This window comes from Aotus nancymaae, unplaced genomic scaffold (genome assembly GCF_030222135.1).
Source record: "Aotus nancymaae isolate 86718 unplaced genomic scaffold, 86718_ANA_hifiasm-v0.15.2.pri h1tg000076l, whole genome shotgun sequence".
Lineage (NCBI taxonomy): Eukaryota > Metazoa > Chordata > Mammalia > Primates > Aotidae > Aotus > Aotus nancymaae.
In genome coordinates this window covers 12,290,819-12,401,066 of record NW_026988491.1, presented here as the reverse complement: position 1 = coordinate 12,401,066, position 110,248 = coordinate 12,290,819, and the positions used below count along the sequence as shown (strand labels likewise).

General features: G+C 49.7%; 6 protein-coding genes across 13 annotated transcripts; 1 reads left to right on the top strand and 5 right to left on the bottom strand.

Annotated features, from left to right (window-relative positions):
* Nucleotides 1-12,330: 12,330 nt before the first annotated feature.
* EIF3L (eukaryotic translation initiation factor 3 subunit L) lies at nucleotides 12,331-45,439 on the bottom strand. Of its 3 annotated transcripts, none has more exons than XM_021668738.2 (13): nucleotides 45,352-45,439; nucleotides 44,776-44,824; nucleotides 42,553-42,763; nucleotides 38,145-38,224; nucleotides 35,527-35,588; nucleotides 32,051-32,120; nucleotides 31,587-31,660; nucleotides 28,022-28,193; nucleotides 24,098-24,252; nucleotides 22,433-22,603; nucleotides 21,009-21,506; nucleotides 14,130-14,210; nucleotides 12,331-12,539 (listed from the first exon to the last, which is right to left on the bottom strand). In XM_021668738.2, the coding sequence occupies exons 1-13, from the start codon at nucleotides 45,382-45,384 to the stop codon at nucleotides 12,501-12,503; spliced, it is 1,695 nt and encodes a 564-aa protein (XP_021524413.2). In that variant the 5' UTR covers nucleotides 45,385-45,439; the 3' UTR covers nucleotides 12,331-12,500. The 3 variants fall into 3 exon arrangements, with proteins under 3 accessions (XP_021524413.2, XP_064224095.1, XP_064224096.1); XM_064368025.1 differs by lacking the exon at nucleotides 45,352-45,439 and adding an exon at nucleotides 45,087-45,145; XM_064368026.1 differs by lacking the exons at nucleotides 38,145-38,224; nucleotides 44,776-44,824; nucleotides 45,352-45,439 and having other exon boundaries at nucleotides 42,553-42,722.
* Nucleotides 45,440-45,502: 63 nt separating this feature from the next.
* ANKRD54 (ankyrin repeat domain 54) lies at nucleotides 45,503-77,443 on the top strand. Of its 6 annotated transcripts, none has more exons than XM_064368032.1 (8): nucleotides 45,503-46,626; nucleotides 68,707-68,754; nucleotides 73,234-73,332; nucleotides 74,124-74,195; nucleotides 74,819-74,866; nucleotides 74,941-75,065; nucleotides 75,278-75,385; nucleotides 75,986-77,443. In XM_064368032.1, exons 1-8 carry the CDS (start codon nucleotides 46,488-46,490, stop codon nucleotides 76,058-76,060), a joined length of 714 nt encoding a protein of 237 aa, XP_064224102.1. In that variant the 5' UTR covers nucleotides 45,503-46,487; the 3' UTR covers nucleotides 76,061-77,443. The 6 variants fall into 6 exon arrangements, with proteins under 6 accessions (XP_064224102.1, XP_064224101.1, XP_012314348.1 ...); XM_064368031.1 differs by lacking the exon at nucleotides 45,503-46,626 and adding an exon at nucleotides 48,103-48,162 and having other exon boundaries at nucleotides 73,239-73,332; XM_012458925.3 differs by lacking the exon at nucleotides 45,503-46,626 and adding an exon at nucleotides 48,753-49,077.
* Nucleotides 49,898-50,427, bottom strand: LOC135271242 (small ribosomal subunit protein eS10-like). Its single transcript, XM_064368033.1, has one exon. The coding sequence runs from the start codon at nucleotides 50,425-50,427 to the stop codon at nucleotides 49,930-49,932; it is 498 nt and encodes a 165-aa protein (XP_064224103.1). The 3' UTR covers nucleotides 49,898-49,929.
* Nucleotides 77,444-86,943: 9,500 nt separating the features above from the next.
* Nucleotides 86,944-89,073, bottom strand: GALR3 (galanin receptor 3). The gene is made up of 2 exons (XM_021668761.2): nucleotides 88,689-89,073; nucleotides 86,944-87,706 (listed from the first exon to the last, which is right to left on the bottom strand). Exons 1-2 carry the CDS (start codon nucleotides 89,045-89,047, stop codon nucleotides 86,959-86,961), a joined length of 1,107 nt encoding a protein of 368 aa, XP_021524436.2. The 5' UTR covers nucleotides 89,048-89,073; the 3' UTR covers nucleotides 86,944-86,958.
* Nucleotides 89,074-95,730: 6,657 nt separating this feature from the next.
* GCAT (glycine C-acetyltransferase) lies at nucleotides 95,731-107,309 on the bottom strand. The gene is made up of 9 exons (XM_012458922.2): nucleotides 107,082-107,309; nucleotides 104,462-104,592; nucleotides 100,500-100,601; nucleotides 99,897-100,043; nucleotides 97,982-98,136; nucleotides 97,762-97,844; nucleotides 97,428-97,599; nucleotides 96,319-96,440; nucleotides 95,731-96,062 (listed from the first exon to the last, which is right to left on the bottom strand). The coding sequence occupies exons 1-9, from the start codon at nucleotides 107,275-107,277 to the stop codon at nucleotides 95,911-95,913; spliced, it is 1,260 nt and encodes a 419-aa protein (XP_012314345.2). The 5' UTR covers nucleotides 107,278-107,309; the 3' UTR covers nucleotides 95,731-95,910.
* A 494-nt stretch (nucleotides 107,310-107,803) lies between these two features.
* Nucleotides 107,804-109,987, bottom strand: LOC105721778 (histone H1.0). The gene has a single exon (XM_012458924.2). The coding sequence runs from the start codon at nucleotides 109,693-109,695 to the stop codon at nucleotides 109,111-109,113; it is 585 nt and encodes a 194-aa protein (XP_012314347.2). The 5' UTR covers nucleotides 109,696-109,987; the 3' UTR covers nucleotides 107,804-109,110.
* Between the last annotated feature and the right edge of the window lie 261 nt (nucleotides 109,988-110,248).

Below are 110,248 nucleotides of genomic sequence, written 5' to 3'. Positions count from 1 at the left end.
CTTCCTCAAAAAAAAAAAAAAAAAAAAAAAAACCACAAGGAGAACTTCTGGTGATGACTGGTGCTGTGACAGAGAAAAATGAGGCAGGAGAATCGCTTGAACCCGGGAGGCAGAGACTGCAGTGAACTTAGATCACACCACTTACTTCAATCTAGCCTGGGCGAAAGAGTGAGACATTACCTCAAAAACAGATCAAAATAAAACAAAACCCGAAAAATAAAAATTAGCCGGGTGTGGTGGCACATACCTGTAATCACAGCTACTTGAGAGGCTGAGGCAGGAAAATCACTCGAACTTGGGAGGCAGAGGTTGCAGTGAGTTGCAGCACCACTGCACTCCAGCCTTGGTGACAGAGTGAGACTCCATCTCAAAACAAATAAACAAAACAGGCTGGGCCCAGTGGCTCACACCTGTAATCCCAGCACTTTGGGAGGCCCAGGCGGGCAGATCACTTGAGGTCAAGAGTTCCAGACCAGCCTGGCCAACATGGTAAAACCCCGTCTCTACCAAAAATACAAAAAAATTAGCCAGGCGTGATGGCAGGTGCCTGTAATCTCAGCTACTCAGGAGGCTGAGGCAGGAGAATGGTTTGAACCCAGGAGGCAGAAGTTGCAGTGAGCTGAGATCGTAACATTGCACTCCAGCCTGACAAGAGCTAGACTCCGTCTCAAAATAAAAAATGTAATCTCTTTATTGTGGTGAAATATATAACATAGAATTTGCAATTTGAGCCTTTTTTTTTTTTTTGAGATGGAGTTTCACTCTTGTTACCCGGGCTGGAGTGCAATGGCGCGATCTCGGCTCACTGCAACCTCTGCCTACTGGGTTCAAGTGATTCTTCTGCCTCAGCCTCCCGAGTAGCTGGAACTACAGGCGTGTGCCACCATGCCCAGCTAATTTTTGTATTTTTAGTAGAGACAGGGTTTCACCATGTTGACCAGGATGGTCTCGATCTCTTGACCTCGTGATCCACCCGCCTCAGCCTCCCAAAGTGCTGGGATTATAGGCGTGAGCCACCGCGCCCAGCCCTATTTGAGCCTTTCAAAGTGTACAGTGCAGTGGCATTAGTTGTATTCACACTGATGTGCAATCATCACCACTGTTCACCTCCAGAACTTTTCAGCTTTTCAAACTGAAAGTCTGCATCTATTAAACATTAACTCCTCATTCTCCACCCACCCCCAGCCCTTTGCAACCACCATTCTACCTTCTGTCTCTATGAATTTGACTACTCTAGGGACCTCATGTAAGTGGAAACATACAGTATTTGTCATTAATTAATTTTTAAACTACTGTTGTGGTTTTAGTATTAACCACTCCCTGATAAAAAATTACTTTTCTTGGCTGGCTGCGGTGGCTCATTCCTGTAATCACAGCACTTTGGGAGGCCGAGATGGGTGCATCATGAGGTCAGGAGATGGAGACCATCCTGGCTAACATGGTGAAATCCTGTCTCTACTAAAATACAAAAAAATAGTTAGGCATGGTGGCGTGTGCCTGTAGTTCCAGCTTCTTGGGAGGCTGAGGCAAGGGAATCCCTTAAACCCGGGAGGCGGAGATTGCAGTGAGCTGAGATCATGCCACTGCACTCCAGCCTGGTGATACACGAGCAAGACTTTGTCTCAAAAAAAAAATTATTTTTTTTGGCTAGATACAGTGGCTCATGCCTGTAATCCCAGCACTTTGGGAGGCTGAGGTGGGCGGATCACCTGAGGTCAGGAGTTCAAGACCAGCCTGGCCAACATGGCGAAAACCTGCCTCTACTAAAAATACAATTAGTCGGCATGGTAGCAAGCACCTGTAATCCCAGCTACTTACGAGGGAGGCTGAGACAGGAGAATCCTTGAACCTGGCAGGTGGAGATTATAGTTGAGATCGCACCACTGTATTCCAGTCTGGGCAACAAAATGAGACTCTGTTTTAAAATATATATATGTTTTTGTCACTCGTGGAATCTAAAAAAGTTGATCCATAGAAATAGAGAGTAGAGGCCTGGTGTGGTGGCTCACACTTGTAATCTCAGCACTTTAGGAGGTTAAGGCGGGTAGACAGCTTGAGCTCAGGAGTTCGAGACCAGCCTCGGCAACATGGGGAAAAATACAAAAATTACCTGGGCATGGTGGTATACACCTGTAGTCCCAGCAACTTGGGAGGTTGAGACAGGAGTATCACTTGAGTAAGGGAGGCGGAGGTTGCAGTGAGCTGTGATTGCGCCACTGCACTCGAGCCTGGGTGACTGAGTTAGACCCTGAAAAAAGGAAGGAAGGAAGGAAGGAGAGAGAGAGAGAAAAGAAAAGAGAAAGAAAGAGTAAGATGGTAGTTACCAGGGGCTGGTGGGTAGGGGTAGTGGTTGGGGAGATGTTGTTCAAAGGTAGAAAACTTCAGTTAGATAGGAGGAATAAGTTCAAAGGCTCTATTGTACAGCATGGTGACTATTGTTAATGATCATATATTATACTTAAAATGAGGGCCAGGGCTGAGCCTGGTGGCTAACACCTGTAATCACAGCACTTTGAGAGGCCAGGGCAGGTGGATCACCTGAGGTCAAGAGTTCAAGACCAACCTGACCAACATGGTGGAACCCCGTCTCTACTAAAAATGTAAAAATTAGCCTGGCACAGTGGCGGGCACCTGTAATTCTAGCTACTCCGGAGGCTGAGGCAGGAGAATCACCTGAACCCGGAAGAGAGAGGTTACAGTGAGCTGAGATCACACCATTGCACTCCAGGCTGGGCAACAAGAGTGAAACTCCGTCTTGTGGGGAAAGAAAAATGCAGGCTGGGCATAGTGGCTCACACCTGTAATCCCAGCATTTTGAAAGGCCAAGGTGGGTGGATCACAAGGTCAGGGGTTCAAGACCAGCCTGGCCAAGATGGCAAAACCCTGACTCTACTAAAAATATAAAAATTAGCCGGGTGTGGTGGCATGCGCCTGTAATCCCAGCTACTCTGGAGGCTGAGGCAGGAAAATCACTGGAACCCGCTGGCAGAGGTTGCAGTGAGCTGAGATCACGTCACTGCACTCCAACCTGGGTGACAGAGTGAGACTCCATCTCAAAAAAAAAAAAATGCTGGGCTGGGCGTGGTGGCTCATGCCTGTAATACCAACACTTTGGGAGCCGAATGCAGGAGAATTGCTTGAGCCCAGAAGTTCAAGACCAGCCTAGGCAACATGGTGAAAACTGCTCTTTACAAAAGATTTTAAAATTAGCTGGGTGTTGTGGCACACACCTGTAGACTCAGCTACTCAGGAGGCCGAGGTGGGAAGGTGGCTTGAGCCCAGGAGTTGGAGGCTGCAGTGAGCTGTGATTGGCCCACTGCACTCCAGTGTGGGCAACAGAAGGAGACCCTGTCTCAAAAAAAATAAATACATAAAATAAAATAATAAAAATTTAAAATGCTAATAAAGTGGATGTTAAGTGTTCTCACCAAAACAAATAACTTTGTGAGGTAATGTTATATGTTAATTAGCTAGATTTAGCCATTCCACAAGGTATACACATTTCTTTTTTTTTTTTTTGAGATAGTTTTGCTCTGTCGCCCAGGCTGGAGTGCAATGGCAAGATCTCAGTTCACTGCAACCTCCGCCTCCCAGGTTCAAGAGATTCTCTTGCCTCAGCCTCCTAAGTAGCTGGGATTACAGGCACGTGCCATCATGCCTGATTTGGCTAATTTTTGTCTTTTTAGTAGAGATATAGGATTTCACCATGAGTTGATCTCAAACGCCTGATCTCAGGTGATCTGCCTGCCTAGGCCTCCTAAAGTACTGGATTACAGGTGTGAGCCACTGTGCCTGGTCAAAGTATAATTTTTTAGAGTGAAACAAAGAAAATGAGATAAGGATGTGGGAATATGTGAACTAGACTGTTCCTCCAGGCTGGGTAGTGTGGAGCCTGAGCATCTGCGGTCTTCTAATTCTAGAATTGCATTTTACTGTTTTTCTTTTTTGAGACAGAGTCTCGATCTGTTGCCCAGGCTGGAGTGCAGTGGCACAATCTCAGCTCACTGCAACCTCTGCCTCCTGGGTTCATGCTATTCTCCTGCCTCAACTTCTTGAGTAGTTGGGATTACAGGCACACACCACCTCACCCAGCTAATTTTTGTTTTTAGTAGAGACAGGGTTACACCATGTTGGTCAGGCTGGTCTTGAACTCCTGACCTTGTGATCCGCCTGCCTTGACTTCCCAAAGTGCCAGGATTACAGGCCTTAGCCACCGTGCCTGGCCTAGCATTGCGTTTCTCTGTCTCTTGACTGCCAGACACTAGGATTCTTCGGGTGGAATTCTCCGAGCTCCATGGCTGTGTTCTGTGAGTCTGACCACTCTGCTTTTCTACCCAGGCGGTGCCCCAGCAATTAGGGCCCTGCCCAGGCCCTTGGCTCTGAGCTGCTCCCTGGGGGGCAGCTGGGCAGAGGAGTGGACAATGTAAGCATTGTGGGACCTCTGGAGCTGGGGCCTGGGGCAGTGGAAGGCGCTGGCCACTGGAGTGGCAGTTGCTTCACGGTGTTCCATCCTTCCTGGGCCAGAGGCATACCCTGAGCATGCCAGAACGGCACCCTGAGCCTCGGCCCTGCCCGCCCGGGTGAGGCCTGGGTCTCCTGGAATCCCAGCTATGCCTGAGGACAGACAGCTGTTCCAAGCCTTTGTTCACAGACCATCGTGCCCCAGCAGATATACATTCTGGAAAATCTGCCTGGGCCTGGGCAAGAGGGCTTGCCTCTTTACCCCAAAAGCGAATCACCCTCCAACGAAACCCTCCGGAACAGAGAAGACATGTTCTCGCTCTCACTGGGCGGGTGCTGTCTGAGCTGGGAAAACCTCAGAGATATCTGGGGCTCCACGAGGAGGCAGGTCAAAGAAGCCACTGAAATATCCGAACTGGCCTGGCGTGGTGGCTCACTCCTGTAATCCCAGCACTTTGGGAGGCTGAGGAAGGCAGATCATGAGGTCAAGAGATCGAGACCATCCTGGCCAACATGGTGAAACCCTGTATCTACTAAAAATACAAAAATTAGCCAGGCGTGGTGGTGCATGCCTGTAGTCTCAGCTATTCGGGAGGCTGAGGCAGGAGAATTGCTTGAACCCGGGAGGCGGAGGTTGCAGTGAGCCAAGATCACACCACTGCACTCCAGCCTGGTGACAGAGCGAGACTCCATCTCAAAAAAAAAAAAAAAAAATCTGAACTGGCAGGGGCTCTTATCTACCAAAGCCCCCTCAGTGCATTGAGAGGAAAGACTGGAGCCCACAGAGCAGGGTGTTTGCTCAGGGTTGTAGAGGCACTTAGGAGGGGGCAGGGCCCCCCATCAAGCTGCCCCACACTCTGTGCTTCTGGCTGCTTGCTGGAAAATCTGCCTGGGCCTGGGCAAGAGGGTCTCAGCCTGCCAGGCTCTCTCCCCTTTTGACTGCTCCTGAAATGGCTACTGCTGCTGTTCCAAATGGTCCACAGGCTTTATGACCTAGCTCAGACATCACCCCCTCCCTGAAGCCTTCCCTGTGTCCAGACAGAAGCCACAACTTCAGATCTTCTCACAGAATCCCACCCTTAGAGGGGAACTAGAGGGGACAGCCTTGCTAATTTTACAGAGGAATTTCCACATGTATACTACTGGCAGACCAGTGTGGAAGAAGCTCTATAAACAATCACAACAAGGCTGGGTGCGGTGGCTCACACCTGTAACCTCAGCCCTTTGGGAGGCCGAGGCAGAAGGATCACCTGAGGTCAGGAGTTCCAGATCAGCCTGGCCAACATGGAGAAACCCTATCTCTACTAAAAATACACAAATATTAGCTGGGCATGGTGGTGGGTACCTGTAATCTCAGCTACTGGGGAGGCTGAGGCAGGATAATTGCTTGAACCCGGAAGGCAGAGTTTGCAGTGAGCAGAGATTGCGCTCCAGTCTGGGTGACAGAGTGAGACTTCTTCTCGAAAAAAAAGAAACCATCACAATGAACAGTCACAGAAAGACAAGGGAAGGGATGTGAAGGAGAGATGGGCGGAATGCTACAGGGCTTCCAGAAGGAGCCTCTCACATCCTGCCAGGGACTGAGAGACAGCCCAGAGGGCTGCATGAAGGAGGTGGCATTTGAACAGTTGCTCACATTGTGTGGCACGTATTTATGCATACCTGTCTCTCTTCATTGGACTGTGACATCATTAATAATACAGTTATGTAACTTTATGAGCTCTAACCCTACTCTAGACATCGTGTGTGTGTGTGTTTTTGTTGTTAAGGTACATTACCATATTGAATCCTCACAATTCTATGAGCTAGGAGCTATCCCATTATCCCCATTTATTGATGAGGACAAGGGTCTCACGTTCAAAGCCACACAGCTGTCAAAACTTGCAGTCATGCTTGAAAAATAAAAATAAAATGAATATGCCGGGCGCGGTGGCTCACGCCTGTAATCCCAGCACTTTGGGAGGCGGAGGCGGGTGGATCACGAGGTCAAGAGATCGAGACCATCCTGGTCAACATAGTGAAACCCCGTCTCTACTAAAAATACAAAAAATTAGTTGGGCGTGGTGGCGCGTGCCTGTAATCCCAGCTACTCAGGAGGCTGAGGCAGGAGAATTGCCTGAACACAGGAGGCAGAGGTTGCGGTGAGCCGAGATCGCGCCATTGCACTCCAGCTGGGTAACAAGAGCGAAACTCCGTCTCAAAAAATAAAAATAAAAATAAAAAATAATAAAATGAATATAACACGAACAGAACTAACCAAAAAAAAGTACAGTCAGGGCTGGGCGCAGTGGCTCAAGCCTGTAATCCCAGCACTTTGGGAGCCTGAGGCAGGTGGATCACAAGGTCAAGAGATCGAGACCATCCTGGTCAACATGGTGAAACCCCGTCTCTACTAAAAATACAAAAAAATTAGCTGGGCATAGTGGCACGTGCCTGTAGTCCCAGCTACTCAGGAGGCTGAGGCAGCAGAATTGCCTGAACCCAGGAGGTGGAGGTTGCGGTGAGCCGAGATCGCGCCATTGCACTACAGCCTGGGTAACAAGAGCGAAACTCCGTCTCAAAAAAAAAAAAGAAAAAAAGTACAGTCAGGACTCAGCCTAGCTCTTTTTTTTTTTTTTGAGATGGAGTTTCGCTCTTATTACCCAGGGTGAAGTACGATGGCGTGATCTTGGCTCAGTGCAACCTCCACCTCCTGGGTTCAAGCAATTGTTGTGTCTCAGCGTCCGGAGTAGCCGGAATTACTGGCATGCAACACCACGCCTGGCTAACTTTTGTATTTTTAGTAGAGATGGGGTTTCACCATGTTGGTCAAGTTGATCTCAAACTCCTGACCTTAGGTGATCCACTCGCCTCTGCCTCCCAAAGTGCTGGGATTACAGGCATGAGCCACTGAGCCTGGCCTTTTTTTTTTTTCTCAGGCTTGAGTGAAGTGGTGCAATCTCGGCTCACCGCAACCTCTACCCCCCGGGTTCAAGTGATTCAGCCTCCTGAGTAGCTGGGATTATAGGCGCCCACCACCATGCCGCTAATTTCTCTATTTAGTAAAGACAGGGTTTTGCCATGTTGGCCAGCCTAGTCTCAAACTCCTGACCTCAGGCGATCCACCTGTCTCGACTTCCCAAAGTGCTGGGATTACAGGTGTGAGCCACCGCTCCTGGGCTCGATCTAGCTCTTTCTGACTTCACAAAGAACTTTCTTCTGGTGTATAGAGGCAGCACTGTGTCCAGTTCACCAGTACATGCTGGTTTTCACTGCAAATTCATTCGTTATCTTCCTGCGAGTTTGGTGAGCAAGAGCCCGGCTGGGACCCCCAGCTCCACAGCCCGTGGAGGCCCCGGTTGCACTGAGGCCCGGATCCACGAAGCCAAAGGCCATTTCTGGATAGAAAGCTCCCAAGGCCTCCAGCCTTGACCATCTAGGAAATTCCCACCTCCCCTTCAGCTTCAACAATTACTGGTGCTGGGATTTTTCCAGCAGGTCGGCAGGATTGATGTTTGGGTGCTAACGCAGTAGTCAAGGCCCTAATAGTTGGGCTCCTGTCACTGTAGGGGGAGCTCAAATTTGGCAGGAAGAAAGGGAAGACTTTAGGACTTGACTTAGAATTTGGTCTGCATAGCAAGCCCACTGTTTATGATTTGGGTGTAGGTTTAGGGGGTGCCAGGAGATTATTTGGAGCAGGGGAGCTAGAGCCCTCCCTACTACCCCTCAGTATCAATCCAGCCTGCTCTGCAGGGCAAAAGCAGGCAGAATGGGAAACGGTTTCTGAGCCTTCCTGACACAGGAAGGCCGCCTCTCTCTGAGGCCCGAGTGACAAGGAAGGGGCTGTCAGACACCGGAAGAGGCCAGTTTGTCCCCCAGCTACCTGAGGACGTGTATGTATGTGGTGCTGTGAGCCAAGGAGTTCTTCCTGTTAGCAAGTGAGACTTGTGTTGAAGTTCTGGGAGTGAGCTGCTCTTTCCTCTAAATAGAGCAAGGGTTAGAGAGAGCACAACTCATCCCCGGGCAATACAATACACTCGGGACGGATATGAGTCATCCCAACACCTATATCATTCCCGAGTTCGATATGCTTGGATTTATGTATTATTTAGAGACAGGGTCTTGCTCTGTTGCTCGGGCTGGAGTACAGTGGTGTGATCATAGCTCACTGTAACTTTGAATTCGGCTCAAGCAATCCTCCCACTTTAGATTCCCAAGTGGCTAGGACTACAGGAACGTACCACCATGCCTGGCTAATTTTACTCATTTGCAGAGATGGGGTCTTATCTTGCCCAGGCTGGTCTCAAACTCCTAGGCCTAAGTGATCCTCCTACCTCAGCCTCCCAAGGTGTTGGGATTACAAGCATGAGCCACTGTGCTGGGCCTATGCTGACACTTAGAAAGGCCCAGGTAGGGGAGAATTACTCTCCTCATTTGACTAATGAGGAAGCAGAGGCTCAGAGAAGTTAAGTCAAGTGCCTGGAATTTTCCTTTTTTTATTTGTTTGTTTTTGAGATGGAGTTTTGCTCTTGTTGCCCAGGTTGGAGTGCAATGGCACGATCTTGGCTCACTGCAACCTCCGCCTCCCAGGTTCAAGCGTACTCCTGCCTCAGCCTCAGCCTCCCGAGTATCTGGAATTACAGGCATGCGCCACCACGCCCAGCTAATTTTGTGTTTTAGGAGCGATGGGGTTTCTCCAAGTTGGTCAGGCTGGTCTCAAACTCCCAACCTCAGGTGATTGGCCCACCTTGGCCTCCTAAAATGCTGGGATTACAGGCGTGAGCCACCATGCCCCGCTGGAATTTTCCAGTTTTAAGGGTCAGCGTCAGGGATTGAATCTAGACTCCCTTCCACTTCCCAACCATGACTATAGAGTGAAGTCCACCCTCCCAGGATCCACTGACCCCAGGAAAAAAAGTAAGGGTGGGATGAGGGCATGAAGGAGGTAACTTGATCTTAATCAAGTGGCTGGATAGGGGCAGGGTGGGGCCAGAAATAAAGAAAAGCCAGGTTTTCAGCTGCAGGCTTGACAGGAATGTAGAGCCACAGGAACCAAGACAAATTGCTGCTTCTCCTACCATCTCCTTCCTCCTTCGGGAAAATCTCAGGAACTTGCTGATCAGGATTTGGACCTTTCCCCTGCCTCCCGCTCAGCCTCTTCTTGGTGCCCTTCCCCCACAGCGGAAGCGGGCTCCTGACCCCAGCCACAGCACACACCAGCCCATATCGTCTGCAGGGCAGGCTGGGGGTGGGGACGGGAGGCCACTGTTGGCAAAAGCCGGCACGGGCACAGCCACGGCTTTCCCTGGCTAAAGGCTGGCTGGAGAGCACATCCATTCATCTGTGCCACTACATTCCAGACAGGATTTAAGGCACACTCCAGCCTTATTCCTATACTGATACTGTTGCATTCAATCCTTATTAACTTCATCATTCATTCAGCGGAATCAGTTAACCAAAAGGGTCATAGCTCCCAAGTGCTGCCTCTTTCCTCGGGTCCTCACAGAGCTCCTGGCCCATTTAGATCCTTAGGATGTCACTCAGAATTCTAGATTGCAAGACTGCAACCCCCAGACAGCAGCTGGTCCCACTGCCTCACTTCCCAGATGAGGCCATCATGAGCCACCTATAGTCAAGGCCATCAAGGCCATAATAGGAGGGAAAGTGCCCCTGCCCATCTTGGGCTCACAATCTAGTGTGGGAGAAAGACGCAGCAGAGCGGGGGACTGTGTGGAAAGAAGTGTGTGAAGCCCACCAAGAGGTTGTCTTGAGGAAGCAGCAGCTCTAGCTTGGGTGCCTGGAGACCAGGATTCCAGCCCCAGCTGTTTACTGCCTCTGCCCAAATTGTTAGGCCCTGGGCACGTCCACCTGGATGTCCCACAGGCTCCTTAAACTCCTGTTCCTGGCCAGGTGCGGTAGCTCACGCCTGTAATCCTAGCACTTTGGGAGTCTGAGGCAGATGGATCACCTGAGGTTGGGAGTTCGAGACAAGCCTGACCAACATGGAGAAACTCTGTCTCTACTAAAAATACAAAATTAGCTGGGCGTGGTGGTGCATGCCTGTAATCCCAGCTACTTGGGAGGGTGAGGCAGGAGAATTGCTCAACCTTGGGAGGCAGAGGTTATGGTGAGCCCAGATCATGCCATTGCACTCCAGCCTGGGCAACAAGAGCAAAACTTGGTGTCAAAAAAAAACACGAAACATACACACACACAACTCCTGTTCCCTACCCACTTGCACTGACCTCCTCCAGTCCCAAACTGCTCCAGCAACCACCCCCATCTCAGAGAGCCTCAGAACTGGGCATTTCCCTTCCCTAAAGCTTCTACATCCACTCAATTGCCACATCCAGGTCCTGTCCTCTGCAACCTCCCACTCTCTCAAATTCTCCTCTCATGCCTGCTGCCACCACTGTGCATGGGGCCCAGCTCCTCCGTGGCTGGCTGCTCTAGACAAGGGCCTTGGCCTCTGTGAATGGGCCTCCACACTGTCTACACAGGCCCTCTCTGGAGTTTTGATAAGGCCTTCCTCCCCTTATCACACAGTACCACCAGGTGCATGTGAACTTTACCAAATGTGGTGCATAGAACAATTCTGAGGCAGGTGCTAACCCCATTTGAGAGATGAGAAAGGTGAGGCACTGAGAATTACATAACTTGGCTCAGCTGGTATGTGTCAGTCGGGACTCAGACCTAGGTCCGAGAAGTCCAAGCCCACACACTTTGCTGCTCCCTTCTCTTGCTGGTGCAGAAACTTCTGGAAACTGGCACCACCCAGAGCTCCCCATTCCCTGGTAACAAAGCCCTTGCTCTCCTTAGCCTGGGGAGGATCATGAACCTGGTTCTTCTGCGCTGATGGAATAAAAATCCTGAGCTGGCCACAGCTGATGAATGCTGTGCATTCCGCAAGTGGTGCCAGGCAGAGTCCAGCTGTGCCTGCCCCCTCACAGGGGTTGCTGGCTGCCCCACACTGCTGCTGAGCCTGGACCAGGCTGCTGGGAGATGGCCCCAAGCCAGGAACTCATACACACTGGGTCTGTGGGACCCGGGCTCCTGCACTGGCCTGTCTCACAGCAAGAGTGCCAAGAGGCAAGGTCAGACACAACACACTTTGACCTGGCATAACTTTAATGATAGAGAACTATCACACGAACTACGAAGCTCTGGCATTGAATTTCAAATATGTTAACCCAGGGGCTGCCCAGTTGAGTCTGAGTTCCTCTAAGCCACCATCGCCAAACATCAGGGTATGGGGGACAAAGCATGAGACATTCTTTAGGAGGAATCACAGCACCCTCCCTGCACCAGGGAACCATGTGGTAGGCAGTGGTGGTTAAGGAGCCCCGGTTGGCACTGGGCCAATCAACAGGCTCCAACAAAGCAAGAGATGAAGGACAGCTCGGAAAGATACCAAGAGCTTTACAAATGTCTGGACTTATAACTAGAGGCTGCTTTTTAAAAATTCCTTTGGGGCCGGGCACAGTGACTCATGTCTATAATCCCACCTGTAATCCCAGCACTTCAGGAAGCCAAGGTGGGCGAATAACTTGAGGTCAGGAATTTGAGACCAGCCTGGCCAACATGTTAAAACCTGTCTCTACTGAAAATAAAAAAATTAGCTGAGTGTGGTGGCACACACCTGCAGCTATTTAGAAGGCTGAGGCAGGAGAATTGCTTGAACTTGGGAGGTGGAGGTTGCAGTGAGCTGAGATCACGTCACTGTACTGCAGCCTGGGAGACAGAGTGAGACTCCATCTCAAAAAAAGAAAAAAAAAAGAATTCAATTGAAACACTAATAACCAAGGCATCCTGAAAGCATCAGGACACATGGGAAACGATGTATTACTGCCACAACCCACAGAGTCTTCCCTATAATAATGAGATGACAAATCTGGCTCCAAAGATCCTTTACTGAGATCCATTTGAAACACTTCGGTCCTAAATTTGTTAACTGAGTTGACAGGCTGATGGCTGATCTAGGTAAAGGTTTCACGGTAGCAAAAACACTTCCTGCCTAAAATATATCAAAACAGGCTCCTGAATGATGTGTGTGAATGTCGTCAGGGTCTCTGTCCCATCTTCTTCAGGGTTCGATTAAGCTAGAAGAGAAAGAAAAGCAAAGTTACATACAAGGATTTCCCCAACCCCTTTCCTACAGTGTGTATGATCACTAGGTCAGATTCCCAGCTGCTCCTCTGAAACCAAGAAAGGCAGTCTCTGATGTGGGTGTCCACTATGTGTGTACAAAGCCATGACATTCATATGGCCCTGCACAGTTCACGCAGATTGTTCTTTTACCTGCCCCTCACACACAACAAACCCATACCCAACACTGCTCTACCCATCTGACAGAAAAAGGATTCAGAGTGGCCAGACTTTTCAAGGTTACTAATTCAGTTAGGGGAAATACCAGAAGCTTTCTCCTTTCACAAGGAACAGGATCCTTGTTAGAAGACAGTCCTAGCCCACCCCCCCGACAGATGTGATCTCAACAGCCAGAAAGTAAAAAGAGCAGCAGGGCTGTCAAGATCCTGCAGGAAGAGCCTGACCTCTGCTGGAGAACTCAAAGCACCAGGACACAGTAGCCCTAGCAATGGCCACAGATACCGACACTCTTACAGTGTTTGTACTGACCCACAAGACCTCTCCTAGGGCAAGGTAAGGAATGCACCAAGTATGTCAAAACAGAGCTTCCTGTCCTCCAGGCTGCAGGAACTAGCCAGACCTGTCTAAGTTGGAAAACAATGCCAAGTGGGGAGGGATGGGCAAGAGCAGGCAGTGAATCCACCCATATTAGGAAATACCAGGGAGGGAGAGGAGAGCTGGCCACCCGCAGAGGGAGATCTTGGAAAGAGATGCTCTGGAGAAGGCTGATGCAGCAGTTCTTACAGGCCCAACCCCATTCCCCAAACCCCAAGCAGCCAGCCAGTCTAGCTTGAAAATTTAAAGGGCCAAACTCAGGCTTGCTTTTGCAGTGGCACCATCTCTGCTCACTGCAACCTCCACCTCCCAGGTTCAAGTGATTCTCCGGCCTCGGTCTCCCACGTAGCTGGAATTACAGGCACAAGCCACCATGCCCAGCTAATTTTTGTATTTTTAGTAGAAACGAGGTTTTACCATGTGACCAGGCTGGTCTTGAACTCCTGATCTCAAGTGATCGGCCTGCCTTGGCCTCCCAAAGTGCTGGGATTAGAGACATGAGCCACTGCGCCCAGCCTCTTTTTCTTTTTGGCAGGGTCTTGCTCTGTTGCCTAGGCTGGAAGGCAGTAGGCTTTCTTAACAACAGAAATGAAAAATTAAAAAAGGCCTGGCATAGTGGCTCATGCCTGTAATCCCAGCACTTTGGGAGGCTGAGGCAGGCTGGATCATCGAGGCCAGGAGTTGGAGACCAGCCTGACCAACATGATAAAACCTGGTCTCTACCAAAAATATAAAAATTAGCTGGATATGGTGGCATGTCCTTCTAATTCCAGGTACCCGGGAGGCTGAGGTGGGAGAATCGCTTGAAGCTGGAGGCAGAGGTTGCAGTGAGCTGAGATCATGCCATTGCACTCCAGCCTGGGTGACAGAGTGAGACTCTGTCTCAAAATAAAGATATAAAAAAATAAAAATAAAAACATGTTAAACTCCCCATTCAGTTCCTAAGCTCTGTCCTGAGCCAACAGCCCCCCTTCTCTCAGATCTCTCACCTCCTCGAATTTGTGGATCTGACGGATGAAGAAATCCCCATAGCGCCTGGCAACCTTGGTGTCGGCGATGTGGATCATATCCTGTAGGGGAAGCACAGTCAGGGAAGAGCAGCCAGATGGAGGAGCAGGGTCATCTAACCCAGGAGCCACCATGGACTTGCAAATGATAATGATGTTGAGTGTTAGATGTAAAGGCGGGAAAAAGACCACTGGAAAAACATCACCAGTTAACAGTAAGTCACTCTTTCTAGAGAGTCTTTCTTTTTTTTGAGATGGAGTTTAGCTCTTGTCGCCCAGACTGGAGTGCAATGGCATGATCTCAGCTCACTGCAACCTCCGCCTCCTGGGTTCAAGTAATTCTGCCTCAGCTTCCCAAGTAGCTGAGATTACATACAGTTCAATAGCATGATCTAGGCTCACTGCAACCTCAGCCTCCTCGGTTCAAGCGATTTTTGTGCCTCAGTCTCCCGAGTAGCTGGGATTATAGGTGCGCACCACCATACCTAGCTAGCTAATTTTTGTATTGTTAGTAGAGACGGGGTTTCACCATGTTGGCCAGGCTGGTCTTGAACGCCTGACCTCAGGTGATCCACCCAAGACCATCCTGGCCAACATGGTGAAACCCCATCTCTATTAAAAATACAAAAGTTAGCCATGCGTGGTGGCGCACGCCCGTCACGCCTGTAGTCCCAGTTACTCAGGAGACTGAGGCAGGTGAATCGCTTGCACCCAGGAGGCAGAGGCTGCAGTGAGCCAAGATAGTACCACTGTGCTCCAGCCTGGGTGACAGTGAGACTCCGTCTCAAAAAAAAAAAAAAAAAAGGCTTGACATGATACTGGCAGAGTTTTAGACAGGGTCTCACTTTGTTACCCAGGCTGGAATGCAGTGGTAAGATCTTAGTTCACTGCAACCTCAAACTCCTGGGCTCAAGCCATCCTCCTGCCTCAGCCTCCTAAGGCAGGAGCTATATGGGACTCACTCCCATAGCTTGGACTACAGGCACACGGTGCCAAGCCTGGCTCAGTTTTCTTTGATTTTTAAAAGCATGATTTAAAACGACATTGGGAAACTTCCACTATCGACGTGTTTTTACTTTGGCAAATCTGTTTGTATCAGGGATAGTTAATTTATGCCAAAACCCAAGTCTTCTAAAGCCATAAAAATGAAATGAGGGTATTTACTTTAAAGCAAGATGAACTTTCAAAAACAAACTACCCAAACTGACCTAGAAATTCCACAACTAGATATATATCTGAAAATTAAAAACATGTGTTCACACAAAAACCTTTAAATGAATATTCACAGCAGCATTACTCATAAGCTGAAAAGTAAAACAAAACAAAACAAAAAACAAAAAAATCCAAATGTCCAACAACAAATGGATACAAAACGTAGTACATTCATACATGAGATATTATTCAGCTATAAAAGGAATGTACTGATACACGCTATAACATGAATGAAACTCGAAGACATGCTCAGTGAAAGAACCCAAACACAAAAGTCCATACATTACATGATTCCATTTATCTGAAATGTCAAATTGAAAAGAGACCAAAAGCAGATTAAGTGGTTTGCCAGGGGACGGCAGAAAGGCGGAACTGGGGACTGCCAGTGACTGCTAATGGGTAGGGAGTTTCTTTTTGTGGGGATAGAAATGGTCTGGAATTAGTGGAGTTGGTTGTAAAACACTGTGAACATACTCACTGCAACCTCCGCCTCCTAGCTTCAAGCAATTCTCCTGCCTCAGCTTGCCAACTAGCTAAGATTACAGTTCAATGGTATGATCTAGGCTTACTGCAATCTCAGCCTCCTGGGTTCAAGCGATTTTCGTGCCTCAGTCTCCCAAAGTAGCTGGGATTACAGGTGTGCACCATTGAATTGTTGATTCATTTTTTCTTTTTTTACCTAGTGTCTATATCTAAGGATTCTGAACATTCAATCTATTTACTGAGACAGGGTCTCACTCTGCCATCCAGGCTGGAGTATAGTTGTGTGATCTTGGCTCACTGCAAACCTCTGCCTCCCAGGCTAAAGCGATTCTCGTGTCTCAGCCTCCCACGTAGCTGGGATTACACTCAGCTAGTTTGTGTATTTTTAGTACAGATGGGGTTTTAGCATGTTAGCCAGGCTGGTCTTAAACTCCAGGTCTCAAGTGATCCACTAGCCTTGGCCATCCAAAGTACTGGGATTACAGGTGTGAAGTATCACACCTGGCAAACTGCACACTTTAAAATGGTGACATTTATATCACGCAAATTGTATGTCCAAATTACAGGCTTTTTTTCGGGGGAGGGGCAGATACAGTCTTACTCTGTTGCCCAGGCTGGAGTGCTGTGGCGTGATCTTGGCTCACCGCACCTTCTGCTTTCTGGGTTCAAGCAATTCTCGTGCCTCAGCCTCCTAAGTAGCTGGGATTACAGGCACACACCACCGTGCCTAGCTAATTTTTTTTTGTATTTTTAGTAGAGACAGGGTTTCACCATGTTGGACAGGCAGGTCTCGAACTCCTGACCTCTGGTTATCCACCCGCCTTGGCCTCTCAAAGTGCTGGGATTATAGGCGTGAGCCAAGCCTCCCAGCCCAAAACTGTGTTATTTTTCAAAACTGCTCAAAAAGTGCTATTTCCAACAATATGTTTAGACCAAAATGCTTCTTCTCTTTTTTAAAAAAAAATCGAGACAGGGTCTAGCTATGTTGCCCAGGCTGGTTCTGAACTCCTGGGCTCAAGCAATTCTCCTGCCTTGTCCTTCCAAAGTGTTGGGATTACAGATATGAGCCACTACACCTGGCCCAAAATGCTTTCAAAAACAACTAAAAATTCAAGATATTAGAAAAAAAAAATTCCTTATAGCATCAAAGAGCTGACAAAATAGTAGCCGAACATTTTTTGGGGAAAAAAAAAAACATTCCCAGCAAAGCACAGAAGCTCCCCTCTGCCCTACGGACATTTGTTCATCTTAGAAAACTTGGGCTGAGGGTACAAACCAAGGCCAGGGCAGTCTAACAGAAGATCCTCTTTATCATGCTGGGACCCCAAAGGACTTCATCCTCAAGCTCAATGCAAGCCAGAAGTGACATGCCATCTCTTTCCTCTCCACGCAAAGGCTGCCTAGTGGGAAGGGGGTATAAAAGAGACCCAGCCCAGAGAACTTAGAAACACAGGGTAACTCTTCTGATAATCTGCAGCTGGGGCTGTCCCCTGGTTGGTCCAGGGGACCTCAGGCTATGAACTCAGTTCATGGTAGTCCCAGACAATACTATCCCCAAGTACCTTGAAGAGGTTCGAAAGCAAATCCTCTCTAGAGGAATAAATGTTCATCATAGGCCTCAAGGAATGCCAACAGTTTTTCAAGAACCATGAGCCATAACCAAGCATATAAGGAAACATCACACCATGAGTAAAAAAGATATAGGAAGCAAAAAACAGACATGGCTAGAGATGTAATGGGCAAGATGATCAATGGAAAGAAATTATCCAGAACACAGGAGATAAATGGAATGTGTGGAAGAAGGGTGTTAGAGACATAGAGGGCCGGGTGTGGTGGCTCACACCTGTAATCTAAGAAGTTCAAGACCAGCCTGAGCAACACCGTATGACTCCGAAAACAAAACAAAACAAGCAAGATTGTCTCTACAAAAACAAAAAACATTAAAAAAAAAATTAGCCAGGCATGGTGGCACATGCCTGTAGTCCTAGCTACTGGGGAGGCTGAGGCAGGAGGATCACTTGAGCCTGAGAGTTCAAGGCTGCAGTGAACTATGACTGGTCCACTGCACTCCACCCTGGGTGACAGAGTAAGAACCTCTTTTTTTTTTTTTCTTTTTTTTCAGATTGTCATTTAGCAATGGTATATGGAAAGAGCCTCTTTAAAAAACAAAACAACATGGACAACAGATTGAGGTTTAACATACATTAAGTCCTTATCAGGGTTCTAAACATGCCTGAGCAGAACGTTTTCTTCACTCATGAGTCTACATACTTGGAGAAACAAAAAGGGAGGTGATATCTCACAGAAAAAAAAGATTCTAGGCTAAGACTAAAAATATCACTAGAAAATAAAACGATTCTTTTAAAAACCTCCTCAGGGGCTGGGCGCGGTGGCTCACGCCTGTAATCCCAGCACTTTGAGAGGCCGAGGCGGGTGGATCATGAGGTCAAGAGATCGAGACCATCCTGGTCAACATGGTGAAACCCCGTCTCTACTAAAAATACAAAAAATTAGCTGGGCATGGTGGCACGTGTCTGTAATCCCAGCTACTCAGGAGGCTGAGGCAGGAGAATTGCCTGAACCCAGGAGGCGGAGGTTGCGGTGAGCCGAGATCACGCCATTGCACTCCAGCCTGGGTAACAAGAGCGAAACTCCATTTCAAAAAAAAAAAAACCTCCTCAGTGCCTGTAATCCCAGCTAATTGGGAGGCTGAGGCAGGAGGATCACTTAAACCCAGGAGGTGGGAGCTGCAGTAAGCCAAGATCCCACCACTGCACCCCCGCCTGGGCGACACAGTGAGACCCTGTCTCTAAATAAATAAAAACAAAAACTCATCAGGACTTAAAATGTCCAGCTCAAACTTAAAAATCACCAGTGAAAACTAACACCGTTCTTCAAGCCACCTCTCCTCCTGAGAGGAAGCCGCTGCTACGTTGCTCGTGTACCCTTCCGGAAAGAACTTGATGCATATATAAATGTATTACTAGCCACTCTGTAAAACCTTGCTTGTAATTTTTGAAATAGACAAACCACCCAAATGTCAATCAACAGGAGAATGGATAAACTACAGTACAATAACAACAGCAGATGCTGGACTATCACAGAATAAACATGAAGGTATCACTGCTACACAGAGTAACAATGAATGGTGACTCACTCAATTATCACGTCGGACAAAAGAAGCCAGACATAAAGAGAACATACTGTGTAATTCCATTATATAAAGTTCAAACAGGGAGCTCTAACCCAAGGTGTTAGACATCAGGACAGGACAGGACAGGAGAGGCGCAGTGGCTCTTGCCTGTAATCCCAGCGCTTTGGGAGGCCAAGGTAGGAGGATCGCTTGAAGCCTGGGTAACAAAATGAGACCCTGTATCTATAAAATATAAACTTAAAATTGGCTGGAACAGTGGTGCTCAAGACCAGACTGGGCAACATAGCAAAACCCCATCTCTACTAAAAATACGAAAAAATTAGCCAGTCGTGTTGATATGCGCCTGTAATCCCAGCTACCTGGGAAGCTGAGGTGGGAGAATCACCTGAAAACAAAAAGGGAGGTGGTATTTCACACACACCTACAAATATTCTAGGCTAAGTCTAAAAAACTCACATAAGAAAATGATTCTTTTAAAAACCTTATCAGTGCCTGTAGTTCCAGCTAGCTGGGAGGCTAAGGCAGGAGGAGATCGCTTAAACCCAAGAGGATTTGAGCAGCTTTGAATTCCCAGGCTCAACCTGACACTGTATTTTCTGTATCTTTTGTTTAGATTCTCCAAGAAGTTGAGGCTGCAGTGAACTGAGATGGCAACACTGCACCACAGCCTGGGCAACCAGAGTAAGACCTTGTCTTAAAAAAAAGAAGAAGAAGAAGAAGAAAAAAAAAAGAAAAAAAAAAAGAAAAAAGCTTAGTGCCGTGGCAGTATGGCGAATGAGAGTTATGTGAGGTGTGATTATTGCTAACTAAAAATTAAAAAATGAAAAAGAAGCCAGGACAATGGCTTCCCACTTGTAAAGTACTCCAACAGTCTACAAAGCACCATCCCCCTTTCTCCAACCTCATCTACACTGCCTCCTTCCTCAGGCCACTCGGGAATACTACAGCTGTCCCTTAAACTTACTGACCTCACTCCTCTTCAGGGCCTTTGCTCTAACTGTCCCTCTGCCTGGAAGGCTCTTCCCCCACATATTTAGTGAGCTATTTTTTTTTCTTTGAGATGGAGTCTTGCTCTGTTGCCAGGCTAGAGTGCAGTGGCATGATCTTGGCTCACCACAACCTCTGCCTCCCAGGTTAAAGCAATTCTCCTGCCTCAGCCTCTCCAGTAGCTGGGACTACAGGTGTGTGCCATTCCACCCAGCTAACTTTTGTATTTTTAGTAGAGACAGGATTTCAACATGTTGGCCAGGATGGTCTTAATCTCTTGACCTCATGATCTGCCCACCTCAGCCTCCCAAAGTGCTGGGATTACAGGCGTGAGCCACTGTACCCGGCCTTTGGTGAGCTATTAAGAACTCTCTCCACGAGTTGGATGGCTTTAAGTCAGGAGTTTGAGACTAGCCTGGCCAGCATGGCAAAATTCCATCTGTACTAAAAATAGAAAGCCAGGCATGGTGGCAGACGCTTATAATCCCAGATACTCAGGAGGCTGAGGCAGGAGAATCACTTCAACCTGGGAGGTAGAGGTTATAGTGAGCCGAGATCACACCACAGCACTCTAGCCTGTGCAACAGAGCAAAACTCTGCAAAACAAAACAAAAAAACCCTCAAGAAACAGAACTCCCTCACTTCCTTGAAGTCTTAGCTTACACTTCACTTTCTCTACATATTTTTGCTTAATTATAACATCTACTGTTTATCTTTTTTTTTTTTTTTTTTTGGTAAATAGAGACAAGCTCTTACTATGTTGCCCAGGCTGGTCTCAAGCTCCTGGGCTCAAGTGATCCTCCCGCCTTGGCCTCCCCTAAAGTACTAGTTATTAACAGGCATGAGCCACTGCGCCTGGCCAATCTCCTGCGTTTTCTTCTTCTTCTTTTTTTAATAGTAGAATGGCAGCACCACAGGGGCAGGAATCTTTGATTTTGTTCCCCGATGTATTTCACATGCCCAGAATAGTGAATGAAAGATACCGAACACTTAATACGAGATGCAAATCGAGAGGACAGGCATACCTTATCAATGTAGAAGTCAACCTCTGAGGCTGACTGAAATTCACCATCCAGGGCTGAGATACCGCTGGTCCATACTAGGTTCTTCATCTTGTGTTTGAATACAAGAAGCTGGATCCGGAACTCCTGCTCTGTGAGATCCAGGAAGCCAGCCAGCTTGGCCACAGGCATGGTGGTATAGAGCTTAAGGAAGCTGCGGATGGTTGAAAGCTGGGCCTGCTGCTGTACTTCATCGGCAAACACCTTCAGCTGCTGCAGGAAGGGCTCCTTATGGTAGTTGGGGTGCACATTATCATAGTTGGGCACTACTGGCGACAGAAACTTGGGGCAGGAGTAACTGAAAAGTTCTTCATAGACTTGTGGGTCACCTTTCTGCATGCGCAGCATCTTGTCCCCGTATTTCTCCCGCAGTTGGAGGTGAATGCTCTCATCAATACGCATGGGGTACATGGTGAGGGCAATGGCCAGCAGCGCGTGCATCTGCTCATTCTGCTTGTTAATCTGGGGATGAAGTGGAGAGTGGTACTGGGTCAAGTGAGATGGACTTCCTGAGGTCCCCAACGCCAATGTGGCCTCACCAGCCTCTGCAAAGATCTTTGATTTACTCAGCTGTCTCTTACCAGTCACTAAACTTCCCCAACATCTCTTCCAGTCCTACTTCTAGATCTACTGAACTTCCATCCTAGCTCCAAATCCTCCTTAGCCATCTTCTGGATTCCTTACTGGTACCTCTTAGTCTCTCCAGTTTGCCCCACACATCACTACCAGGTCAATCCTTTTACACCAGTCAGGATCAAGTTACCCAAAATGTTTGATGCAACCTTGATGCCGACATGTGCATGTGCCACGCAACAACGTTTTAGTCAACCACGGGCCAAGGGCCACATATAGGATGGTGACCCTACAAGATCATAATACCGTATTTTTACTGTATCTTTTCTGTTTACATACACAAATACCACAAATACAAGTCCCAGCTACTCAGGAGGCTGAGGCTGGATAATCACTTGAACCCAGGAGGTGGAGGTTGCAGTGAGCTGAGATCACATCACTGTGCTCCAGCCTGGGCAACAGAAAGAGAATTAGTCTCAAAAATATATGTATCACTTTGGAAAAAAAAAAAAAAAAACAAGAAAAATTATCCGGTGTGGTTGTGTGCAGCTGTAGCCCCAGCTACTTGGAGGGCTGAGGTAGGAGGATCACCTGATCCCAGGAGGTTGAGGCCGAAGTGAGCTGTGACTGCACCACTGCACTCCAGGTGGGTGATCTATTGGTAGGCACAATCGTCTAGAGTGCTCTACAGCCTTCAACTCCTGGCTTAATTAAATTGAAGTATTTTGGATGGACTTTACCAAGAATGGTTGGCATAGATGCCAAGGAGTCAGCTGAGTAGAAAGGCCACTAGTGGCAGGCAGAGTCCCCCTTACCATCTCATACTTATATGTGGTCCTCTGGAACATGCTCTTGGTCCTCTGGATGTAGAGGAGGATGTTGGCAAAGACCCGGATGGCATCCTGGTAGCGACGCATCATCAAATATGCAAATCCAACATAATAGTACGTGGTGACCTGGCACTCTGGAACACGGGAATACATACTCTGCAGAAGATGGAACAAACATCCATGAGTGCCAATTCATCCTGGATAGAACCAGAGGTAGAAACACCAAGAGTTTGCCCTTCAGAGGCCCTGAACTACCCAGAGGAAGCTCTGGAGTCCCAGAGTTTGAGAATGGATCTTCCTATTCACAAATCAAGTTGTATGTTTTGAGGAATCCATTTTCTTTTTTTTTTTTTAAGATCAATCTATCAGAGGAATCCATTTTCTTAGCTGTAACAAGAAGGTTCTGGATCAGGAATCCAAAAAATCTCTTTGAGCTCTAAAATGCTATACATCTCAGTTTTGTTATTTTTCCTTGCTTTTTCAAGTAAGTCCTATAAAGGAATGGACAGGTAAGACAGAAACACATACATGCACAAGAGACAAACACCAAATAATAAGTATCTGTAATATTGTTCTGTGGCTAGGAAGAACACAACAGCTCATCAATGAACATACTATCTTAGAATTAAATCTTTTCTTAATTCTTTTTTTGAGAAGGAGTCTTGCTTTATCACCTAGGCTGCAGTGCAATGGAGCAATCTCAGCTCATTGCAATCTCTGTCTCCTGGGTTCAAGTGATTCTCCTACCTCAGCCTCCTGAGTAGCTGGGATTACAAGTGCCCGCCACCAAGCCCAGCTAGTTTTTTTTGTATTTTTAGTAGAGACAGAGTTTAGCCATGTTGGCCAGGCTGGTCTCGAGCTCCTGACCTCAAGTGATCCACCTGCCTTGGCCTCCCAAAGTGCTGGGATTAAGGGCGTGAGCAGCCACGCCCAGTCTTCCTAATTTGAAGATTAGCAAAATATGAAGAGTAAAAAGCTGCCATTATCATTCCATTTTGAAAACAGAATAAAAAACTGTCATTAACTACCAAAACTGTCCAGGTACAGCTTTTTAACACAGTCATTTGCCCAGTTGTAGTCTCAATTTTTTCTTTTTTTGTTTTGAGACAAAATCTCACTCTGTCGCCCAGGCTGGAGTGCAGTAGCATGATCTCAGCTCACTGCAACCTCCACCTTCCGGGTTCAAGTGATTGTCCTGCCTCAGCCTCCAGAGTCGCTGAGATTACAGGTGCCCGCCACTATGATCAGCTAATTTTTTGTATTTTTAGTAGAGACGGGGTTTCACCATGTTTGACAGGCTGGGCTCAAACACCTGATCTCATGATTCGCCTGCCTCAGCCTCCCAAAGTGCTGGATTACAGGCGAGAGCCACTGTACCTGGCCTAATTTTTGCATTTTTTAGTAGAAACGGAGTTTCACCATGTTGGACAGGCTGGAATCCAGCTCCTGACCTTGTGATCTGCCCGCCTTGGCCTCCCAAAGTATTGGGATTACAGGCTTGAGCCACCATGCCCAGCTTAGTCTCAACTTTCAATGGCCTGAGGGAAGAGTCCTCTCCTCTCCTAGAAATTTGTCCTAAGAGATCAGAGTGGTTCTCTAGAAATAGACATTCTGGCTCTGACAAGAGGGGCCAGAGGCAATAGGCATCACCTTTTTGTTCAGTTCGATGTTCTCCAGCACCTTGATGGCCTGGTAGTAATCTCCTAACAGGGAGTGCAGGCGGAGAAGCCCCACCAGGCTGAAGTAACCAAGCATCTTGTAGAGGGAGTGCCGCCCATACTCCCCAGCCACACTCTCGGGGTCACCTGAAAGAGACAGGACACCGTGAATACTCTGGTGGGAGGAAGGTAAAGGAAGGCAGACCTGACCTATGAATGTTACTCAGCAGACATCTCACCTGCTGCCAACCTTGAAAGCTTCCCTCAGTTGGGAATAACTTCAAAGAAATTCCAAAAAACAGCAAAACCAACCTTATGCTAATCTTAAATTTACCAAAAGTTGCCTTCAGGGTGGCAGTTCATTTTGCTTTTTATTTTTTTGGTCCCAACACATGAGAAGGCCCCTCTCATCAGTAACATATACCCACCAAGACCCCTCCCTTCAGGAGTACACAAGGTCAAAGCTATTTTCCTAACAATACTAAGATGCTATTTGCCCTTCCCACTGAGCTGACATTTGCATGATGTAAATACTATGCTGGGTAAAATTACTTTCAACTTAAGCATAAATCAGACAGTGACACCAAATTGTACCAGTAGTCATTATATTGTTCCTTGCTATGCACTGGCACTACAAGAACTAGTCCTTAGCCAGGTATGGTGGCTTGCACCTGTAATCCCAACTACTTGGGAGGCTGAGGTGGGAGGGTGTAGCCCAGGTACCATATCTGAAAAACCAGAGTTTGTATTTTTTGGAGACAGAGAGCTATAAAAGTGCTATTGCATTCTGGTCTGGGTGACAGAGAGAGACCCTGTCCAAAAAAAAGATAAAAATCCTTTTTCCATGGAGTACCATTTTTACTTGAAAGAACAACTGATACACAGCTGAGCACAGTTCACACCTGTAATCCCAGCATTTTGGGAAGTCGAGGCTGGTGGATCACTTGAGGTCAGGAGTTTGAGACCAGCCTGGTCAACATGGTGAAGCCCCGTCTCTACTAAAAATACGAAAATTAGCCAGGTGTGGTGGCACACGCCAATAGTCCCAGCTACTGAAGAGGATAAGGCAGGAGAATCGCTTGAACCCGGGAAGCAGATGTTGCAGTGAGCAGAGATTGTGCCACTGCACCACTCAAGCCTGAGCAAGACTCCATCTCAAAAAAAAAGACAACCGATACAAACTCTGGTTATTCTGATATGGTTTTCTGGCAGACATTTTCACAAAAATCAAAAATGAAGTAAACTTGTCACACCTCAATGAAAAGAACTGACGGTGTTTGCTAACAATAAAAAAATTCAAAGGTTGGGCACAGTGGCTCACACCTATAATCCCATGAGTTCGAGATCGGCCTGGGAAACAAAGTGAGAACTTGTTTCTACTTAAAAAAAAAAAAATCAGCCAGGTATGGTGGTGCACACCTGTGGTCCACACTTCGGCCTGGATGACAGAGTAAGACCTCATCTAAAAATAAAAATTCAAGCTTTTAAGCAAAAATGGAATTTTGTAAAACTCTTATCTGCCACTACAAGCTCTATAGCTTATGAATAAATGTTCAGCTGATACCAGTGGCCAAAGTAACAAATGTGACTTTTTAAAAAGATGTAATAAAATGTGTCAACATTTGGAAAATCTCTGTAACTCAGTGATCCAATATATTTTTTAAAAATCACAGATGGTCAGGCCTGGTGACTCAAACCTGTAATCCCAGCACTTTGGGAGGTTGTGGCAGTCAGATCACTTGAGCACAGGACTTCGAGACCAGCCTGGCCAACATGTGAAACCTTGTCTCTACTAAAAATATAAAAATCAGCCAGGCGTGGTTATGCATGCCTATAATCCCAGCTACCTGGGAGGATGAGGCAGTGACACCAAATTGTCAAGAATCACCTGAGCCCAGGAGATGGAGGTTGCAGTGAGCTGAGATCATGCCACTGCACTCTGCCTGGATGAAAGAGCAGACTCTGTCTCAGAGGAAGGAAAAAACCTCACACATGGACGACGTGGATGTAAGAAACTCATTCAAATTACAAGAGTAATAACGTTAATATAACAAAGGAAAGCCGGGCAGGGTGGCTCACGCCTGTAATCCCAGTACTTTGGGAAGCAGAGGGGGCAGATCACGAGGTCAAAAGATGGAGACCATACTGAACCAACATGGTGAAACCCTGTCTCTGCTGAAAAAATACAAAAATTAGCTAGGAGTGGTGGCGTGTGCCTATATTCCCAGTTACTCGGGAAGCTGAGGCAGGAGAATCACTTAAACCCAGGAAGTGGAGATTGCAGTGAGCAGAGATCGTGCCACTGCACTCCAGCCTGGTGACAGAGTGAGACTCCATCTCAAATATATATACATATATGTATACATAACAAAGAAAAAGTTCACTAACACAATTTCAGATTCCTCACTGCACCTAATCTGTATGAAACTACCACTGGTTATTTCAAAGTAGTACAGGGTGAGTATTCTTCTATAAATGCTTGTGACCAGAAGCCTTTTGGATTTTACATTTTGTTAATACCTGCATATGCCTACTGAGATATCTTTTTTTTTTTTTTTTGAGACAGAGTCTTGCTCTGTCACCCAGGCTGCAGTGTAGTGGTGCGATCGGCTCACTGCAACCTCCGCCTCCTGGGTTCAAACTATTCTCCTGCCTCAGCCTCTCAAGTAGCTGGGATTACAGGCGCCTGCCACCACACCCAGCTAATTTTTTGTATTTTTAGTAAAGATGGGGTTTCACCATGTTGGTCAGGCTAGTCTTGGAACTCCTGAACTCAGGTGATACGCCTGCCTCAGCCTCCAAAGTGTTGGGATTACAGGCATGAGCTGCAGTGTCTGGCCCAGATTTTCTTTCTGTGCTTCAAACCAAAGTGTACACCGCAACAGACTGAATGCAGAAGCAGACATGAGAGGCCAGGTATTTTGCATGCCAGACACAGAGAGATCTACAAAAATGTCACTCTTTACAGAAAAAAAATTTTTTTGAGACAAAGTCTTGGTATTGTCCTGGGTTGGAGTGCAATGGTGCAATCTTGGTTAACTGCGACCTCCACCTCCCAGGTTCCAGGAATTCTTCCTCAGCCTCCCAAGCAGCTGGAATTATAGGCACGAGCCACCACACCTGGCTAATTTTTATATTTTTTAGTAGAGACAGGGTTTTGCCATGTTGGCCAGGCTGGTCTTGAACTCCTGACCTTGTCATCCGCCTTTCTCAGACTCCCAAAGTCCTGATATTACAGGCATGAGCCAGCATGACTGGCTGAAAAAAATTTTTTTTTTTTTGAGATGGAGTCTTGTTCCGTTGCCAGGCTGGAGTGCAGTGGCACAATCTCGGCTAACTGCAACCTCCACCTCCCCGGTTTCAAGCGATTCTCCTGCCTCAGCCTCCTGAGTAGCTGGGATTACAAACACATGCCGCCACGCCTGGCTAATTTTTGTATTTTTAGTAGAGACGGGGTTTTACCATGTTGGCCAGGATGGTCTCAAACTCCTGACCTTATGATCCTCCCGCCTCAGACTCCCAAAGTGCTGGGATTACAGGCATGAGCCAAATTTTTTTTTTTTAAATAAAGATACATTTTGGGGTTCTCAATATTTTAACAGGGTAAAATGAGCTCTGACACCAACACGTGTGAGAAGTGCTTATCTAAACAAAAGCACTGGAGACACAGTAGAAGTGTTTACGAATGCAAATCTCAATGTGCTGGTTCAGTTTGTTGGCCAACAGACTCCCAAGCCCCACAGCCCCCAGCACGAACACTCTGCTATTGTTTGTACTCAAGCACCTACGAAGAGTCAACAGCCTGCTGCCTAAGACATGGTGACTCATCTGCTCTACTTGCAGTATCTATTCCTTTTGAACAGATGGCAAGCAGCTGGAAATTCACAGGTTGCGGCCGTTGGCCTGCTGTACTCACCTCCGCTTGTATATACCTCCAACTGTCGGTTGATGTTGGATTTATCTACTAGGGAATGAAGGACATTGAGGACACTGTGAACATTCCAGATTTTGGGATTGGAACGAAGGAAGTCAATCTCCTCCTCTGACTTCTTGGCAGTCTTGCAGCGGTACTGACTGAATGACTGAAACTGTGAGGTAGAAAGGAAACATGCAGTAGTGGTATGAGCCCAAAGTGATCGTCCACGTGCACAATGCTGAAAATGAGGCAATGCTCTGGCTCTGGACAGGAAGAGGTGAGGGTGAGACAACCACTTCTCATTCTAAACAGAAGTTGCTAATTTTATGACAGAAAAACAAGCTGGGCACGGTGGCTCATGCCTGTAATCCCAGCACTTTGGGAGGCTGAGGTGGGTGGATCACCTCAGGTTGGGAGTTTGAGACCAGCATGACCAACATGGAGAAACCCTGTCTCTACTAAAAATACAAAAAATTAGCTGGGCATGGTGGTGCATGCCTGTAATCCCAGCTACTTGGGAGGCTGAGGCAGGAGGATTGCTTGAACCCAAGAGGTGGAGGTTGCAGTGAGCCAAGATCATGCCACTGCACTCCAGACTGGACAACAAGAGCAAAACTCCATCTAAAAAGAAAAAAAAAACAAAAAGAAAAAAATATATATATATATGCCAGGGGTGGTGGCTCAAGCCTGTAATCTCAGTACTTTGGGAGGCCGAGGTGGGCGGATCACGAGGTCAAGAGATCGAGACCATCCTGGCCAACATGGTGAAACCCCGTCTATACTAAAAAATACAAAAATTAGCTGGGCCTGGTGGCGCTTGCCTATAGTCCCAGCTACTCAGGAGGGTGAGGCAGGAGAATCACTTGAACCCAGGAGTCAGAGGCTGCAGTGACCCAAGATCACACTACTGCGCTCTGGCCTGGCGACAGAGCAAGACTCCATCTCAAAAAAAATTAAAAAATAAAAATAAAATAAAAAGTATCCTTCAATCAACAATTCTACTTCTAGGTAGTGATTCCTAAAAATATGCCTATGTATAATACATATGGATATTCATTGATTCACTGCCTGTAATTGTGGAAACTGACAAATCAAATGTTCATCATCAGAGGCATTGTACATCCATATCATGCATACTGCAGCAAAAGAACAAGGTAGGTCTATGAAAACATGGTTTAAGTGTTAACAAGTCACAGCAAATGGCACAATAAAGCATGTAACCATTTTTGAAATGATCTCTCTTTATATAGTCACGTTTATGTAAATACCTGAGAAACATAAGGTGCCTTTCCTTGCAGACAGTAATTGACACCTCTGCAAACACAAGGCAGGCAGGCATTTTCATTTTATCTATAGTTTGAACAAAAAAAAAAGAGAGTGGCGAGGAAGAGCCACTTGCCCCATGTGGCATCTACCCGGCCAGGAGGAAACACACCAGGCGCTCACTGACCCTCACTGGACTGTCTTTGTTAGAAACAGAAAGCACCATAAGCCCCTTAACGAGAACACTGGTTAAGCCCAGGGAATTAGGATTATCTTAAGAGGGATGGAAGAAAATCAGCACAGATGATCCTTCTTCACTTGCTCTAAGTCAAAAGGACTGCTATTCATCTAGAAGTATTCCAAATAAGAGGATGATACAAGCCAACGAGCCAGAGGACAAACAAGGCCAGTGCGGTTTGTAGCTTTTGCTGTGAAAGGCACTGAAGCCTAGTCTCGCACAGGAAACCTCTTTCTCAGGAGCACTATGAAGGTTTCTCAGCTCACCATTCATGATGTTTCAACACTTTGTATACACGAACTCCCTGGTTCATGGAGTTCCAATAACATTTTTATTAAGACACCAATTTACCCTGAATTAACCAGTTAGATTAAGACAGAGCACAAAGCAGGAAAGGATTATATTTTGTCAAATATTTTATGTTTTGTAGTCTCTATTTCTCAAACTCTGGCCTGAAGCAATTCTCCTGTCTTGGCCCCCCAAAATGCTGGGATTACAGTTGTGAGCAACCTTGTAGTCTGTATTTTTAAATAGGACTGGGCTAAATAAGATGGAAAAGAATAATGACATTGAACATCACCACAGTGAACAGGCAACATGTATTAATTATTCTGTAACAGGTACTATGCTAAGCACTTTATATGTAGTATCTCATAATGGTCGCAGCAATCCCTGTTTTAGAGATAAGAATACCAGTGCACAGTGTGATTAAGTAACATGCCCCCAATAGAACATGTTACCATTGTAAAAATGGGCCAGTAGGCCAGGTGCGGTGGCTCACCTGAGGTCAGGAGCTCAAGACCAACCTGGCCAACAGGGAAAAACCCTGTCTGTATTAAAAATACAAAAATAAGCCAGAGGTGGTGGTGGGTAATCCCAGCTACTGGGGAGGTTGAGGCAGGAGAATTGCTTGAACCTGGGAGGCACAGGTTGCAGTGAGCCAAGATTATGCCACTGCACTCCAGTATGGGCAACAGAGTAAGACTGGGTCTCAAAAAAAAAAAAAAGCCAGTTAACAGCAAAACCTGAACCTTTACACCCAGGCTACACAACTGCCGTACTTTATTTGCATTTGGCACAGTTCTCAGTCAACCTTTAACAGTAACTCCTGAGATAGGTGATATTCTTGTTTTGATAAAAATATTCTATTGTATTCTGATCAAGCATATACTTAAGTATCCAGCACCACAATCAAGATATAGATTGGGTGCAGTGGCTCACGTCTGTAATCCTAGCACTTTGGGAGGCCGAGGTGGGTAGATCACCAGAGGTCAGGAGTTCAAGACCAGCCTGGCCAACATGGTGAAACTCCATCTTAAAAAAATTAAATTAAATTAAATTAAAAAAAAAAAAGATATAGATTGGGCATGGTGCCTGACTTTGGGAGGCCAAGTCAAGAAGATCACTTGAGGCCAGGAGTTCAAGACCAGCGTAGGCAACACAGCAAGACCCTCATATCTACAATAATAAAAATAGCGAGGAAGGTGGTGCAGGCCTTATAGTGGCAGGTACTCAAGTGGCAGGAAGATCACTTGAGCCCAGGAGTTCCAGGCTGCAGTAAGCTAGGATCGCACCACTGCACTCTAGCCCAAGTGAGAGTGAGACCCTGACTCTTAATTTAAAAAAAAAAAAAAAAGATATACAACATTTCCACTGTGTAGGTGAAGAAAGTGAGGCTGAGAGTTTAAATAGCACATTGCTGTTACTAGCTCTTTACCACTGTTACCAGCAGGTGGCAGCCCTCAGATTAGAATTCACTTCCACCTGGCTGCAAAGCCTGTGAAGCCTGTGTTCTTCCTGCCAGACCACCTAACGAGATCAAGTAAGAGCTCAATCAAAGTCAGGAGCTGAACTTATTTGACTTCCAACTTCCTATCTGGAGTGCTTAGGCTTCACTGTCTCTTCAGAAAACTAATTGAAATGGGAGTCTTCTGCCATGGGCTATTTTACACTACAATGAGGATATTTTTACACCATGCAGCTTTTTTACAAGAACGATAGTAACAGCTATTCCTGGCGTGGACCAGTTATTTCAAATTAGGCTGACGCTGACTAGATAGATACCTGGTAGATGAACTCATCGATGATATCCCAGAGCCACTGGTTGGGTAGTTCAAGGGGAGCAGGACCATCAGCATCTGTGTAGGAGACCACAGAAAGGTCAGGTTCAAAGCAATGACTCTGCCCATTCAGTAGGCTGCAGAATGCTTTGTAATTTCTCTCGCTCTCTCATTTATTTATTAATTATTATTATTATTATTTTTTTATAGAGACAGGGTTTCACCATTTTGGTCAGGCTAATCTCAAACTCCTGACGTCAGGTGATCCATCCACCTTGGCCTCCCAAAGAGCTGGGATTACAGGCATGAGCCACCGTGCCTGGCCTGTAATTTCTCTCTTAAAAAGGACCATGAATCACAAGACCTCCTCTCTTCCCACCTACACATTAAGATCCTGCTAAAAAAAAAAAGCTGAGGTCAATGCTGAACCTCATTGTAACCACACCCCCTCAGCCAAATCTCACTCACTAAGAATGTAGTTGAAGAGATTGCAATAGTTGTAATAGGATTCAAACCTCTGCTCCAAGGAAGGTCCCCCCTGTAAAGAAAACAGATATATCAGGATACAGATATTCAATCTTAATGTGTTTTACTCATGGTATACTATGACAGCTGTGTACAAATACATGAGAACTGTTATCTGTCCTCTCCTTCTTGGTATGTAAATACACAAGTCAGCAGGAAGACAGGAAGTCCTATAGCAGTTGAGGCACTGAATACTGTTAACACATGGTTAGGTTCTACAGCAACAGACCTTAAATGACTCTCAGAGCAGGCATGAAGATCCGGCAAAGCAGAAAGAAGGGAAAGCATTTCAGAAAAAAACACACTAGCGAAGGCAAAGAGTTTGGAAAATCGTGGCACTTGAAGGCTAGGGAGTTAGAGAAGATAATCCTTCACTGGGCTACACGGGACTACCGGCCAGGAATGGAGCAGTCTCCCAAAGCCAAACAAGAATCTAGGTCAGGGGGCCTGCAAATCTACTCCACCACCTGTTTTGTAAAGAAGTTTTACTGGAACACAGCCAGGCCCACTCATTACATATTGTTTACAACTGCTACAAAGACACAGCTGAACAGATTGGACAGAAACTATCATGGTCCTCGAAGCCTAAAATACTATCTAACCCCCCACAGAGAAGGTGGTTGAACTCTGGTCTGGTCTTTTTTTTTTTTTTTTGAGGCGGAGTTTCACTGTTGTTACCCAGACTGGAGTGCAATGGCGCGATCTCGGCTCACCGCAACCTCCGCCTCCTGGGTTCAAGCAATTCTCCTGCCTCAGCCTCCCGAGTAGCTGGGATTACAGGCGCGCACCACCATGCCCAGCTAATTTTTTTGTATTTTTAGTAGAGACGGGGTTTCACCATGTTGACCAGGATGGTCTCGATCCCTTGACCTCGTGATCCACCCGCCTCGGCCTCCCAAAGTGCTGGGATTATAGGCATGAGCCACCGCGCCCGGCCTAGCTGGTCTAGTCTTTATGTTGCCTGCATCTGAGAACCACTAATGGTTTCTGAGCTGGGGAATCATACCATGAACAATATATTTGTGGAGAAAAAACACAACTTTGGATTCAGCCCCACCTCTTATTACTGTGGGGTTCTCACAAGGTATTTAATCTGTCTGTAAAACAGGAGCAAAAGATTACTGACTAGTCACAATTAAATAAGATTATGTAGCTGGGCGAAGTGGCTCACACCTGTAATCTCAGCACTTTGGGAGGCTGAGGTGGGCGATTCACCCAAGTCAGGAGTTTGAGACCAGCCTGGGCAACACGGCAAGACCCCATCTCTATTTTTCCTTTTTAAAAAAATTATGTAAGGTGCTTAATATATTAACCACATTCAATGAAAAACTGCTCCCCAGGGGCTAAAACCTGGTCATTTATGTGACAGTCCTGGTACCTAAAAAAAAAATTACAGCATCGATAACTTCTGCTGAATCTTCATCTACAGACCAAACAAAGAGAATATTAGAGGTGGTAAAACCAGCTATACTATGGGCTACCTACAGTGTCAGAGTGTTCCCAAAGGAGCAATGTACACATAATGGCTAGATTCTTAGCATCAGTAGCAGTAGGAAATCTTTAATTTCTATCAGATAAAGTAGTCAGAGATCCCAATGGGATGCCGGAAAGGCATGGCCCTTACTCTGGCAGCAGCAACTTTTCCTACCACTATCACTCACCTGAGGTCAGGAGTTCCACAGCCTGGCCAACATGGCGAAATCCCATCTTTACTAAAAATACAAAAATTAGCCAGGCATGATAGCATATGCCTGTAATCCCAGCTACTCAGGAGGCTGAGGCAGGAGAATCACTTGAGCCCAGGAGGCAGAGGCTGCAGTGAGCCAAGATTGCACTACTGCACTCCAGCCTGGGTGACAGAGCGAGACTGCATTAAAAAAAAAAACGTATGCTGAAGACAGCTGAACAGGATTTGATGGATGTCATGTCAGAGGAAAGTCAAGAATGCCAAAGTTTTTGGTTCAGTTAGCTGGGTAATTAACGGTAGCCATTTATTGAGATGATTAACATGGGAGGAACTAGTTTAGAAGGAAAATAAGAATTCAGTTTTAGATGTGTTAAGCTTGAGATGACTCTCAGACAGCCAAGTGCACATGTTGACAGCTGGATATACAAGTCTGGACTTCAGTGGGGCAACTGATGCTAAAGATAGAGATTAAGTCACTGGTGTATATAAATAATACAGATGGGTTTCTTTTTTTTCTTTCTGAGATAGAGTCTCACTCTGTCACCCAGGCTGGAGTGGAGTGGTGTGATCTCAGCTCATTGCAACCTCTACTTCCCGGGTTAAAGCGATTCTCCTGCCTCAACCTTCCAAGTAGCTGGGATTTCAGGCACCTGCCACCACATCTAGCTTATTTTTGTATTTTTATATTTTCAGTAGAGACGGGGGTTTCTCCATATCAGCCAGACTGGTCTCAAACTCCTGACCTTAGGTGATCTGCCCACCTTGGCCTCCCAAAGTGCTGGGATTACAGGCATGAGCCATCATGCCCAGCCTTAAATAGTACAGATGGTATTTTAAAACACTTCAGGCACTTTGTAATTTAGAAGTCAGGAAGAACAGAATCTAGCAAGTGCCCAAAGTTGGGATAATGCAAGCTGGCCTAGATTCAAAGAATTTTGTCACTTATTAGCTGGATAAATTTCAGAACAAGTAACCTTTCTGCACCTCAGGTGCCAATTTGCAGGACTGACAGAATTAGGTATGTGAAGATGTATGCCAAGTGTCTATCTAGCCTTGTGCTTGGCATACAGTTTCAGAGAAATGGAGGCTCAATGCTCTGAAGGGGAAAAGAGCCCCAAGCAGAAGGTGCCTGGAAACACCTTGAAAGGATGGCAGCCTATAACCCAGTACATGGGTGATTGCCCAGTCCAGGAGAATTGTGGGGACAGAGAAATTTACAAGAATGCATAGGTTATATATTGTTAGTGTGTCTGGAACAGCTTTCTGGGTTAAATTATTCCTTCTACCATTTCTTTTTTGAGACGGAGTTTCGCTCTTGTTACCCAGGCTGGAGTACAATGGCGCGATCTCGGCTCACCGCAACCTCCACCTCCTGGGTTCAAGCAATTCTCCTGCCTCAGCCTCCCGAGTAGCTGGGACTACAAGCGCGCGCAACCATGCCCAGCTAATTTTTTCCATATTTTTAGTACAGACGGGGTTTCACCTTGTTGACCAGGATGGTCTCGATCTCTTGACCTCGTGATCCGCCCGCCTCGGCCTCCCAAAGTGTTGGGATTACAGGCGTGAGCCACCGCGCCTGGCCCCTTCTACCATTTCTTAAAAGAAAACTCAAAACCATGCCAATCATTCCTGGACACTGAACCAATATAAACAAGTGACTGTGTTCTAGGGACAAAAATGGCACACAGAGTTAAAAGAAAAACAAAACTGCTAGCGACACTTAAATACTTACACTGACTTTGGCATATATGTGCCTGTAGTATAATTCTTTGTATAAAATCAGGAAGACAGCATCTGAAAGAGATGGGAAGAGGGGCGCTTCACTATCCATAAAACTGGGGTATCCTGGCAGCTTTAGCCCTTTGGTGGGGAGGAATAAAGGTAATTCTGAACACTTAACAACATCTAAATTGCTATGCATATGCCCCAAGAATACATGGAATGAGAAAATCCACTTCTCCTTTGAATCCACCAACCTCAATCTCTGTCAATGAGATTAAGATGTCATTCATACCTATTGCCCTTTGCCATTTAGACACATCTGCCATTCAACTACATAAATAAACTGGCACGTAACAGTAATAAGCTGAGCATGGTGGTGCGTGCCCATTGTCCTAGCTATTTGGCAGGCTAAGGTGGGAGGATTGCTTGAGCCCAGGAGACAGAGGTTGCAGGGAGCTGTGATCACAATACACTCCAGACTGGGCAACACAGTGAGACTCCTATGGGACAGAGGAAGGGAGGAATGAAATATTAATTTCAGAATGTTTGTTAGCTTAGAGACTTACTCTGTTGCCCAGGTTGGAGTGCAGTGGTATGATGATGGTTCACTGCAGCCTCGACCTCCAGGGCTCAAGTGTTCCTTCCACCTCAGTCTCCCGAGTAGGTTGGACTATAGGCATGTGCCACCATGCCTGGATAATTTTTTTTTTAATTTTTTTTGTAGAAAAGGGGATCTCCCTATGTTACTCAGGCTGGTCTGGCCTCAATCTCCCACCCTCAAGTAACCCTCCCACCTCAACCTCCCAAAGTGCCAGAATTACAGGTGTGAGCCATGACACCCAGCCACAGAATGAGTTTTGAGCTCATTCTGTGTTTAGTCAATTAAGAGTAAGTGTTCAGGTCAGGCCTGGTGGCTCATGCCTGTAATCGTAGCACTTTGGGAGGCCAAGGTAGACACATCATTTGAGGTCAGGAGTTCAAAACTAGCCTGGCCAACATGGTGAAACCCAATCTCTACTAAAAATACAAAAATTAGCCAGGTGTGGTAATGGGCACCTGTAATCCCAGCTACTTGGAAGGCTGAGGCAAGAGAAATGCTTGAGCCCAGGAGGTGGAGGTTGCAGTGAGCTGAGATCACGACATTGCACTCCAGCCTGGGCGACAAGAGCAAGACTCCATTTCAGAAAAAAAAAAAAAAAAAAAAAAAAAAAGAAGTGATCAAAAAACATTAGCTATAACAAAAGAAATGAGAGACTTGTACAATGAAAACTACAAACATTGTTAAAAGCAACCTAAAACCTAAATAAATCAAGGACATCCCATTAAAGGAGTTAATAGTGTGAAGACGGCAATACTCCCCGAAGTGATCTTCAGATTCTAGGCAATTCCTATAAAAATCCCAGCTGGCTACTTTGCAGAAATTGCAAAGTCAAAAACGAAGTTGGAGGACTTAGAATTCCCAATTTCAAAACTTATTACAAAAATACAGTAATCAAGACAATGTGGCTGGGCACAGTGGTTCATGCCTGTAATCTCAGCACTTTGGGAAGACCACTTGAGGTCAGGAGTTCAAGATCAGCCTGGTCAACACAATGAGACCCAATCTCTACAAAAAATTTTTTAAATTAGCTGGGCAGGCCGGGCTTGGTGGCTCATGCCTGTAATCCCAGGACTTTGGGAGGCTGAGGCGGGCAGATCAGGTCAGGAGTTCAAGACCAGCCTGGCCAACATGGTAAAACCCCATCCCTACTAAAAATACAAAAATCAGTTGGGCATGGTGGCGCGTGCCTGTAATCCCAGCTACTCAGGAGGCTGAGGCAGGAGAATTGCCTGAACCCAGGAGGCGGAGGTTGCGGTGAGCCAAGATCGTACCATTGCACTCCAGCCTGGGTAACAAGAGGGAAACTCCGTCTCAAAAAAAAAAAAAGAAAAGAAAAAAATCGGTGTTAGGGTAGCTGAATATCTACAAGCAAAATAAGCTGGATTCTTGTACCTCACCCAGATATAAAGGACATTATCTAAGAAAGTGAAAGGTGGGAGGCTACAGAGGTTATTCCAGATTGATTGCAATGACCCCCCAATTTTTTTCTTTTTGAGACAGAGTCTCACTCTGTCGCCAGGCTGGAGTGCAATGGTGTGATCTCAGCTCACTGCAACCTCCGCCTCCCAGGTTCTAGCATTTCTCCTGCCTTGGCCTCTTGAGTAGCTGAGATTACAGGTGCTCACCACCACATCCTGCTAATTTTTATTTTTTTAGTACAGATGGAGTTTAACCATGTTAGCCAGGATGGTCTTGATCTCTTGACCCTGTGATCCACCCACCTCGGCCTCCCAAAGTGCTGGGATTACAGGCATGAGCCACCGCGCCTGGCCAACCCCCAAATTATAGAGGGAAATAGAAACAGATCAGGACAAAGATCTAAATTTCACCATATATGAGAGATCTCTGTCCCCTCTTAAATCATCCAGCCTTCAACAAGTTATTTTACTAAGAACCTACTATATACCAAGCACTGAGGAAACAAGATGGTGAGCAAAACAGACACAGAGCCTCTTGAGCTTCCTGTCTAGTGACTCTCAGCCATTGGATTCCACGCGGTGCACAAGGTATAAAGAGCTCACACCTACCGTTGCCAACCTGTGGAGCAATGGCTTCAGCCTCGGGCCAAGGGGTATTCTTGAAGAATCTTTCAGTCAGCTTGGTCCAGCTGGAAAAAAAAAAAAAACAAGCAAAAAAATTTCTAAAACTCCAGAAGAAGGACTGGAGAATGCCAACCCTAACATTTTACAGATGAGGACCCAGGCTTAGAAAGGGGAAGAGGTCACACAAACAGAGCTGAGGCCAGAGCCCTTCAAGTCCACAACTTTCCTCAACCCAACTCCACACGTCAATCTTTCTTAACACAATAAAATATTCTTTTTGTTATCAGTGAGGGACCCACCAAGCTTTTCAGGATAATCTCCTGCCTCTGTATCATTAACTATAGCCATATTTAACTGCTTCCTGTTTCCTGATAAAAGAACTACTTTCTAGACCTCCAGTCTTTAACACACAGCGTTTCCATCTCCTGGAGTACATCTGAACGTCTCCAAGCACAGAGATGTTCTGCTGCAGTCCGAGGCCGCAACAGACCTGCAGCATCCAGTTTAAACACTGCTGCCTATGCAATCCAAACACTGCTACCGGACAAACCCGTAGCAGGCTGCTGTTCAATTTTCTTCTCCTGATCCCCTCAGCAGCTATTAATACTTTCTTCCAATCTCCTCAAGCCCCACCCCTCCTGCTTCTCTGGCTCTTTTAGTCCAACATATAAACATGCTCAAGTTCCCCTAAAAAACACTGAACAGGCCAGGCAGGCATGATGGCTCACGCCTGTAATCTCAACACTTTGGGAGGCCAAGACAGGAGGATCTCTTGAACCCAGGAGTTCAAAACAAGCCTGGACAACATAGAAACGTCCTGTCTCTGCGGGGTGGGGGTTGGGGAGAAACACAGAAACAAAACAGAAAACACACCTGGAAACAGGCCAGGCATGGTGGCTCACGCCCATAATCCCAGCTACTTGGAATGTGGAGGCAGGAGAATCGCTTGGACCCAGGGACAGAGGTTGCAGTGGGCTGAGATCGCACCACTGCACTCCAGCCTGGGCAACAAGAATGAAACCGTGTCTTGGGGTTGGGGGGGAACCCTTAAAACACAGAAACAAAACACAAAGCTTCTCAATGACCCTTTATGTCCCCTATACTTACCAATTCCCCTTTCTTACCCCACTGCTCTCTAGCTGTTGCTTCCATCATTCTACTGAAATTGACCTTCCTAAGGATACTGAGGCCCTCTAAGTTACCAAATTCAATTGGCTTTTTTTCTCATCTGGACCTCACTAAAACATTTAGTGACACTCCCTTCCTCAAAGTTTCTTTTGTAGATTTTTTGGTTCCTGTGACATTTCTTTTTCGACTTACTATCTACTTTTCATTTTTCTTTCTGCTCTGCCTCCTATACTAGATCCTCTTTCTTTGCCTGCCCAGATTCCTAAGGAAACATACTTCTTAAGGCACTAGCAGTTGTTCTCACTAAATTCTCCTAGAGAAAGAGCTACAAGATGCTTGGCTTCAACTATCATCTATACCTGCCGGCACTGCCCAATACAGTAGCCACTAGCTACACTGCTCTGCTATATAAGCAAAAAGTTAAACTTTAAATTTCAGTTAGTTTCCATTTAAATTTAAAAACCAACACTTAACTCAGTTACTGGAAACTTGTAGGTCTATTTGGAATTACTTTAGTATTTGAATCTACTTTTCCAGTCATAAACTCTGTAAAATCTAAATACGAATCAAGTATTTCTGATGCATACTGGACATATGAGACTTAGTAAAAAAGAAAAAAAGGACAAATATCCCTTTAAATTTTAAATACTGATTACATGTAGAAATAATATTTTAAATAAATCTCCACTTTTAAAAAACTATAGCTGCTGAAAAATAAAAATTACATTCGCGTCTAACATATTTCTACTGAACATCACTGGTCTATTTTTTAATTTTACTTTGAGAGAGAAGTCTCGCTCTGCTGTGCAGCTCACTACAGCCTCAACCTTCCGGACTCAAGCAATCCTTTCACCTCAGCCTCCCAACTAGCTGAGACTATAGGTATGTGCCACCATGCCCTGGCTTTTTTTTTTTTTTGACAGTCTTGCTCAGTCACTCAGGCTGAAGTGCAATGGTGTGATCTCAGCTCACTGCAACCTCCGCCTCCCGGGTTCAAACAATTTTCCTGCCTCAGCCTCCCGAGTAGCTGGGATTACAGGCGCCTGCCACCATGCCTGGCTAATTTTTGTATTTTTAGTGGGGTTTCACCATGTTGGCCAGCCTGGTCTCGAATCGAACTCCTGACCGCCTTGGCCTCCCAAAGTGTTGGGATTATAGGTGTGAGCCACCATGCCCAGCCTGCCCGGGCTAATTTTTATAGGCACTAGTTTATATGCTTCTAATGAGAAATGACCTGGGGAATAAAAAAACCAAAGTCAGTGCGCTTGCCTTTCAGGCTGCCCACTCTTCCAACTGTGCTTTCCTTTCTTCATTCCCGTCCTAAAGTTTTTTAAGAAACTTTCGCTAGTGCTCTAAAACTTGCCTCCCTCTCTCCTGCCTTAAGCCCCTCACTCAAATACTTTCTTGTGAGGAGGCAAGAACTGAGGCTGCTGCAGACCCATACAGATATGGATTCATCATCAGTAGCACATTTTGGTGATGTCTCACTCCAACACCTTCAGCTGCTAACCTATTTTGGTGCCGCATGACTTGGATACGTTCGTTAGTGGTATGAGACCTTGATGCCTCACCTTCTTCAGCTGGAGGTGTTCAACCCCCATACGAGGTTTTCGGCCTTTCTCTCTCCTGCTTACTAACGAGCCCTCAGCACAATTCTTCTTGGCCAGAAGTGACTCTGTTTCCCCGAGCTGATCTCTCAGTTCACACTAAAGGATGGCTTGCAGGGGTGGGAAGCACCTTGGGGGCTGCACCAAGTAGAACTTAGGCCCAGGAGAGTGGAAAACCCTAAAACCATGTCTCAAGTTTCCTCTGCTTTTTCAACTAAACTCAGCTCTTTCAAAAACAACAAAAAAAGAAAACACAGGTCAAAGATCTTATTCATTGATCTAAGGCCTTTGGCTATTTGCTTTCTCTCCCCTATCCTTCTGACTTGCTTAAATTCTATTTCCTTGGTGAAGTCACACCTGACTACCCCAGCTCTGACTGACCTATCTTATTTCTGTCGCCCATTACACAATGGCAGCCCGCACAACCTGCAGAGCTCAACTTGCTCTGGTCTGTACTAACAGGCTGCACAGCACAGGTTAGAAATTAGGCTCTGGTGCCAGACACTGCAGGTTCAAATCTCAGCACATCCATTTAACTAGTTATGTGACTTATTTCTGTGCTGTTTCCTCATCTGTAAAATGAGAAAAACTCCTACTTCATGGGGTTATACTGTGAAGGGCAAATGAGTAAAAACAGGGAGAACACTCTGAACATTGATGGATCTCTCCTGGTGATAAAAATAAATGCTAATCACTATTATTCTAATTGTTAATAGTGATTTTAATTTAGGTTTTGTACAAATTTCTGGGGATAGAAAGTTCAACAGGCTGGGCATGGTGGCTCATGCCTGTAATCCTAGCACTTTAGGAAGCCAAGGCGGGTGGATCACTTGAGGTCAGGAGTTTGAGACCAGTCTGGCCAACATAATAAAACCCCATCTCTATTAAAAATACAAAAATTGGCCGGGCGCGGTGGCTCAAGCCTGTAATCCCAGCACTTTGGGAGGCCGAGGCGGGTGGATCACGAGGTCAAGAGATCGAGACCATCCTGGTCAACATGGTGAAACCCCGTCTCTACTAATACAAAAAATTAGCTGGGCACGGTGGCGCGTGCCTGTAATCCCAGCTACTCAGGAGGCTGAGGCAGAAGAATTGCCTGAACCCAGGAGGCGGAGGTTGCGGTGAGCCGAGATCGCGCCATTGCACTCCAGCCTGGGTATCAAGAGCGAAACTCCGCCTCAAAAAAAAAAAAAAAAAAAAAAATACAAAAATTAGGCCATGTGCAGTGGCTCACACTTGTAATCCCAGCGCTTTGGGAGGCTGAGGCAAGTGGATCATTTGGGGTCAGGAGTTTGAGACCAACCTGACCAATATGGGGAAACTCTGTCTCTACTAAAAATATAAACAAATTAGCTGGGTATGGCGGCACTGAGGTGGGAGAATCACTGGAAGCCAGGAGGCGGAGGTTGCAGTGAGCCAATATCTTACCACTGCACTCCAGCCAGGGCAACAGAGCAACACTCCATTTCAAAAAATAAGTAAATAAATAAAGTCCATCAAAATTAAATGTCCTCAGCCACAAGGATTCATAAAGACACCCCGTTGCCCCCGCCAAAGCACTGTTTATACTGCTTACAGAGTGCTTGCCACATTTGTAGGAGCTACATCACGAGGCTGGTCCCACCCAGAGAGAGGTCCTTTCAGCCAGCTGCCCATACCTGTTCTCATAGATGTCCTGGATCTCATATACCTTCTGGTCAATGACATCGCTGGAGACTCGACTGGCCTGTAGCTCATAGACTTTCTGGTCAATCAAATCCGAGACAGTTTTGTGGAAATACTGGATGAAGTTTTTGATCACCTCAGGGATAACCTGATAGGTTTGCTGTTCATACTGACGTTCATAAGCAAGGTCCTGCTTTGGATCTCCTGGAGGTTGGATATATCAAATACAGAGTGCTTTCAAACCCACATATATGATAGAACGAAATGGCAAGACCACCCCAGAAACTAAACTTAGGTCTGCGTAAAATTCTCTTTTGAATACTGGGATATAAATATTTCAGGTCACTCCCAATCTCGCTGTCCCTATTTCTTCAACACTATTACCATGACTTAAAGTTATTTTTTATTTATTTTTTTTGAGACAGGGTCTTGCTCTGTCGCCAGGCTGGATCACGGCTCACTGCAACCTCCGCCTCCTGCGTTCAAGCAATTCTCCTGACTCAGTCTCCCTAGTAGCTGGGACTACAGGCGCACACCACCACACCCAGCTAATTTTTGTATTTTAGTAGAGATGTGGTTTCACTATGTTGGCCAGGATAGTCTCAATCTCTTGACCTCGTGATCCGACCGCCTCGGCCTCCCAAAGTGCTGGGATTACAGGCGTGAGCCACTGCACCCGGCCTAAAGTTATTTTTTCTTTCTTTTTTTTTAAATATATGTGTATATATATATATATATATATATATGTTTTAAATAAAGACAGGGTTTCACCACGTTGGTCAGGCTGGTCTTGAACCCCTGACCTCAGCTGATCTGCCCACCTTAGCCTCCAAAGTGCTTGGATTACAAGCGTGAGCCACCACGCCCGGCCCTAAAGTTATTTTTTATTTTTATTTTTGAGACAGAGTCTCACTCTGTTGGCCAGACTGGAGTACAGTGGCACAATTTTGGTTCACTGCAACCTCCGTCTCCTGGGCTCAAGCAATTCTCCTGCCTCAGACTCCTGAGTAGCTGGGATTACAGGTGTGTCCCATCATGCCCAACTAATTTTTGTATTTTTAGTAGAGACAAGGTTTCACCATGTAGGCCAGGCTAGTCTTGAACCCCTGACCTAAAGTAATCCGCCCGCCTCGCCTCCCAGCCTCCCAAAGTGCTGGCATTATAGGCGTGAGCCACCACAGCCAGCCAAAGTTATTTTTTACTTATTATCTGTTTTGCCCCCTTCTCCCAAGTCTAGCAAGTCAGGAATCTTGTCTGTCTTGTACTCAGATGTACTCTCAGGGCATAGAACGGTATGCATTGGAGGGAAGAGAGGCAAGACTGTGGGAAGGGTAAGTGATAACAGGTACTTAAGTATTTCTTGAATGAGTAACTGTCACTTTCTAAATATACAACTTGTGGCAAGTTACTACTAAACCTTTCTGCTATATTTTCTCTTCTTTAGGAGACAACATTAATGTACATACTTTGTAGAACAGTTGTAAGGATTAAACAAAATATTTAACACAAAGTACTTAGAACAATGGATGACACTGATTACTAAATCAAGTCACTGTAACATTTCAGGAAACCTCAGACATCTCCCAAAAAGATTTTGTTCGGGCTTGGTTTGAATTACTTAAATTTTTCACATTAAGATTTTCTTCTTTCAGCCAGACTTGGTGGCTTACACCTGTAATCCCAGCACTCTGGGAGGCTGGAGCAGGAGGATCACCTGAGGTCGGGAGAGTTCGAGACTAGCCTGGACAACATGCCGAAACCCTGTCTCTACTAAAAAAAAAAAAACTGAAAAAATTAGCCGGGCTTGATGACGTGCGCCTGTAGTGCCAGCTACTTAGGAGGCTGAGATAAGAGAATTGCCTGAACCCAGAGGAGGAGGTTGCAGTGAGCCAAAATTGTGCCACTGTACTCCAGCCCAGTAGACAGAGTGAGATTCCATCCAAAAGAAAATTAAAAAGCTTTTCTTCTTTGGCTAACAGCTTACACAAGAAAACCAAAGCCAGTAATTCTCCTCTTCCGAGACTGAGGTGGACCTATGATAAAAAGCCTGGTTTATTAGGCTTAATACAACCCTCCCCACTGGGAGCTAATGACTGACTCCACACCTGGACCATCAAAGAGCAATTTTTAACAGATGCCTGTCAAAGCTGGTTCTAAGACATTCAAAAAGGAGCTGATCCCTACGAGTGCACAACCAGCCTAACCCGCGGTCTCACCTGTGTGCATATCATAGTCGCCGGGATAAGCATAGGGGTCATAAGCCGCCTAGAAGGAAAGAGACACAGTCAGAAACAGTCAGTCACCAACTCGTGAATTCAAAACGCTCATCTTACAGTCTAGATGCCAAGCAGACAGCTAAGGAGACAAAGGCGGGTAAGACAGTGTGCCTGCCTCTGAGAAATTCACACGCCTAAAAGGAAAGCCACAATAAACGGACAATGACAATTACAACATTACGGATGCAATGAGGTGGAACAAAGGACAAGAGGCTGTGGGAATCAGCGAGATTTGACCAGAGCGAGCCTACACCAAAAAAACTCAGGTGCAGAAACATCTAACAAGCTTCCGTCTCTCCCGGTCTTAGAAAGGGGAAGGACCAGCGAACACGCAAAGTGGGCGGGCAGAGCCAGGGTTGCCTAAGGGCCAGGAGCTGTGGGAGCAGCCGGAGGGTCGCGTGGGAGGTGGGCCGGAGCTGACCGCGGCTCAGAAGCTGCCTCGCGCTGGGACCCACATCAAGAGGTCCTACAGATCTCCCCGTCGTGGACCCCACCGCGCGCTTGCAGCCACCTTACCTCGGATTCGTAATCATCAGCAACATAAGACATGGCGGCCGGGTTCACGAGCACTGCCGGAAAGAGCGAAATGAGCAACCCACGCCTGCGTCCTGAGGCCGGAAGTTCAGCCCCACTCGGGCCTGCCGGGAAACCGGAAGCCTTTCCGAGGCCGCTGGCAATCTGAGATAGCCATATCGAGAATGAAGGGGAGCCGGGTGCGGTGGCTTACGCCTGTAATCCCAGCACTCTGGAAGGCGGAGGCGGGTGGATCACCTGTAGTCGGGAGTTCGAGACCAGCCTGACCAACGTGGCGAAACCCTGTATCTACTAAAAATACAAAATTAGGTGGCGCATGCCTGTAATCCCAGCTACTCGGGAGGCTGAGGCAGGAGAATCGCTTGAACCCGGGAGGCGGAGGTTGCAGTAAGCCGAGATCGCGCCATTTCACTCCAGCCTGGCCAACAGAAGCGAAAACTCGTCTAAAAAAAAAAAAAAGTAAGAGGATAACAAGTAGCCTGAATTTTTCTCTTCTTCAAATACAGACTTCTCAAAGAAGGTGAATCTATAATACTGGTGTAGATACAGATATAAGGATCCGAAGTAGTTCGGCGTAAAGGCGGGGCAAAGTCAGAGGACCCAGAAAAAATGCCACACAAAAGATGGCTGACAGCTTCCCGGGGCCGGCTTCTCAGGTGAAGAGATTCGGAAACGAGGGCCTGATGGATTTAGTTGTTTAAGCGGTTTGCCTGCAGCGAGTAAATTCTTCAAACATTACGACCTCACAAGACTAAACGGACTGGGGATAAGAGCTGAGATTTGGCCGGGCGCGGTGGCTCACGCCTGTAATCCCTGCACTTTTGGAGGCCGAGGCGGGCGGATCACATGAGGTCAGGAGTTCGAGACCAGTCTGGCCAATAAGGCGAAACCCTGTCTCTACTAAAAATACAAAAATTAGCCAGGAGTTGTGGCGTGCGTCTGTAATTCCAGCGACCCAGGAGGCTGAAGCAGGAGAATCGCTGGAACCCCAGGAGGCAGAGGTTGCAATGCGCTGAGATCCTGCCACTGCACTGCAACCTGGGCGACAGAGCAAGACTCCATCCCCGCCCCGCCCGCCCAAAAAAATGTTGAGATTTGGTCCTATGTAGTAAGAGGGCATGGAGAAGAGGAGCTCCCCTTCCCAAATTTTGGACGTTAAAGTTGTAGCGGGCAAAGATGAGGCCAGCTGTGTCGCGAAGCCTGGGACACGGGCAGCTCTTGAGTACACCATGTTCGAGTCCTGGGGAAATCCTCATGGTAGAGATGGGCGTTATAAAACAAACCAATTAAAGCCAGTGTATGAGTCAATGGCTTTAGTTTAGCCATCTGCCCATACACAACATCTAGTGGAAATCCGAGTTCCAGTCCCTACTCCGCCACTGATTTGCTGTGTGACCAGGTCGAACATGTCTCATGCTCTCTGGTGAAGAGATATACCTTTGTCACAAAGCCCTCCTCGCTTTTTCCACTGAGGCACTGCAACCTCCGCCTCCCGGGTTCAAGCGATACTCCTGCCTTAGCTTCCTGAGTAGCTGGGATTATAGGCACATGCCACCACACCCAGCTAATTTTTTGTATTTTTAGTAGAGATGGGGTTTCACCATGTTGGTCAGGCTGGTCTCGAACTCCCGACCTCGTGATCTGCCCGCCTCGGCCTCCCAAAGTGCTGGGATTACAGGCGTGAGCCACCACACCTACCTACCTTCGGGATTTTGCACTCACTGTTACCCGAGTGTAGAATTGAATGCAGTGGCGCCCCCACTCCAATTCCCTTCCTTATTAGACATCTGCATGGCACCTTCAGGTATCTACTCTGATGCCATCACTTAACATTCTATTTAGAATTGCAGTGCTCCGCCCCAACTCCCTATGCTGCGTTCTTGCTTTGTGTTTTTTCCTTGCGCTGTCACCAGAGGTGATACAAATTTAGAATTAATCTTTGCCCCGCCAAAAGATTACATTTTAACTGGATTGAATGGGAGGGTTTATACATGGAACGAACTTTTGCCTGGACACAAGACCTAGTCCCATGAGAGCTGGGCAACCGTCAACGAGTCTCTTGTCTCTGCTTCCAACTCCTGATCTATAAAATAGGGATGGTCCTTTTTGTCTACTTTATAGAAGTGTTTGTGGGATGCAGGATTGTGAGAAGTTTGACAAAAAGGTGCACCCTTGAAATGTTGCATGAGGAACACGTAACTTGTTTCCTGGTCTCCCATTGGACTGTGAGCATCTCAGGGGCACCAAGTCTGATCCTGAGTCCAGGACCTGGCAGGCACCTGGCTCAGTGACTGGTTGTCGAACTAAACTCTTGTTCTAATGTAATCACTTTGGATTATAAATCTTTGTAAATCAGTGATCTACGTTGGGGTTACCTAGAGAACTTTGACTAAAGTAAATCCATTGCATTTTGAAGCTATTTCTCACTGTAGTGATATCTCCAAATTTGAACACATTTTCCTATTCCCAGGTACATTATGCATTTGTAGGAAGTTGATTTTTTTTGTGTGCGTTAATTTATTTACATCTGTATCTATCTGCATGGATAGCGTGGCTACTTCATTTTCCTTTGTGAGTGCCTGCAAATTATCTTAATCTGATTGGCTAAAGCATCTACGCCTTCTTTTTTTCCTTTTTTTTTTTTTTTTTCGTTCTTTCATTAGACCGGCAAATGGAGAGAGAGAAAAAAAATGAGGGCTGGCGCGGTGGCTCACGCCTGTAATCTCAGCATTTTGGGAGGCCGAGGGGGGCGGACCACGAGGTCAACAGATCGAGACCATCCTGGCCAACATGGTAAAACCTCCCCGCCCCCCGTCTCTACTGAAAATGCAAAAATTAGCTGGGCGTGGTGGCGCGCTCCTGTAGTCCCAGCTACTCGGGAGGCTAAGGCAGGAGAATTGCTTGAATCCGGGAGGAGGCGATTGCAGTGAGGCGAGATCTCCACTGCACTCCAGCCTGTCCACAGAGCGAGACTCTGTCTCACAAACAAAAAAAAAAAAAAAAAAAAAAAAAAAGGCTTGAAACGCTGCTGTTTTATTGGCTCCGGTAGCGATGTACAGCGAGAGCCCTGGGCACTTCAAGTTTTTCATTGGTTATTACGTCTGCCAGCCACGTTGCCGGAAGCCCTGTCGCTATATCTTGCTTTTACTGTGCCCTCCCTTTCCGATTGGTTTTGGGAGGGGTTTAAGCTGGAACGGTCGTAATTGGTTCGGCCGTTCAGGCTCCGCCTGAGCCCGCCCCGCTCTGAGGCCGAGGTTGCAGGCCGGGCCCAGGCCCGCCCGCCCGCCTGCTGGCTGACAGCGCGACTCAGGGCGGAGGGAAGTGGGTCCGTTAGTCGGTCGCGAACGAGACTCCGGCGGCCAGGCCCGCGTGGAGCCGTTGCCATGGCAGCCGCCGCCGGGGACGCGGACGACGAGCCGCGCTCAGGCCACTCGAGCTCGGAGGGCGAGTGCGCGGTGGCGCCGGAGCCGCTGACGGGCGCTGAAGGCCTCTTCTCCTTCGCCGACTTCGGGTCTGCGCTAGGCGGCGGCGCGGGCCTCTCGGGCCGGGCGTCCGGCGGGACCCAGTCGCCACTGCGCTACCTGCACGTCCTGTGGCAGCAGGATGCGGAGCCGCGCGACGAGCTGCGCTGTAAGATCCCCGCCGGGCGGCTGAGGCGCGCCGCCAGGCCCCACCGCCGGCTCGGGCCCACGGGCAAGGAGGCGCACGGTGAGCGGCGCGAGCTGGGCGGGGCAGCCCGGGCGAGGGGTGGGGCCTCGGAGGACCGCGGGCCGCGCTGTGGTCGCCCCGACTCACAGCCGCGGTCCCCTGACGTATGCACTGAGGGCCACACTGACCCATGAGTCTCCTTTCAGTATTGATGGTCAGGATGGTTTTTTAAAAAGTCTTCCTGCTCTGAGCCAGTCTCCGCAGACTTCTCTCACTGGGTAATTTCTGAATAGAAACTTTCCATGACTCCGACCGATTATAGGTAGATAATAAAATGAGGCACTGGGGAACAAACACTTTTATTATCAGGGAGAGGGGAGGCCTAGTCGTACCAGCTTGTTTAAATGCACGGACTTAGATTGGACTCCTTTACCACCACATTTAGACCTTAGGCAAATGATAGCCCCTTTCTTTTGTTCCTTTTTTTTTCTTTTTCTTTTTTTTTTTTTTTGGTGAGACAGTCTTGCTCTGTCACCCAGGCTGGAGTGCAGTGGAGCCATCTCGGCTCACTGCAACCTCTGCCTCCTGGGTTCAACCGATTTTCCTGCCTCAGCCTCCTGAGTAGTTGGGATTACACGTGTGTGCGCCACCATGCCCGGCTAATTTTGTAATTTTATTAGAGATAGGGTTTCACTTTATTGGTCCTGCTGGGGTCGAACTCCTGACCTCAAACGGTCCACCCGCCTCGGCATCCCAAAATGCTGGGATTACAGGCGTAAGCCACCACGCCCAGCCAATAGCCCCTTTCAATCTTAGTTTTCTTTTTATTTATTTTTCTTTTTTTCTTTTTCTTTTATTTTTTTTTTCTTTTTAGCTGTAAGTTTATTCAATGGAAAATAATCCTCTCCAATTTTACTGAGGTGGCTGACCACGTCCACGACCAAATCCGCCTCTAAACTGGAATTCGGTTGCTGACCCAGACCCAGCCTCGGCTTTCTTGTCGGCACCAGGTGGTACAGCACTCCGTCTGTAGGTATCTCTGTCAGCTTCCCCTCTTGTGAGTCTTGCAGGTTGCTCACCTTCCAGACCTTTAGGCCGAGGCCTGCCTGTCTCTGGACGGCTGCGGCGTAGGGTGGCAGGCACGATCTCTGGGGGCAGATGGAGGTAATCACGGAGATACTGGATACCCTCATTGGTAAGGTACCAGTAGAAATGTCTCCAGGCAAACTGTTCCTTCACGTAGCCTCGGGACTTGAGAGACTGCATGGCCTTCATGATATGAAGGTTGGGCACGTTCTTGTCTGCCAGCTCCAGGTGCTTAGGCATATGGACATCCTTCTTGGCCACCATGACTCCCTCCTTAAAAAGGAGCTCATTAATCGCAATCCGGTTCTTCTGAGGCATCAACATCTCGGCGGCTGTAGGGGCCGGGGCCGGGGCTAGAAAAGCTATTTTTATTTTTTTTTAATTTTAGGTTTTTTGTTGTTGTTTCTTAGTGTTCATTGACTACAGTTTTTGGTTTTTTTTTATTGCATTTTAGGTTTTGGGATATATGTGAAGAACATGCAAGATTGTTGCATAGGTACACACATGGCAGTGTGATTTGCTGCCTTCCTCCCCTTCACCTATATCTGGCATTTCTCCCCACGCTCTCTCTCCCCAACTCCCCACTCCCTGCTGTCCCTCCCCTATTTCCCCGCAACAGACCCCAGTGTGTGATGCTCCCCTCCCTGTGTCCATGTGTTCTCATTGTTCAACACCCGCCTATGAGTGAGAACATGCGGTGTTTGATTTTCTGTTCTTGTGTCAGTTTGCTGAGAATGATGGTTTCCAGGTTCATCCATGTCCCTACAAAGGACACAAGCTCATCGTTTTTGATGGCTGCATAATATTCCATGGTGTATATTTGCCACATTTTCCCTGTCCAGTCTGTCATCGATGGGCATTTGGGTTGGTTCCAGGTCTTTGCTATTGTAAACTGTGCTGCAGTGAACATTCGTGTGCATGTGTCCTTATAGTAGAACGATTTATAATCCTTTGGATATATACCCAGTAATGGGATTGCTGGGTCAAATGGAATTTCTATTTCTAGGTCCTTGAGGAATCGCCACACTGTCTTCCACAATGGTTGAACTAATTTACACTCCCACCAACAGTGTAAAAGTGTTCCTATTTCGCCACATCCTCTCCAGCATCTGTTGTCTCCATATTTTTTAATGATCGCCATTCTAACTGGCATGAGATTGTATCTCAATGTAGTTTTGATTTGCATTTCTCTAATGACCAGTGATGATGAGCATTTTTTCATATGTTTGTTGGCCTCATGTATGTCTTCTTTTGTAAAGCATCTGTTCATATCCTTCGCCCACTTTTGAATGGGCTTGTTTGTTTTTTTCTTGTAAATCTGTTTTAGTTCTTTGTAGATTCTGGATATCAGCCCTTTGTCAGATGGGTAGACTGCAAAAATTTTTTCCCATTCTGTTGGTTGCCGATTCACTCTAATGACTGTTTCTTTTGCTGTACAAAAGATATAGAGCTTGATTAGGTCCCATTTGTCTATTTTGGCTTTTGTTGCCAATGCTTTTGGTGTTTTGGTCATGAAGTCCTTGCCTACGCCTATGTCCTGAATGGTTTTGCCTAGATTTTCTTCTAGGGTTTTTATGGTGTTAGGTCTTATGTTTAAGTATTTAATCCATCTGGAGTTAATTTTAGTGTAAGGTGTCAGGAAGGGGTCCAGTTTCTGCTTTCTGCGCATGGCTAGCCAGTTTTCCCAACACCATTTATTAAACAGGGAATCCTTTCCCCATTGCTTGTTTTTGTCAGGTTCGTCAAAGATTGGATGGTTGTAGATATGTTGTGTTGCCTCTGAGGCCTCTGTTCTTTTCCGTTGGTCTATATCTCTGTTTTGGTACCAGTACCATGCTGTTTTGATTACTCTAGCCTTGTAGTATAGTTTGAAGTCCAGTAGTGTGATGCCTCCTGCTTTGTTCTTTTTGCTTAGAATTGACTTGGCTATGCAGGCTCTCTTTTGGTTCCATATGAAGTTTAAGGTGTTTTTTTCCAGGTCATTGGTAGCTTGATGGGGATATCATCAAATCTGTAAATTACTTTGGGCAGTATGGCCATTTTCATGATACTGATTCTTCCTAACCATGAACATGGAATGTTTCTCCATCTGTTCGTGTCCTCTCTTATTTCGTTGAGCAGTGGTTTGTAGTTCTCCTTGAAGAGGTCCTTTACGTTCCTTGTTAGTTGTATTCCTAGGTATTTTATTCTCTTTGTAGCAATTGTGAATGGCATTTCGTTCTTGATTTGGCTGTCTTTAAATCTGTTATTGATGTATAGGAATGCTTGTGATTTTTGCACATTTATTTTTATCCTGAGACTTTGCTGAAGTTGCGTATCAGTTTCAGGAGATTTTGGGCTGAGACGATGGGGTCTTCTAGATATACAATCATGTCGTCTGCAAATAGAGACAATTTGACTTCCTCCTTTCCTATTTGAATACCCTTTATTTCTTTTTCTTGCCTGATTGCTCTGGCTAGAACTTCTAGTACTATACTGAATAGGAGTGGTGAGAGAGGGCATCCTTGTCTAGTGCCAGATTTCAAAGGGAATGCTTCCAGTTTTTGCCCATTCAGTGTGATATTGGCTGTTGGTTTGTCATAAATAGCTTTTATTATTTTGAGATACGTTCTGTCAATACCTAGTTTATTGAGGGTTTTTAGCATAAAGGGCTGTTTAATTTTGTCAAAGGCCTTCTCTGCATCAATTGAGATAATCATGTGGTTTTTGTCTTTGGTTCTGTTTATGTGGTGAATTATGTTTATAGACTTGCATATGTTGAACCAGCCTTGCATCCCCAGGATGAATCCTACTTGATCATGGTGGATAAGCTTTTTGATGTGCTGTTGCAATCGGTTTGCCAGTATTTTATTGAAGATTTTTGCATCTATGTTCATCATGGATATTGCCTGAAATTTTCTTTTCTTGCTGAGTCTCTGCTGGGTTTTGGTATCAGGATGATGTTGGTCTCATAAAATGATTTGGGAATGATTCCCTCTTTTTGGATTATTTGGAATAGTTTCAGGAGGAATGGTACCAGCCCCTCTTTGTATGTCTGGTAGAATTCAGCTGTGAACCCATCTGGACCTGGGCTTTTTTTGGGTGGTAGGCTCTTAATTGCTGCCTCAACTTCACACCTTGTTATTGGTCTATTCAGGGTTTCGACTTCTTCCTGGTTTAGGCTTGGGAGGATGCAGGTGTCCAGGAATTTGTCCATTTCTTCCAGGTTTACTAGTTTATGTGCATAGAGTTGTTTGTAATAATCTCTGATGATGGTTTGAATTTCTGTGGAATCTGGGGTGATATCCCCTTTATCATTTTTTATTGCATCTATTTGATTATTCTGTCTTTTCTTTTTTTATTAATCTGGCTAGTGGTCTATTTTGTTGATCTTTTCGAAAAACCAGCTCCTGGATTTATTGATTTTTTTGAAGGGTTTTTTGTGTCTCTATCTCTTTCAGTTCTGCTCTGATCTTAGTTATTTCTTGTCTTCTGCTAGGTTTTGAGTTTTTTTGATCTTGCTCCTCTAGCTCTTTCAATTTTGACGATAGGGTATCGATTTTAGATCTCTCCTTGATTCTCATGTGGGCATTTATTGCTATATATTTTCCTCTAGAGACTGCTTTAAATGTGTCCCAGAGATTCTGGTATGTTGTGTCTTCATTCTCGTTGGTTTCGAAGAACATCTTTATTTCTGCCTTCATTTCATTGTTTATCCAGTCAACATTCAAGATCCAGTTGTTCAGTTTCCATGAAGCTGTGTGGTTCTGAGATAGTTTGTGAATTCTGAGTTCTAACTTGATTGCACTGTGGTCTGAGAGACTATTTGTTACAATATCCGTTCTTTTGCATTTGCTGAGGAGTGATTTACTTCCAATTATGTGGTCAATTTTAGAATAGGTGCGATGTGGTGCTGAGAAGAATGTATATTCTGTGGATTTGGGGTGGAGAGTTCTGTAAATGTCTATTAAGTTTGCTTGGTCCAGATCTGAGTTTAAGTCCTGGATATCCTTGTTAATTTTCTGTCTCGTTGATCTAATATTGACAATGGGGTGTTAAAGTTTTCCACTATTATTGTGTGGTAGTCTAAGTCTCTTTGTAAGTCATTAAGAACTTGCCTTATGTATCTGGGTGCTCCTGTATTGGGTGCATATATATTTAGGATCATTAGCTCTTCTTGTTGCATTGATCCTTTTACCATTATGTAATGTCCTTCTTTGTCTCTTGATCTTTGTTGGTTTAAAGTCTATTTTATCAGAGACAAGAATTGCAACTCCTGCTTTTTTTTGCTCTCCATTTGCTTGGTAAATCTTCCTCCGTCCCTTTATTTTGAGCCTTTGTGTATCCTTGCATGTGAGATGGGTTTCCTGGATATAGCACACTAATGGGTTTTGGCTTTTTATCCAATTTGCCAGTCTGTGTCTTTTGATTGGGGCATTTAGCCCTTTTACATTTAGGGTTAATATTGTTATGTGTGAATTTGATCCTGCCATTTTGATGCTAGCTGGCTGTTTTGCCCGTTAGTTGATGCAGTTTCTTCATTGTGTCAATGCTCTTTACCATTTGGTATGTTTCTGGAGTGGCTGGTACTGGTTGTTCCTTTCTATGTTTAGTCCCTCTTTCAGGAGCTCTTGTAAAGCAGGCCTGGTGGTGATGAAATCTCTGAGTACTTGCTTGTTTGCAAAGGATTTTATTTTTCCTTCACTTATGAAGCTTAGTTTGGCTGGATATGAAATTCTGGGTTGAAAGTTCTTTTCTTTAAGGATGTTGAATATTGGCCCCCACTCTCTTCTGGCTTGTAGGGTTTCCGCTGAGAGATCTGCTGTGAGTCTGATGGGCTTCCCTTTGTGGGTAACCTGACCTTTCTCTCTGGGTGCCCTTAGCATTTTCTCCTTCATTTCACCCCTGGTGAATCTGACGATTATGTGCTTGGGGTTGCTCTTCTTGAGGAATATCTTTGTGGTGTTCTCTGTATTTCCTGGACTTGAATATTGGCTTGCCTTGCTAGTTGGGGAAGTTTTCCTGGATGATATCCTGAAGAGTATTTTCCAGCTTGGATTCATTCTCTCTGTCACATTCAGGTACACCTATCAAACATAGGTTAGGTCTTTTCACATAGTCCTATATTTCTTGGAGACTTTGTTCATTCCTTTTTACCCTTTTTTCTCTAATCTTGCCTTCTTGTTTTATTTCATTGAATTCATCTTCGATCTCTCATATCCTTTCTTCTGCTTGGTCAATTCAGCTATTGAAACTTGTGTATGCTTCACGAAGTTCTCGTATTGTTTTTTTCAGCTCCATCAATTCACTTATATTCCTCTCTAAGTTGTCTATTCTCATTAGCATTTCATCAAATCTTTCTTCAAGCTTCTTAGTTTCTTTGCATTGGGTTAGAACATGTTCTTTTAGCTCACAGAAGTTTCTTATTACCCACCTTCTGAAGCCTGATTCTGTCAATTCATCACACTCATTCTCCATCCAGCCTTGTTCCCTTGCTGGTGAGGAGTTGTGATCCCTTGTAGGAGGAGAGGCTTTCTGGTTTCGGGTGCTTTCATCCTTTTTGCACTGGTTTCTTCCCATCTTTGTGGATTTATCCACCTGTCGTCTTTGTAGTTGTTGACTTTCAGATTGGGTCTCTGAGTGGACGTCCCATTTGATGATGATGAAGTTCTTTCTTTCTGTTTCTTAGTTTTCCTTCTAACAGTCTGGCCCATCTGCTGTAGGACTGCTGAGGTCCACTCCAGGCCCTGCTTGCCTGGGGATCACCTGCAGCGCTGCAGAACAGTAAGGGTTGCTGCCAGTTTCTTCTTCTGCTGTCTTTCCCAGAAGGATACCCGCCAGATGTCAGTATGAGCTGTCCTTTATGAGGTGACTCTTTGGATATACGGGGGTCAGTGAGCTGCTTGAGGAGACAGTCTGTCCTTTATAGGAGCTCAAGTGCTAAGCTGTGAGCTCCATTGTTCATTCAGAGCTGCTGGGCAGGTACGTTTTAAGTCTGCTGCAGCAGAACTCATAAATCCCCCACCTTTTTTTTTTCCCAGGTGCTGTGTCCCGGGGAGTTAAGGCTTTATTTATGGGTTTCTTTTGTGCACCTGCATTTTTTCAGGACTGCCCTGTCCAGCAAGGAGGCAGCCTAGTCACTGTCTGCCTGCGGAGGCTTTGCTGAGCTGCTGTGGGCTCCGCCCAGCTGCTGTGTGAACTTCCCTGCAGTCCTGTTTATACGGGTGTAGTTAGAACTGCCTCAGCAATGGCGGTCCACCTCTATAATGGCAGACTCTCTCTGTAATGGCAGGCTGCCTCAGCAATGGCAAACTACCTCCACAGTGGTGGACTGCCTTGGTAATGGCAGAAGCCCCTCCCCCACAGAGCTGGACTATCCCGGGTTCAGCTGTGCTTGCTGTGAAACTCTCAATCCAGAGCGTTTCCGGTTGTTGTTTTTTTTGTGGGGGTGGGAGCAGCCGAGCCTGATCACCTGGCTCCCTGCCTCAGAGCCTTTTTTTTTTTTTTAGTTGAATGGTCAACTGTCTCCCAGGTGTTCCAGTCACCTGTTGAAAAGGCACTGGGATCTGTGTGATTTCCCGTGTGGTGACCCACTTCACCGGCTGAAACAGCAGCACTGAGATTTGTGGCACTTTTTTGCCTGGGAATCTCCTGGCCTGGCTCTGTTTCAGTCCCCTTTTTAATCAGATGAATGGGCGACTCTGCCTTCCCAGAGCTCCAATTGCCAGCTCAAACGGCACCCGGACCCGTGTATTTTGTATGAAGAACCGCCACGCCGGGGCGCTGGCAAAACAGCCCCGCCACCAAACCAGCCACGCTGGTGACCCATAGGGCTCCTCCACCTGGGAATCTCCTGGTCTGTGGTTAATAAAAATCTGTCTGGAAATGCGGCGTCCACTTACCCTCCCCGCTTTCACTGGGAGCTGCAATCCTGAGCTGCTCCTAATTGGCCATCTTGGATCCCTCCCAATTTTTGACCATATCTCCAATGACAAAGGTATAGCTTTCCATTAGCCATTAGAGGGGGAAAAGCTTTCTGTTAGGAAATACCAAATTAAGTTAGGCAAGTCATTTGGGAATTGTAAGGTTTGTTCTTGCTGAGTTTAACGTGAAGAAACTGAAGCCAGCACAAGAAGATCCAATGCGAAGGAATTTATTCAGGCTCCCGGGTGAGGTTCTGCAGTCCAACAGGAGGGGCCGGAGAAGTCACGCGGACTCCTCTCAGACATGGGGTTTTATAGGGAGTGGAGGCGTTTGACTGGTTGTGCCCAAGGTGAGTGGGGCCCAGATGGGACAAAATGGCAGGCGAGGAGTGGGGCCCAGATGGAACAAAATGGCAGGCGAGGAGTAGGGCCCGGATGGGACAAAATGCTATCGGGTAGGTCCTGGCGGGGCTTTTGTTCCAGGCTCCTGCCGGGGGGGGGGGTGTCCGAGCTCCCAGCAAGGGAAGGAGGTGTGTCCGAGCTCCCGGCGAGGGAAGGAGGTGTGTGCACAAGCTCCCGGCGAGTGGAGGGGGCGTGTGCGAGCTCCCAGTGAGGGAGGGGGGTGTGCCCGAGCTCCTGGCAAGGGGGTGGGGGGTGTGCGTCCGAGCTCCTGGCAAGGCAACCGGCCTTACATTCTGACCTTCTGATGATAGAGGGCACCGCTCTTTCTGACTACTTCTTGCTGAATAGGGGTGAAGTAAGGGGGACAGGTCAGTTGGCTGGTGCCTCGACTGAGAGTCGGACGAAGGGATGAAGCAGCATTTGGTTGATAGCCACTTGTCCAATTTCTCGCATACAATCTTGTAGGAACCTGAGAAGAAAAGGGGCCATTAGTAACAGTAAACAGATTATGATGATAGGAGTGATAATAGGAGTCAGCCAGGTAAGCATGGGGTGCCACCAGCTTAGGGACAAGGCTCCTGTATTTTGCTTTTTTCGGAGGTCTTCCTGGAGACAGTGAAGGGTGTTGATGTTCTCTTCTACTAGGCCTGATTCATTGATGTAATAGCAGCACTCTTCCTGGAGAAATATACAGGTACCTCCTCTTTCCACCATTAATAGGTCAAGGGCCCATCGGTTTTGGAAAGGTACCTGGGCTAGTGACGTGATTTGTCGCTGGAGGGAGGCCAGAGAGGTGGCTGACGCCTCAATGGCCACACGGAGCTTGCTTTCTGATTGAGCGGCTGAAGTAACACTGTAACCCATTGCTCCGCTTCCTATCCCAGCGGCTACTAAAGATGATGCTAAGGAGAGACCAACTACTACTGGGAGGAAGACAGCTCGTTTGTTTCAGCAAACAGGAGGAGGAGGTGTAAGAAGGGATAGGAACTCAGCTTGCCCATATACATTTAGCTGTGGGACTAGAGTAACAGGTACACAAGGGGAGGGAAATGAGGCATTTATAACCTTGGTTAGGGTCCCATTGCACCAAAAGAATCATAAAAGGTGGATCTTACTTTTACGGTCGTGTTGCAGCAGGAGCTATCAGTTGTTCTGTAGCAGAGGGAAAGATCTTGAGAGTGTGCCTTGAACAGCAGGATCCCCGTTAGGGTACTTTCAGGTCCCGTAGGTGATTGAGACAGGTTGAACCCAGTTCGGAGGGGAACTGTGGCTAAGGGGGATTCGTTAAGGGAGGCACATAAAAAACAATTAGTAAAGTTTATGGCTTCAGTCAAACTTAACATATTGACACCCTGCTGTACCAGCGCTAACCAGGAGAAGGGTTGGGAAATTTTGTTTGAGGGTTTGAGTTGGTTAGTTAGGTTAGCCTCATTCTGTAGGATGGTACTATCCAATGAGGTGAGTCTGTCTATTTTTACTGGTATGATACGAGTATATGAGCGATATATTATCCATGTACTACTAGGAAGGTTATCCGTAAATCTGGTGTATATTTTACCTGCAGTTCTCTTTTCCCATCGAGTGTGCCAGGGATCACGAATGGTAAGGGATACCTTACCTTGGTTGTTAACGGAGAGCATCCCACTTTTTGGGGCCCTGTGCATGAAACAATACCCATGCAGGCATCCACCATAGATGTCGCTCTTCGCTCAACACAAGGCCCTAGTTTGTTCATGTAGGAAGCGGAGACCAAAGTTATTGGAGTTCTTGATAATATGGGCCTTGGATTTTGGGAACTCAAATGTCACTGGGGATTTACAGCCTGTGGACTGGCAATCTACTTGAGCAAGTCCTGGGTCTTAGTGGTAGAGCCATGTTCCCAAGATTCCTGCAGGTAGACTCACCAGGCATAGTAGGGGCTGGCTTTAAGGGGAGGTATTAGAAGGAATGTTAGGAGGAGAATTCGAAGGATCAGAAGTTGATGGGTTGGGGCTGCGGGTGAGGCGAAGGCGAGTGGAGCCCAGGGATTCGGATTTCCACTGATCATTTTGAGGTGCCACTTTAAGGCGGGACACATGATACCATGGGGTGTGAGCCAGGAGCTTGGCAGCCATGGGGGTGGTTAGGATAACAATGTGGGGTCCTGACCACCTGGGCTGTAGAGATCCTGGTTGGAGCTCCTGGAGGAGAACACTGTCACCTGGCTGCAGGGGTGCTGCCAGGTGCGAGTCTCCAAGCCACCCTGGAACAACGGGGAGAGCACAATCTGCGTGCTCCCTGAGTAAATGGCGAAGGAGAGATAGATAGGGAAGGTAGGAGGCTAGGGGAGGTGATTGTACCGGGAAATTATGGGAGACCAGGAAGGGCCGGCCGTACAGCAGCTCAAAGGGGCTGAGGCCCATTGGTTCCCGTGGGGTGGCTCGGATCTGAGCTAGAGCTAGAGGTAGGAGAGTGGGCCAAGAGAGTTTTACCTCGATAGTCAGTTTAGCCAAATGGTCCTTGAGGATGCCGTGGGCCCGTTCAACCTTGCCCGATGACTGAGGGTGGTAGGGGATGTGTAGTTTCCAGGATATGTTGAGAGACTTAGCGACCAGCTGGACTACCTGGGCTATGAATGCTGGACCGTTGTCCAACTGGATAGTGGCAGGTAGGCCAAAATAAGAGATGATCTCTTGAGTAAGAATGGAGGCTACCGTGTCTGCTGTTTCACGAGAGGTAGGGAAGGCTTCAATCCAGCCTGAAAAGGTATCTACAAAAGTTAGGAGGTAGCGAAGCTTCTTGTGAGTGGGCATGTGAGTAAAATCAATTTGCCAATCCTGGGTCAGCAGGTTGCCGTGCATTTGGTGGGTGGGAAACTGTGGCCTTAAGCGTCCCTGAGATGGGACCTTAGAGCAAGTAAGACACATTTTGTGTACCTGCTCAACTGTCTGTTTTAGGCCTGGTGAATAAAAGAGGGGTTGTATAAAGCGGTGCAATGCCTTGGGCCCTATATGTAAGGATTGGTGGATTTCGGCGATAATTTTAGGAGCCTGTTCCCATGGAAGGGTGATCTTGTTGTTTAGGAAGATCCAGCCCTGGTCAGACTTGGTTCCACCCCTTAATATAAGGTCTTGTCTTTCTGATGGTGAGTACATGGGCGATGTGGCTGTGGTAAGGAACAGGACCGGAGCGGGAGCTGACCTGGTACTGGTTAGAGCCTTTGCTACCACATCTGCCCTTGCATTGCCCTGAGAAACGGCATCCTGCTGGGCCCAGTGCCCTGGGCAGTGGATGACTGCAACCTCTTTGGGCAGTAACAGAGCCTGCAAGAGGTTTGAGATTTGGGTGGCATTGACTGTGGGAGTTCCCTTTATGGTAAGGAATCCTTGCTCTTTCCAGAGGGCAGAGTGACAATGGGTAATAAGGAAAGCATACTTGGAGTCTGTATAGATATTTGCCCGTTTCCCCTTTGCTAGTGTAAGAGCTCGGGTTAAGGTGATGAGCTCTGCCTTTTGGGATGTTGTCCCATCGGGGAGGCGGCGCGCCTCGAGGGTGGCTGAATCTGTGACTACGGCATAGGCCACTTTTCACCATCCCTCAGCTGTTATCACTGAACTCCTATCTACATACAAGGTAAGGTCTGGGCTGGAGAGTGGAAGGCTAGACAGACCCTCTCGTGGCTTAGCAAATGCCTCTATTAGTTCAGGACAGGAATGAATTGGGGAAGGGGAGTGGGATGGAAGGGGAAGTAAAGTAGCCAGGTTGAGTGGAGAAGAGGGATGAAGACTGACTGAAGGATTTTCAATAAAGAGTAAATGAAACTCTTGTAATCGAGAAGGTCCTAGGTGTGCAAGAGACATGAGAGAGAAGGTCAGTGAGCCGATAGGGAGAAAACACCGAGATGGGCTGGCCTAAGGTAAGTTTCAGGGATTCCTTAGTGAGTTCTGTCACTGCTCCCAAAGCCCTCAGGCAAGGCTGCCATCCTCTGACCGTGGGGTCAAGTTGCTTTGATAAGTAGGCTACTGGACAATATACAGGGCCTAGGGGCTGGGTTAAGACTCCAACCGCAATTCCCTGTTTTTCGTCAGTAAACAAATGGAAGGGGCAATTGAGATCTGGTCATTGGAGCAGAGGTGCCATGGACAAGGCAGTTTGTAGGGCTCTGAAAGCCTGTTTTACTACCCCAGGGTGGGAGAGGGGTCCCGTAGGTGTGTCTTTAGCCGCTACATACAGAGGTTTAGCTAGAGAGGCAAAATTAGGTATCCAATGATGGAAAAATCCTACAAACCCTAAAAAGGAGAGAATTTGGTCTGCCATTTCTGGAGGCTGTAATGAAAGGAGTGCTTTTTTACGTCTGTTGTCAGGCTTTTGGTTATAGGGGTAAGGCGAATGCCTAAGTAAACTATTGAGGTGACTGACAACTGTGCCTTGAAAGGGGATACTCAGTATCCTTTAGATCCCAGAAAGTTAAGAAGAGTGGCAGTATGCTGTTGAGTCAGGGAGAGGGAGGGACTACAGAGTAAAAGGTCATCCACATATTGGAGGAGGAAACTGGGTTGGAGAGGGCAGGAGCTGAGATCAGCTGCTAAGGCCTGCCCAAAAATATGACTGTCTCTGAATCCTTGAGGCAAAACTGTCCAGGTAAGCTGTTGTGCCAAATTGGTGTCCAGATCAGTCCAGGTGAAGGCAAAGAGAAAGTAAGACTCAGGGTGTAGAGGGATGGTAAAGAAGGCATCCTTGATGTCAAGAACTGTAAAATGGGAGGTGTTGGAATGAATATTGGATAACAAGGTGTATGGGTTGGGGACTACCGGGTAGAGGGGTACTACTGCCTCATTGATAAGGCGTAGGTCCTGAACCAAGCGATAGTCGCTGGACGGCTTTTGGACTGGCAATAGGAGTGTTACAAGGAGAACTGGTGGGAATAAGGAGTCCCTGGGCTAGGAGTTGAGCAATGATAGGCTTCAGGCCCTGACGGTGGGTCTTTGAAATAGGAAACTGAGGACATGAGGGAAAGTGAATAGGATTTTTGAGAAATATTTTAACTGGTATGTGATGTCTAGTCACTACAGGCTTGGAAGTATCCCACACCAAGGGATTGACTACATCAGGAGGGATAGGGGGTTGAGATGAAGGGTTAAGACAGGGCATAGTCTCAGTTAGGAGAGACAGTAGGAGGTGTGTATGTGAGGGGTTTGACTTCGTGTATGTGAGATTAGTGAGTTGGAGAGTGGCCCCCACAGCCTGGAGAATATCTCGTCCTAGCAAGGGAACTGGGCATGAGGGTATGATTTAAAAAGAGTGAGAGAAGGGGTGTCCCTCGAGGACACAGGCTAGGGGAGGGGTTTAGTTAGGACAGGAAGGCCTTCCATCAACTCCCATGACCGAGACCTGGGAAGGTGTACTAGGCCCTGAGTAGGAAGGCAATACAGAGTAGGTAGCCCCCGTGTCGACTAAAAAGGAAATGGACTTACCCACTACCTGCAGCGTTACCGGGGCTCAGCAAGGGTGATGGGGGTCCTTGAGTCCGGGCCGCGTCAGTCATCCAGAAGGCCAAGAAATTCAAGTGGAGGGATTGCTTCCCACGGACCAGCCTGCTCCTCACGTAGAGGTGCGGGGAGTGGGCCTTTGGTCCGGGATGGGCAATCAACCTTCCAGTGTCCAGTCTGTTTGCAAATTGGGCAAGATCCAGGAGGTGGACGAGGATGGGGCAATCCCGGGCCGAATGTCCTTCTTGACCACATCTATAACAGGACCCGGGCAGGGCCCTTGAAACATTTCAGAAGGGTTTCAATGGACCTCCCTCACCAGATGTTTGGTGGGCTGCCGGCCTCAGGGCTGCTACAAGAGCTCGGGCTTGGAGGCCTACCTTCTGCCATAAGTGGGCCTGTCAGGTGGCCTCAGCCTTATCCTCTCGGCCGTTAAAAACCTTAAATGCCATGTTTACCAGGTCTCGTATGGGAGTTTGGGGGCCCTCCTCAGCCTTTTTAAGTTTCCTCATAGCAGCCGCTGACTGGGAGATAAAGTGGGTGGCTAGGACTGTAGCTCCTGCTAAGGAGACTGGATCCAGCCAGGTATGGAGGATCATAGCATTAGTCAAGCGGTCAAGGAAAGCGGCTGGGTTTTCATCGGGTCCCTGAGTTATTTCCCTTAACCTATCGTAATTGACTACCCTTTGGGCTGCGCTTTGCATATCCGCCAGAAGGCACTGTAGCATCTGGTCATGGCAGTGGTGGCCATCTTGACCGTCCTGATAATCCCAATTAGGATCGGCCTCGGGGACCGCTGCCGCACCTACTCGCATCTGGTTGTTAGTCAGATGTACCTGATTAGCGTGTTCCCAGGCTGCTGTAAAAATCCGGTCACGCTCGTCTGGGGTAAGGGTGGAGGATAGGATTACAAACATGTCATGCCAGGTTAAATCATATGCCTGAGTAAGGTAACGGAATTCTTTGGTGTAAGCAGTAGGATTGGTGGAGAAAGATCCTAGGCATTTCTCAATGGCTGACAGATCAGAGAGGGAGAAGGGAACGTGCACTCGGACAATACCCTCTGCTCCGGCCACCTCACGGAGGGGGCAAAAGAGGGAGGCCTTGTCGTTAGGAGCACTGCACGAGTGGGTGTGTGCACTAACAGGAGAGGCTAGGTTGGAATCAGGAGGTGGCGGGTTAGGAGGTGGAGGAGCTGAAGGGGGCTGAGGTCTGTCATAAAGCAGTGGAGGATTATTGGGTCAGGCCAGTGGAAAGGAGAGCTCCTCAGGTGCGTTGGGGTCGGAAGAGGAGGAGGGTGGAGGGGCTAAGGATGAAGGAGAGGTTTCTTTGGCTAGGAGTACTTGAGCAACGGTACAAGAGGAACAGAGGGTGGGACAGGAATGAAGATACCAGAAAGCCAGCACATATGGGATTTCTGGCCATTTACTGTTCTTTTTCAATAATTATCCAAGTCTGTTAGGACATTAAAGTAGAATGTGCCCTCCGGAGGCCACTTGGACTGGTTGTCTAGAAGATACTGTGGCCAGGCTATGGTGGAAAGGGAGACCAGCCTTTTCTTTTTTTATGGAAAGCCCTAGTTTGGGTAGATTCTGGACTAGGCATCCTAATGGCGACTTGGGGGTCTATGTGGGAGTTCTGGTTCCCCATAGTTGGCTTTTATGGGGCAGTCAGAGGCGAAGAAGGGATGGGAACAGGTATTACACTCATCATAGGCACCACAGGCAGAAGTATTCTTTCCTGAAGGAGGTGGTTGTGGGAATTTTCAGGCAGCAATGAGTATTGAGAGAGAGAGAGAGAATGGAGAGAGACAGAGCTGATGCTATTTGAAAATTAGAAGGCATAATAAAGACAGTATTACATGGAAGACTGACAGACAATGGGTGGGTACCCCCCAGATGGGAGACCAGTCTGATGCCTTCCCGGCCATGTCCCCAGAGGGATATTTCAGGGGCATCTTGGCTAAGGTGTACCCATATAATCCCCAGGCCTGGTCACCTCAGGATGGAAGTCCAAGTAGGACAGACAGCTCTGAGGTGAATCACTGTTATGCCTTATGACGTCCCCGTGGAACCGCAGGTTGAGGCCCACACAAGCCCCATAGCTGTTAGGCCGTGGGACTACACATAAACTCACTCACTCACATCGGAATTAGGAAGAGAGAGAAAGATAGAATTAAAAGTGTAAAGCAGCCGCCATTTTAGGAGCGGGACACGGCTGCCATCTTAAGGGCGAGGCACAGCCGCTATCTTAGATGAGAGAGAAAGCAAGCTAAGAGTGGGAAGCAGCCGCCATCTTAAGGGCGAGGTACAGCTGCCATTTTGAGAGGGAGAGAGAGAGGCAGAAAGAGAAAGAAACAGAAAATACAGTTTTTTAAGTTAACGGGAGCCTTTTATGCCAAATGGGCTAGTTTAAAATAAAGAATTTGGTATATTCCGGGGGTTTGGCTCTGCCGTGAGGCAGGGCTGCTTAAGCGGGGCTTCTCAGTACTCACACCTCAGTCACTGGTGAGGATTCAGGAAAGTGGGGACGTCTCCCTCAAATTCCTGACCCTAAAAACCCCTCACGGGGAGAGAACAAGAGTGTAGGGGACATCTCCTCTTATACTCAAGTCCTAAGCTGAGTCGCCAGAGTCACAGACCCACGGCAGAAAGCCGAGGTCACAGACGCCAGGGTCATGGACCCACAGCAGTCGGAGTCCCGGACTCCTGGTGGGAATCCCTGACGCTGTGCAGCAGTTTTCAGACAGGGACTCCCCAAAAGCAACAGGTGGGGTAGTGGGTAACAGAAGTCTTACCTTGTGGTGCAACAGCAGCTTCTCGGTCCTGCTTTGTGTGGAGGAGTCAGTTTCCCCCAGGAGGGGTCTTACAACCCCCCCCCCGGGTTTCGGCACCACTTGTAAGGTTTGTTCTCGCCGAGTTTAATGCGAAGAAACTCAGGCCAGCACAAGAAGATCCAATGCGAAGGAATTTATTCAGGCTCCCTGGTAAGGTTCTGCGGTCCAACAGGAGGGGCCGGAGAAGTCGCGCGGACTCCTCTCAGATGTGGCGTTTTATAGGGAGTGGAGGCGTTTGATTGGTTATGCCCAAGGTGAGTGGGGCCCGGATGGGACAAAATGGCAGGCGAGGAGTGGGGCCCAGATGGAACAAAATGGCAGGCGAGGAGTGGGGCCCGGATGAGACAAAATGCTATCGGATAGGTCCTGGCGGGGCTTTTTTTCCCGGCTCCCGGAGAGGGGGTGTGTCCAGGCTCCCGGGGAGGGGGTGTGTCCAAGCTCCTGGCAAGGGAAGGAGGTGTGTCCGAGCTCCTGGCGAGGGAAGGAGGTGTGTGCGTGAGCTCCTGGTGAGGGGGGGGCATGCGCGAGCTCCCGGCAAGAGAGGGGGGGCATGCGCGAGCTCCCGGCAAGGGAAGGGGGTGTGCCCGAGCTCCCAGCAAGGGGAGGGGGGTGTGTGCATCTGAGCTCCCGGCGAGGCAACTGGCCTTATAGGAATGACTTGCTTTGAAGGAAAATATAAGATTACGTGTGTAACCAACTGACAAAGAGCTTCCTTGTAAATCATTTGCAATAACTTGAGGCTGGCAGAACAACTCAGTCTTGCTTTGCAGATGATAGACCTGAGGCCCAGTGGGGTTAACTAGCTTGCTCAAGGTCACCCTGCGACTACAAGCGACTACAAGCAACAGAGAGGACATCAGGCTCCAAAAGTCTTGGAGGATTTGCAGGAGCATGTGGCCTTCGTACTAGCTGTGCCTCATTTCAAGTTTGTCCTTGTTCCCAGAGCACTTTTTTTTTTTTTTTTTTTTTTTTAGGTGGAGTCTTGCTCTGTCACCCAGACTGGAGTGCAGTGGCCTGATCTTGACTCACTGCAACTTCCACCTCCCAGGTTCAAGTGATTCTCCTGCCTCAGCCTCCTGAGTAGCTGGGATTACAGACACGCACCACGATGCCCAGCTAATTTTTGTATTTTTAGTAGAGACGGGGGTTTCACCATGTGGCCAGGCTGGTCTTGAACTCATGACCTCGTAATCTGCCTGCCTTGACCTCCCAAAGTGTTGGTTGGGATTGCAGGCATGAGCCACTGCACCGGCCTTTTTTTTTTTTCTTTTTAGTCTTGCTCTACCACCCAGGCTGCACTGCAGGTGGTGCCATCTCGGCTCACTGCAACCTCTGCCTCCTGGGTTCAAGCCATTCATTGCCTTAGCCTCCCAAGTAGCTGGGATTACAGGTGTGCACCACCACATCTAGCTAGTTTTTGTATTTTTAGTAGAGACAGGTTTCACCATGTTAAGTTGATTTAAATTAGAACTTAACCTAAAATTGAGAAATGTCCTTTCTTTCCTTCCCTTCCTCCCTCCCTCCTTCCTCCTCTTTCTTTCTGTCTTTTCTTTTTTTTCTTTCGTTTCTTTCTTTCAATGGAGTGTTGCTCTCTTGCCCAGGCTGGAGTGCCATGGTGTGATTTCAGCTTCTGGGCTCAAGTGATTCTTGTGTCTCAGCCTCCCAAGTAGCTGGGATGATAGGCACGCACCACCACACCTGGCTAATTTTTATATTTTTATTTATTTATATTTTTTATTATTTTTTGAGATAGTCTCGCTCTGTTGCCCAGGCTAGATACAGTGGCACAATCTTGGCTCATTGCAACCTCTGCCTCCCAGGTTCAAGCGATTCTCCTGCCATAGCCTCCTGAGTAGCTGGGATAACAGGCATGCGCCATCATGCCTGGCTACTTTTTATGTTTTTAGTAAAGATGAGGTTTTTCAGTTTATCAGCCAGGCTAGTCTGAAACTCCTGACCTCATGATCTGCCTGCCTTGGCCTCCCCAAAGTGTTGGGGTTACAGGTGTGAGCCACCACAACTGGCCTATTTTTTTTTTTTTTTTTTTTTTTTTAGAGAAAGTTGCACTCAGGCTCGAGGGCAGTGACACACTGTTGGCTCACTGCAACCTCCGCCTCCTGGGCTTAAGTTATTCTCCCACTTGAGCTTCCCGAGTAGCTGGGACTATAGGCATGCACCACCATGTCCAACTAATTTTTTGAATTTTAGTATAGATGGGGTTTCACCACGTTGCCCAGCGTGGTTTCAAACTCCAGAGCACAGGCAATCCACCCACCTCGGCTTCCCAAAGTTCTTGGATTACAGGCGTGAGTCACCACACTCAGCCATTTTTGTATTTTTAGTAGAGATGGAGTTTAACCATGTTAGCCGGGTTGGTCTCAAACTCCTGGCTTCAAGTGATCCACCTGCCTCGGGCTCCTAAAGTGCTGGGATTACAGGTGTGAGCCACCATGCCTAGCCATCATGGCTTCCCCCCCCCCCCCCCGACAGAGTCTCACTCTGTCACCCAGGCTGGAGTGCAGTGGCGTGATCTCAGCTCACTGCAGCCTCCCCCTCCCAGCTTGAAGCCATTCTCCTACCTCGGCCTCCCAAGTAGCTGGGATTATAGATGCATGCCACCACATCCAGCTAGATGGCTTGCTTATTTATTTATTGAGACAGAGTTTTGCTTGTTGCCCAGGCTGGAGTGCCGTGGTGCAGTCTCAGCTCACTGCAGCCTCCACCTCTCGGGTTCAGGTGATTCTCCTGCTCAAGCAATTCTCCTGCCTCCGCCTCCTGAGTAGCTGGGATTATAGACACACACCACCATGCCTGGCTAATTTTTGTATTTTTAGTAGAGACGGGATTTCATCATGTTGGCCAGGCTGGTCTCGAACTCCTGTCCTCAGGTGATCCACACGCCTTGGCCCCCCAAAGTGCAGGGATTACAGGCGTAAGCCACCATGCCTGGACTATGGCTGTTTTTTTAAACTGACATCTGTTACTCTCCTCACAGCTCTAAAGAGACTGAGGGACTCTGCCAATGCCAACGATGTGGAAACAGGTGAGTGTGCACAATGGGTCCAGCTACAGAGACCCATGGGCTGGTTGGGGAAGGAAAAGACCAGATAATCAATACATGTGAAGGCAGTCTGCCAGCTCCCCTCCTTTAGCTGCCAGGTGATCATCTACACGGAGCCACCACTTTCAGCTGCTCAGTGAGACTGTGGTAGTTACAGGTCAGGTGGTTCTCAGCTTGTTTAGTTACATGAGCATCTGAAAGGCATGGGCAGGGCTCCTAGAAGGACACCACTCTGGTTTTTGTTCTTCTCTAGTGTTCACTAGTCAACAGGGCAGTATTAGTATCGAAGGTACAAGGACAATTTATACTACAAGAAAGTTCATTTTATTTTACTTATTTTTTTTTTTTTTGAGACAGAGTTTTGCTCTTGTTGCCCAAGCTAGAGGGCAATGGCGCCATCTCGGCTCACTGCAACCTCCGCTTCCCGGGTTCAAGCAATTCTCCTGTCTCAGCCTCCCAAGTAGCTGGGATTACAGGCATGTGCCACCACACCCAGCTAATTTTTGTATTTTTAGGAGAGACGGGGTTTCACCATGTTGGTTGGGCTAGTCTCAAACTCCTGACCTCAGGTGATCCACCCACCTCAGCCTCCCAAAGTTCTGGGATTACAGGTGTAAGCCACCACGCCTGGCTTCATTTATAATTTTTAAATTTGTTATATGGGTCTCACCATGTTGCCCAGGCTGGTCTCAAATTCTTGAGCTCAAGCAGTCTTCCCACCTCAGCCTTCCAAAATACTGGGATTACAGGTGTTAACCACTGCACCTGGGAATAACCAGTGTTTTGTTTTGTTTTGAGACAGGGTCTGGCTCTGTCACCCAGGCTGGAGTGCAGTGTTGTGATTTTGACTCACTGCAACCTCTGCCTCCCTGGTTCAAGTGATTATCCTACCTCAGCCTCCCCAGTTGCTGGGATTACAGGCACCCACCACTATACCCAGCTAATGTTGTATTTTTAGTAGAGATAGGGTTTTACCATGTTGCCCAGGCTGGTCTTGAATTCCTGACCTCAGGTGATCCACCTGCCTTGGCCTCCCAAAGTGCTGGGGTTACGGGTGTAAGCCACCACGCCCAGACTCTCATCAACTTTTTCTTGCCATTTTTATTCATTTATTCAGCCAGTCTGCATCATTAGTGAAGCAGATATTACTTGCATGACACTATGTTTGATACCAAGGTTATAAAGATAAACAAGAAATGTATAGTATAGGCCACACGCAGTGGCTGACACCTGTAATCCCAGCATTTTGGGAGGCTAAGTGAGGCAGGAGCATCACTTGAGGTCAGGAGGTCCAGACCAGCGTGGCCAACATGGTGAAACCCCGTCTCTACTAAAAATACAAAAATCAGCCAGGCATGGTGGCATGTGCCTGTATTCACAGCTACTCGGGAGGTTGAGGCAGAAGAATCACTTGAACCTGGGAGGTAGAGGCTGCAGTGAGCTGGAATCGTGCCACTGCACTCCAGCCTGGGCAACCAAGTGAGACTCCATCTCAAAACAAAAAAGTACAGTATAGTTGGTGAGGAAGGACATAATGTGATACTATTTCCAAAATAAAAAGCAAAAACACAAAAATGTAAAGTTATATGTTTAGTTGGAGAGATGTAAATTTTGGAACCAGAAAAACATGAGTTTATATTCCAGCTTTGCCTCCTGTTATCTGGGTGAATGTAGCTTAGGTCCTTTTTAATTTCTTTGGCCCTAATTCTCCTGGTCTATAAAATGGATTTGACACATTGCTAGGTCATTGAGGGGCTTAGCAGTCAGGTACCTAATGTGTGGCTGCTGCTCAACGTATGGTAACAAATACTGGAAAATAGCACAAGATGTTAATACTAGAGGAACAGGATGAACAGCGCACTGAGTGGTATGGAAGAGGGAGGGGCTCACTCAGCTTGAGGAGACAGCTGAATTCCTGGAGAGGAAGCTATCTGGACTTCACTGAAAGGACTCAGGTTCTTCAGAGGCTTGCTGGGGAAAAAGACTAAAATGTCTGCTCTAAAATGGCATTTGGCAGCAATTTTCTCCATTTTAGCTGGACATGTACATTAGTACATAATGCCTCACATTTATTGCACATCCCTACTTTTCAAAGAAGGAATTTCATATCCATTATTTTCATCACAGGAGCTCTGGAAATTAGCAGGGCAGATATTCCCATTTGCTAGTGAACTGGGACCCAAATCTAGGCCTTTATACTCCTAAGTCAGTCTTTCCACTGTCCTATGGTGTTGGCAATATACTCCTTTCTCATTCTTATTTTTTTCCTCTATATAATTTCAAATGACCTGTCTTTAAGTTCAGAGGTTCATTTTTCTGCTTGATCAAGTCTGCTGTTGAAGCTATTATATGTTTTATTTCATTCATTGACTTCTTCAGCTATAGGATTTCTGGTTTTTTGCTTTTCTTTTTTGATACAGGGTCTTACTTTGTTGCCTAGGCTAGAGCAGTGGTGTGATCTTGGCTCACTGCAACCTCCGCTTCCTAGGTTCAAGCGATTCTCCTGCCTCAGCTACCCAAGTAGTTGGGATTACAGGCTCCCACCACGTCTGGCTAATTTTTTGTATTTTTTTGATAGGGATGGGGTTTCACCATGTTGGCCAGCCTGGTCTCGAACTCCTGGCCTCAAGTGATCCACCCGCCTCAGCCTCCCAAAGTACTGGGATTACAGGCATGAGCCACTGCACCCAGCCAACCTCTGCCTCCTGGATTCAAGTGATTTTCCTGCCTCAGCCTCCTGAGCAGCTGGGATTACAGGTGCCTGCCACCATGCTTGGCTAATTTTTTGTACTTTTAGTAGAGACGGTGTTTCACCAAGTTGACCAGGCTGGTCTAAAACTCCTGACCTCAGGTGATTCACCCGCCTTGGCCTCCCAAAGTACTGGGATTACGTGTGTGAGCCACCACACCTGGCCGGAATTTCTTATCTTGAATTGTTTTCCTGATTTTGCCATGTGTCTGTATTTTCTTATATCTTACTGGGTTTCCTTAGGATTATTATTTTGAATTCCTTTTCTAGCAATTTGTTGATTTCCTTTTTAATGAGGTCTGTTACTAGAGAGTTATTTTGAGGTGAGAGTTAGAGGTGTCCTTTTACTTTTTATTTGTTTTTTTTGAGACAGAGTCTCCCTCTGTCGCCCTGGCTGGAGTGCAATGATATGATCTCGGCTCACTGCAACCTCTGCCTCCTGGTTCAGGTGATTCTCCTGCCTCAGCTTCCTGAGTAGCTGAGATTACAGGCACGTGCCACTACGCCCACCAAATTTGTGTATTTTTGGTAGAGATAGGGTTTCACCGTGTTGCCCAAGCTGGTCTCGAACTCCCGACCTCAGGTGATCTGCCCACCTCAGCTGCCCAAAGCTCTGTGATTACCAGGCGTTAGCCCCCATGCCTGGCTTCCTTTTTCATGTTTCTTGTGTCCCTGTGTTGATGTCTATGCATCTGGTGGGATGATACCTTCTTCCGAATTTTCTAGAATGTCTTTCATAGAGAATGACTTTCATCTGCAGTTGGTTTTTAGTGTGATGGTTGGAAAGAGCCTAGTGACTCTGTTTCCAGGTAGGTGCAGTAGTATAGAATCCATGTAACTTCACAGCTGTGTTCAACCTCAGCAATAACTGTGGACTCCTCAGTAGTCTAGGCTATAGAAGTTTATGGCAGTAAAAGTGTTCCTTAACATCCTTGGTGTCTTCTTGTTTCCCCACAATGGGGAGACTTAGCCAAGGGGAATCCCTCTTGGTATCAGGGTTGATACAGTCTATAAGCAGCTGCAGCCATGCTGGGTTCCACTTATAGGTGCTCAAAGCTGCTATGGGGCCAGAGCCCAGGTTTCAGGGTCTTGTGAACCTACTGTGGCACCTGGGTCTTGGGGTACACATGTGCTCTGTGGTAGGGTTGGATGTAGGTTGCCCTCAGCCAGGATCTGTGACTATGAGGCACTCTAGCAACTTGGGCCTGGAGGGGGTGGGTAGGGCACAGCACCAGCCTCCTTTCTTTTTTACTTAGCTTAGCTTGGGACTTAGTCTCTGTGGCTCCAGAACCTGTGCTGTCTGCCCTAAAGGGCAGCCTGCCAGGAGCAAAGCATAGGCCAATAGCTTGGGCAGCTGTTAGCAGCCAGAATGGATGTGTATCCAAGCTGAGGTCAAGAGAGGGGGCCACAGTCTATGCTAGGGATTCCTGTGACCCTAGGATTTCTTACCCTGAAGGCCAAGAGCCTCCAATGTTCTCTCACTAGGCATGTAGTTTGAGCACCCAGAATCCATGGCCTTCAGTTGTGCCCTCAGAAGAATAAGTCCCTTAACATGGCAGTCCCCATGGGACCAGCATCCAGGAAGGGCTGCTTTCCTATGCACTGTTGATGTCTAGAGGCACCTCTGAGCCTCCCTCTCCACCCCTCAGGTCTGCAGCTTAGCTAACATTGCCGCTTTCTCCCCCTCCCTCCCTCCGTCTTGGTGGTGTCAGTGCAGCAGCTGCTGGAAGATGGCGCAGATCCCTGTGCAGCTGATGACAAGGGCCGCACAGCTCTACACTTTGCCTCCTGCAATGGCAATGACCAGATTGGTGAGTCCTGGAGAGGGAGGAGGGAGAGGGGCTGGGCAAGTAGTGTCTCTGCAAAGGCCCTGGGGGAGGAGCTGCTGTCTGCACAGCCTTGGGATGCCCAGTTGTTCTGGATGTAAAGAAGACTTGGCACTGCATTTTTTGTATTTTTAGTAGAGACAGGATTTCTCCATGTTGGCCAGGCTGGTCTCGAACTCCTGACCTCACGTGATCCACCCACCTTGGCCTCCCAAAGTGCTGAGATTACAGGCGTGAGCCTGAATTAGTTTTTGTATATGGTGTAAGGCTCAGCCTGGCCTTCCTGTATAATGTCTGGGACCCAAGATACCTTCCTGTGCATCCCTCTGGGTATTGGCAGACCCCAATGGTACTACAGCCCACCCCTGGGGTGAACCCGAGACTGTCCAAGAGGGAGAGGTTATCCATGGAGCTCAGCATCTTTTATTGACTTCATTCCCACCGTGGTGCTTGGCTGTGGGAGGAGCAGAATATGCCCTGACAAGCCTTCACCAGGAGCAGCTGCTATTGGAAGAATATCACTTAACCCTTAAAATCTCATTCCCACACCTGCATAGGCGAAGAGGCCCTCCCCAGATCCTCAGTTCCTGGCCCTCGGGGACTTACACATGAACCCTGCTAAGTGAATAAGTTGAGTCAGTGAATGAAGTAACATAGCAATCCGTGCTTGCATTCAGTGTCTCCCACTCTGAGCCAGCCTCTTTAGCTAGGTTAGGGGTTCAGGGTCCAGGCGATGGAAGCCTCAGACAGCTCTTCTTGGGTTTGCCTGTTTCCAGTGAAGCTACTCCTGGACCACGGGGCTGATCCCAACCAGCGAGATGGGCTGGGGAACACGCCACTGCACCTGGGTAAGCATGTCAGAAGTCACTAAGACAACTTATGTGCAGCACAGAAAGGCTCTTTAGAAGAAGAGCTTGGGGCCCTGCATGCTCCCAGCAGTATGTCTGAGTATCAGAGAAGATCCTAGCCTGCACTCCCAGGGCTGCACTCCCCGGCAACATGTGTCCCATGGGTTTTCCAAACATTTAGCAGTTGGCTGTGACCTCGGCAGAGCCAATTTAGCAACCGAGGTTAGCTCAGCAGCACTCAGCATTGTGACTCACAGTGACGCAGATCCCATCTCCAGGCCTGTTTCCTCTGCTGTACAGGGAGGGAGTTGAACTTGACTGCCGAGTCCTACCCAGCTGTTGCCTTGGCGATACCTTCTCAGTAGGCATAACTTGGCACAGGCACCTGGGAGACACAGCCCTGCTCCCACCAGTGGAAACACGGAGCCAGGCTCTGGTGGTCCTGAAGTTTTTTTTTTTTTTTTTTTTTAATAAAGATGGGGTTTCACCATGTTGGCCAGGCTGGTCTTGAACTCCTGACCTCAGGTGATCCACCCACCTCGGCCTCCCAAAGTGCTAGGATTACAGGCTTGAGCCAACGCGCCCAGCCAGTCCTGGATTCTTAAGTTTCTGTTCTTCCTCAGCAGCCTGCACCAACCACGTCCCTGTCATCACCACACTGCTACGCGGAGGTATGTGGTTCCTTCCCCTCTGTCCTCTCCCTCTCCCCACCCCCAGAATGCTCACCTCAGCTGCTACCTTGCAGGGGCCCGTGTGGATGCCCTGGATCGAGCTGGCCGCACATCCCTGCACCTGGCCAAGTCGAAGCTGAACATCCTGCAGGAGGGCCATGCCCAGTGCCTGGAGACTGTGCGGCTGGAGGTGAAGCAGGTGAGTCCTCCTCCTTTGTGGAGCCCATGGCACCGAGGCAGCACTGGACAGATGCTGCCCTAACCACAGACATACCTGCCTCTGGCCCCAGGGCTCCTGGGTTATTTCCCACTGACCCTAGTTGACACCTGCTCCACTGTGCTTCTTGGAAGCAGCATCAGCCTGCCTCCCTCCCTAGGGGCCCAGGCAGCTCAGCTCACCCTCTGTTCCAGATCATCCATATGCTGAGGGAGTACCTGAACCGCCTAGGGCGGCACGAGCAGCGAGAACAGCTGGACGACCTGTGTACCCACCTCCAGATGACCACTACCAAAGAGCAGGTGAGCCGCAGCCACAGGCCCAGACCCAGGGTCAGTCCACCCTGCTCCGATGCCACCAGACACTCGTATCAGAAAGAAGCTGTAGGCTGGGGCCAGGCGCAGGGGCTCATGCCTGTAATCCCAACACTGTGGGAGTCTGAGATGGGAGGATCGCTGGAGGCCAGAAGTTCGAGGCTGTAATGAGCTGTGATTGCCACTGAACTCCAGCCTGAGTAACAGAGCAAGTCCCTCTCAGAACATGCAGAAAAAGGCAAAAATTATTATAAAAACAAACAACAACAACAAAAAACAGAGCAAGTCTCTGTCTCAAAAAAGTCGGGGAAAGAGGCTGTGATTGTGGGGTTGCAGCTTCAAAGCCTCCGTTCACTTCCTTTGAAGCTGCCAGTGGCTAGTGTGTGTTCATGGCCCTGCCCTCTAGGACAGCCCTAGGCCACTGGTGCCAAGGACTAACCCTTGGTCAGCTGCTGCATAGTCAGAAGCCACCACATGCCCTGGGAGGAGACACCATGCCTGTGTTCTGTGCCTGTGGTATTGCAGAAGAGACCCAGGGGCCCTGGCACTCCCCACCCCCCATAACAGAGCCTCCCTTCTGTCCTGCAGGTGGATGAAGTGACTGACCTCCTGGCCAGCTTCACCTCCCTCAGTCTGCAGATGCAGAGCATGGAGAAGAGGTAGCAAGAGCGGCTCCCTGCCTTCCTGCCACTGCCCCACCCCTGCCCCACCCCTGCCACACTGCTCTCTCAGTACCAAGAAAAAGGCCGACATCCGGGACTTGGAGCTGCACTTGTCTGGTGAGGACCTTGCCCTCACCTGCAGATGCAGTGGGGCAGAGATGCTCTCTCCATGGCCTCAGAGCTGCTCCAGTCCCAGTCTCCAGCATCTCTGTAGACAGGGACCACTGCTCCCAGCTTCTTCCAGTTCCCACAGCACCAGACCAGCCTCTGCAGCTACACTTCAGCTCTGCAGACCTGCGCTGTCCCAGCAGACCTCACTTGCCCCATGGCCTTCATGGCACCCTCCAGGCCTCAGACGCTTCTCTGTGTTCCGTCCCAGCTACAGGCTTGTTGCAGTCAGCAGGTGTGGACTTAGGCAGGCACCCTCTGGCCACGGGAACTGGGTAGGCCCCTTAGCTGGTCCTGTGACACTCACCAGCACTTAGACACGTCACCAGACTTCCTTTTCTTTCTTTTTTGAGACAGTTTCGCTCTGTCACCCAGGCTGGAGTGTAGTGTTGCGATCTCAGTTCGCTGTAGCTTCCACCTCTCGGGTTCAAGTGATTCTCCTGTCTCAGCCTCCCAAGTAGCTGGGATTATAGGTGTCCACCACGCCTGGATAATTTTTTGTATTTTTAGTAGAGATGAGGTTTCACCATGTTAGCCAGGCTGATTTTGAACTCCTGACCTCAAGTGATCCACCCGCTTCAGCCTCTTAAAGTGCTAGGACCAGAGGCATGAGCCACCGTGCCCGGCCTGTCACCAGACTTTCAAGGAGATACTGCGATCAAGGCAAGGTTTCTCAACCTTGATGGCGAGTTTCTCTGGTTGGAAGGGGAGGGTTGGTGTGTCCTAAACCTTAAAAATAAGGTTCCTCCCAGTCATTGAAACACCAAAACTATTACACCGGAGGGTGGAGGGAATAGTTTTGCAGCCTAGTTGTGGTAGGCCAGCAGTGGCTCCCAAAGATGCCCATGTCCTAATCCCAGGAACCTGTCAACCTTACCTTATGTGGCCAAAGGGGCTTTTCAGATGTAATGAAGTTAAGGATCTTTGGCCTGGAAGATTATCCCGGCTGGTCCAGGTGGGTTTGATTCCTCACCCAGGTCCGTATAAGAGCACAGCAGGTGACAGGAGAGCAGGTAGGAGGTGTAGTGATGGAGCAGCAAACTGGAGTAGGGCAGTGCAAGCCACGGACTGCAGGCCACCTCCAGAGCCAGGAAGCGCATTCTCCCACCGAGCCCTGGAAGGCGCCGGCCCTGCTTCCACCTGGACTGGCTCAGTGAGGCTGGCATTAGAATTCTGGCCTCCAGAACTCTAAGGGAATAAATTTGTGTTATTTTAAGTCTCTAAGTGTGTGGTAATGTATTGCAGCAACAACCAGCAACTAATACCATAGGGAAGCTCCAAGACTCACCTTGAGGTTTTCAGTTCTGTCAGCAGAACTGAAACCACCCCCGCCGCTGCAGGAGCGCCAGTCCTTTGCTGTGGGCCATGGATAGGCAGAAGGAAGCACGCCCTCATGGCAGAGGTCTGCTCAGGGGAAATCCAGGAGAAGGCGCTGCCAGACCCCGCCCTGCGCCGAGGCTTCTGATGGCGACTTTCTCCAGGTGATTAGTCCATGTCGCGCCTGGCTCTGCCCTACTCTCCCTCTCACCAAGTTGGAATCCCTGGCTACTTTTCAGAGTAGTGTGTTCCCCAACCCCAGCTTGCTATGGCTCAGATCTGCATTGAACTCATAGAACCAAGCCCTGGAGGAAAAAAGTCTGTCTGTGGGTACAAGATGGAGGATAGGCCTGTCCCCAGTGCCCACCAGGTTGGCAGGGCTGGGCAAGGAAAGTGTTGAGGTGGCCGCAAGCCTGAAGAGAGGCAGCAGAGGGAGCTGTGGGGAGCACCCACGGAACTCAAGCTGCTGCCTGAGGGAGGTAAGGGAGGAGTGCACCCCAGTGACATAGGAGGTCAGAGGTGCAGTCCTGGGGTAGCTTTTCCCTCACTTCCTGCCATGTTATTCTGATCCCCTCCAGGTGAGCCTGCCCACTCTGGCCCCAGGGTTGCCGTTGTGCCCAAACAGCCCCCCCATGGCCATGGCCCCAGGAGTGGGGCTGAGCAGGAGGAGTCCAGGACAGAGGAGAGGCAGGGGCAGGAGGGAGTGGCTCAAACTCCAGGAGGGGGGCCTTCTCATGGGTCCTGCTTGCCAGCCTCCCCTCTCTCACCCGAGCTAATCACCCGGGGAAGAATCTAGGTAAGGTTTCTCAACCTCAGGTCCAAGGGATTCAATTAGTGAACCCTTAGGGTGGTGTGAGTCCCTGAAATTATGCAAGGTTTTGTGTGGAGAGCGTGCACATGCGTTTCTGGGAAAAGGGTCCACAGCTCATTCTTATTCTCAGCAGGCTCCACACTCAAAAGAACTCTGGCTACAGAGCTGTGGGAGCAGATAGGTGAGAGCCCGCCGGGGACACTCCTGAGACCGCTGTTCCCTAACCAGGCTGCTTGGTATTTGCAGAGCTGAGGGTTAGGGCATGCTGGGACTGTGAAATTGCCCTGAGATGACTCACAGTCCTCAGCTGGGAAGCAAGGCTTGTGTCTCCTGCAGTGTCCTCCATCCCTGGAGCCATGGAGCCAGGAGAAGCGGCCCTTGCGGCAGGTGAAGGGTCTATGGTTGACACTCTCCCTGGCCACGTAGACAGTGAACGAAAGGCTTGACTGTAGGTGGCTTATAGGTCAGTCATCAAACACTTGCCAGACAGCCATGTAGACAGCCAATCTGCCTCACCCTGTTTCCAGCCAGGATATTTCCCATAACTCCAATTGTGTCTGAAGAGCCAGCCAGATAAAGTTGGCTCCAGACACTGGAGTGAGTCAGAAAACACCAAAGTGGTTCCTGAGCTGGCTGGACTGGGCCGGGGCAGGGTAGAGAGCTCAGCTGAGGTTGTCCTCGCAGGGGTGAGTTCTGATGGTTGCTGGCTGCTCTGGGAATTACTGAAGAGTCGGGGAGGTGGGGAGGAAGGCTTAGGAGATGGCAGGAAGAAGAAACTTGCATTTGTTGATTTTGCCTTCTGGGTTAAGATCCTTTGCTTTATACCTCATGTTTCTTTCATGGTAGAAATATTGGGCCAGGTGCTGTGACACATGCTTGTAATCCCAGCACTTTGGGAAGTCAAGGCGGGTGGATCACCTGAGGTCAGGAGTTTGAGGCCAGCCTGCCAACATGGTGAAACCCCTTCTCTACCAAAAATACAAAAATTAGCCAGATGTGGTGGCGCACACCTGTAATCCCAGCTACCAGGAGCCTGAGGCAGGAGAATTGCTTGAACCCAGGAGGTAGAAGTTGCAGTGAGCCAAAATTGAGCCACTTCACTCCAGCCTGCACGAAAGAACAAGACTCTGTCTCAAAAAAAGAAAAAAATAAATACTTAGTGCTTGATATGTGCTAGGCAGTGTTCTAGGTGGAAGAACAACAGGAAATGGAAGGACAAGCTCCCTGCCCTTGCCTATCTGGCAAACAGTGGAAAAAGCCTTTGGAAAGAAATAAATACAGATCGTCACAGCTATATTGTAAGATATGTGGCTGCCGGGTACAGTGGCTCATGCCTGTAATCTGAGCACTTTGGTAGGCCGAAGTGGGCAAATCATCTGAGGTTGGGGGTTCAAGACCAGCCTGACCAACATGGAGAAACCTCACCTATACTAAAAATACAAAATTAGCTGGGCATGGTGGCATATGCCTGTAATCCCAGCTACTTGGGAGGCTGAGGCAGGAGAATCGCTTGAACCCGGGAGGTGGAGGTTGCGGTGAGCTGAGATAGCACCATTGCACTCCAGCCTGGGCAACAAGAGTGAAACTTTGTCTCAAAAACAAACAAACAAACGATATTTGGCCTTGCCCGGGCACCATGGGAGGCCAAGGTAGGTGGATCACTTGAGTCCAGGAGTTCAAGACCAGCCTGGCCAACATGGTGAAACCCTGTCTCTACTAAAAATACAAAAATTAGCCGGGTGTGCTGGCAGGTTCCTGTAATCCCAGCTACTTGGGAAGCTGAGGCAGGAGAATTGCTTGAGCCTGGGAGGTGGAGGTTGCAGTGAGCCGAGATCGGGCCACTGTACTCCATCCTGGGCAACAGAGTATCTCAAAAAAAAAATAAATAAATAAATAAGATATGTGGCCTTGCTGCCTTTTGTAGGTGAGGAGGAAACAGACAGTCACCCAGCCAAGCAGCTGGGCTAGAACCTGGATCTATCCCCAAAGTACATACTGTTTCTACCATTCCATTCCCAAAATTTAGAACCTTCTCACAACCAGTTTCCAAAACATTTGTTGAGCTCCTACCATGTGCTAGCTGGGACTATATTCAAGCCCTTTGATTTACTGTTTGTAATAAAGCATTAGGTAGCCTGTGGTGTTTTTTGCTCTCCTTCCCTATCTTAGAGATAAAGGAAATTGAGGCTGAGAGAGAGAAAGTAACTTGCCAGGCAGCTGGTGAGTGGGGCCCAGCCCAGGTCTCGCATTCTCTCTGCCAGGTTTCCAAAGTGCAATGTCCCCAGTGCTCCCGGGACACAGCTGGTAGGAACCGACGGGCCTTACCAAGTGAATGCCTTGGTCTCTGGCCAGTAGGCATTCCGAGGGACAGGGAACGTCCTGAGCACCAAGACCCGCACCTGGTCACCTGAGGAAAGAGAAAGGACTACACAGGATCGAGCTGAGCTGGGTGTGGAGTGGTCCTGGAGGGTCTTGGTGAGTGTGTAGGGGACCAGCATGAGCCAGGCCACAGAGCAGGAGGACAACCAGAAGACGGTCTGAGAAAACTACTGGATCCAGGAGGGTTCAAAGCTGGCCAGAGAGGGAGGTGGCACAGGCTGGGAAGTCCTGAGGTCTGAAGATTGGCCCTGGCAGGCAGAAACCAGGATGCAGGGCAGTTACCTGCATCCTGGGGCCAGATGCATCCTTAGCCCAGAGCAGACACTGAGGTTTCTGGTTCTAGGTGTGACCTCAGTCTGGGGAAAAGCCCCTACCCCCACCAGGACCACCTGCTCCCCAGACTACTTCAGATGCTGAGTCCAAGCTGGGGTAGGAAGATAGACTGAAACCTAGGGTAATCCCGACAAAGTCCCTGGTTCCCTCCATCCATGGGGCTGAAGGGGAATTATAGCCCGAACCCCTATGTTAGCTCCCAAACTAACACTGAGCCCTCAGTGTCCACAGGGAGATACAATCAGCACACTTTCCACGTGGGGAAACAGGCTCAGAGAAGCGCAAGAGCCCTGCCCGATGCCCCAGGTCCAGACCAGGGCTCCAGGCCCACCGTGTTTTCTTGTCCCTGTGCCCAGAGGGCAGCAGCTGCTCTGACCAACAGACCCAAGCCTGGCAACTTTCACCAGCTTTGGAAGCCCAGGAGGGTGGCCCGTGTCCACAGATGCACTTGGCAGTGAAGCGTGCCCAGAGGGACAGAGGCAGTTAAGTCACACCTCCTCCACTAGATTGTGAGGGCCTCAAAGGAGACAAGGATCTGCCTGAGAAAGCCCTTGAGACATCTCAGGAAGCTGGGGGCAGACGGTGAGCAATCTGGGGCGCTTTCCCTCTGGATGCATCCGCAGTGCCTGGAATGAAGCCTGGCTCAGACTGAGCTCAGCTGTGCAGGTCACTGAGGCATGGAGAGGTCACAGGTGCCAAGCGCAGTAGTCTGGATTCAACGCCAACAGCATGGCTGCAGAGTCTCTGCCTTACCCCTACACCACCTGCCTCTCAGAGTTGCCCTTGCAGGCTCATCGGATGCCCAGGACAGTGCCCTCCCCTGCACCACACCCAGCCAGGATCAAGGAAGCTTGGGGAGCCTCAGAGCACCCCTGGGTATTCCAGCCTAATTCTGGCATCCCTCCCCCCATCACCCTTTCTGCTTAAACCTCGCCCCCTACACAGACCCTGGGCCTCTTAACTTGGCACCAAACAGATGCCTCAATAAATCAGAGCCTGATCTTCTTGAGCCAGAAGCAATTTAACTCCCTGCTCAGCCTCTCCCTCTGGCCTTGTTCCATCTTGCATTCAGCCAGTGGCTCACAAATGAGCCTACGTCAGGGCTGAAGAAGTGGTGTTCATTAATAGGAAACCTTAGAGTCATTAATTGGTGTTTATTTCCCCAGATGCACACCTCGAAGTTGACAGATGATGTCAACTGTCAGCCCAGGCAGAGGAGGGGTTGGTTAACTTGCCTGCTCTCTGCAGGGCTGGGTTGCAGCCTTGCCACGGTGGCTGCCTAGACTGGGGTGAGGGAGATGAGGAGGTCACCTTCTTTGCATATGTCAAATTCCTCCCTGCCCCTCAACCAATTCCTTCCTGCCTCTTCTCCCATGGCTTCCATTAAAGACCATGGAACTGAAATCAGACAAGCCTGAGTTAAGCCCCTGTTCTATTTCTGGCTAGCTGTGATCTTAGGCAAGCTACTTAATCTTTGAGCCTCAGTTTCTCCATCTTCAAACTCTAAAGCTGATGAGGAATAAGTTCCAGGGCCACGTGAAATGTGGCACATACTCAGAGTACACCACTAGTCCGTAGGCACCCCCACCATGACCCCCAAAACTGACCCCCTCAGTTATCCCCACTGCCACCCCCTAATAGTCCAAGCCAGAAGTGTCATCTGGGACACCTCTCTCCTCTTTACCCTCCAACAGTCACCAAGTCCTAGCAATTGTACTTTTTTTTTTTTTTTTTTTTTTTTAAAAGATGGGGCTTCACCATGTTGGCCAGGCTGGTCTTGAACTCCAGACCTCTGGTGATCCACCCACCTTGGCCTCCCAAAGTGCTAAGATTACAGACGTGAGCCACGGCGCCCGGCCACAATTGTACATCTTAAGTGGCTGACTCATCTGTCCATGTCTCCCCACCACTTCCAATGCCTTGATGTCTTCATCTCTGGATTCCTACACCAGCCTCCTGACCGGTCTCTCTGCCCTAGTCAGCACACTCTGTACTTCCTCCCCACGAAAGCCTGCCTGGGCAGCCAGAAAGAGCTCCCTAAAGAATAAATCTTTTTTTTTTTTTTTTTTTTTTGAGAAAGAGTCTCACTCTGTCACCCAGGTTGGAGTGCAGTGGTGCAATCTCAGCTCACTGCAACCTCCACCTCCCGGGTTCAAGCAATTCCCCTGCCTCAGCCTCCCTGATAGCTGGGATTACAGGTGCATGCCACCATGCCCGGCTAATTTCTGTATTCTAGGTAGAGACAGGGTTTCACCATGTTGAGCAGGCTGGTGATCTTGAACTTCTGACCTCAGGTGATCCACCTTGGCCTCCCAAAGTGCTGGGATTACAGGTGTGAGCCACAGCACCCGGCCTCCTAAAGAGTAAATCTTAAGTCACCCTTTTGTTCAAAACCTTTCAGTGGCTTCCCATTGCCCTTGTGACAAAGTAGTCTCAGTTTCAGACAGGATTATAGAATCCTTCAGGACTCCACGCACCTCTCCCACCTCCCTGCCCCAGTCCCTGGGAACATGACCTGCACATGTGCTCCCGTGTCTCCCTTCCCCACCTGCCCTGGGAGATTCCTGCCTCAGGACTTGGCTTTGGCTCCAGCTCCTCTGGAAAGTCATTTCTGGCTCCCCACACTGGGTTAGGGCTTCTCCTCTAGGCTCCTCTGTCTCCTGTTCTCTTTCTTGTCTGCAGAAGAGCCCTGGACCTAGCAGGCGCTCATACATGAATGCTGCAGGACTCTCCTTTTTTTCTGAGACAGAGTTCCACTCCAGTCGACCAGGCTGGAGTGCTATGGCGAGATCTCAGCTCACTGCAACCTCTGCCTCCCAGGTTCAGGCAATTCTCCTGCCTTAGCTACTTATAGCTGGGGTTACAGACACCTGCCACCATGCCCACCTAATTTTTGTATTTTTAGTAGAGACAGGTTTTTACCATGTTAACCAGGCTGGTCTTGAACTTCTGACATCAATGAACCACCACACCCAGCCAGGCCTCTTAAGAGGTTTACGCAAACAGGAAGGTGAGAGGGTTGTAGAATCCAAACCTCCTTCCAACTAAGAAAAGTGCCTTTCCAGGTCCCCAGGCCTTCTCCAGGTGCAGCCCTACACTTGGCACAGGGCTCAGATCATGAGGGTTCTCTTAGGCCCTGGGGGGCAGTGGCCAGGTATCGTTCAGCCTCTTCTCTGACCCTCTTGCCTGCCTTGAGCTCTACTGAACACACAGTTATCTCCCAAATTATTATTATTACGACCATCTGCTCTTCGCAGTGTTTCATTACCCCCCAAAGCAAACCACAGAGCCTCAGGAACCAAGCCCGAGTCCAGCAGCAGGCCATCCATCTTCCTGCCAAATCCACAGCAAAAGTATCTTCCCAGTCCTAGGCCAGGCCTCGCGGCTTTTTTCAACAGAGCTCACGGAGCAGCCTCTTTACAGGTGTCCTCACTTCCAAGAAGGGCCCAGGAGGACCCACCCGATCTGAGTCCTCTGCCAAGTCTAGGCCTCCATCCCAGCCTCTACACAGCAGTCCAGCGGCTTTCTGAACTCACATCTGATAGGGCCCCTCCTCTCCTGAAAACCTTCAGTGACACTGCCGTCTGCCTGAAGGATGAAGCTCCTGCCCTCCAGGCGTCCCCTGCCCCAGCCTCTCCCTGCTTCGGCTGCAGGAGCCACTTACTGCCCTGCAGGTCCCCTGCCTTGCACAGGCTGTCGCTCCACCTGGCAGGCCCCTCCCCACGTTTCTCCAGGAAAATCCACATCAAATCTCACCTCTGGGCTGGGCGTGATGGCTCACGCCTGTAATCCCAGCACTTTGGGAGGTCAAGGCCAGTGGATTGCCTGAGGTCAGGAGTTCAAGACTAGTCTAGCTAACATGGTGAAACCCTGTCTCTACTAAAAAAATAAAAAATAAAAAAAAAAATAGCCAGGTGTGGCGGCATGCGCCTGTAATCCCAGCTACTAGGGAGGCTGAGGCAGGGGAATTGCTTGAACCAGGGAGGTGGAGGTTGCAGTGAGCAGAGATTGCGCCACTGCACTCGAGCCTGGGCAACAGAGCAAGACTGTCTCAAAAAAAAAAAAAAAATGTCACCTCTGGGGGTCCTGCTGGGATTGCCCGGAAGGCAGGAGCTGCTTCCTCTGTGGTCTTTCTGAATTGCATGTGTTCTGTCTCAGCACTGTCCTTTTTTATTTTGTATCTGGCTCTCCAGCCAGACTGAGAGCTCCTGGAAGGCAGTGACCATGTTGGACTCATGCCATCACTGATCCCGAAGCCTCGCTTAGGATGGGTGCTCAGGGAAGAAGGAATGGAAGGGTCATGGGTTCTGGCCCCTGCGTCCTCATGTATCAAGTGTCAGTTACATGCCTACTATGTGCGGGCCTGGACTGTCCCCATTGGTTCGTGGGGTTTTTTTGTTTTGAGACAGGGTCTCACCTTGTCACTCAGCCTGCTGCAATCTTGGCTCATGCCACTGCATTCCAGCCTAGGCAGCAAAGCAAGACCTTGTCTCTAAAAATAGTATTTATTAAGCAGGTACTATATGTCTCACACGTGCTACATTCTTTGTCAAAACAGCTTTGCAAAGTAAATACAATTAACCTCATTTTTTAAGAGTTGGAGTCTTCTTTGTCGCCCAGGCCGGAGTATAGTGGTGTGATCTCAGCTCACTGCAACCTCCACCCCCGCCCCCCGGTTCAAGCAATTCTCCTGTCTCAGCCTCCAGAGTAGCTCGGATTACAGGTACCTGCCACCATGCCCGGTTAAGTTTTGTATTTTTTGGAGAGATGAGGTTTCACTATGTTGGCCAGGCTGGTCTTGAACTCCTGACCTCAGTTGATCAGCCCGTTTCTGCCTCCCAAAGTGCTGGGATTACAAGTGTGAGCCACTGAGCCCAGCCTTTTTCTATTCAGTGTCTTTCTTCTCCACCTCTGGGGCATCTCCTCTCAGCTTCCATGGTTTTTCTTGGTTCTTCCCGATTCTTTTCAAAAACTCTATCTCCCCACACCTGACTGGGTGCCCTGAAAACCTCAGACCTCTTCCTTAACAGACTTCTGTTCCAGGGCTCAGGCCAGCCAGTCCAGATGGGCTTCCCCTGGGCATAAAGTCATGGATGCATTCCCTGCTTCAAACGCCTTGTGTTATTCCATTTGGTGCCCCTGGCTCGGAATTGAGCCATGCTTGGCCTCCAGCTGGCCTCCCAGTGGCTCCTTCCCTCCCTAGCCCCACACAGAGCTGTGGAAGTCTGTGGTGGTAAAAACCCAATAATTAACCAATAAATCAGTCTCAATGATTTCAGATCCACCCACCCTCCTCCCACCTGCCACTAATGTTGTTAGCTTCTGGGCTGAGGCCTGAGACCCTGTAATCTCAGCTACTCTGGAGGCTGAGCTAAGAGAATTGCTTGAACAGGTGGGGCAGGGGCGGAGGTTGCAGGGAGCTGAGATCATGCCACACTCCAGCCTGGGCGACAGAGAAGACTCCCTCTCTTTTAAAAAAAAAAAAAAAAATGGGGCTAATCATATTTACTTTGCAAAGCTGTTTTGACAAAGAATGTAGCACGTGTGGTCTCAAATATCAGCCAAATTACCTGTTATTAAATTATCTAGGACTGGGTAGGTAATTACCTATTACCTGGTAGGACTAAGCAGGGCCTAGAAGGTGTCGCCCAGTTGGAAGGATGGGCAGAGGGACTGCCAGGCTGGCTACAGGCAGGGTCTGCGGGCTGTGCTATTTTGACACCCAGGGGTGTCCGCTGAGCTGGTGCTCCACCATGGAGCAGGGACAAGTCGCTCCACTCAACGCTCCTCGGAGATGTGGTGGTGTTGCCCCATCCCTGGCCTGGTGGCGTCCCGCCCTCGGAGAAGGGAAGTGAGACAGACGGACACCAGCAGAGTCCAGGCGGCAGTGTTTATTCCGGCCCTCGGGCAGCCTCACCATCGCAGGCGGGTCCCTCCCTGGGCTCCGGGCCCCAGACGCCGCCCGCCAGCAGCCTCCCGCGAGGCCGGGCATCTCCGGGACAGCCGACAGGGCCCGAGGACACGGGGCGGACGCGACGGAGGGCGCGGCGGGCGCGGTGGCGGCGTCGGCGGCCGCACGGCCACAGGCGGCGGAAGCGCGCGCGGAAGTGGCGTGAGGCGAGCGCGTAGACGAGCGGGTTGAGGCAGGAGTTGGCATAGGCCAGGCAGTGCGATGCCAGGCGGCAGGCGTAGGTGGCCGGGCTGAAGGCGAAGCGGCCGTACCAGAAGCACAGGATGAGCGCGTGGTGCGGGCCCCAGCAGAGCGCGTAGAGCGCGGCCACCGCCAGCATGGCACGCCCCGCGCGGCCCGTCGCCCTCCGCCGCGCCTCGGCCGCCGCCGCACCCGCGGGTCCCACGGCGGCCCACAGGAAGCGCAGGGTGCTTCCGTAGGCCAGACTCACCACGGTCACGGGCAGCAGGTAGCCGGCGGCGAAGGTGGCCACGTCCAGGGCGCGGCGGCGCGCGTCCTCCCAGGCGGGCACGCAGAGCTCCAGCGCGCCGTAGCGCACGGTGCCGTAGTAGCTGAGGTAGGGCGCCGAGAAGAGCGCCGCCAGGAGCCACACCAGCCCCACCGCGGCGCGGGCGTTGCGTGGCGTGCGCAGGGCCCGCGAGCGCAGCGGGTGCCGCACGGCCAAGTACCTGCGGGAGGCGCCGAGTGAGCCCGGGCCCACGTGCACTCTCCGGCCCGGGGCCTGCGGCCCGGCGCGCTTCCTCTCAACCGTAGAGGAGGTGGCGGGGATTAAGGGTATGAACGCACAGGTGCTTAGAGCAGTACCTGGCACCTAGCAAGGGCGAGATCCCGGTGAGGTGTTATTTCTAGAATTATTTTATGGATGCGTCAAATGAGGCCCAGAGAGAAGTGAGTTGCCCAAGATCATCAGCTAGGGAGTGAGTCTGGCTTTGACCCCAAGTTTCAAGCGGTAGAAGCAAATGTGCGCACAGCTGGACCAGGTGCGGGCAGTTAGAATATAGCTGGGCCGGGGGTGGGGGTGGGGAGGGAGGTGGCTCGTGCCTGTAATCCCAGCATTTGGAACGCTGAGGCAGTCCGATCACCTGAGACCAGATGTTCGAGACCAGCCTGGCCAACATGGCGAAACCTCATCTCTACTAAAAATACAAAAAAATTAGCCAGGCGTGGTGGCAGGCGCCTGTAATCCCAGCTATTAAGGAGGCTGAGGCAGGAGAATCACTTGAACCCGGGAGGCAGAAGTTGCGGTGGGCCAAGATGACGCCACTGCACTCCAGCCTAGGCGACAAGAGCAACATTCCGTCTCAAAAAACAAAAACAAAAACTGATGAACGCATTCGTGAGCTTCTTTTGGCATTCATTTCACGCTTACAGAGTACTTGCTATATGCCAGACCCTGGGCTCCCACTTGAGACTCAGAGACATCCTCCGGAAGCTCACAGTGGAGGAAGGGGAGGGCAGAACATTCCCCTCAAGCGTGCTCTGCAGGTGTCCAGAGGCTGCTTGCGAGAGGCCAGCGAGCTTTCCTTCCCTCCCTCCCACCTCCCTTTCTGGTTCCCTACTCTCTCCTTCCTAAGGCCAATGAGGATCTGTTCAGGTCATCCCCCCTCACCCCGCGCAGCCCGGCCCAGCCAGGCCCCAGGCACAGCGCACCTGTCCACTGAGACAGCAGCCAGCGTGAAACTGCTGGCGTACATGGTGAGGTAGATGAGCAGGTGCACAACCTTGCAGACGAGGGCCCCGAAGAGCCAGGCATCCAGCGTGTAGATAGCAGCCTGGAAGGGCACGCAGCACAGGATGAAGCAGAGGTCAGCCACCGCCAGGTTGAGGATGAACAGATCCGTGGTGCTGCCGGCCTCCTGCCAGGCACTCGGGCCAGGCTGCAGGAGCACGGCCAGCACCAGCCCATTGCCCACTGTGCCCAGCAGGAAGATTAGGGCAAAGACCACAGGCACTGCCATGGCACCCACGCTCCCGGGGCTGTCCAGTGAAATGTTCTGGGCATCAGCCATCTCTCCCCATCAGACGGGCACCTGGGGAAGAGAAGCTGGGGTCCTCAGGCAAGAGCCCCCAGTCCTGGTTGCTTGACCCTGGGGTCCAGCTCCCCCCACCCGGGTCTGGTCAGGTGTTCTTTGCTGGAAGCTCATGGGAGATGGAGGAGGGGAGGGCAGAGCCAAAGTCATCACTGAGTCCCACTGTATGAGCAAGCTCATGGTGTTCAAGGGGTGGGAGTTCCTAAAGAACACCCCTAGAGTCCTGCCTGGAGGGCTGCCTAGGTATTTGAGGGACACTTTCAACCCACGAGGCTGGCTAAGGCACAAGCGAAGTAGGATGAAGACATGGCGATGGGGTAGGGGCCAACCCCAGAAGCTGGTATATTTCCTTCTCAGTGGGGATCTGAAGCTCAGGGGAGACCCTGGGACATGGGTTCAGGGTTTTCTCTGGCTACAGGCTGTAGTCTCAGCAAAACATGGGTAACATCCCTGAGTCATTGGAGACTCCAGTATAGTGAGATCAACACAATGGCAAAACTGGGAAGATCATGTAGGTCACTGCTCCCTCTGCACATAGGGACATCGAGGCTCAGAGAGGGGACATGGGAGGCTAATATCACACTCGGAATGGCAGCTCTGGGGCTGTTGCCACCCTGGTATCTCGCCTTCAAAGCTAGAGTGCTCATCTGATAACCTGTAACAGGTGGTTCCTCTGACAACCTGTGTGCGTGTGCATGGATGTGTGCGCACACCACGCCCATGCTCACCCCCGTCCCACTCTACAGCCCACATCTCCTACTACCTGTGGATCCCCTTGCAGGCTTGGGACCACTGGGGTGATGGGACAAATTAGGGGAAAGGGGGGCCAGGCAGGGAGGAGGCAAGAAAGGCAATGTCTGCCCCCACCCCAGCACCCAGCATGCAGTAGGTCCCCGAAGCCCAGAATGGGCAATACCCACCTCCACCCTGGGCAGTGGACTTGATCCTGGGTGGAACGGCCAGGCTGGGTGGGCCTTCTGGTTCAGCAGCTGCCCCTCGGTGCCTCCCTGCAGGTACTGGTCTGCTTTCTACTTCTCCCCCTTCGCCTTTAAGGCCCCTCCTCTCCTCTGCCCCCTCTGCTGAGCTGGAGTTGGGCACTCCCTCTGGAGTAGCCACTAGCCACTTCCTCCTCAGTCTCTGATTTCCCCCAGGTGGCAGTCTCTTCTGCCTGGCTCTTCTCTGCCTCTCTGCGTTGCTGCTGCCTTTTCTTCTCTCTGCAGCGAGTAACCCATTGATCTCGCTCTCTGTGATTTGCTTTGTAGTTAACCCCTCTCTGGCCAGGGCCCAGCCAGTCCCTGGCACTCCCACCTCCTGTGGCCCAGCCTGATGACTCCACCCCCTATCCCTGCCCCTCCTTGCTTCAATTCATGTTTAGAAAGGGTTTCTAGGCCGGGCATGGTGGCTCACGCCTGTAATCCCAGCACTTTGAGACGCTGAGGCAGGCAGATCACTTGAGGCCAGGAATTCGAGTCCAGCCTGGCCAACATAGTGAAATCTCTTCTCTACTAAAAATACAAAACAGCTGGGCGTGGTGTCGGGCACCTGTAATCCCAGCTACTCTGGAGGCTGAGGCAGGAGAATCGCTTGAACCTGTGAGGCAGAGGTTGAAATGAGTCAAGATGGTGCCACTGCACTCCAGCCTGGGTGACAGAGTGAGAGTCTGTCTCACAAAAAAAAAAAAAAAAAGAGGATGGGCGCAGTGGTTTATGAATGTAATCCCAGCACTTTGGGAGGCTGAGGTGGGTGGATCACAAGGTCAGGAGTTCAAGCCCAGCCTAGCCAACATGGTAAAATCCCATCTCTACTAAAATACAAAGATTAGGCTGGGCGCAGTGGCTCATGTCTGTAATCCCAGCAGTTTGGGAGGCCAAGGTGGGTGGATCACCTGAGGTCGGGAGTTTGAGACCAGCCTGACCAACGTGGAGAAAACCCGTTTCTACTAAAAATACAAAATTAGTCAGGCATGGTGGCGCATGCCTGTAATCCCAGCTACTTGGGAGGCTGAGGCAGGAGAATCTCTTGAGAGGAGAATCACCCAGGAGGCGGAGGTTGCAGCGAGCCGAGATCACGCCATTGCACTCCAGCCTGGGCAACAAGACACAACTTCGTCTCGAAAATGTAAAACACAAAAATTAAGGCCGGGCGCGGTGGCTCACGCCTGTAATCCCAGCACTTTGGGAGGCTGAGGCGGGCGGATCACGAGGTCAAGAGATCGAGACCATCCTGGTCAACATGGTGAAACCCCATCTCTACTAAAAATACAAAAAATTAGCTGGGCACGGTGGCGCGTGCCCGTAATCCCAGCTGCTCAGGAGGCTGAGGCAGAATTGCCTGAATCCAGGAGGCGGAGGTTGCGGTGAGCCGAGATCGCGCCATTGCACTCCAGCCTGGGTAATAAGAGCAAAACTCTGTCTCAAAAAAAAAAAAAAGAAAGAAAAGAAAATTAGCCAGGTGTGGTGGCAGGTGCATGTAATCCCAGCTACTCGGGAGGCTGAGGCATGAGAATCCCTTGAACCCGGGAGGCGGAGGTTGCAGTGAGTAGACATCGCTTGCACTCCAGCCTGGCAACAGAGCCAGACTGTCTCAAAAAAAACAACAACAACAACAAACAAAAAACGTCTATTATGGCCTGGGGTGAAAAGGATGGACAGAGGGGGAGGGACTTGATGAGTGACCTGTTAGGAGCCTCTCATCTAGGCAAGAGTCAAATAAGTGATTAAGGCTTGGTGAATGACTGTGTGATTCCGTCATGGAGTTCTGGCCTGAACTGCGTGGAGAAGGAGGGGCCACATGGCCAAATGCCTCCAGAGGGTTAGGGAGGCTAGCACCTGGGGAGCAAGGTACAGTGGATTCAGCAATGAGAAGGCTGCTGGTAAACTGGACAGGTGTCTGAGGGCAAAAGGCAGTCTAGTTAAGGAAGGGAAGGGAGAGGTGGAGGGACTGAGTAGTGTGTTTAGAAGCTGGGGATAGGGAGCATCAAGGGGAAGTAAGGGGAGAGAAGACAGTGTGAGGGGCACTGATGGAGCCAAGACTCACATTCCAGGCTGGAGGAGCTAGGGTAGATGCTCAGAACTAGCTGCTCCAGGCTGGGCGCGGTGGTTCACACCTGTAATCCCTGCACTTTGGGAGGCTGAGGCGGGCAGATCACTTGAGGTCAGGAGTTCAAGACCAGCCTGGCCCACATAGTGGAACCCCATTTGTACTAAAAACTAGCCAGGTATGGTGGTGGATGCCTGTAATCCCAGCGACTCAGGAGGCTGAGCCAGGAGAATGGCTTGAACCCGGGAGGCAGAAATTGCAGTGAGCCGAGATTGCACCCCTGCACTGCAGCCACAGCCTAGGGGATAGAGCGATACACTGTCTGGAAAATTTTTTTTAAAAAGCTCCTTGCAGGTCCCATGTTTTTCATAAGGGCTCAGAGGTGCCTCTCTAAAGTCCGATGTCACCCACTTCAGGTGCAGAAAATCCTCGATTTTTGGAAGCAGAGACTCATGGAATGGAAACTATTAGGAATCTGATCTAGACTTGCAACCTGAATTCAGAACCTTCAGAATTGAATTAATTCAGAATTGAATTGCCTCAGCCCCCCTAAGTAGCTGGGATTACAGGAGTGCACCACCACACCTGGCTAATTTTTTATAGACATGGTGGTTTCACCATGTGGGCCAGGCTGGTCTTGAACTCCTGACCTCAGAAATGAATTGCCCTCTGTGTTCTGCCCCCAAAGTCTGTTGGCTTTGGATTGAATATAATTCAGAATTGAATTGCACAATTGAATTGTAGACTCTTTTTTTTTTTTTTTTGAGACCCCCCCCCCTTTTTTTTTCTGGCCTTCTTGCCCAGGCTGGAGTGCAGTGGCTCGATCTTGGCTCATTGCAACCTCTGCCTCCCAGGTTCAAGTGATTCTCCCGCCTCAGCCTCCCGAGTAGCTGGGAGTAGCTAGGATCAGAGGCGCCTGCCACCACACACAGCTAATTTTTTTTGTTTTAGTAGAGACGGGGTTTCACCATGTTGGCCAGACTGTTCTTGAACTCCTGACCTTAGGTGATCCACCTCCCTCAGCTTCCCGAAGTGCTGGGATTAAAGGCGTGAGCCACTGCACGCGGCCGTAGACTCTTAGGATCCCTGAATAAGGACACTCAGCTTGGTGGGATTTTAGAACCTTTGACAGAGCTGCAATCACTGCCTGAAAGAAATGCACCCTTAGACTCCCAGAAACCTGCACGAAAGTGCATGCCTGAACCCTGGAACGGGCTGGAAAGCACCTGAGATTCATGACAGTTTGTCCTCCTGGCCCTTGGGATCTCCCCAGGGTCCTTCTTGGCCTAGGGCAAAGAGCTCCCAACAGCAGCAAGGCTAAGCTGATATGAGAGCGGAGGTGGAGGGAAGGAGAAAGGACCAAGCGACCATAAAGAGCGTGGTCGTGGGGTAGACAGGCCATCATGGCCCTAGACCTTGGCTGCTCCCGGTGCCGTCTCCTCCATCCACTCCTACTGCTGCTTCTGCTTAGCTGCGGCCCTGAACCTCGTGCGCGACGCAGAGAACAAGGACATTGCGCCCTTGGAGTGGTTCCCAGAGCCTGTAATTCTGCAGGACGCAGACTTGCAGCCGATCCACGGCCGGCAGTCCTACCCCGCGCAGCCCCCCCAGCTTTGTCGTGGGCGGCGGGCGACTACCCGTGGGAGGCCAGGCCGAAACACGTGCACCCAGAGCTGCTGCTGCGCCTCCTACGGACCTCTCCTGGATGACTGCGGAGGAAGCGAGGCGATGGACCCGGGCTGGTGCAGCAGGACGCGCCGAGCCGCGGGTTGGCCGACGGCGTGGGGCGCTACTGCGGCCAGCTGCCCCGGGGGTCGCCGCGCTGCCGCTGCCAGCCCTGCCAGCCCCGCAGCGCAACGCCAGCGGCGGCTCCTGGGAGCCGCAGGAGACGACGACGCACGTTCTGCGCCGCTGTCTGGACTTCGCCTCGTGCCGCCTCACGGCGGTCTGGGTAGGCCTGGGCCCTCTGTTCTGGCCCAGCCAAATGCGCCACACGTCAGCCCGCGGCGCTCAGCATGACCCGCCGGCTTGCGCAGACCACGCTCAACAAGCTGCTGGCTTGGCATTACTGGTTGAGTGCCGGGCTGCCGCCAGGCTGCATACATCCCCTGCAGCAGAGCGCCTGGCGCCACGTGCCCTACCCGGTGGTGGCGGACTGCAAATGATCCTGCCGCGAATGTAGCCACAGCTACCCCAGCCAGGCTGCCTTCCACCCTCACACCGGCCCCCAACCCCTGGACCCCAGCAGCAAGGTCCTCCGGATCGCAGGCTAGGATGCCCTGAATCCCAGCTTTCACATCCCGCTCCGTTTGAAACAACTCATATTGTTTATCTAGGGCTGGCTGGAGATGCAGGACATCAGAGACATAGGTTTAGATTCCTGTCGTGAATGATAAAGGGCCTTTTCATCCTCTGCCCCAAGCAAACTACAAGCTTCCCAAGGCCACACCACGCTGAGGCTGGAGCTGCGGTGACTCAGACCCTCCTCCCCACCCCACCAGGTGTCCACAAGGCTGCCAGGGAGAGACCGCCCTCCTCCCGCAGCGCTTGTGGGAAGGGGGTCGGCCCCTCCTACGGGAGAGCGGCGAGCCGTTGTGGGGCACCAGGGAGGATGGGGCCTTGGCAGCAGCAAATCACCCTCCTGGCCTTGACTGCCGGGCAGCCGGAACAGCCGCGGCCCCGGACCCCCGGTCTGGAGGCGCGGGGCGAGCTGGCGGCCAAGGCCCGTGCTCGCAGCACCCCCTAGCGGCTGATCATCGTAGTCCTTGGAATGAGCTAGAAGGGCCCCAGATCTCAAGGCGTGGCAGGATTGAGGCACACACAGGGACTCAGGCTTGCCCAAGGCCTGAGAAAGGCAGGGCGAGAGTGGGCTTGAACACAGGGTTCCAGTCTGTCCGGAGCTTCCCCACGGTGATTCCTTTTTTTTTTTTTTTTTTTTTTTTTGAGACAGAGTCTTGCTCTGTCACCCAGGCTAGAATGCGGTGGTGTGATCTCATCTCACTGCAACCTCTGCCTCCGGGGTTCAAGCAATTCTCCTGCCTCGGCCTCCCGAGTAGCTGGGATTACAGGCACCTGCCACCATGCTGGCTAATTTTTTTGTATTTTTAGTAGAGACGGGGTTTCACCATGTTGGCCAGGCTGGTCTTGAACTCCCGACCTTGTGATCCACCTGCCTCAGCCTCCCAAAGCACTGGAATTATAGGCGTGAGCCACCACACCCGGCCTGATCTTTGTTCTTGTCTTTGAGGCCTGACTTCTCTGCCTCTCCTTCCAAATGTGGGTTTGGACACCCAGCCTCCTCCTATCTGGGCAGTGATAGGACATCTTCTAATGGGGAGGAAGAAGCAGCAAGACTCAGGGGCTGCAGAGTAGGGGGCGGTGGCAGGGTAAAGGGCCTGTGGGGCTAGTTCTCAGCGGCCCTCCACAGCAGCACAGACACTACCCAAGACAAATGGGGGCCGGTTCCTATCTCCCACAGGCCTGGGTCCCATCATAATCCGGGGAAAGAGGTCAGTGGAGATCTGCAGTCCTCAGGAGCCTGCCCTCAGACCCTGGCTCCTGTCTGATTCTTCAACCGGCGGCAGGACTGGGCCTGCCTAGAGACAATAAAGCAGACCAGAATGTCACAGCCCATTTCCACTCTGTTGATTCACATTCTCACAGCCCCCAGCACAGGCCATGCCCCAGCCCAGCTCTGGGACTTTGGTTCAGGGCTCAGAACCTCTGGTCTGGGCTGATGGAAAACCTGGTTTGACCCTGTGGCAGTAGGTGGAGCTTGGCTCTGCTCATCCCTAACTCAGAGCTCAGGGCAGTGCCCCGTGCAGCCGCCCCACTTCCACGAAGGCCTCCACGCAGCGGTCAATGTCTTCCTCACTGTGCACTGCTGATATCTGTACCCGGATCCGGGCCTTGCCCTTGGGGACCACGGGGTAGCTGAACCCGATGACAAAGATACCTGGGAGGGTAGAAAGCAAGGGTGTGCCAGAACCTGACAGGCTTTGGGGGCAGAACACAGAACAAGGGAAGCACCCCAGGCCTCAGATTCAGGACTGCCTCATCGCCTGAGATTTTCAAGCTTGGACAGACAGCTGGACTAAGAGGCAGCAGCGGAAGGTGTAGCGGGGAGGGTGGGGGCAGGGTTCATAGTCTAGGGGTTTCCCTTTCTCTTCTCGCAGAACCCACCACCAGTTCTCTCGTCCCAGCACCCTTACCTTTCTTCAGCATGTCATCTGCCATGCGAGAGGCCAGCTGGGCATCACCCAGCATCACAGGGCAGATGGGGTGACTGGCCCCTGAGATAGTGAAGCCAGCAGCTTCCATCTTACTACGGAACCTGTGGGCACAAGTGGGTGTCACAGGTAGCTAAGGGGCCATGGAGCATTCACACCCGCTCTACTTGGGGACCAGGCCCAAGGTCTGTGCCCAAGTCTGCAAGAAGGATTAACAAACAATTACAAGCCCCAAGAGGCAGATGGGAGCTAGGCCAGGGGCAAGTGGAACAAAAAGTGGGGTGGAGGCTGGGCGCAGTGGCTCACACCTGTAATCCCAGCACTTTGGGAGGCTGAGGCAGGTGGATCACGAGTTCAAGAGCTCGAGACCATCCTGGCTAACATGGTGTAACCCTGCCTCTACTAAAATACAAAAAATTAGGCCGGGAGCGGCGGCTCATGCCTGTAATCCCAGCACTTTGGGAGGCCGAGGCAGGTGGATCACCTGAGGTTGGGAGTTCGAGACCAGCCTGACCAACGTGGAGAAACACCCCCCTACTAAAAATATAAAATTAGCTAGGTATGGTGGCGCATGCCTGTAATCCCAGCTACTTGGGAGGGTGAGGAAGGAGAATTGCTTGAACCTGGGAGGTGGAGGTTGTGGTGAGCCAAGATCTCACCACTGCACTCCAGCCTGGGCAACAAGAGTGAAACACCGTCTCAAAAAGAAAAAAAAAATAGCCGGGCATGGTGGCATATGCCTATAGTCCCAGATACTCGGGAGGCTGAGGCAGAAGAATCGCTTGAATCTGGGAGGCGGAGGTTGCAGTGAGCTGAGATCGTACCACTGCACTCCAGCCTTTCAACAGAGCGAGACTCCATCTCAAAAAAAAAAAAAAAAAAAAAAAAAAAAAGGGAGGTGGAAAGACAGGATGGACAAGAGGGAGACACAGGAGCTAGAGAGCAGAGGCGGAGACAGAGGAGGGAGGGGAGCCGGCAAAAGCAGACCTGGTGGGCACAGAACTGTCTATGGGCCTGGGCAGACGCACGAGGCAGGCTCTCGCCATGTCCCCCTGCCCCTCAGCCCACCCTATCCCTGCTGGGAGCCGCACCGCTGGGTCTTGGCAGCCATAGACTGGACGATGGTGTTGCTCTCCATGAGCAGATCTAGGGCCTTGGAGGCGCAGCCAACAACAGCAGGTGGCAGGCTGTTGGAGAAGAGGTAGGGCCGGGCACGCTGCCGCAGCAGGGACACCAGAGGCCCAGGCCCTGTCGTGTAGCCCCCTGAGAGGAAGGGAAGAAGTGGGGGGGGGGTTGGTCGGGAACCATAGCCTACCCCAGCCTTCTCTTGAAAATACAGTCCATGCTGCCCTCCCCACTTCCCTGAGCCCCTCCAGGACCCTCCAAAAGAACAAAGGGAACCCAGGGACACAACCCTGCGGGTACCTGATGCTCCACCCAGGGCCTTCCCCAGCGTGGAGTTGATGATGGTGACCTGGTCCATCACACCCAGCAGCTCATCTGTGCCCCTGCAAGAGAAGCTGCCACTGCTGTCACTGGCCTCCTGAGAGCCCAGGGATTATGGCTCAGGCTGGGGACTGGCCTCCTCGTTTCCCAGCCACCCTCAGAAGCCCCACCCCCAGCCTCAGGTGCCACATAGTCCCACCGTCCTGTGGGCCCCAGGAAGCCAGTGGCATGGCATTCATCCACAAAGACCAGGGCACCATATCTAGAGGCGAGGTGGCAGATCTCCTGCAGGGGTGCGATGTCGCCATCCATGGAAAAGGCTCCATCAGTGGCCACCAGGCGCAGCCGATGCTTCTGCAGGAAAGACATGAGCAGGCAGGGGTGGTGTCAAGTTGGGCCGAACTGCCCATTTCTTTTGCTGCTTGGAGCTAGGAGAGCTCATCCTGCCCTGTGCCAGGCAGAGGTGGGCACATAGGTACCACCATCTTGGGCACTGGAACATCCTCTTTCTCATCTGCGCCTTTCAGCCTCCTCCATCTCCATGCTGAGCCCTGGGCAGTGAGAATGGGCTCAGGTTTCACTCTCCTGTGTAAGGTCCCAGAGGTCAGGCTAGGCTGGGACCAGGTCCTACCAACATGTCCCTCCTATCCTTATGCCTGGCAAGGGCCTGCCACACAGAAGATGCTTGCTAAAACTCAAGGCAGGCTGGGCACGGTGGCTCACACCTGTAATCCCAGCACTTGGGGAGCTTAGGGGTTCAAGACCAGCCTGGGCAACCTAGTGAGACCCTGTCTCTACTAAAAATTTTAAAAAACTGGCTGGGCGTGGTGGCTCATGTCTGTAACTTTGGGAACCCAGGAGCTGGAGATTAACCTGAGCATCATTTTGAGACCCTGTCTCAAAAACAAACTAACGGGCTGGGTGTGGTGGCTCATGCCTGTAATCCCAACACTTTGGGAGGCTGAGGCAGGCAGATCACCTGAGGTCAGGAGTTTGAGACAGCCTGGCCAACATAGTTAAATCCCATCTCTGCTAAAAATACAAAATTAGCCAGGCGTGGTGGCTCATGCCTGTAATCCCGGCTACTTGGGAGGCTGAGGCAGGAGAATCACTGAACTCGGGAGGCAGAGGTTGCAGTGAGCCAAGATTGTTCCATTGCACCCAGCCTGAGCAAAAAAAGTGAAACTCCATCTAAAAAACAACCCAAAAACTGGGTGTGGTGGGTACCTGTAGTCCCAGCTACTCAGGAAACTGAGGTGGGAGAGGATTGCTCAAGTCCACAAGATTGAGGCTGCACTGAGCTGTAATTGAACCACTGCAATATGGCCTGGGCAGCAGAGTGACTCTCTCTCTCTCTCTCTCTCTCCCCCCCGCCCCCAACACACACACACACAAAGGGAGAAAACTCAAGCTAGCATAATGCTCTGGTGCCGGGCATGGTGGCTCATGCCTGTAATCCCAGCAATTTGGGAGGCTGAGGCAGGTGGATCACCCGAGGTCAGGAGTTCAAGACCAGCCGGGCCAACATGATGAAACCCCATCTTTACTAAAAATACAAAAATTAGCCAGGCAGGGTGGCAGATGCCTGTAATCCCAGCTCCCTGGGAGGCTGAGGCAGGAGAATCACTTGAACTGGGAGGTGAAGGTTGCAGTGAGCTGAGATCACACCACTATAACTCCAGCCTGGGTGACAGAGTGAAATTCCATCTCAAATAAAAAGAAAGGAGAAGGGAGGGGGGCTGTTCGCAGTGGCTCACACCTGTAATTCCAGCACATTCGGAGGCCAAGGCAGGTGGATCACGAGGTCAGGAGTTCAAGACCAGCCTGGCCAAGATGGGGAAACCCCATCTCTACTTAAACATAAAAAAATTAGCCGGGCTTGGTGGCACTGGCCTGAATCCCAGCTATACTCGGAAGGCTGAGGCAGAGAATTGCTTAAACTCAGGAGGTGGAGGTTGCAGTGAGCCGAGATCACACCACTGCACTACAGCCTCCAAATCTCAGTCAAATCTCGGCTGTTTCATTCAGGCTGTCTGTGAGTGAGGAGTCGGCCTCTCCAAGCCTCACTTCCTTCACCAGGCAGAGGCTGAGGGTGGGCACAGGCGCCACCCCACCTGGGCCTCCTGAAGCTTGGCTTCTAGGTCAGCCATGTCCAGGTGGCCATAGCGGTACTTGTGGGCCTTGCACAGGCGGATGCCGTCGATGATGGAGGCATGGTTCAGCTCGTCCGACAGGACCGCGTCCTCAGGGGTCAGCAGGGCCTGCAGGGAGGCAGCAAGTGCAGAGCCATCACTCAACCACCCTGGGATTCTCCCTCGACCAGGACTCCCTCAAATCAAAAAACTGTACCGCCAGCCAGGACGTTCCTCTGGGTAGAGGGGCAAGGTGTCCTGTGCTTCCATCTGGGGCCCCTGTACCCCAAGGCCCTGCTCTAGGGAAAGCAGGTGAGAATATATTTGGTGAGTACCAGGCCCCCGCCTCCCCCAGCCTTCCAGCTGATGTAGCTTATTCCCCAAAGGCTCTGGAACTCGGGGTTCTTGCAAGCCCCAGGATTTCTCCTGGAGCACCTACCTGGCCCAACCTTGACCTCCAGAAGAAAGGGGCACTGGAGTCTCTAGGCATGGCACTGGAATCCTGCTAGGTTCTCCCGACCACCCACCCCCAAGCCTTCCTCAGCCCAGCAGGCCCCACCAGCTCTCACCTGCAGCACAGCTCACCTCAAAGAGGCCGGCGTTGGCATCAAAACAGCTGGGATAGAGGATGGCATCCTCTCGCTGGTGGAAACAGGCTATTTTTGCTTCTAGATTCTTGTGGATGCTCTGAAGAAAATGAGACAGGTGTTGATGCCTATGGGGCCATGTGTGACAAGACCGAGGGGACGGAGGCTTGGAGGACCACAAAGAGACCCAACCCAGAAAGCCAGCAGCCTCAGCCTCCTTACTTTCTGCCACACACGGGCTATCCTAGAGCTGCCAGGAATCTGGCAGACGGTTCCCGTTAAGGAACTGGGGACCTCTTAGGTTCCTTTCCTGGGCAGACTTTGGTTTTACAGTGACAGTCCAGGCTGGGTGCAGTGGCTCATGTCTGTAATCCCAGCACTTTGGGAGGCTGAGACAGGTGGATCACCTGAGATCGGGAGTTTGAGACGAGCCTGACCAACATGGAGAAAGCCCCTCTCTACTAAAAATACAAAAAATTTAGCTGGGCGTGGTGGCGCATGCCTGTAATCCCAGCTACTCGGGAGGCTGAGGCAGGAGAATCGCTTGAACCTGGGAGGTGGAGGTTGCGGTGAGCCGAGATTGCGCCACTGCACTCCAGCCTGGGCAACAAGAGTGAAACTCCATCCAAAAAAATAAAAAGTAAAAATACAATGGCAATCTAATGATAGAATTAAGGGTACTTGTGGAGAAGGAAGACACATCTTCCTAACATCATACAGAGTGTCTTTTTTGGTTGCCTAATGGTGAAGAAAAAGATCACAGAAGTAATTGTGGGTTCAATCTGGGCCTCTATTTCATAGATTTGAAAGCTATTGGAGGCTGGGCACAGTGGCTCACGCCTGCAATCCTAGCACTTTGGGAGGTGAGGCAGGTGGATTGCCTAAGCTCAGGAGTTTGAGACCAGCCTGGGAAACACAGTGAAATCCTGTCTCTACTAAAAAATACAAAAAAATAGCCAGGCATGGCTGTGTATGCCTGTAATCCCAGCTACTCGGGAGGGTGAGACAGGAGAATCACTTGAACCCCGGAGGCGCAGGTTGCAGTAAGCTGAGATCATGCCAATGCACTCCAGCCTGGGTGACAGAGTGAGACTCCGTCTTAAAAAAAAAAAGGGGCCGGGCGCGGTGGCTCAAGCCTGTAATCCCAGCACTTTGGGAGGCCGAGGCGGGTGGATCACGAGGTCAAGAGATCGAGACCATCCTGGTCAACATGGTGAAACCCCGTCTCTACTAATACAAAAAAAATTAGCTGGGCACGGTGGCGCGTGCCTGTAATCCCAGCTACTCAGGAGGCTGAGGCAGGAGAATTGCCTGAACCCAGGAGGCGGAGGTTGCGGTGAGCCGAGATCGCGCCATTGCACTCCAGCCTGGGTATCAAGAGCGAAACTCCGTCTCAAAAAAAAAAAAAAAAAAAAAAAAAAAAAAGGAAAAAAAAAAGCCATTGGGTCTGAGTGAGGGCTTTGTTGGGAAGTGACTGGATGGGAGTCAGGAGTTCTGCTTCTGATATTCATTTCACTCTTTTTTTTTTTAGATGGAGTCTCACTCTGTTGCCGGGCTGGAGTGCAGTGGCGAGAGCTCGGCTCATTGCAACCTCAGCCTCCCAGGTTCAAGCAATTCCCCTGCCTCAGCCTCCACATGCCACCATGCCCAGCTAATTTTTTGTATTTTAGTAGAGACAGGGTTTTACCATGTTGGCCAGGATGGTCTTGATCTCCTGACCTCATGATCCACCTGCCTCAGCCTCTCAAAGTGTTGGGATTACAGGCGTGAGCCACTGCTCCTGGCCTCACTCTCACCTTTCTGAGAGGGCAGTTAATGATAATCCCAAGTAGTCAAGAGCACAGACTCCCTCTCTTTTTTTGGTAAATGAGACAGGGATTTTCTGTCACCCAGGCTGGAGTGCAGTGGCGAGATCATAGCTTACTGTAGTCTTGAACTCCTGGGCTCAAGTGATTCTTCCATCTCAGCCTCTTCTCCTTAGTAGCTGGGACTACAGGTGTGTACCACCACACTCAGCTAATTAAAAAAAGTTTTGTGTAGACAGCGGGTCTTACTATGTTGCCCAGGCTGGTCTCAAACTCCAGGCATCAAGTGATCCTTCTGCTTTGGCCTCCAAAACTATTGGGATTACAGGTGTGAGCCACTATGCCTAGCCAGCATAGACTCTTGAGCCAGGGTTCAAATCCCACCACAACAGGCTGTGTGCCTCTGGGCAAGTCACTTAACCTCTCTGGACTTCAGTGTCCTCATCTCAGTAGCAGAAATAGAATAGCACTTATCACTTAGGATTAATGAGTTAATACTTGTAACTTGTTCTTTATTAATTTTTTTTTGAGACAGAGTTTCACTTTATCACCCAGGCTGGAGTGCAGTGGTACAATCTTGGCTCACTGCAACCTTCACCTCCCCAGGTTCAAGCAATTCTCCTGCCTCAGCCTCCCGAGTAGCTGGGACCACAGGTGTGTATCACCATGCCTGGCTAAATTTTGTCTTCTTAGTAGAGACAGGGTTTCACCATACTGGCCAGGCTGGTCTTGAACTCCTGACCTCAGGTGACCTGGCCACCTCAGCCTCCAAAGTGCTAAGATTACAGGCGTGAGCCACCAAGCCTGGCATTTTTTTCTTTTTTTTTGAGAAGGAGTCTTGCTCTGTCACCCAGGCTGCAGTGGCATGATCTTGGCTCACTGCAACCTCTGCATCCTGGGTTCAACCAATTATCCTGCCTCAGCCTCCCGAGTAGCTGGGATTACAGGCACACACAACCATGCCCAGTTAATTTTTGTTTTGTTTTGTTTTTAGTAGAGATGGGGTTTCACCATGTCGGCCAGGCTGGTCTCAAACTCCTTGTGATCTGCCCACCTCAGCCTACCAAAGTGCTGGGATTATAGGCATGAGCCACCGTGCCCAGCCATAATAAATACTATTTCAGTTTCATACTTATATAAATTTTGTAACATTTGCAAAATAAATAATAGTCAACAGTCATTGAGGACTACTATGTGTCAGGCTGTTCTAGGCATTTTTTTTTTTTTGAGACAGTATCACTCTGTTGCCTCAGCCTCCCAAGTAGCTGGGATTACAGGCATCCGCCATCATGCCAGCTAATTTTTGTATTTTTGTAGAGATGGGGTTTCGCCATGTTGGCCAGGCTGGTCTCTGACTCCTGACCTCAGGCATCCTAAAGTGCTGGGATTACAGGTGTGAGTCACCACACCTGGCCTGTTCTAAGCATTACATGTATTAAATCTTAATTTGTAATGATCCTATTAAGTGCTATTATCTTCATTTTCCCAATGAAGGAATTGAGGCAGAGAGAGGTAAGATACTTGCCCACAGGAACAGAGCCACTAAAGGACAGCACTGGCAGCAGAGCTCTGTCAGAACAGCCCCAGAGCCCTCAGTCTCAGTTCCGGCCTCCTACTCCTCTTTCCTATAGAAGGTCAGCTGTGAGGAACTCTGTTCTGCTAGGTGGGAAAATGAATCCTCACAAAGGCAGTTTCCAATTTGGGAGACTGAGGCGGAGCAGATCACTTGAGGCTAGGAGTTCAAGACCAGCCTGATCAACATGGTGAAACCCCATCTCTACTAAAAATACAAAAATCAGCTGGGCATGGTGGCAGGTGCCTGTAATAACAGCTACTTGGGAGGCTGAGGCACGAGAATCACTTGAGGCTGGGAGGCGGAGGTGGCAGTTAGCCAAGATCGTGCCATTGCATTCCAGCCTGGGTAACACAGCAGGACAGTGCCTCAAAAAGAAAAAAGAAAAAAACAGATAAAGTTTCTTGGTCAAGGCTTTTCAGTAAAACAGAGGCCTGTACTCAGCCGTTTTAGCGCACAGCTCTGAGGCCAACAGTGGGCGCAGGGCTGTGGATGAGCTGAGCTGGCTAAACCAGCCCTGCTGACAGTGGGAAGCAGGCAGCTGGGGTCAGTCCCTGCAATCCCCCACCACTCACTGTGTACCTGGGTTCCACAGATGAAGCGGACAGAGCTAAGGCCAGCTCCAAACTCCTCCAGAGCCTGCAGACCTGCCTGGATCACCTCGGGGTGGCTGCTCAGGCCCAGATAGTTGTTGGCACAGAAGTTAAGGATTCCTGAGGTGAAGAAGAGGAGATGGATATAGCAGCTCAGGTGGGGCAAGGAAGGGCATGGAAAGATGACAGTGCCAGGCCCTGGGGAAATGGTCCAGAAAGGAAACAGACCTGGATTCACCATTGAGGAGGCACCGAATTCAACAGCTACAGAGGGAGGGTCAGTGCTACACCTTGAAGAGCGAGAAGTTTAAACTTTTTTTTTTTTTTTTGAGACAAACGCCAGGCTGGAGTGCAGTGGCGCAATCTCGGCTCACTGCAACATCCGCCTCCTAGGTTCAAGCAATTCTCCTGCCTCAGCCTCCCGAGTAGCTGGGATTACAGGCATGCGCCACCGTGCCCAGCTAATTTTTGTATTTTAGTAGATGGGGTTTCACCATGTTGGCCAGAATGGTCTCGATCTCTTGACCTCATGATCTGCCCACCTCAGCCTCCCAGAGTGCTGGGGTTACAGGTGTGAGCCACCGCGCCCGGCAAGAAGTTTAAACTCTTGCTTTTTTTTTTTTTTGAGACAGGGTCTTGCTCCGTTGCCTGGCGAGAAGTTTAAACTCTTGCTTTTTTTTTTGAGACAGGGTCTTGCTCCGTTGGAGTACAGGGGTACAGTGATGACTCACTGTAGCCTCAGCCTCCCAGACTCAAGCAATCCTCCCACTCAACCTCCTGAGTAGCTGGGACTACAGGTGCATGCCACCATGCCCAACTAAATATATTTTTTATTTTTTTGAGATGGAGTTTCACTCTTGTTACCCAGCCTGGAGTGCCATGGTGCGATCTTGGCTCACTGCAACCTCTGCCTCCCGGGTTCAAGAGATTCTCCTGCCTCATCCTCCTCAGTAGCTGGGATTACAGGCATGCACCACCACGCTCAGCTAATTTTGTATTTTTAGTAGAGATGGGGTCTCTCCACGTTGGTCAGGCTGGTCTCGAACTCCCAACCTCAGGTGATCCACCTGCTTTGGCCTACCAAAGTGCTGGGATTTCAGGCACAGGCCACCGCGCCCAGCCTAAACTCTGGCTTTGAGTCACATTCTACCCAAGGAGGAACCCAGCCCTTTCTCACAGACTTCTCCTATGCCTGAAGCTCTGGGCCTTGGTTTCCTTGTGGATTAAAGAAGAGGGCTGGGTCAGATGCCTGCTGCAGTCCTGGAACTCCACAGTTTATTTTGCTGCCTGGTATAGAATCACATCTTCAAAGGTGGGTGCCTGAGATGCCAGTCCCCAAATTCTAAAGCCCAGGGTGAGAACAGCTGACCTCAGGAGTAAACAGTCCAGAGCAGGGAAAAGTTCACACAGTCTGGGTAAGTTAAAAACAGGATGAGATCTTGGGTCTCCTAATTTCCCATCTTTTCACCAGCTCTAAGCTGCCTCGGAGGGAGAGGAGGGATTACCTGGGACCTCTATTTTACAAATGAGTACAACAGCACCAAGGGTTCCATGCAGATTTCCTGGGCAGGAGGCAGCTCTGGGAGCCTGTTGATGATCACCTCACCTGAGGCCTGACAAATAAGTCAAGCAGTAACCACTGGTTAGAATGAAATGAGAGAGGGTGGGGAATGATGGCTCACACCTGTAATCCCAGCACTTTGGGAAGTCAAGGCGGGCGGATCACTTGAGGTCAGGAGTTCGAGACCAGCCTGGCCAACATGGCGAAGCCCAGTCTCTACTAAAAATACAAAAATTAGCCGGGTATGCTGGCAGGTGCCTGTAGTAGCAGTGGGAAGCAGGCATGGGAGGCTGAGGCATGAAAATCACTTGAATCCAGGAGGCAGAGGTTGCAGTGAACCCAGATCTCGCCACTGCACTCCAGCCTGGGTGACAGAGCAAGACGAGACTCCGTCTCAGAAAAAAAAAAAAAAGAAATGAGGAAGACCTGGCAGGGCCAACTTATCATATGATTTTTGCGGCAGCCCTGGGACCCCTTGCTTGCTATGAGATTGGGCAGGAAGCTGTCCTCTCTGGCCAGTTAGGCAATGTTCCAGCTTCAATATTCCAGCGCTGCCTGCAACTAGCTGGGGGCTTTTGGGCAAGCCTCTTCGCATCTGTGGACTTCAGCCTCTTCGTTTGTAAAATGGAATTAGTCATTCCTGCGTTTAGAATTTAGCAGTTCACGTGCAGCAACAATTGGTAGAGGCCTTCACAAAGCAGCCACTCAAGAAATACGGGTTTCCCTGCTGCCGCCTTCCCACTACCCTTCCTTATAGCGTCACGGTGGGAGCCAGCTGGGTGTCTCTCTCCTTTTCTCACATTCTCACAGGGCTGGTCCCAGCTCTGCCTTGTGAGCCAAAAAGGTGTTCAAGGGCAAATCACCTCTCTCCGTCAAAACGGGTTTAACCAGGCTAGAGTCAACATTAGGAAGCCATAAAGTCGGCCTGAGAGTTGGGAAGGGGAGCAGTAGCTAAGAGTGTAGGAGCCGCCCACCCCCGCCTCCAGGACCTCCATTCCAGTGCAAGCTCGGGAAAGGTTTTGGAACGGCTCCCGGGAAGGGGAGTTACCTCCGGAGACGCCGTCCACGTGGATGTGCGGCCCCTGACGGGACGTGATGACCCTCTCACTCTTCCAGGTGCCAGCTTCGCGGATCCCTTCCAGCTCCCCCTCCAGAATGCCGCGCAGCTGAGCCAGCGCTGACTGCGCGCGGCGTCCGCAGGGAACTCCGGAAAGCGAGGCGCGCCAGACGTTTCCAGCCCACATCGCTTCTACCTCGCTCGAGCGCTCCAGCCAGCGAGCGAGCCTTGCGCACCGCGGACGCAGCCTGGTCACGTGTCCAGGGGCCGGGCCCCAGCAGCCAATCGGAGCGAAGGGGCTTACTTATAGCGGCTGGGAGGCGGGTCTAGGATGAATGGGCGGGGCCTGGCGGGATCCGCCGGGGACCTAGCAGCTTGACTTGTAAGTTGAGACTGCAGAGGTCCGGGTGGCAGAAGGGAGGGAAGGGGGCGGAGGAAGTCGCGTCAGGGCCCAGCCCACCAGGCTCCCCACCGCAATCCCACGTACCCACCTCTCGGGCGTAAATGGGGTGCCCCCTGGACCCCAAAGGCAAAAGCCTAGAAACCGGCTAAGGCACGTTCCGTAACCTCCGGGACTAAGGTTTCCCGGCTTCCGTCCAGCTCGTTACCCTCCCCCCATTCTCAGGTGCAAACGCCCAGATGTCCCCACTGCCCGCCAGCCCAACTGGTCCGCATTCACCCCGTCTTCAAAGTGGGGAAAAAATACACCGCTGTTTCTCCCTTTTCCAATTTATTTTAAAGTTTTAAAATTACAAAGACAGCAAAATTTTCCCGGCACAAGTAACACTTGTTTAAAAAAGGGGGAGGGGGACGCGCAAGTGCGCGACTTTTCTATTTTATTAAAAATAAGAGAAAGACAACTGTACAGGTTTTTTTTCTCCCAGCTCCCGATGTGAAACTAAGTACTAGTCCTAGATATGTATATATACACATACACACACATGCACACAGATCTAGCTCTGTAAAACTACTTAGCAAATCCCAAACCGACTGCAGTATGCCTTACTGTCCATTGCCCGCCCACTCCCCCTCCCCCAGCTACAACTACTTATAAGACTCAAATAAAAAGAGGTCGGGAGGTTTTAAGTGGCCGCAGCTCCACCAAACCAAGCAAAGCCATCTCTTGTACAGGAGGAACAAAAACCCAGAGGAAAAGAAAAAGAGGTGTCTTCCTAGGACACAATCCATCGATTGTGTGGAAAAATCCAAGTTTCAACAGGGCACACTGAGGCACTTGGCTGACTGATTCCCCTAAAGTTTTCACTCCGGTTTAACGAGAGAATTTGCTGAAGCCACAAAGATCCCCCAATGACTACATCCTAGCTGACTGGGAGAAGCCATACTTCTCCCATCCAGCTGTCACTTGGACCCCACTCCCCTTCCCTAAGACAACAGGGAGGCCGAAAGGGCAAACTGACAGAAATGAGAAGGAAACTGGGTTTGGATCCCCCACTGCTCACCACTGGGAGGTGGAGGTCAGTCCAGGGTGAGGGGGGGCGGTTTTTTTCCACCTCCCTCCTTTGCCGGCTGGCTGCCGCCTACCACCTCTCTCCTCCGGGCCAAAGGTTCTGAAACTCTCACAACCGGTGCCCAACTCAGAGAGTTCACTCACTCTAAAGATACTCCTGCTAACCTCACAATTCCTGGGCTCCCTCTCATCTAGCCAGAAACTGCCTTGTGTCTTTTCCCCACCCACATCTACCTTCATAGCAAACGGACAAAACAAAACACACAAGCCCCCCCACCCCCCAGCAAATCCCTAACCCCATAAGTAGGTTAATAGCAAAACAAAAATAAGTACATTCTCATCATTACAGAGATTGGTGATTGCTGTCCTTGCACAACTGGTTAAGGAAAAATGAATTACTCTGTAATTTCTGAAGAATCCAAATCCGGTCTCTTATATAAAGTCAGAATAGAAGGGGGCAAAAGGTAGTGGTGAGCATCAAGAGAGAAAAAAGGAGAAAAGTATTTACAGAAAATAGACAAGAGGGAGTGTCCGCAAGAAAAGGCTTCATTGTCACTTCTTTTTGCCGGCCCTCTTGGCACTGGATTTTGCTTTGGGCTTCACTGGTTTGGCCTTTTTGGGCTTGGATGCCTTGACCGGCTTGGCTTTGACAGTCTTGGGTTTTTTGGCTTTCTTGGGCGTGGCAGCTAGCTTCTTCTTGGCCTTCTTGACTGGGGTGGCTTTGGGTTTCTTGCTTGGGGCTTTGGAGGCAGCCTTCTTGGGTTTAGATGCCTTCTTTGGCGTGGCTATCTTCTTGACTTCCTTCTTGGTCTTCTTGAAGGCCACTGACTTCTTGGGCTCGTCGCTCTTGGCTAGCCGGAAGGACCCGGAGGCCCCCACCCCTTTGGTCTGCTTGAGGACACCGGTGGTGACCAGGCGCTTGATGGACAACTTGATCTGCGAGTCAGCGTTCTCACCCACCTTGTAGTGGCTCTTGATATACTTCTGGATGGACTGGCGCGAGGAGCCAGCGCGGTTCTTCTCGGACTGGATGGCAGCCACGATCATGTCTGAATACTTGGGGTGGTCTGTGGACTTCTTGGAGGCCTTGGCCCGCTTGGGCTTGGCCGCAGGGGCAGACGTGGAATTCTCGGTCATGGTGGCCTGCCTGGTCCGGCTGTTGAAGGCGCCTTCCAAAGGGCCAGCCCTCGTCGGAGGCTGAGCAAAGCCTGCCTCGGGATCTGCTCTCGAGCCCCTGAATACCCGGCCAGTCCGGAGTGCGGGTCCCGGGGATGCAAGCGAGGAGTCGCTGCTTCTCCTCCCCAGGTCGGGTGTCGGGAGAGCTCGCCGAGCCGGCTCTGTGAGGCCCAGCCCCGCCGGTCTGTCGCTTGGTCTCGGCACCGGGATCTGCCTCCGCCTCCTCAGCCTCCCTTTTCCCAGCTCCGCGTCTGGCGCTTGGGCGGCGCATCCGGGTATTTAGCGGCGGCGGGCGGACCGCGGTGAGGACAGGGCTGCTGGCTGCCTGCTCCCGGCCCGGAATGGCGCTGCGCCGCCGCCATCTGTGTTTCTTCCGCCGAGCAAATCCGACCTTTCCCCCCGGCCCGGGCCTTCCCGCTCCCCGCCGCCGCCCGGGGCCGCTGCCTGGCTCACTGGGCTTCCCCGCCGGGCGGCCCGCTGGCCCGGCCGCCACCCCCTGCGCCCGCCACGCGCC

Bases quoted from the DNA above. Each gene is read 5' to 3' on its own strand.
- EIF3L (XM_021668738.2), bottom strand. From the start codon at position 45,384: ATGTCTTATGTTGCTGATGATTACGAATCCGAG. The intron at 31,661-32,050 runs GTGAGTGAGATT...TCTCCTACACAG, and splicing joins TCTCTTCAACTACATTCTTA to ATGCTGATGGTCCTGCTCCC. The intron at 22,604-24,097 runs GTGATGCCTATT...CATCTTCTGCAG, and splicing joins ACATCGAACTGAACAAAAAG to AGTATGTATTCCCGTGTTCC.
- ANKRD54 (XM_012458925.3), top strand. From the start codon at position 48,753: ATGGCAGCCGCCGCCGGGGACGCGGACGACGAGCCGCGCTCAGGCCAC. The intron at 49,078-68,706 runs GTGAGCGGCGCG...CTCTCCTCACAG, and splicing joins CACGGGCAAGGAGGCGCACG to CTCTAAAGAGACTGAGGGAC. The intron at 74,196-74,818 runs GTAAGCATGTCA...GTTCTTCCTCAG, and splicing joins GAACACGCCACTGCACCTGG to CAGCCTGCACCAACCACGTC.
- LOC135271242 (XM_064368033.1), bottom strand. From the start codon at position 50,427: ATGTTGATGCCTCAGAAGAACCGGATTGCGATTAATGAGCTCCTTTTT.
- GALR3 (XM_021668761.2), bottom strand. From the start codon at position 89,047: ATGGCTGATGCCCAGAACATTTCACTGGACAGCCCCGGGAGCGTGGGT. The intron at 87,707-88,688 runs GTGCGCTGTGCC...CGCCTCCCGCAG, and splicing joins GCTGCTGTCTCAGTGGACAG to GTACTTGGCCGTGCGGCACC.
- GCAT (XM_012458922.2), bottom strand. From the start codon at position 107,277: ATGTGGGCTGGAAACGTCTGGCGCGCCTCGCTTTCCGGAGTTCCCTGC. The intron at 104,593-107,081 runs GTAACTCCCCTT...TCTTCACCTCAG, and splicing joins CGTGGACGGCGTCTCCGGAG to GAATCCTTAACTTCTGTGCC. The intron at 100,044-100,499 runs GTGAGCTGTGCT...GCCTCCCTGCAG, and splicing joins CCAACGCCGGCCTCTTTGAG to GCCCTGCTGACCCCTGAGGA.
- LOC105721778 (XM_012458924.2), bottom strand. From the start codon at position 109,695: ATGACCGAGAATTCCACGTCTGCCCCTGCGGCCAAGCCCAAGCGGGCC.